The sequence below is a fragment of the Entelurus aequoreus genome, linkage group LG09 (genome assembly GCF_033978785.1).
Source record: "Entelurus aequoreus isolate RoL-2023_Sb linkage group LG09, RoL_Eaeq_v1.1, whole genome shotgun sequence".
NCBI lineage: Eukaryota > Metazoa > Chordata > Actinopteri > Syngnathiformes > Syngnathidae > Entelurus > Entelurus aequoreus.
In genome coordinates, this window is record NC_084739.1 from 57340371 (window position 1) to 57462266 (window position 121896).

A 121896-nucleotide genomic window follows, 5' to 3' on the forward strand; every position below is an offset into this window, starting at 1 on the left:
CTTCAATCTAACAAGATATAAACAAACGTGTTTGCTTCACTGTTGATTTTATCCTAAAGACTGGAAAGTTTGTGTTTTTATTCATGGAAGTCTTTCTCAAACCTTTATTTTCAAAATGATCAATGTTGTGTATTTAAAAAAAAAAAAAGATTAAAGTACCAATGACTGTCACACACACACTAGATGTGGTGAAATTTGTCCTCTGCATTTGTCCCATCCCCTTGGAGAGCAGTGGGCAGCAGCGGCGCCGCGCCCGGGAATCATTTTGGTGATTTAACCCCCAACTCCAACCCTTTGTTGCTGAGTGCCAAGCAGGGAGGTTATGGGTCCCATTTTTATAGTCTTTGGTATGACTCTCTCTGCTTATTGCAAATAACAGTACTTTACTGACTTCCTTCACCAATACATTAAAGTAATCCATTGTACTTCAGAGTCACAGTATCACATATTTTTTTTAAGCCTTTTCTACATTTTTGGGCCTAAATGAAGCATCTTCAAATAAAATATTATCAACACTACAGTAGTATTAGCCACTGGATGAAACCAAACCAATCAGATCACACTGTTCAGTATTGAGGCTGCTGATTGGCTCAACCTCAAGTAGCATTACTATATCGAACTAAGGATGACTATGTGGTAATACTTCATGTCTGGAGGATTCCCATAAAGTTAAAAAGAAGGTCTTAAACTATTTTTTTAGACTCAAGTGACTGAAGGACCAGTTTTTTGGACAGGTTTTTACCAAACTTAAAAGTACTGTCTACTACTACTGGAAAAAGTCCATGAACTCATCAGGCAAGGACTAACAAAGCGGAATGTCCCCAAGTATCTCAATAAAGGACCATCTCCCCCCTTAAGGTTGCAGGGGCCCCTTAACAATTATAAGGTCCCAAAGAAACCTCAATAAAGGACCATCTTCACCCTAAAGGTCCCACATGACTCCAAACAGTCACAAGGTCCCAAAGTACCTCAATAAAAGACCATCTTACCTCTTAAGGTCCCACAGGACCCTAAACAGTCACACGGTCTCAAAGTACCCAATAAAGGACCATTTCCCCCCTAAAGGTCCAAGAAGACCCTAAACAGTCACAAGGTCTCGAAGTACCCCAGTAACAGACCATCTTCCCCCTAAAAGGTCCCACAGGACCCCAAACAGTCACAAGGTCCCAACGTACCTCAATAAAAGACCATCTTCATCCTAAAGGTCATAGAAGACCCTAAACACTCACAAGGTCCCAAAGTACCACAAAAAGGACCATCTTCCCCCTAAAGGTCCCACATGACCCCAAACAGTCACAAGGTCCCACAGTACCTCAATAAAGGACCATCTTACCTATTATGGTCCCAGAGGACCCTAAACAGTCACAAGGTCTCAAAGTACCCCAATAACGGACCATTTTCCCCCTAAAGGTCCCAGAAGACCCTGAACAGTCACAAGGTCCCAAAGTACCTCAATAGAGGACCATCTTTCCCCAATAAAGGACCATCTCCCCCCTAAAGGTCCCAGAGGACCCTAAACATTCACAAGGTTCCAAAGTACCCCAATAAAGGACCATCTTCCCCCTAAAGGTCCCACAGGACCCCAAACATTCACAAGGGAGCCAATGAAAGGTTCTGGATCATAATTTTGCCCAAAGTAATTGTTGTTGACTCTCACAAAGTCAGCATGATTTGCATTGTTGTTGATGGGGAAGGGATCTGTGGTTCCTCCTCTACGTCACGCGATGACGTGACTGGCATCCTCATTATATCTCAAAATGGCTCAGGAATCTCCGTGAGATGGAAACTATTTTGATAATTTCTGTTTACTCGCAAACTTTATAAGTCTTTGTGTGTCATACATCAGATATACTGTATATGATAACAGCTTCAATATAAAGGCAACTTGTTCTTTACTCTACTGCTACTTCAAGTAAACGCCATTTGGCCTAAAAATACTGGGATACCAGTTTTGGTCCATATCGCCCAGTCCTACTTCACACCGTAAAAACAACTGCAGATATGAATTGTAGATGAGGCTAATATTAGTAACAGGAAATCAACTGCAAACAAACATTATTTTCCTCATTAGGGTCACGATCACAGCAGCACGACACTCGTTATGTCAATCAAATACGTTACTTAACGATGCACAAATGAGTCTAACTTTGTCTTTCATCGATTAATTCTAAATTTGTGGTCCCCTCAGATGTAAAGACATGATCTACCTACAATCTTGTCTTCTCTAAATACTGTGAGTGTCAAATGAAGTGAAGTTGTGGCGAGCAGTAACGTCTTGGTGATGATAAATGGTTTAAATTAATATTATGTCAGACCCACTCGACATCCATTGCTTTCGGTCTCCCCTAGAGGGGGGGGGGGGGGGGGGGGGGGGTCCTCTCCAAGGTTTCTCATAGTCATTCACCGACGTCCCACTGGGGTGAGTTTTTCCTTGCCCGTATGTGGGCTCTGTACCGAGGATGTCGTTGTGGCTTGTGCAGCCCTTTGAGACACTTGTGATTTAGGGCAATATAAATAAACATTGATTGATTGATTGATTAAATATTAAAAAAAAAAAAAAAATTCTGAAGAGTGTTAAAATTCACTTCATCCCATTTTAAATATGTTTTCAAGATCGCTTTTATATTTGCCTGTAAACCTTTCAAAATACGCCCAAATCTGCACGGATTCAGGTAAATAAACAGTAGCCTAATGAGACTCTGGAACGGGGAGCTCCCTAACCCGTCGATTGCGATCGACCAGTCGTTCTTTGGAACCCTACCGGTCGATTGCGAAAATATTAGAAAAACATTACAAAAAGCACAATGAGGAAAAAAACCTAAATGTTGACATCTTGTCTTTAAAAAACAAACAAAAATAAATATATATATTAATGTGTATACATATATACAGTATATATATATATATATATATATATATATATATATATATATATATATATATATATATATATATATATATATATATATATATATATATATAAATATATATATAAATATACAGTATATATATATATATATATATATATATATATATATATATATATATATATATATATATATATATATATATACACACTATAGTTCAAAAGTTTGGGGTCACCCAAACAATTTTGTGGAATAGCCTTCATTTCTAAGAACAAAAATAGACTGTAGATTTTCAGATGAAAGTTATCTTTTTCTGGCCATTTTGAGCGTTTAATTGACCCCACAAATGTGATGCTCCAAAAACTCAATCTGCTCATAGGAAGGTCAGTTTTGTAGCTTCTGTAACGAGCTAAACTGTTTTCAGATGTGTGAACATGATTGCACAAGGGTTTTCTAATCATCAATTAGCCTTCTGAGCCAATGAGCAAACACATTGTACCATTAGAACACTGGAGTGATAGTTGCTGGAAATGGGCCTCTATACACCTATGTAGATATTGCACCAAAAACCAGACATTTGCAGCTAGAATAGTCATTTACCACATTAGCAATGTATGGAGTGTATTTCTTTAAAGTTAAGACTAGTTTAAAGTTATCTTCATTGAAAAGTACAGTGCTTTTCCTTCAAAAATAAGGACATTTCAATGTGACCCCAAACTTTTGAACGGTAGTGTATTTTATATATATGTATATATATGTATATATATATATATATATATATATATATATATATATATATATGTATATATATATATATATATATATATATATATAAATATGTATATGTGTGTATATATATATATAAATATGTATATATATATATATATAAATATGTATATGTGTGTATATATATATATAAATATGTATATATATATATATATATATATATATATATATATATATATATATATATATATATATATATATATATATATATATATATATATATGTGTGTGTGTGTATATATATATATATAAATATGTATATGTGTGTATATATATATATATATAAATATGTATATATATATATATAAATATGTATATGTGTGTATATATATATATATAAATATATATATATATATATATATATATATATATATATATATATATATATATATATATATATATATATATATATATATATATATATATATATATGTGGTCAGATGTAACAAAAATTGAGCTGTTTGGCCACAATACCCAGCAATATGTTTGGAGGAGAAAAGGATAATGAATCCCAGGAACACCATGCCTCCCATCAAGCATGGTGGTGGTAGTATTATGCTCTGGGCCTGTTTTACTGCCAATGGAACTGGTGCTTTACAGAGAGTAAATGGGACAATGAAATGGAGGATTACCTCCAAATTCTTCAGGACAACCTAAAACCATCAGCCCAGAGGTTGGGTCTTGGGCGCAGTTGGGTCTTCCAACAGGACAATGACCCCAAACACACGTCAAAAGTGGTAAAGAAAGTGTTTAATGGATTAAATTGTTTTATAAATGAAGGTGATTATGAATGAAAATGTTTTATATAGGTATGTGTCTTATAGATCAAGGTTTTTTTTTTAGCTTTAGTTGTTTTGCAAATGAAGGTGATTATAGATGAAGGTGTTCTGTAAATGAAGGTGTTTTTTTTAAATAAGGTGTTTTATAGATTAAGGTGTTTTATAAATTAAGTTGTTTTGTAAATGAAGGTGATATAAATAAGGTTTTATAGATTAAGTTGTTTTAGAGAAATTTGTGTTATAAATGAAGGTGTTTTATACATTTAGGAGTTTCATAAGTGAAGGTGTTTTATAGATTATAGTGTTTTATAAATTACGGTGCTTTATAAATTAAGTTTTTTTTTAGTTTAAGGTGTTTTGTAAATGAAGGTGATGTACCAAGGTGTTTTATAGATGAAGTTGTTTATATAAATGAGGTAATATAAAAATGAAGGTGTTTTATAGCTGATGTTTTATATATGAAGGTGTTTTGTAGATTAAGTCTTAGAGTATATGTAGAATATATTTATATTATTTATATATAATATATCATATATATTATATTATTTATTAATATTACTGTCTATTGTGAGCGAACTGTGGTGCTGAATTTCCCCCAGGGATCAATAAAGTACTTTCTATTCTATTCTATTCTATCTATTTTTTCCAATTAATGTGTTTTAATAAATGAAGGTGATTTTTCAATGAAGGTGGTTTATAAATAAAGGTGTGGATGACATCATCATACATGTTTGAATAGTTCTCACACCAACACTAATTATTATTTATGTGTTTTGTCCTTTGGTCAATACAACACATCCCCTGTCTTCAATGTACAACTTCAGCTTCCAACTTGAATTCATAACTGAACCTGAATGTGTTGCTTTTTAACTTATAACTTGATACTATAGCTTCAATTTACAACTTGAACTTCTATCTTGAACTCATAACTTGAATTTACAATTTGAATTTGTAGTTTGACTTATAACTTAAATGTATAACTTAAGCATACAACTTAAATTTACAACTTGGATTTACAAGTTGAACCTATAACTTACACTGATACCATGAACCTACAACTTGAATTGAACTGATAACTTGAATATAAAACATGTATTTACAACTTGAATACAAACTGTAACTTGAATTGAATGTTCTTATGATAACTGGAAAATGCCCGCTCAAGTTGGACCAAATTATTTGTTTTGGCGGCATCTTCGTACCAAGCAACAATATTCTAGCGCAAAATTTGAGAGAATTGCTTGCAGGATGCATTGTTGCAGATTGTAGCAATACCACTAAAGAGGTGAGGAAAGTACGGACCTCATGGCAAAATGGGACAGACCAGGCGAGAGGAGTGTACACGTAGTTTGCAGCGATCATTCCAATGATTTTAACTTTCAAGAAGGTTTTTGGTCAGCCTTTGGATACATTTTTTTTTTAAAAACTCAAGCCGAATGCGATCCAAAAATAAAGGTCACCCTAAAAGGAGAAAAACTGCGGAAAAACGGAGAAAGAAGAGCAAACCGAGCAAAAACGAGATAAAAAGAAGGTAAGCCGCTGGTATTCTATTTTGCATCCTCTTCTACTGATGTTTTCCTCAAGATGCTTTGTGAAATGCTGAACGAGCATGAGGAAACACAGGCTATGGAGGGCAGAGAGTCCGTCGATGAAAAGAGGCCATTCCAAGTACAGTCAGTTATGTACTAATCACTCAAAAACTCATTGATATCATGGAAAATTACTGCCAGATTCATTTTCAGGAACATAAATTACACCAAGAGAACTTTTTAGTGACATTTCTGTCATGTGGACGATATGGGTCCGTTAACTTGTACAGACTTTGAGGCAGCTTCATAAATAAACCTTGACCATGACACAACGTATTTTAATTTTTTTTTAAGATTGTTAAGAACGATTAGTGCATGTGTGTACAGCTCCACTAATGGACATTGGAGTGTTAGTTTCAAAGGCAAAATTAAAGTAAACATAATTTTATATGTGACTTTATTGTATTATATGTTAAGTTAAGTTAAAGTACCAATGATTGTGTATAGTACATGTTCCAAAAAGAAAGAAGCATAAAACACCACCAGAGTTACAGATATTACGAGTCAAAGTGATGAAGCTTAGTGTTACGCTCATGACTTGGTGTAACTAAACATTACCCTATAAGATGAAGGCAATTGCATTTTATTGATATTTGAAATGTATTCAATGTTTATAAATGAATATTTAAATATACTAAATGTAAAAAAGGGAATAAATATTCAAAATAAGATCTTTAAATGAATTCTAGTTTAGTTACGCCATCATGAGCGCAACACAAGGTTGTAAAAGTTTCAACTACAATTCTAAATAAGATGTCAAAAGCAAACTAAAATCAAATACACACAGCTTAAAGATTGATCAATACCTATTTAAATTTAATAATACATAAATATGATGATTTTTCAAAATATAAAAGAAATATACCTGAACAGAACGCTCATGATGGTTACACCAAAAAGTAACGCTATGAATTGCGTTTTTCCAAAATTTGGGGGCATTTATATGCTATTTCCAAGCATCTCCTTTTTATTATCGTTGATTTTAAACTAATGCATATTATATATGCATGCCCTAGTAAACAAACAAAAAAGTCATATTTATTTTGATTGTTACATTTTGAAGTACATTTGTGCTGGTGGGTGTGAATGTACCCATTACCAGAGCTGTGCACATGTCAAACATTTTAACGTCTTTGTCGTCAAGAAAAAAACCCAGGAATCGTGTTGCAGTTTTGTTTCTGTAATTTTGGGGGAAAAAATGCAATATATTGTTACTGCTTTGAAAAAAATACGTACTGTACATCGTCATTTGTCACTTTTATCATAAATGTTGACTTTTTACAAAACGGTGTGGTCGCTCGGATGCTTCATAAACACATGAACAAGACAGCAACCAATTTTAATTGGTTCATTTCAGTCTACAATTGTACAACTACACAGCGTAAATACTGACAACCTGATTCTTTTTCTTTTTTTACACACACGCGTGTGAAAAGTGGTGGACTATTGAATCACCCAACACTCGCCAAATGGCATCTGAAATAATTAGGCACCTCATGGTGATACCAATCCCAGCAGGCACAAGACATTGATACAACGTTGATTATACGTACATGCCCTTTTAAAACTGACTTTGAAACATCGTTGCAAAATTGTTGTTTTTGTGAATTGAGACAACGTCGATGTGTAACCTTGGATCCAGGTTGTTGGTTGGGAGATGACTAAATTTCAACGGTCAAATCAACGTCATTGATGAAACATTGTTATGTTTGAGTTGCTCAACGTCAGGATCTAATTCAACAAGTTCTCAACCTTGTTTTAACATGTCATGCCTGCTGGGATCCTTTTCATTTCACATTTACTTCATGTTTATTTCTGTGCATACAACACAATTACTCATTTTTTTTTTATTTGTATGGTTCCACTCTATCCACAATCCTTAAGCCGGATGTATCATTTATACCAGACCTGGGCAAATTAAGGCCCGGGGGCAGCATGCGGCCCGTTAAGCTTTTCAATCTGGCCCGCCGGACATTTCGAAAAAATGTTTTTAGATCTTTAAGATGGAAAGTGTAGCTGCCATTATGATGTGCAGTGATGTTTTCTAATGACCGTAAGTCTTCAACTATACTAAGTATTTCAATGGTTGGAATCTGGGCTTTTGCATGATATACTAGTTACTATGGTAATCTAATTAGTTACTATGGTAATCTAACTAGTTACTATGGTAATCTAAGTCACAGCAGCTCAGACGAGGAACCAAGCAGTGTGGAGATTTTCACAACAAAGTTTTAAAGCTTAGTGATATCCCAGATTTATCAGATTGTAGGTGGGTTTTTTTGTAATGTTTATGTTTTTTTCGCTGTGTTTGTTGCATTTTTGTTGTGTTTCGCTTGATTGTAAAATATGTTGATCAAAAAAAGGGTGTGATGTTCATATGTTGTCAATATTCAGTGTTTTATTGTTCATAGTTAATATTGTAAATCCCACATTATTTATTTTCATGTACAATCTCAGTGCCTCATTCAGTAAAAAAAAAAGGAATATTCCATTCCGTTTTTTAAGGTGGTCTGTCATAACGTTTTTAGCATTCAATCAGACATTATTGTGAGGTTTTGTATTAGTGTTCCTAAAAATCAGATATACCGGCCCCCAGACACATTTTTTTTCTCTAAATGTGGCCCCAGAGTCAAAATAATTGCCCAGGCCTGATTTATACCATCGTCCAATATTTAAAAACAAATATGTGGGACAACACTTTCTGAACATCACATTTCATTGTTTTAATGTCTTTACAAAACAAAAAAATAGTGTTTTTCCTAGGGGGGAAAAGGCTTTACATGGCAAAGGATGTAGGATTTTAAATATACGGTGTCCCTAAAGTCTGGACAAACTGGATAATATACACATGTCATATTAATGCATGATACAACATGTGTCATTCGTTAAATCGTTGTTAGTTATTGAACAATTCGAATCATTTTAACAATTTATTTGTAATATGATATCAATAAAAATATATCAAAATTAAATGAATTAATTACATCAAAAAGGAGAACATATTTATTCATATTATATTGTTTATGTCTCATACAGTCGTCCCTCGTTTATTGCCGCTAATTGGTTCCAGGTTTAACCTTGGTAACAACTTTCTGCAAAGTATCAATGATACATTTAATATTTTCATAATTAAAGAATTTAAAAAAAGGTTTACGACCTTCTGACGTGTTTTAAACATGAAAGAACACCCGTATAGTCACCTTTACACTCGTTTCACTCAATATAATAGCCTTGAGTGTGTTCCAATGTAGATTACAGTACTCACTGCTAGCACAAAGAACCCTCCAGGTGTCATTGCTAAGGCGGTCACCCGGCCACTACAACACGACTAAAGTGGAAATACTTCATCTCATTCTGTGTAATTCCTTCCAGTTAGAACTGGGCTTCCATGTGCTGAAAAAACAAGCGTAAATCGTTCTGCAAAAACTTGGTCAACTTGACAGTCGAAGCTACAACCATAATTAGTATCGGAATCATCTTTGTCGGCCAACTACGTAACACGTCGCTTACGTCAAATACTCAACGATGTCATGTGGATCTGATGATGTTGAAGATAAAGTGCATCAACAGAGTTTTTTCCCACTTAACATGGTACGAACAGCTGATTGCCGTCTTGTAACACTAAATGGTGTGCTAGTACTGGTGCGTCTCGCGTCAAATCCTCACAAATGTGGAGAAGTGTTATTAGTAGAGATGTCCGATAATGGCTTTTTTGCCGATATCCGATATTGTCCAACTCTTAATTACCGATTCCGATATAAACCGATACCGATATATACAGTCGTGGAATTAACACATTATTATGCCTAATTTTGTTGTGATGCCCCGCTGGATGCATTAAACAATGTAACAAGGTTTTCCAAAATAAATCAACTCAAGTTATGGAAAAAAATGCCAACATGGCACTGCCATATTTATTATTGAAGTCACAAAGTGCATTATTTTTTTTAACATGCCTCAAAACAGCAGCTTGGAATTTGGGACATGCTCTCCCTGAGAGAGCATGAGGAGGTTGAGGTGGGCGGGGTCAGGGGGGCAGGGCTTTGTAGCGGGGGGTGTATATTGTAGCATCCCGGAAGAGTTAGTGCTGCAATGGGTTCTGGGTATTTGTTCTGTTGTGTTAATGTTGTGTGACGGTGCGGATGTTCTCCCGAAATGTGTTTGTCATTCTTGTCTGGTGTGGGTTCACAGTGTGGCGCATATTTGCAACAGTGTTATAGTTGTTTATACGGCTACCCTCAGTGTGACCTGTATGGCTGTTGACCAAGTATGCCTTGCATTCACTTGTGTGTGTGAAAAGCCGTAGATATTATGTGATTGGGCCGCCACACAAATACAGTGGCTTTAAGGCACGCCCCCAATATTGTTGTCTGGGTGGAAATCGGGAGAAATTTGGGAGAATGGTTGCCCCGGGCGATTGTCGGGAGGGGCACTGAAATTCGGGAGTCTCCCGGGAAAATCGGGATGTTTGGCAAGTATGACTGGGAGACGCAACTGCTCTGTACTTCTCCCTACGTCCGTGTACCACTCCGTACAGCGGCGTTTTAAAAAGTCATAAATTTTACTTTTTGAAACCGGTACCGATAATTTCCGATATTACATTTTAAAGCATTTATCGGCCGATGATATCGGCAGTCTGATATTATCGGACATCTCTTGTTATTAGTGAGGCAAGAGTTGAAAAAAAGTTGTCATGCCAAAAGTTGGTTAACTTGATTGTAGCGGTGAAGATAGCGCCAAAATTAGCCGCCGTGTTGTAAGCATTGTTTACCCTTAACCTGGAAAAGGAAGTCCCGCTTGGTGAATATCTTTATCGATCGCCACAATATTATGATAGAGAATAAGACAAATACAGCACTGTTATACATGTAAGACATAAGTAAGACTTAATTTACCACGAAATTCAGACCAAAAATATGTAGAATGTGCTTTTAAAATCAACTGTAAAGCTGCGATGTTTGAAGCGTGATGTGGCGAGGGACGACTATACAGTAAATGTTTAATATCGTGTTTTTACTTGCATAACACAGTACAGTGGTACCTTGTACAATATTTTTCAGATATGAGCTATCTCTCGGTTCATTGTTAGGATTTTGGTTAAAAGCAAACATTTGGGTAATTGGCCTCCCCGCCATCAGTTGACATAACGATTGTCATGGTGAATACCAGAAGATGCGACCAAAACAGCCGGTTTATCGATATTATCGGCCGATAAATGCTTTAAAATGTAATATCGGAAATTATCGGTATCAGGTTTTTTATTATCGGTATCGTTTTTTAAATTTTTTTTATTTTTATTAAATCAACATAAAAAACACAAGATACACTTACAATTAGTACACTAACCCCAAAAAAACTCCCTCCCCCATTTACACTCATTCACACAAAAGGGTTGTTTCTTTCTGTTATTAATATTCTGTTTCCTACATTATATATCAATATATATCAATACAGTCTGCAAGGGATACAGTCCGTAAGCACACATGATTGTGCATGCTGCTGGTCCACTAATAGTACTAACCTTTAACAGTTAATTTTACTAATTTTCATTAATTATTAGTTTCTATGTAACTGTTTTTTTATTGTTTTACTTTCTTTTTTATTCAAGAAAATGTTTTTAATTTATTTATCTTATTTTATTTTATAAATTTTAAAAAAAGGACCTTATCTTCACCATACCTGGTTGTCCAAATTAAGCATAATAATGTGTTAATTCCACGACTGTATATATCGGTATCGGTTGATATCGATATCGGTAATTAAGAGATGGACAATATCGGATATCGGCAAAAAGCCATTATTGACATCCCTAGTGACAACCAAGGCAAAAGGAATAGATAAAAATGCCAGGAAAGTCGAACAGGAATGAGTTTGATAGGCATACTTGCCAACCCTCCCGATTTTCCCGGGAGACTCCCGAATTTCAGTGCCCCTCCCGAAAATCTCCCGGGGCAACCGTTCTCCCGAATTTCTCCCGATTTCCACCCGGCCTGCCTTAAAGGCATTGCTTTTAGCGTCCGCTTTTCCTCCATACAAACAGTGTGCCGGCCTAGTCACATATTCTATGCGGCTGTTAAACACACATAAGTGAATGCAACGCATACTTGATTAACAGCCATACAGGTCACACTGACGGTGGACGTATAAACAACTTTAACACTGTTACAAATATGCGCCACACTGTGAACCCACACCAAACAAGAATGACAAACACATTTCGGGAGAACATCCGCACCGTAACACAACATAAACAGAACAGAAAAAATAACCAGAACACCTTGCAGCACTAACTCTTGCGGGACGCTACAATATACACCCCCCTCGCTATCACCAATCTCCCGAATTCGGAGGTCTCAAGGTTGGCAAGTATGTTGATAGGTGAGCGATCAACTGGCTTAGTCTTTGGCAGACCACAGTATTTTCCATTCACAGTGTATAACGGGACAAAGTGTGTATTTTCAGCTAAGTAAGGGACGCCTACTCCTGTTTCCAAATAATGGACAATTCCGTATTTCGAAGGACAGTGAGCAACCCAAGCATGTGTGGGATGAAAGTGAGTGTGAAAGAAAGTGTTAAGAAGTGGATGATATTCATGAAAGAAAAAATCATGAAGTCTAACAGGTAGCTCAAAGTGTAGTTAACGATAAACCGATATGAACGGATATCTGGTTGAAGAAATGGCCAGTTCAGTTACGTCAGTTACGATAAGATTCAGTTGTAAATCCTTAGGTTAATCGAATGTTAACGCATAAACTGGTTATCGTGCCGAACTAGAGATCAGTTGACAGTTTTTGTCTTTAAAACGACATGAGAGCCACAGTGGTCCGTGAAAGGAGTCACACTCTTGTTATGTAACTGGAGAAGACAATAGATGTAGATACATGCTCCAGGTGTCGTGTGAGACTGGCAATCATTAGACAGTTTATTTTGAAAACAAGGCGAGAGTCACGGCTGCCCGCCAAATAATTACCCACATGATACGTTATGTAAACACCCCGGACCGTGTCCGTGCTTTGCCATCCGCCGGTATTGTAAAATCCCAAGAAATCGCGGCTCAGACGGATTAAAATGCAATGTTCTCGTACAAAGGGCTCAATCTCAGTGTCTTGCTCTCTCCTCCGGCAACTTTCCTTTCCTCTTTCAACTCCACAACACACGTCACTTCCCATCCTTGTCCTGGAAGTCCCACCCCCCAGTAAAGCCATTGGATAGAACCCGTAGGCGTCTGTGACAACACTGACTTGACTCGACTCGTGGAAAAGAAATATGTTTGACTTGTGTTTGCCTTTTTACTGTATAAAACATTTTGTTTGAAAATTTAGGAAATACTGGAAGTGTGTCACTTTTATAGAATGGGTTTTTAATATTTGAAGATGATTGTACCAATGGGTGTTCTCATTCATCAGGTTATTGATATTCTCATTCAACTGATCAGTTGTCTTAGAAGACGTCCGTCCTCTCATCCGAGTTTTCATCAGTTCATGCTCATAGACTTACCTTGGACGGATCTAGTCTGAGCTATTGATAACAAGGTCCTAACTATTTATTCTCTAACCGGAGGAGGAGCGTATGCACAGGAAGGAATGCTTTTGTTAACCATAACCAAACGTTAACCATAGAATCGAATCGTTCATACACTAAATCGAATCGCCTTGAATCATTCTATTTATGTACATCCTTTTTGAATCCCATCGTTACCCATGTATCGATATTGCGAATTGAGTTCATCCACCCATCCATTTTCTACCTCTTGTTTCAAGGTCGCAGGGTGCGAATTGAATCGTCAATCACAAAGAGATTTAAGTCCCGAGCTCAAAGCAGTGCTAACGTTAGCGTTGAGTGGAATATAAACAGCAGTAACGCTCACTTCTCTGGGGAGATGGTAGGGTCTGCATGGCACCATGAGAACCTCCAAGTCCAGCAGTGTCAGAAGACTACAATGTCGGTTCACACATCCTCCCCTTCCTCGATGCTCACTGACTTTTCTGCTCCAGTCCTTTTGCTGGCTAACGAACCTGCTAGCTGGATATCCGCGACGAGTATGAGCTGATGCAGCCAGCTTTCGGTGAGTATTAAGACGAACTGATTCGGTGCGACGAACAGTTCCTTTCCGTCCATCTAGTGTAACATATGGATCTCACATTGGCCATGAAGATACTTTGTTTGTCCAAGCATGGGTGGGATGAAAGTGAGTGCGAAGGAAAGTGTTGAAAAGAAGTGGATGATATTCATGAAAGAAAAAATCATGGTGGCTCGTAGGGTTGTTTGCGATAAACCGTTGCGACCGGCTACATCGGTTTCAGACCCCTAAATCGATAAGATGCAGTTGTGAATCCTTAAGTTAACCGAGTGTAAACACATAAACCAATCAGTTGTGTTAGAAGGCATTTAGCCTCTCATCCGAGTAGTTTTCATCAGTTCATGCTCACAGACTTTGCTTGGGCAGATCTAGTATTTTGTTCTTTTGTGGTGTAAAAAAAAATGTGTCCAAAGAATCGAATCGTTCTGTTTTATAAATATATCATGACGATACTTGCTAGCGATGGTTTGTCTGGATTCTGATGTAACCCAGCATTTATCCACGCTAGTTACTTCATGAAACTACTGTTTGTTTGTAGAAACTTCTTTTGTGCAGTTTTTCATACAAAAATTGTAGTGTTTTTAGGGGCACGGAATGGATTAATATTTTAAGTTAATCTCAATGACGGACGTTGATTTAGTGTTTTTAAAACAAGCTCACAGAATCTATTCAACCTGTAAGCAGAGTTACCACTGAACATGCATAATTGCTGGACTTTAGTGACACCGTGTATTTGAACTAAAGCATGTTTTTCAGCACCCCTCTACTGTTGACAAAGAGATTTTAAACCAGCTGTCTAATCAATAAGGCTGTCGGCTGCAAATTGCGCTTGCAAACACAGATCAACATCAACTTTGGTTTGTCCTGAAACAAGCGCTAATTGAACACTGAACGGAGACAACGCGATGCAGGACATTCACACGGAAACATCTTAGCTGCTTTATTTTGTTGCTGTTTTTTCTGTGTTCCTAATTTTTATACAACAAAATAGATCATCTGAACCCTCGTTCAATGTTACCCTGCATGGCTGCCATCCTGCTAGTCGTAATCATCATCGTCTGGATCCATGTTGTCACCTTGGTAGGAAGCTCCCTGCGTGGAATAGGACCTGGTCTTCATTGAACAGTTGGTGTCCATCAAAATTGCCTGAAAGACAGTTGAAGGAAAGTTTGGAGCAAGCCATCAAAACAAATTTACGTTCTAAGTAGCGATGCTCCGATCGTGGGATCGGATCGGGGGACAATGTTCGACACAATTACATTTCCATATCACTGGAGAAAAAAATTTAGAATGACACTGGAAGCTAATCGTAAAGGAACATGCATTGTTAATATGTAATAACACAAACATATTCTTCATATGTGAGTGTCCGCCCAGAGATCGGTAGGTCGTGAGTTCAAACCCCGGCCGAGTCATACCAAAGACTATAAAAATGGGACCTATTACCTCCCTGCTTGGCACTCAGTATCAATGGTTGGAATTTGGGATTAAATCACCAAAATGATTTCAGAGCGCAGCCACCGCTGATGCTCACTGCTCCCCTCACCTCCCAAGGGGTGGAACAAGGGGATGGGTCAAATGCAGAGGTTAATTTCACCACACCTAGTGTGTGTGTGACTATCAGTGGTACTTTAACTTTAACTTTATATTGACTGCCTCTACACGAAAACATTGATTCGAAATGGTTAAATCATGCACTGACCTAATGGTAGTAGAAAAAAGATCAACCTTAAAACATTGCAACTGTTGCTGCAACTTTTTGAAAAATCTTCTGCAAAGTCTGGTATTTTAGACCCCAGTAATCGGAAAAACCACACATTCCAGGTGGGCCTAAAATGTAGAAAACAATCAAGCAGACCACCACCTCTGTTCAGGGATGGTTTTTCAACCTTGACATACTGTAGATGGCTTCCCTCACTCCTCTTTCATACCATCTGTACTTCCTGTCCAGAATCGGTACATTTTGTTCTGGCCTGCGACACCAATTGTCTCCCACATACAACACCGTCCTTTCAACCATTCCTAAACGACTCTGCAATGTAGCCTCCAACATTATGTGACCAGAATGCCATTTGTGACATTTGTTTACAACTGAATGGAATGCTAGAGTGGGTAAGTCAGACTATTTTGGACTGGTCGATCCACAGCAATCGTTTTGCCACACAATATCTCAATGCTAACGAGGGGAAATTTCACTTCAACAACTGTCGTTGGCTTTGACAGTTACGATTCCTCGTTTGCATCAAACGTCTTCTAAGACAAACCAAACAGTCCAGGTGCGATCGATTGAATGCCCTGAGATGACAATGACCTGGATGAATGAGATCATTCATAGACATTAAGAGTGTTACTAAAACAGCCTTTTTTCATCTCTGTAATGTCGCTAAAATTCATCCCATTTTGTCCACCACCGACACTGAAATCATTATTCATGTGTTCGTTACGTCTTGTCTCGATTACTGTAACGTATTATTTTCGGTTCTCCCTACGACAAGCATTAAAAGATTACAGTTGGTACAAAATGCGGCTGCTAGACTTTTGACAACAACAAGAAAGTTTGATCATATTACACCTTAAGTGCTGGCTTCCTGTGCACTTAAGATGCGACTTAACGGTTTTATTATTGACCTGTAAAATACTAATCATCCTATCTTGCTAATTGTATTGTACCATATGTCCTGGGCAGAAATCTGCGTTCTAAGAACTCCGGCTTACTAGTGATGCCCAAAAAAGTCTGCGGGCTATAGAGCGTTTTCTATTCGGGCTCCAGTACTCTGGAATGCCCTCCCGGTAACAGTTAGAGATGCTACCTCAGTAAAAGCATTTAAGTCCCATCTTAAAACTCATTTATACACTGTGGCCTTTAAGTAGACCACTTTTTTTTAGACCAGTTGATCTGCCTCTTCTCTTTTCTGCTCTGCCACCCTCTCCTGCGTGTAGAGGTTATCAGGAAACCACTGATCAGTTTACACGGAGGAACCGCAGCTGTTCTAAGTCGGGACCGAGGGTGGACCACTCCTTTATGCATCAGTTGGTGACGTCTCTGCGCTGCCGACTTGTCTACATGCAAAAGGATCGCCCTGTTAACCTCCCTATGGACTAGACTTTTACGTTAGCAGTGAGTTTGCAGCCTCGCTGATTTAACTACACAGCAAATAAAAGTCATGTTACTTAGCCAATAAACATTATCTTACATTCAAAACTTACCCTTCTTTGTGCAACTTCAAATGTCGAACGAAGTTGGAAGTTGTTGCGTCTCCGTCTGTAATATTCGAACTGCGTGATTTGCATACGGCAATTCGTTTTTTGTTGACCAAGTCGTAGTTTTTATACCCGAACGAAACCAACTTTGGTATAAATCTTTCTCACTGGCGCGTTGTTTGACAACTCTTGTTCATTGGTTGTCCTGCAATTTGATTGGCTGAATGCTGTGTGATGAAAACAATGTAGATCTAATTTGATTGGCTGTTGTACTGACAGCACACCAGCTGACAGGCAGCACACACGCTGATGGACAGACACGTACAAAATGAAAGCTACGGAGCGCTCTCAAATAACTTTTTAAGCTTTAGGTTTTGGGGAAAGTAGCAAGTCATGTCAAGTCAAAAGGCTCAAGTCCAAGTGAAGTCACAAGTCATTGATGTTAAAGTCTAAGTCGAGTTGCAAGTCTCTTTACATTTTGTCAAGTCGAGTCTAAAGTCATCAAATTCATGACTCGAGTCTGACTCGAGTCCACACCTCTGGCGTCCACATCACTGAAGCCTGTCGATTTCACGAGCCACTCTTCCGTCACTTGTGAACAAGACTCCTGGGTACTTGAACTCCTCCACTTGGGGCAAGATCTCCTCCCCAACTTGAAGATGCCACTCCACCCTTGAGAACCATGGACTCGGACTTGGAGGTGCTGATTCCCATCCCAGTCGCTTCACACTCGGCTGCGAACCGATCCAGTGAGAGCTGAAGATCCTGGCCAGATGAAGCCATCATGACCACATCATCTGCAAAAAGCAGAAACCTAATCCTGCAGCCATCAAACCAGATCCCTCCAACGCCCTGACTGCGTCTAGAAATTATGTCCATAAAAGTCATGAACAGAATCGGTGACAAAGGGAAGCCTTGGCGGCGTCCAACCCTCACTGGAAACGGGTACGACTTACTGCCGGCAATGCGGACCAAGCTCTGACACTGATCATATAGGGAACAGACCGCCATAATCAGACAGTCTGATACCCCATACTCTCTAAGCACACCCCACAGGACTTCCCAGGGGACAGGGTCGAATGCCTTCTCCGAGTCCACAAAGCACATATAGACTGGTTGGGCAAACTCCCATGCACCCTCAAGGACCCTGTCGAGAGTATAGAGCTGGTCTACCGTTCCACGACCAGGACGAAAACCACACTGTTCCTCCTGGATCCGAGGTTCGACTATCCGGCGTAGCCTCCTCTCCAGTACACCTGAATAGACCTTACCGGGTAGGCTGAGGAGTGTGATCCCAGGATAGTTGGAACACACTCTCCGGTTCCCCTTCTTAAAGAGAGGAACCACCACCCTGGTCGGCCAATCCAGAGGTACCGCCCCCGATTTCCACGCGATGTTGCAGAGTCTTGTCAACCAAGACAGCCCCACAGCATCCAGAGCCTTAAGGAACTCCGGGCGGATCTCATCCGAGGAGCTTTTTAACTACCTCGGCAACCTCAGCCCCAGAAATAGGAGAGCCCACCACAGATCCCCAGGCACTGCTTCCTCATAGGTAGACGTGTTGGTGGGATTGAGGAGGTCAGCAGCACATCATCTTCACCATACACGGTGTTGACAGTGCACTGAGGTGGCGGATGGTGGTCCAGAATCGCTTTGAAGCCGTCCGGAAGTCGTTATCCATGGCTTCCCCAAACTCCTCCCATGTCCAAGTGTTTGCCCCTGCGGCCGCTGAAGCCGCACTTCGCTTGGCCTGTCGGTACCTGTCCGCTGCCTCTGGAGTCCCATGAGCCAAAAGGACCCGATAGGACTCTTTTCAGCTTGACGGCATCCCTCACTGCTGGTGTCCACCAGCGGGTTCTAGGATGACCGCCACGACAGGCACCAACCAGCTTGCGGCCACAGTTCCAATCAGCCGCCTCGACAATAGAGGCACGGAACATGGTCCACTCGGACTCAATATCCAGTGCCTCCCTCCTCGTGACATGTTCAAATTTCTTCCGGAAGTGGGAATTGAAACTCTCTCTGACAGGAGACTCTGCTAGACGTTCCCGGCAGACCCTCACAATGCGTTTGGGCCTGCCAGGACTGTACGGCATCCTCCCCCACCATCGGAGCCAGCTCACCACCAGGTGGTGATTGGTAGAAAGCTCTGCCCCTCTCTTCATTCAAATGTCCAAAACATGAGGCCGCAAATCCGATGACACAACTACAAAGTCAATCATGGATCTGCGGCCGAGGGTGTAAGTAACCAAACAAAGGCTCCTAATTTAGCTGCTGACGTATGCAGTAACGTATTCATATAATTTTCCATACTATTATTTTGCAAAAATAATTAAGGACAAGTGGTAGAAAATGAATTATTAATGTAATAGCTTCTTACTTTCTCTTTTAACATGTTCTCTCTACACTTCTGTTAAAATGAAATAATAATCTATTCTTCTGTTGTTTGGATGCTTTACATTAGTTTTGGATGATACCACAAATTTGGGTATTAATCTGATACCAAGTCTTTTCAGGATCATACATTGGTCATATTCAAAGGGACATATTTCCTGAGTTTATAAACATAATATACATTAAACAAAAACGAAAAAAGATTTTGTGATGCTAAAAAATAAAGATGTAATCATAGTAGTATCGACTAGATATGCTCCTGTACTTGGTATCATTACAGTGGATGTCAGGTGTAGATCTACCCATGGCGTTTGTTTACATTGTGACGCGGGTGAGCTACGGTGTGTAGTGAAGCATGTTTAGCTATTCCTCATCCTGCAGGGATGAAACTTGTAAGACATTTACATTATGTGTCGCCATGGAGGCGAGGATTAGTGATTTAGAAGTAGCTAAAACACTGCAGACTGTGGCTGGACTTTAGCCGCTAGCTAGCTAGCCATGTCTTAGTAAAAATCGAAAACGGGTCCCACAGACCCGAACACCACACAAGGGTTAAAGCACCTCTTTCTGAGGGCGTTTCAGTGTTATAACTTCACCTTTATCGTTAGTTTTTAAGCCAAAATGCATTCTGTTCTCCCTTTTCTGTCGACACACATTGTCTGCATGTAAGTACTCCGAATATGATTCATTAGTATCGCGGTACTATACTGTACAACTCTAGGCGTGGCTCAGATCGTAGAGTAGTCGTCCGGCAACTTAAAGGTTTCCTGGTACGAATCTAGCATCCGCCATCCTACTCAGTGCTGTTGGGTCCTTCGGCAAAACATTTCACCCACTTTGCCCCCAGTGCCACACACACTGGCGTATGAATGTGAATGAATGTTTGGTGGTGATCGGAGAGTCGGAGCTAATTGGCAGCCATGTTTCCGTTGGTCTACTCTAAGGCAGCTGTGGCTACAAATGTAGCTTACCAACGTCAATGTGAATGTGGATTGAATAAATTATGGGTTCCAGTTCTTACTGTAAAGCACTCTTAGTGTCTAGAAAAGCGAAATATAAATGTAAATCTGATCCATTATTATTGTTATTATTGTTCAGAAGATGAACACATCAGAGGAGACTAAGTGAGTACCACAGGCTGAACAACAGACGGACTAAATGTTTATGTTGTTAGCCATCTACTTGTGCCAAGCAAATAAAAGTTAAAGTACCACCGATAGTCACACACCCACTAGGTGTGGTGAAATTACTCTCTGCATTTGACCCATCCCCTTGTTCCACCACCTGGGAGTTGAGGGGAGCAGTGAGCAGCAGCGGTGGCTGTGCTCGGGAATCATTTGGTGATTTAACCCCCAATTCCAACCCTTGATGCTGAGTAAGGGAGGTAATGGGTCCCATTTTTATAGTCTTTGGCATGACTCGGCCGGGGTTTGTACTCACAACCTACCGATCTCAGGGTGGACACGCAAACCACAAGGCCACTGAGAAGACATGTAAGCGCCTCTGCTTGTATTCTAACTAGGTATCAAAGTCCATCCATTCATGTCATTTTCATTTGCGAAGTATGTTTAAAATTCTTGCTAATAGGTGGGTATCTCGTTTTACTCAAATTGCAAATTAATTTAAAACCCTTTACTTTGTTGTTGAAACGTTGTCCCTAGAGCTAGCATAACCATTATGAGGATAATCTTCTGGAATCTGAAGTCTGTGTGAATGAAAATGCGGTCGATTGGTTTTCAGTGTGATTGAAATCTTACAATTTTCTCCTCCTGTCCGGGTGGGTTCCTGAGGAAGAGGCAAAGTGGAGCGAACAAGACATCCACTATTCCGATGATGGTCATCAACCAGGGGAAGCCGATGCTCTGAGCAATGGATCCCCCAATAGACGGACCTAAAACAAGAGAATAACTTAACAGCTGCTGTGTTTACTCGATGATGATGTCACACTACCACCATATTGGAAGAATATTAAGAACAATATTGTTTGTTTTATATACTTGATGGCTGCACACTACTGCTGTTCTTTTAAGAATGTAAAATAGTTGATTATTGTTGTTTATGGGGATATTTATAAGCACAGTGTTGTTTGTTTTGATATACTGGTAGGACGAGGGTCAGCAACCTGTGGCTCTAGAGCCACATGCGGCTCTTTAGCGGCGCCCTGGTGGCGCCATGGAGCTTTTTCAAAAATGTATGGAAATGGAAAAAAAATGGGGTGAAAAATATGTTTTTTGTTGTAATATGGTTTCTGTAGGAGGACAAACACGACACAAACCTTCCTAATTGTTAGAAAGCCCACTGTTTAATAGGTTTGTGTTTATGCTTCACTGATGAGAGTATTTGGTGAGCGCCGTTTTGTCCTTCTCATTTCAGCAACCTTTGAACTCACCGCTGTGTGGACTGTGACTTAACAGTTTGTTTACATGTACAACTTTCTCCGACGCTGCCACAGAAAGACGTGTTTTATTCCACTCCTTCTTTGTCTCATTTTGTCCACCAAACGTTTTATGCTGTGCGTGAATGCACAAAGGTGAGCTTTGTCGATGTTATTGACTTGTTAGATATAATATTTGGTCACTCCATGACTGCAAGCTAATCGATGCTAACATGCTATTTTGGCTAGCTGTATGTACATATTGCATCATTATGCCTCGTTTGTAGGTATATTTGAGCTCATTTAATTTCCTTTACTTATGTCCTCTGTGTATTTAACTTATATTTGCATGTCTCATGACACATAATCTGTATGTAATATTGGCTGCATTTCTGATAGTTGTTTGTGTACCATGTTGTTCCAGACCTCAGTAAACCTTACGCAGCTTGCAAGGATTGTAATAAATCCATTAGAAGAAGACAGCCTGCCGTTTCCTTTAACTTGGACACACACATCTATACCTTTGGCCATTCTAAGACAGTCATTTCCAGGAGTTATCTCACCCTCTGAGAAGTTTTACTAATGTTTTCCAATGTTGTAAAAATGTGTAGAATAAATATTACATTTCAACATTTCTGTCAACGAAGATTTGCGTCAGCCTGGGACACAGTCATTTTGATAGTAGGTTAATATAGCTAATTAGCCACTTACATCATGTGTTGCCATCATTATAACACTTATATAAGACTTTACATTTTTTTGCGTCTCCAGACCGATTACTTTTTTGTATTTGTTGACCAATATGGCTCTTTCAAAATTTTGGGTTGCCGACCCCTGTGGTAGGTTATAAAACACTACTGCTCTATTTTGAATATATAGTTGCTGCAATATAAATTCTGTACAAAAATATGTTGAAGCACAGCGACCTTAAATAGTTGACACTTTGAAACACTTTTCAATAAAGTAGTGAATTTAAAAGTACATGCGTTCAGTTTTTTAGGCACGGTATCGTCGAATAACTATCGAGAATCATCGAGAATTCACAGGTGTTGCCCCCACGGAAGCTCCGCCACTGAGCACAAGACGACAGGTCTTTGTGTGACTTATTTCTTACCTAAAGCAAATCCCATGCAGAACGCCACATCAGCAATGGCGTACACGCTTCCATAAACGGACACGTGCCGTAAGTCCACCAAGTATCCCATGATCGGCATCATCGAAGAGTCCACCATGCCTGAAACAGACAGTCAACACACAGTAGGGATAGGGATCTTATTTTGAAAAATGTACGTACTTACCGATTGCAAAACCAACTCCGAAGTTTGGAAGAATGAGACCATAAATACTTCTTGCAAATGGAACCTACCATGGAGAGAATATCAATCAATCAATCAATCAATGTTTATTTATATAGCCCTAAATCACAAGTGTCTCAAAGGGCTGTACAAGCCACAACGACATCCTCGGTACAGAGCCCACATACGGGCAAGGAATAAAATGTTTCAGTGAAAACTACCAAAATGATTAAAGCTAGAGGAGGGTTTATTTCTACGAATGAGTTTCTTCTTTCAATAGGGTTTTAGGTAAATTGAGTTTTAGTGTTAAAAAGGATGGAGGCACAGGAAGTGTCAATAATGAGACCACCACGCTGCTTAGGAGCAGATAAGAGTCTGCTTCCCGCTTGGGACACAAAGGAAGAAATTTTTTTTAAAACCAAACCAAAGTGACGGCATTTCTCAGTGTAGGAGGCCACGCACGACTATGTATTCTAACATCCATGCAATATTTCACTACAGGCATATATCTTTCTATTTGTACAGTATTAAAAATGACTTTGAGTGCATTGTAACTTTGAAACATCATAAAAGGAAATGTAACACAAGGTGTTGTAACGCAAAACATCGTAACACAAAATGTCTTAACATGATGAGCCATAACATGGACATAACGAGGGTTGTCAAAGTAAGTTATCGCCTTAACACATGCGATTAGTAAAAAAAAAGGATATCGCAATAATCATACAGTATATCAACACAGAATAATTAGCAATTCATTTTGACTGCACATGTTACTTCAGCTTAACCGAAAATTGTCACCTGATTATTGTACAGTCAGTCATCAGGTCAGAGCATACACCAGTGAAAAGATGAGTGAGGTGACTCGGACTGGTGTGGTCACGGACAAATTTTGCTTCAAAATAAACCCAGACAGGCCTTTAAATAAAATGTTACCCAGTTTGAAAAAAAAAAAAGTAAAATATTTACATTTGTTTCTGACATTGTGACACTAGAATTACATTTCTGTCAAAATGTTGGAGTTAACTTACATAGTAAAATGTTACCGTAATTTCCGGACTATAAGCCGCTACTTTTTCCCCTCGTTCTGGTCCCTGCGGCTTATACAAGGGTGCGGCTTATATACGGCCTGTTCTTCTCCGACACCGGCGAAGAGGATTTCGGTGGTTTTAGTACGCAGGAGGAAGACGATGACACAATGATTAAAGACTGACTTTTCATATACTGGTAGGCTGGTTATTTTGATAACGTACATGCGAGCACTTTGTATTACTTTGCACCGTTGTATTATTTGTACTCTGCACGAATGCTGTTCGCCATGTCAAAGATGTGAAAGTTTGATTGAATGATTGAAAGATTTATTGTTAATAAATGGGACGCTTTGCGTTCCCAAACAGTCATCTCTGTCCCGACAATCCCCTCCGTGGTAGCAGGAACCCCTATATACTACGGTAATTACACATCAAAACCCTGCGGCTTATAGTCGGGTGCGGCTTATATATGGAGCAATCTGTATTTTCCCCTAAATTTAGCTGGTGCGGCTTATAGTCAGGTGCGGCTTATAGTCCGGAAATTACGGTAATTGTTCACTTCCATTATAGGTAATTTACTGCAATTAATCATGATTAATACAAAATTGAAGTGTGATTATTTTGACTTAAAATAAGTAATCGTTTCACAGCTCTAAACAAAACATGAAACATCGTAACATAAAACATTCTTACATAAAACGTAACATCAAACATTTTAACATAGAATCCTGGGACTTGAAACAACATGTAACATGAAACATTGTAACACAAAGCATCGTAACACAAAGCGTAATAACAGGAACAACATTGTTCCATGAAACAACATAACATAAAACATTGTAACAGAAAACATAACAAAATGTCAACACAAAACAAAGTAAAACAAAGGGTCATAACACAAAGTGTCGAAACACGAAGCATTACAACACAAAGCAACGTTACGCGAAACGTTGTAACACGGAGCCTTGTGACAAGAAGTGCCGTAACCGAAATGTCATAACATGAAGCATCGTAACAAAACACGTCAACACAAAACATTGTAACATGCACAATCTCTTTTACCTTAACCGCTATATATTTAGTGATCAGATCAATACATGAATCAGTAAACAAATGATTGAGGTGACTCTGACTGGTGTGCCCACAGCCTGAAAGAACTTTAGATAAAACTGTTACCAAGTTTTGTGCAAATAAAATTGCATTTGTGTACAAATATTGGGGTCTTTTCTTAAGCAAATGTTATTGTGTAAGCGAATAATCACGTGATTAATCCCGATTAATGTGAATTTACAAAATGTGATTAATCTGATTAATTAATCATTTGACAGCCATAGATGCCAAAGCATCAAAAGACGAAGTGTCGTAACATGAAGCATCAAAACACAACTCATCATAACGTAAATAATTGCAACACAAAACATGAGACGAAGCGACGTTATACAAAGCATCACAACGCAACGCGCCGTAACACAAAACAACGTAATAGGAAACATTGCAACACAAAACGTACAGGACCCGCTGGGTAAATGCACTATACTTACCCCGATTACACAGATCCCAACCATCACCATTCCAATGACGGCACAAAGCCATCTGTTTGGGATGGAATAAACAAACGATAAGGGAACTAAAACATTGTCTGTTAGTGACAAATACATTTTGATACGTCGAACTTTAAAAAACCCATGCATCATTAAGTTTAGATATGACAGAAGGGTCCTTGAAAGTATCTTCCTCATTAAAGAACAAAAACAACTGAACCAATAATATTTAATGTTATAAAAACAAAAACATACGTTTGTACACAAGACTTATCCAAACCAGTGCCTGAGGGGAAGGCAGGACAACCCTACTCTAAAACTAAAATAAAACTAGTCATGGTGCAACAAATGCAGCATTTTCAATGAAAATATGAGCAATGATCAGCTAGAGTTTCATGGGGATAGCAGCATCGTTAAAGAAATGGAATATCAAATACACAATCTTTATTCCAAATGTCAGTATTTACTGTCACTGAGGAGGGATGCACAAATCAAATCATGTAAGACAAGGACCTTAATAACTACGCTGTGATTTGACAAACCAGTTGTAGCTGACATTGATAGATGTCGTAAAAACATACATTTTGCATTTTGTGGCTTTTAATGCCTCACAATCAAACACTTTTATGTTAAAATACTGAACATATGTTTATTGGGATAAGGTAAACATCTGTTCAGTATTTTAACATAAAAGTGTTTGATTGTGAGGCATTAAAAGCCACCAAATGCAACGGGTCCATCAGACCCACAAACGCTGGCTGAGTAACAACAATATGAACACCACACAAGGGTTAATTAATGTGTACTACCGACTTTGTTTTTAATCAAACAATTATATGTAACACAAGAAAATAAGGAACTAGTGACCCTACAAGTAGCGGCGTTGTTAGTTTAACTGCATTTCTCTTTAGCGTCGCCGTAGCATCGCTATTTTCAGCGTTGAAGCTCGTTTCATGACCAAGTAGCCTGGTGGCGTCCACAAATTGACCTTGTAAATCACCATGGCTGTATACAAACAAATTCACGTCCCTTATTAAGAAGCTCTTGTCAACGTCCAACACAGATTTATGGACACATCATATTCAGGTATTTCCCCGAGTTGACATAATAATCGCCAGCTAAGCTACAGTAGTCTTCACAAGTCACTCCGAAAGCAAACATAGCATTAGCACCAGCTAGCAAAATATTAACACTGAGTGTGTTTAAGGGGTGCAATGTTTTATTTGTCGACAATAGTCGTGATGTCATGAGTGTTTTTCCGGAAGGACGCAAACCACTCGCAACAACATCGCGGGTGAAAATATGTCAACTGTGGAAATACTTCCTCTTATTCATGTTAAAAACATGAATGCCTTGCTCATTTTGCAAAGCAGATCTTGTTTTTATGACAGTACATCTGTGACACAGGAGCATTTAAAGCGGGGGAATGTCGAACGTCTGGAGGATGCGGTTTGGTAAGCTCGTTAGCTGGTTATCTTGCTAACTAGCTAACAAGTGAGAAAACGAAATTGAGTGAAAAAAAAATGTAAGTCCACCAGCTAAACTTTGTCTAAATCAATTGCTGGGTTGCAATCACGTGACCCAGAGGCACTTCCGGGTTTCAAGCGATGGTCGAGAGTCCCATTAGGCTACTATTTATTTACCTGGATCAGTGCAAATTTGGGCGTATTTTGAAAGGTTTAGAGGCAAATATTAAAAGCGATCATGAAAAATTTTTTCAAAATGAGATTGAGTGGATTTGTACACTCTTAAGAAAAGTATTTTTTGAAAGATTCAAACCATCCATCATCACTAAGACGTTACTGCTCACCTCGACCTACACTTACAAGGATTTAAAGAAGAAAAGATTGGAAGCACATCATGTCTTTATATTTTAGGGGTCCACAAATTCAGCAATAATCGGTGAAAGACAAAGTTGGACTTATTCGTGCATCACTAAGTAACATATTTTATTGACATAAGTGCCGTGACGCTAATGAGAAAAAGGATACGTTTGTTTGCAGTTGATTTCCTGCTACAAATATTGGTCTCATCTACAATTCATGTCTGCAGTTTTTTCGGTGTGAAGTTCATATTTTGTCTCATTATTTGGCTATAAATGTCGCTGTTGTTCAGCAATGTTTGCTTGCGATGTCAAGATTCAGTATATTCTGTTGAGCCTACCAGAGATGTATTCATTTATTCATCTTTAATACCATTAACGTCATACCCAACGTCCTGGGTATGACGTTAAACTACATCCAGGCATGAGATGGGAGGTTGTGTGTGGGGTTAGTGAGTCCCAACTAACGTCTATAAAATGCACACAAAGAACCGTTTGCACCTTCTCTTGTGACTGGCGGGCGGTCAGCGCCATAAAGCTGAGCGGGTCCCTGGGTAATTGGGGTGCGGACAACCAACAGGACAGACTAAGTTCAACAGCCCAGTAAGGCAATTAGTCTAGGAGAAGGATCTCTGATATAAAATACCCCTTCCAACCCGCACCAAGCCAGCGTGGAAGGTGTAGGCTAATAACCAGCATGAAGAGTACGCCAAGAGAGATTGTTCACTATGGCAGAAACATGCTGAGGCTTTCGTCCAGCAGTGGACTGACAACGGCTGATGATGATGAATACCATTAAGGATGTTTTCTTGATGCTGACAAAAACTCTATAATGTGGTCATCCGTGTCGAATAAAGCACTTGGCTTTCCTGCACAACAACTAATTGCTTTAAGATTCGGTTATGAAAATAGACATTGAAAATACGGTGGGTTGGACCAACGATCACAATTATTATTACTAAGACTTAACATGATGTTAGTTTATTTGCACAACCAGGTCTTCGTAGTTATATTTAGGCATAGCAACCGCAAAAGAACACAAGCTAATGCGATCTCTTGTCCTTTTCTTACGGTTAGTTCTGCTCTCAAACATTACTAATATAGTAGAGAATAAAGTCGATTGCATCACAGAAAGTTTCTCAAACAAATCAAATGTTCAAACAAACATTTTACAAAGTGATCGCTGCAGACACAAGCAGTCCGATTGTATTCCACAAGATGATGAAAGTGATATTTTTAAGAGCCATTTCCTCCGATGCACTTTCGTTTTTCCCCCTGACTTTATTACCTTTATGAACCACTTCTTTCGGGACTCTATGAAAGGTCTTTCCTATCTCTCTATTTGAACGACTGTTACACCCAAGAACAGAACAACGCGGCATTTTCTGCTGAAACTCTACACTCACTTTCACTTCCATCCATCCATCCATTTTCTACCGCTTGTCCCTTTTGGGGTCGCGGGGGATGCTGGAGCCTATCTCAGCTGCACACGGGCGTAAGGCGGGGTTCACCCTGGACAAGTCGCCACCTCATCGCAGGGCCAACACAGATAGACAGACAACATTCACACTCACATTCACACACTAGGGCCAATTTAGTGTTGCCAATCAACCTATCCCCAGGTGCATGTCTTTGGAGGTGGGAGGAAGCCGGAGTACCCGGAGGGAACCCACGCAGTCACGGGGAGAACATGCAAACTCCACACAGAAAGATCCCGAGCCCGGGATTGAACTCAGGACTACGCATGACCTTCGTATTGTGAGGCACATGCACTAACCCCTGTGCCACCGTGTGTGAAAATGAACGTGATGTCATATTCAACCCAGCAATTCAAGTACCGTATTTTCCGGACTATAAGGCGCACTTAAAATCCTTTTTTCCCCCTCAAAACTCGACAGTGCGCCTTATAACCCGGTGCGCCTAATGTAAGAAAAAATTCTGGTTTTGCTTACCGACCTCGAAGCAATTTTATTTGGTACATGGTGTAATGATAAGTGTGACCAGTAGATGGCAGTCAAACAAAAGAGATACGTGTAGGCAGCAATATGATGGCAATATGACTGAAGTAAACAACACCAACATTTTATAAGTTCCATTGAAAATATAGAACATTACACACGGCGCTCAAAAATCTATCAAAATGTTTTAGTACGACTTTAGTAAGCTATGAAGCCACACCGCTTGATGGATTGTACTGTGCTTCAACATACGAGTATTATTATGGTTCGTGTATAAGGTAAGACATATTATTTGGTGTTTTGTTTCGCGATATTATGCAAAATAAACTTTTCTTACCTTCTGGTACCTGCTGATCTGTATTTGGATCTGCATAAATCCTGAAAAATTGTGCACTTCCGCCTTTGTAGTCCGTGACAACACCGTAGTCAATAAGCTTCTCTCTTGTTATGGGACATTCATCCTCAGCTGTTGCCATACTTAATATAAAGTAGTGTAAATTTGTTACTTATATCTATCAGGAAACTCGTCAGGAAAGTGCTAAAACATACCGGTGTAGTGAGTTTACATTATTCACCCGAGGAACTTTAGTTATTAGAGAGTTCCGGTCGGACAGTTTTTCACGGGACACATTTCCTGTGTTATTTTTTCCGGATGAGGAGATGCTGCTCTGTTATTGATTTAAGTAAAGTCTGAATGTCATTAATACAGTTAGCTCCATCTTTTGACACTTCTTCCACCCCCGTCCTTGCACGCTACACCACTACAACAAAAATGACGGGGAGAAGACGCTGTTGAAGGTGAGCCACGTAAATAAGACCACCCACAAAACGGCGCATCTGGAAGCGACTGTCAGAAAGCGGCTTGAAGATGATCTGTAAAACATCTTCTATGTAACATTTTGACCAAAGAACCACCATTACATGTTATCTAGACCACAAGGAAGTATTTTACATTTAGAAAAAATATATAATAATGACTCCTTTAATGCGCCCTATAATCCGGTGCGCCTTATATATGAAAAAAGATCGAAAATAGATCATTCCTCGGCAGTGTGTTTTATCCATCTGCCCCTAGTAATTCTCTATCTACTCTTGTGAAGCTTCTGTCTCAACTGAAATACAATGAAATAGTGATGGTTGGTGATCTGAACTGGGACTGGCTCACATCTGTGTCTGACTCTTTGTAAGCACAGTGTGAATCTCTAAATTTAACACAATTAATTAACTCAGCTACAAGACCTAATCCTAAATGCCCTCAAAAAGCTACACTCATTGACTTAATTCTAACAAATATGCCCTTTAAATTTGTTGCATCTGGTGTTTTCCCTAATGATGTGAGTGATCATTGTGTGATTGCAGTAGTGCGAGACACAAGGACTCCTAAAAGCAAGCCTCGTCTTGTTGAAAAACGTACTATGAAATAATTTGAGATGCAAGCTTTTTTACATGACTTGCATCTTTTTAATTGGGATAGAATTGCTCTTTTTGATAATGTTGAACTGGGTTGGAAATATTTTCACGAAAACTTCTTGAGTATAGTGAACAAACATGCCCCTTTTAGAAAACTTAGGGTTAAAGGTCGTGACAATCAGTGGTTTACATCGGACCTGTCAGATGTATTGCATGAGCGTAATGCTGCTTGGGCCAGGGCACGCAAGTCAGGGTTAGAAGCGGATTGGTTGAATTTTAGACAATTAAGAAATCAATTTACTTCTCTCCTTCGGAAAGTCAAATCAGAATGTTATTTCTCCACAACAACAGAAAACCTCAAACACCCAAAGAAGTTTTGGAAAATCATCAAATCTTTGTCCGGCTGCTGTAATTCAGTCAATCTCCCACCAAGTATACTTGTTGATGGTGTCAGAGTAAGTGACAGAAGAGAAATGGGTAGTCATTTTAATAATAATTTTATTTCCTCTGGTTTTCTCTACAATTCTGACAACTCTACTGAAGTTCTGCTAACTCCGGAAAGAACCGTTGAAAATACCCAGGTTTTTAACTTTACGCCCTTTACCACAACAGAGGTCATGAGGGCTCTAAAGCAACTTAAACCTAGAAAGCCAGCTGGCTCAGATAAGTTGGAGCCGCTCTTTTTAAAGTTGGCAGCTGAAATTATAGCTGAACCACTGACTCACATTTTTAACCTTACTCTAATTTCAAATGAAATCCCTTTGGATTGGAAATCTGCCCTTGTAATCCCCCTATTAAAAGGAGGTGACCCTAGTAATCTAAATAATTACAGACCGATCTCTAAACTCTCTGTTCTGGCAAAAGTGCTTGAATCCCTTATCAGTGAACAGATAAAACACTTTTTGGACACCAACTTTATTCTGTCACCATTTCAGTCAGGTTTTCGCAGAAATCACAGTACTGTTACTGCTGCTATGAAGTTTATAAATGATGTAACTGAAGTTCTTGACAAGAAGCAGTGCTGTCTGTCCCTCTTTATTGACTTTTCAAAGGCATTTGATACTGTTGATCATGTCATTTTAATCAAACGTCTTTCAGCTATTGCTTTTTCTCAGCAAGCAGTTGGATGGTTTACTGTTACTGCTGCTATGAAGTTTATAAATGATGTAACTGAAGTTCTTGACAAGAAGCAGTGCTGTCTGTCCCTCTTTATTGACTTTTCAAAGGCATTTGATACTGTTGATCATGTCATTTTAATCAAACGTCTTTCAGCTATTGCTTTTTCTCAGCAAGCAGTTGGATGGTTTGCAAATTACCTCACAAGTAGAACTCAGGCTGTTCAGATAGAAGGTTCCTCCTCGGACGTACTGCAAGTGAAAAACGGTGTCCCTCAAGGTTCTGTGTTGGGCCCATTATTATTCACTATTTACATAAATAATCTTGGACAGAATATTCCGAACTCAACTTTCCATTTCTATGCTGATGATACTGTCATATACTGTACAGCACCCACTCCTGCTGAGGTCTTTAAAAATCTATATCAACATGCATTTGACAGATTACAAGAACAACTTTGCTATCTCCAACTGGTTTTAAATGCAGAGAAAACAAAGTGTATGTTCTTTACCACATCAAAAACTGTAAGATCAGCACTGTGTGAGAACATTTTAACAAGAAATGGGCAACAAATTATGTTAGTATGTGCTTTTAAATATTTAGGATTTTTAATTGATGACCACTTGAGTTTTAAGGAGCACATTCAGTATGTTGTAAAAAAAAATGAAACTTTTACTGGGATTTTATTATAGAAACAAGTCTTGCTTTTCTTTTACTGTGAAACAGAAATTGGTGGAAACAACCTTCTTACCTGTTATTGACTATGGAGATGTGTTGTACATGAATGCTACTGCTGGTTGTCTCCACAAGCTGAATAGTGTGTACCACGGTGCACTGAGATTTATCACCAACTGCGCTCCCCTTACTCACCATTGTGTATTATACTCAATGGTTAACTGGACATCTTTATGTGCTCGACGCCTCAATCATTGGTATGTTTTCATCTACAAAACCATTCTGGGTATCACTCCATCTTATCCGTCTTGTCTTTTAACAAAGAAACAATGAAGTCACAATCTTCGTTCAATGAATGTTCTGCAATTTGTCGTCCCCAAAGTAAGAACTGAACTAGGCAAGAAAGCATTTAGGTTTTCAGCAGCGAAGGCTTGGAATAACCTACAATCGAATATTAAACTTCAAACCCTTGTTACGTTGAATGAGTTTAAAGCTTCTGTGAAAGGACTGCAGTCTACCTTGTATGTATGCACATGTGTTATGTGAGCAAGTTTTAATGTCGTAAATGTGATGTTTTATGTATTTGTTTACTGTTTTTAATGTAACCTTGCTGCTGCCCTCTTGGCCAGGTCTCCCTTGGAAAAGAGATCTTAGATCTCAATGGGATTTTACCTGGTTAAATAAAGGCTAATAATAATAATAATAATTATAATCCGGTGCGCCCTATGGTCCGGAAAATATGGTACTCTTTTATTTGACAAGAACTTCAGGTGCAAACAGCGTCAATTTGCAGTGCAATTTGGAAGGAGCTTATTGACCACAGCGTCAGACAACAATGGCGGACTTGCGCAAAGCACTTTGGGTAAACCACTACCATATATGGAAAAAACTTCACAAATTGTGAAAATTCCAAATGGCTCGTTTCAAGGAAGAATAAGGAAGGCAAGATTGTTTTATAAATATCTCTGCCAGCCCTTCATGGTTTGATTTCACATTTTCAGGACTTATGCAGATCCCAAATACACAAAAACAGGTACCGATAGGTAAGAAAAGTTGGTTTTGCATGGACGGGCCCCTTTAAATTGTTTGCTGATAGTTTGGTCCCCCAGTTCAAAAATTCAATTTGTGCTTCTGATGTAATACATAAATGGAATGGATACACACACATTATTGTGGTTTATTGTCACCTAAAGAGAAGAGTATTAGATTTGTTGTACACTGTGCTGGCAACAAAATGTAACTAATAAAGTAACTTGTAATGTAACTTAGCTACTTTTAAACTACAGTCATCAGTAAAGCGACTAAGTTATTCTTAAAGGAGTAATCAGTCACAGTAATTGGATATTTTTTTCAAAGTAGCTGTGGCCACACTGCTCACAAACATTAAAAACAGTCAAATCTAATTTTGAAATGCGGAAACAGATACGCACCCACCCGAGGGACCGAAAGAGCGACTGAGAACAGATAAAGCCTATTTCCCTCCTACCTCCCAATCTTGTGCGCCAGTGTTCCAAAGATGTAGGTTCCAATAAGGTAGGAGATGGATGCTGGTAAGAACGCCACTCCTGGAAACACACACACATGCACACAACACATACACACACACACACACACACACACACGCACACAGAATAACCAGGAGGTATAAAAGACTGAAGGTGTTGATGATAAGCAGATTCTATCAGGGTTTCATCATTGAGCTCCTGTACATCTTACATTGGCTCTAATGAAGACTTGTGACACCCTAATATCCTGTTCATCCTTTTATCTGACCGAGACTTCATATACTGCAGACTAAAGAAGCAAAGCAATAAAAAAGACAAACATACAACCAAATGGAAAGAATGCTGTTTGTGTGTTGCAGCTCATTCAGACCACTGACACACAGCGTAAATCTTTACTTCCCAACAGTACACCTTACATTACACAAGCAGCACGGGTGTCCAAGTACAACTTCTTTTTTTTTTTACTTCCGATATTGGAGCCTCGAGTATTGGATGATACCTTATTGATCCCATACGATATCAGCAGGAATCACACAATTTGTATTATTTTGTGGTGTGGAAGGTTAGAAAAGGGTTTATGAAGTGAAACAGGGAATAATGGTGGATATGAAAAACACCAACATATTTGTTGTCAACCGTCTGGAATAGACTTATGCTTGGACTGGGCGATTATATGATGCGATCGATGATTGTGGTGACTTTTTTTTTTAGTTAAGTTTGTGTTTTTGTCGAACATGCAGACATACAACATGATACATCACAATTTGCAGTTTATTTATTCCAGTGTTTTTCAACCTTTTTTGAGCCAAAGCACATTTTTTGCGTTGAAAAAATCCGGAGGCACACCACCAGCAGAAATCATTAAAAACGAAACTCAGTTGACAGTAAAAAGTCGTTGTCGCAATTGTTGGATATGACTTTAAACCATAACCATGCATCACTATAGCTCTTGTCTCAAAGTAGGTGTACTGTCACCACCTGTCACATCAGGCCGTGATTTATTTAGACTTTTTTGCTGTTTTCCTGTGTGTACTGTTTTAGTTCTTGTCTTAGGCTCCTATTTTGGTGGATTTTTCTCCTTTTTTGGTATTTTTCTGTAGCAGTTTCATGTCTTCCTTTGAGCAATATTTCTCACATCTACTTTGTTTTTATCTTTCTTCGTGGGGACATTGTCTATAGTCATGTCATGTTCGGATGTACATTGTGGATGCTGTCTTTGCTCCACAGTAAGTCTTTGCTGTGGTCCAGCATTCTGTTTTTGTTGACTTTGTAGCCAGTTCAGTTTTAGTTTCGTTCTGCGTAGCCTTCCCTAAGCTTCAATGCCTTTTCTTAGGGGCACTTACCTTTTGTTTATTTTTTTGTTTAAGCATTAAATACCTTTTTACCTGCACACTGCCTCCCGCTGTTTCCGAGATCCACAACGCAATTAGCTACCGGCCGCCACCTACTGATATGGAAGAGTATTACACGGTTACTCTGCCGAGCTCTAGACAGCACCGAAACTCAACAACAACACATAATTTGCAGACTATAATTACTGGTTTGCAAAAAATATTTTTTTACCCCAAATAGGTGAAATTAGTGGCATAGTGGTTGAAAAACACTGCTCTATTCAACATGTTCGAAAAGGAGTAGGAAGAAGCAGAGCTTATTTAATCCTACCCCTTTTCCTTTACATAGCAGTTGCTAAAACATTTGTTCACTTCCTGTTCTCAATTTATTCACAATATACTCCATAAGTAATAGCAATAAAAATAAATAATAATTAGTTATAAGTAAGTTATATGTCATATGGTGAGGTAAGTAAGATTATCTAGAAAATGAATGGATGGATGAAATAAATTGAGAATGTTTATCATGGTTCTTCTTCTTTGTACTTTGTAAACACTTTAAATTTGAAAAGTTTCTTGAAGTGGATCATATTAGTACATTGTTTGGTTTCTTTGCTTAATCCATTCCACAATTGAATTCTACATACTGATATACTGAAGGTCTTAAGTGTTGTACGTGCGAACAAATGTTTTAAATTAAATGTTTCTCTAAGATTATATTTCTCCTCTTTTGTTGAGAAGAAATGTTTTATATTATTGGGTAGCAGATTGTAGTTTGCTTTGTTTAATTTTAGCTGTTTGCAAATTGTCGTGGAATTTCATATTTTCGATTCAATGCATAAAGGGTTTGAATGTTCTCTATATCCAACATTATGTATTATTCTAACTGATCTTTGTTGTAACACCGTTAATGAATGAAGTGTACTTTTGTAGTTATTTCCCCATATTTCTGCACAATAACTCAGATATGGTAACACTAGCGATCAGTAGAGAATAGGGAGTGATTTTTGTTTTTTTCAGGACGATCGCGGTGTTTAACTGTGAGAATATATTAACTCGATCAAACACGGCGGAACAGCGAATCGGAGTCCACCTTTTGTCGCCCCGCATCTGGTTCCAAGGTACGCAGAAGTAAAAAGAATTACAGACAAGAACAGAATGACCGAACTTGGAGCTAAACGCGCAGCTAAGAGCCGCAAAATAAATGTCAGCCATAACTTGGAGTTATCTAAGGCCCTATAATTTACACGTCATCGGAATCGCGGAGCGAATCAAGGAATTGTTCACTAAATACAGAATCTACTATTACATGCGAAAAGTCGCTGGAATTGACAGAATGTGACGGAGTGGCTGTCATTGAGAGGAAAAGGGGAAATCACTTGACAAACACTCACCCTCTCGGGCCATTTCTCTGTGCCTGCCGCCTTGACACGTGACCACCTCAAACTACCAAACTCACTCCAAAATACAGAGCCGGACAGTTCCCAAACAACTTCTATGTGTCAGGTGAATTTGATGACTACTTGTCGTCCAAAAGCTGTGTGAAAAACACTGTGCTACTACTGCTAATGCTAGTTAGTTGTGGACGCGACCACCAATCTTCATTGGTATGGTGCAGGGGTGTCAGAGTCAAGGCCCGCGGGCCAGATCGGAATTATCTATGGCCCCCGGGATGATATTTGACTAGTAGAGATGTATGATAATGGCTTTTTTGCTGATATCCGATATTACGATATTGTCCAACTCTTAATTACCGAATCCGATATCAACCGATACCGATATATACAGTCGTGGAATTAACACATTAGTATGCCTAATTTAGTTGTGATGCCCCGCTGGATGCATTAAACAATGTAACAAGGTTTTCCAAAATAAATCAACTCAAGTTATGGAAAAAAAATGCCAACATGGCACTGCCATATTTATTATTGAAGTCACAAAGTGCATTATTTTTTTTAACATGCCTCAAAACAGCAGCTTGGAATTTGGGACATGCTCTCCCTGAGAGAGCATGAGGAGGTTGGGGGGGCGGGGTTGAGTTGGGGGGTAGGGGATAGCGGGGGGTGTATATTGTAGCGTCCTGGAAGAGTTAGTGCTGCAAGGGGTTCTGGGTATTTGTTCTGTTGTGTTTATGTTGTGTTACGGTGCGGATGTTCTCCCGAAATGTGTTTGTCATTCTTGTTTAGTGTGGGTTCACAGTGTGGCGCATATTTGTAACAGTGTTAAAGTTTTTTATACGGCCACCCTCAGTGTGACCTGTATGGCTGTTGACCAAGTATGATTTGCATTCACTTGTGTGTGTGAAAAGCCGTAGATATTATGTGATTGGGCCGGCACGCAAAGGCAGTGGCTTTAAGGCACGCTTCCAATATTGTTGTCTGGGTGGAAATCGGGAGAAATTCGGGAGAATGGTTGCCCCGGGAGATTTTCAGGAGGGGCACTGAAATTCGGGAGTCTCCCGGGAAAATCGGGAGGGTTGGCAAGTATGACTGGGAGACGCAACTGCTCTGTACTTCTCCCTACGTCCGTGTACCACTCCGTACAGCGGCGTTTTAAAAAGTCATAAATTTTACTTTTTGAAACCGATACCGATAATTTCCGATATTACATTTTAAAGCATTTATCGGCGGAAAATATCGGCAGTCCGATATTATCGGACATCTCTATTGATTAGTATTAAAACCGGCCCGCAGGCTACAGCCGCCTGCTGCTGTTTTGCACGCACCAATACTCCATCAGTGTTGGCTCTAGAAATTTAAAAAATGGGGTTCCAGGGACCCCATCGAGTCATAAAAATGGGGTCGCAAAGTAAATTTTTGGGGTCCCACTTTTTTGTAACCTTTTTGAAAACAAATGATAAATGTATGCATTATCCTGTTATATCTCACATTCTATATAGTGTTTTGGAAAAAGATTGTCATAAACGTTACTTAATTTATTTAAAAAAGAAAAAAGAAAAAACAAAAAGAAAACACATTTTAATGCATATGTACATTTATTCGGTTATGAACATTCATTCACTTTCTTCTTTCCTTCATGGATCTAAACTTGACCGCTGCCGGTAGTTTTTATTTTTATTGTAATATTTTCAGAATGTGTTTGTTCTATTTTTGGCCAAAGTAAAACAAAGAAAACAATCTGAAGTTGTCTTTATATTTTTGTTTTAATGCCATGATTTTAATAGCCCGCGTGTGCACAGATTTTCCTCCATGGCTGAGCTAAAATGAGTTTGACACCCATGGTATGGTGGTTTATTACAGTTTATTTCAAACATGCATGCAACTGTAATGTAATACATAACACATTTTTTGTTTTTCTTTACAGCATGTCCAAAAATGAGTACGAGGAACAAGAGCTTAATCCTACCCCTTTTTGTACCATAGCAGTTGTTTTTGGTTTATTTGTAATTAAGTTGTAACAAAACAGTGAAAAAATAAATAAATGGATAAATAAATGAATAGACAATGAGTAAGTAAATAATTATTAAATACATCAATAAACATGAACTAAAGTTCTCATGAATAAATAGGTAAATAATTTATGGTTTACAATATAAGATGAATAAGATGATCTCATTCTTGCAAGGTTCAAGATGTTCATCAGGATTCTTCTTCTTTGTACTTTGTAAACAATTTGAGTTTGAACAGTTTCCTGTACCGGATCAAATTAGTACTTTGTTTGACTTATTTGCTTGATCCATTCCATAATTTAATTTCACATACTGATATACTAAAGGTTTTAAGTGCTGTATGTGCATACACATGTTTTAAATTAGATTTTTATCTGAGGTTATATTTCCCCTCTTTTGTTGAGAAGTTGTACATTTCTGGGTAGCGAATTATAGTTTGCTTTGTACATAATTTTAGCTGTTTGCAAATGTACCAAGTCGCTTAATTTCAATATGTTTGATTCAATAAATACAGGGGTTGAATGTTCTCGATTGCAAATATTATGTATTATTCTGACTGACTTTGTAACACAGTTAGTGAATGAAGTGTGCTTTTGTAATCATTTCTCCATATTTCTACACAATAACTCAGATATGGTAACACTAGTGAGCTGTAGAGAATATAAAGTGATTTTTTGGTCAAGAACATATTTAGCTTTTTTCATTATTGACGTACTTCTTGCCACTTTATGTTGTAATATTTTTACATGAGATTTTTAGTTCATAAATTCATATTTTATTCCACAGAAACAAATTATTTATTTTACCCTTTCAATGTCCACTCTTTCTATTTGTATTTGTGTTAGACTTTCTCTTCTACTTTTACCGAATAACTTTATCTTAGTTTTACTGAGATTCAAATATAGTCTGTTTTTGTCAAACCATCTTTTTAGTTTGTTCATTTCATATGTTTTTTTGGGATTAGCTTCTATGTGTTCTCCACTGAACAAAACACAGTTGCGTTGTCTGCTAATGCTAACTTTAAGTCCTTTGTAACTTTACAAATGTTGTTTATTTAGAGATTTAACAATTTTGGTCCCAATATTGATCTCTGGTGTTAAAGTGCCAATGATTGTCACACACACACTAGGTGTGGTGAAATTATTCTCTGCATTTGACCCATCACCCTTGGTCACCCCCTGGGAGGTAAGGGGAGCAGTGAGCAGCAGCGGTGGCCACGCCCGGGAATCATTTTTGGTGATATAACCCCCAATTCCAACCCTTGATGCTGAGTGCCAAGCAGGGAGGTAATGGGTCCCATTTTTATAGTCTTTGGTATGACGTGGCCGGGGTTTGAACTCACAACCTACCGATCTCAGGGTGTACACCACAATACATATTTAGCTCTGTACATGTACAGTGTATGTTCGCCTAGCTTCACACATACTGTTTCCTGTTGGTTAGGTAGCTTCTTATCCAGTTCAAGACCGAATCTCTGATGCCACATTGTTCTAATTTTTTAATTAAAATATTATGGTTAATTGTGTCAAATGTTTTAGTTAGATCCATAAACACCGCAGCTGCACACTGTTTACCATCTATGGCAATGGTAATCTCTTCCGTTATTTTAATTAATACTATTGATGTTGAAATGTTGGCTCTCCGTGTTGGTTGTTTACGAGTGTGCCACTTTTATTTATGAATTTGTCCAAGCTGTTTTATTTTAGACAATTGAGGAAATACGGAAACAGGTCTATAGTTTGTAAACTGGTGTTTGTCTCCAGTCTTATCAGTCGGTACGACTTTTGCTGTAGGGACCCTAAGCAGCTGGCTACTTTTGAAGTTGCAGTGTCAGGAGCAATAATTAACACATCCGTTTTCTGCTGAAGAGTATTACTAGCCATCCAGTCTTTAACAGACTATCATTTAGCATATTCCTTTTATGTGTCCTCCATCCAGCCACGTTTGACGGTTTGTCCCTTTCGGGATTGCGACATGCCTGGAGCCTATCCCAGCTGCACTCGGGCTAAAGGCATTGTACACCTTGGACAAGTCGCCATTTCATCGCAGGGCCATCACAGATAGACAAGCATTCACACTCACATTCACACACCTGAGCCAATTTAGTGTTGCCAATCAGCCTGTCCACAGGTGCATGTCTTTGGAAGTGGGAGGACACGCAGTCACTGTAATGGTTAAATGAGAAATATAACTGAGGGTCATCCACGTACTTATGGTATAAGATATCTTCAAAATTCCTAATGACATCCCTGAGTGGAAACATGTATAGGGTAAAACAGATAGGCCTAAAAACTGAACTCTGGGGCACCCCGCACTGGAGGGGGACGGACTCTTGAGGGCCAACAGATCTAGCTGCCATATATAATTTAAACAAGTGGAGGGCTGTCCCTGAAAAGCCCACCCCGTCCCTCAGTCGGTTTACAAGGGTTTGATGGTCAACAGTGTCAAAGGCTGCACTGAGATCAATCAGAACCAGTATTGTACAGCATCATGATGTCATTGGAGACCCCGAGATAAGCGGTTTATGTGACTGATGATAACCGGACTAAAATTTCTCGGAAGATAATGTCTTGGTTAAAAGGGGACCTGCTTTTTTGGAATTTTGCTTACCGTTCACAATCATCACGAGAGACAAGAAGATAGAAGTATTTTTTTTATGAATGGTAACGCGTAAATAAATGTAAATCAAAGTCCGCTTTCAATTCAGTTAATGGGAGGTCCTCTATTCCAGTGGTCTCAACGCACAAGAAATTTAAAAAAAAAAAAAATAATAAAAATAAAAAAAAGTTTTTATTTTTTATATTAAATCAACATAAAAAACACAATATATAGATTATATATCAATATAGATCAATACAGGCATACAGGGATACAGTCCGTAAGCACACATGATTGTATTTCTTTATGAAAAAAAACAAAACAGAAAGGGCAGAAAGGGCAGCTTGGAGATGGACCGATAGTTGCTAAGAACGCAGGGGTCAAGGTTTCAAGAATAGTTGCCACTTCTACTCTGATTGTGTTGGCCAATGCTTAACAATTTCTTCCACATCATTGGACCACGTGTGCAGTAAAACAAGGTCTATGACCCATTTAGAACGTCAAACATTGTACTACCCGAACACAGTCAAAGTTGATGAGATTGTAACAGATTTGTGTCAAGCCTGTCTCTTGCAGTCATTTGTCATCCCAACAGAGCTCTGATTTTGTATGCACAAAGCGAAAAAAGGGGGGCCGAGGACTATACAGGCGAAAACAACAGGCCTTTGGGAATATATCAAGAAGATGGCTCCCAGAGACGGCTTGTTCAGTGAATACTTCAGGCAACAGAGGCCCGGTAAGGAGGAGGAGGTGGACAGGCTGTCATGGAAAGACAGGCCCCTGCATGGCATGTACCACCGACAAATTGAGGAAGGTCTTCAAAAGTGGGTGACATTGGGAAAAAATACCAGTGGCTTGAAAGGCTAGACTAAAAGACAGCTAGAGGTACTAGTCGAGGCAGCACAAGAAAAGACCCTAAATAAAATATCAATTGAGGCCAGGGTCTATCGCATCGGACATGACCCCAGATGCAGGCTATGCAAGCAGCCCCAGGGACACTACAGAACATCACAGCAGGGTGTAAGATGCTGGCAGGCAAGGCATACATGAAGCGCCATAACCAGGTGGCAGGCATATGGGACCGGAATATACGTACCAAAAATGGACTGAAGGTCCTTGAGTCAAGATGACGGCTAGTAGAAACCATAGAAAGTAGTAAAGAACAACCAGACCAAGATCCTGTGGGACTTCCAGATCCAGGCCGACAAAATGGACCCTTTCCTTTGTAGGGTGACCGGACTCGAGACAAAGTGAAAAACTTGGTCATCTTGGAGGAGCTCTGAGTAGAGTCACTGGTCCTTCACATGGGGAGGAGTCAGTTGATGTAGCATGTAGTCTGGATACCTATTGGACGCCTCCACTGTAAGGTGGTCAGGAGGCTAGGACAAGCTATGCCTTGCAGCTTGACTGGGATGGAACCTGCTGCCCCCGCGACTTTAACCCGGATAAGTGGAAGATGGAAGCGATAGATGGAAAACTCTCCATAATTGATGAGAATGAAGAAAACTGAGCAAGATAGCTGCCATGGAGGCCTACAGCACCAAGCACAACACAAGTTTGCTCGTGTTTACTTTCCATTTTGGCATAAAACTTTCTGTGGCTTCATCGTTTGGAGACAGTTAGTACTTTTGGGAGTTTTGGGGTAACCCAGCCAGAGTCGTGACCGAAATCCACCTGAAGAGCTGTAGTGTGACCTGAAGAGGGAGTAGTGTGCACAAGAGTCTTCATAGCAATCTGAATGTTTTTACAATCTACTTTGCGAGGAGGAATGTGCAAAGGCAAGCTGCATCATGCTGATAGACTTAAGGAGACTGAAACGGAAAGTTTTCTTCAACAAAGTATCAGTGTGTGTTAAACACACACTGATACTTTGTTGAAGAAAACAGATTCTGTCATTAGGAACACATTGGAGACAATGTAATGCGTAAATGTAATGTGCTGTGTTGACTGTGGACATGTTGTATTATGACATGAGTCAAAGTGACAATATACTGTACCTAACTGCCATTTCCTGGCACACATGGTCTCCATCATCCAGATTGGTAGTGTTGGCTCTAGCATGGCGATGGCCATATTCCCAAAACAAATGGCGCCTGCAAAGCAAGATTAAGGATACATAAACACATGTTCTTCTTTGTCTGGAAAGACATGTTCTTCATGCTGGACCCGCAAAAAAGGATGGTTATTCTACAGTCGTCACTCGTTTATCGCAGTTTATTGGTTCTAGGCCTGATCGTGGTAATCAAGTTTCCGCAAAATAGGATTATGATTATTAGATCAAATATAGTTAGAGCATCAAAAAACAATTTATGACCTTCCAAATATATTTAAACATGAAATACCAGCGATATGGTCACCTTTACACTCGTTTTCCCCAATATAGTAGCCTTGAGTGTGTTAAGTTAAAGTTAAAGTACCCATGATTGTCCCACATACACTAGGTTTGGCGAAATTATTCTCTGCATTTGACCCATCACCCTTGATCATCCCCTGGGAGGTAAGGGGAGCAGTGAGCAGCAGCGGTGGCCGCGCCCAGGAATCATTTTTGGTGATTTAACTCCCAATTCCAACCCTTGATGCTGAGTGCCAAGCAGGGAGGTATTGGGTCCCATTTTTATAGTCTTTGGTATGACTCGGCCGGGGTTTGAACTCATTCTACTGTAGATTACAGTACTCACCTGCAGCCAAGAGGATCCTCCAAGCGTCATTGCTATAGCCGTCACCCGGCCACTACAACACGACTATAGCGCCAAGATTAGCCACCATGTTGTTAGCATTGTTTGGTCTTAAAAGGGCTGTTTACACAGATGCCCAGAGGGCGCCAACTTTCTAATGTATTTTTACACAATATATCCCGCCCTCTTACGGCTTCTTGTACGTGATGACGTGATGACGTAATTACCTACGTACATAACACACGCTCGTGCATTACCTCTAGGTGTTGTTAGCTAATAATAGCAATTTGGATAGTTAGCACTAATTGTCACTGAATGTATATTCTATCATTAAAACAACATGACTGCAAATTGTTTGTTGCTTCTCTCGGACTGCTTTTGTATGTGTGCACGCACTCCTGTGCGTACGCGTCGATGAGAGCGCGTGAGCGACCGCCGTAAACACCGATAATTTTATTCGGGACGGTAAAATCTTTTATTACATTAACTTTGTAATAATGAAAAGTATAGACAATTGTCAAACAAATGTGTTCCGTTACACCTCTAATGGTAACATAACCCAGCAAGCAAAAAACATTAAAATAACACTGAGAACTCATTGTATTAGATCCTGACATTGAGCAACTCAAACCTAACGTGCCAACTAACGTGCTTTCTGACGACGTTTAATCAATGTTGGGTTCTGATGTAAATTTGACTATTGAATTTTAGCAATTTTCCAACCAATAGTCTACAACACAAACATGACGTTGAAACAACATTTTTGTTGACGACGTTTATTCAACGTCAGATTGTGACGTTGATTTGACCATTGAATTTTGGTCATTTCTCAAACAACAGCGTGGATCCAACATTGAAAATTACAAATACAACTATTTTGCAACGTTGTTTCAAAGTCAGTTTTAAAGGACATGTATGTATAATCAACGTTATATCAATGTCTTGTGCCTGCTGGGAAGCTAGCCGGTGGTGTTCTTGTTATATATTTTGCTTTGAAAATTGTTACTGTGAGGAAGTTGCAAACAGCACTTTTAACCCGGAAATAGAAGTGGTGCATGGTGAATATCTTTATTGATTACCACAACATAATATAAAATGATACAAATGCCGCACTATAATACATAATAATTTAAGACTTAATTTCAGCCAAAAGTATGTACAAGATTGTAATTGTAAAAGCAATGTAATGAAGGCGCACTATTTTAATATTTGAATGTGGCGAGGGATGACTGTATTCCATTTCCCTACTGCGCTGGTTTATGTTCTTACCAGCTGCAATTATGATGTACGGATCCTTCATGAGGGTCAACAGTGGGGTCCCCTTCTGACTCTATGAAGACAAAAGGTAGAATAACATCACAAGTTAAAACCATGAATTTGAAATGTTATTTTGTAAAATGTACTTCTATTATTTTTTTCTAAATATGGTGCAGATCTAATCTAGCTTCTTTCATTAGTGTTAGCGTGAGGTACTGGGATGTACTTTGCTTTAATAAATCAGAATCAGAATCAGAAATACTTTGAGTTCAGTGAGGTAAAAATACTTACTTCTGGTTCTAATTTAGCGGGTTGAAGTATAAAGAGCTGTAAAGCTGGAAAAAATGATTATCATTTTTTAATCCAGTTCAAATATAATCCAGTTTAAATTGTTCAAATGCTTCTAGAAAAATCAATTTTATTTTTATCATGAGAAATATTGCAATGCGTGTGTACCTCCATCGAACAGAGCCAGAAATGCCAGAATGAGGAAAGGAGCGGTCTTCCCAACAAACTCATACATCACACTACCGAATGGGGGTCCAACTGTAAACAACAAACTGGATTATTCAGTGAAAAAGCTGACACTTTTACAATGACAGTGATAACTCGGTTTTGGTGCGTCCCACAATTTGTAGGATGGGGTTTTTCGTCAGGAATTTACGCCAAAGATTAGCCCTGGTTTTTGTATATAGCAGTCACTACGTTTCCATGCACTAAATTAGTCTGATTTCTCAAACAGTTCGTTTTTCTTTACTTTCACACCTGTGCGTGAAGTTCAAGTGTCCTTGCACACTCTCAAATGTAACTATTGGTCATACACCATGTGCTTCCCGAACACTGGGGGGTGCTTATTTCATTTTAGCGCGGATAACTGAATTACTTTTCCGGTTGACCTATGATGTCACACGAGGATTTGCGGATCTTTATAACTTGTTTTAAATTATGTCTGCTGTAATATTGGCACAGTTTACGAATAGTACGTTTCTAATGGCTATGCTGATGTTAAATAGCAGACAACTTCAATAAATTATCTTAGATTGCACTACGAACATGACGCTACTACCAAGAATGTACCGGGTCCAATGCAAAGAACGGCGGAATAGTTTTTTTGACATTTTCGGACAAAAATCATGGAAACAAAACTTTTTATTGTCTCAAAGTTTTTCAAAAGGCTGAATTGGTAGAAGGAGTTTTAAATCAGAAGGAAAAGACTGTTCGTGTCCCGACTGATATCCAGAGGAAGGTTGCTATTGTTCTGGACTATCTTGCCAGTTGTGCAGAATACAGAGTTATTGTTAATCAGTTTGGAGTGCACAAATGCTGCGTGAAGAGGTTTGTGTTCGCTTTATTATTCGCCTTTAATGTACCTGCTTCATTATCTTTCATCTCATTCGTATTTTGTTTGGGAATCCGAATTAAGCCGTCATTTTACATTTCCTTAGCTACCTTCTTTAATAAATCTGTTTCTTTTTTTCTACCATTGATGCACTTCAAAATGTTCTGTTCTTTTAATTTGTGAAGCAAATATACAGTCTTCTCTTTGTTACAATTGTTGCTTATGTTTTTATTGAATGGTATCTGCTTCCTGGTTGTATCCTGCCCGTTGAGACTGGCACATGCGCGATACCAAGGATCCTCTCCAGCCGCACACACCCCCTCGAGAGATCTGGTTTCCAATCGCATAATCCAGGTGTGTTAGTCCGAGATTTCAAAAACCGAACATGATCGGATTAAAGTGTTCCCATTGGTTGTAAGAGGCTTTTTTAGAGCCGAACTATTTGAGGAATCGGATTAAGTTAGTGCATGGACACGTACTGAGTTATTCTGAAACTGGTGGGTCACGACCCATTAATGGGTCGTAGGTCTTTTAACTGGTACAGATGGGAGGTTTGCAAATAAGTCAATTTTCTCTTTTAAGTGACCGATGAACTGAGGTGGGTAGTAACATGGTATATTTATTTCGTTACATTTACTTAAGTAACTTTTTGGATACTTTGTACATGTCAGGACTTGTCCAGGGTGTACCCTGCCTTCCACCCTCTGCACAAGAGGTGGGTGATGGATGGATAGATGAAGTACTTGTCAGAGTACAGTAGTTTTATTGCAGCATACTTTTTTAATTTCACTTGAATATTTTTTTGGAGAAGAAACAGTACTTTTACTCCGTTACATTTAATTTCATTCTGACCACTGCATTTATTTATATTATTTTATAGTGTATTGATTACTGCTTAGAAAGACAAATTATTTTGCCTTGTTCAAGAGACGTCTTCCAGCGGGCCATTTCTCCAATTAACGGACCCTGGTTGTCACATGACCCAAACTACAAAATTCAAACAAAATAATTGATTGAATGAGAAGACAAAATGAACCTATTTGTGCTACATTACACACCAACAACAACATTTGGTGTTTGTAATCCAGTAGATGTCCCTGCAATCCCCCACTCTATATTTGCAAGTGGGTGACTGCTCTTTTAATTAGGTTACAATTCAGCTACAGAATTAAATGATTGCCACCCTCACTACTTTGTTTTCTGACAGAATCTTAAAGGGTAACTGCACTTTTTTTTAAATTTTCCCAATCGTTCACAATCATTATGAAAGACATGACGACAGATGTATTTTTTTTAATGCATTCTAAATGTTGAATACACATAAATAAAAGTCCGCTTACATTGGAGCAAATGGGAGCTCCAATATTCTGCCCATAAAATCCTATAAATAACCATTCAAAAAGCGGGAACATAACTCCATTTATATTTCATGACTTGAATATCAACCAAGTATTAGTGATATTGTTATTATAAGTTCTAACGCAGACAAACTATCACTTCTTTTTGTCCCTACGTTTACATTATCGAGTGGTCAGCTGCTTCCTCACTTCCTTGCTTCCTGTAAATTTATTCTAGATCATAAATCATGCCTCTCACCTGAAAAGTAGATGGCAGAGGATGTACAAGTATAACCCATTATATAATCTGACAAATTGGGACACTTTGACAGCCATTTAGGACCTGGAACTGGTGAGAACGACACAACAAGCGCTTGTTTCCCTACCCCGTTTCTTCGCGAGGATTATGAGACATTTTTCACCTAAATGGGAATATTTGAACATCCTAGCAGTCCACATCCTAATGACAGCAGACATTGTACAGTAATGGTGTTTTATTATGTTTGTTGGCTCTCGTAAAATCTGCAGTGAGCATAAATGAGTGATGAAGTAAAAAATTTGTTTTTTTATTTAATGCGCTGCGTATGCTTAAAATGACCAAAATACGTAAATATTAAATGTTATTATAAATTTGCTCATTACTACATTAAATATATACTTACATCAAGTATATAAAACCCTAGTGGAGGTATTTAATTGTTTTTTAGGGGCTCTATAGGCAGAATTTAACGGCTCCCAAAGGCTCCATTGATCGAATTTGTGTAATATTTAGAATGCGTTAAAAAAAATCCAACTGTCGTCAAGTCTTTCATAATTATTGTGAACGATTGGCAAAATTCCTAAAACAGTGCAGTTCCCCTTTAACACTTTTAATAACATTAATTACACGCACTTTTAATCCACCATTATTAATTCGATATTCATCTGATTTCATGTAGGAATTTAGAATTAAGTTTATACACGCTGCATAAATATAAAAGTATGTTATAATAAAAACTAACTAGACGAATTAGTGTACATTTTCAAAAACATGATAAAATAGAGGAAGCACATCAGGAAATACATTCAACTAAATTGTTATTAGATCATATTTTTAGAAACTTAACTTGCACCTTGGGTTTTGTATTTTTATTTTGTTTATGTACTGTAAGACTTTCATGTTTTTATCTTTTTATTTGTATAAAGACATAATATTTCAAAGAGGTCAAATATTGTGTATGTGAATGGAGCGCTTTGCTATATTTAAGAACGGACTTAAAAAAAAAAACACTCGTCATACAGCAGTCTGTACAGCAGTTGTGACCCACTGTAAAAAATAAAAATACAATTGTGCTCAATGAGTGTTCTGCTGCGTTTAGAAATCTGCTGTCAAAAGTCAGCAAGTACGTTTCCAACTACTATTTAACTGTTCTTGCAGGCCAAAGCTGGCTATCTAGGTAAATATTTCTGCGTGACGTACCTGAAGCAGCTCTGGATCTTACAGATGGGATTCAGCCCAGCAGGCACAAGACATTGATACAATGTTGATTTTGCATACATGTACTTTAAAACTAACTTTGAAACAACGTTGCAAAGTCAGTTTTAAAGGACATGTATGTTAATTGAGACAACGTTGATGTCCAACTTTGGATCCATGTTGTTGGTTGGGAAATGACCAAATTTCAATGGTCAAATCAACGCAACAACCTGACATTGAATAAACCTTGTCAAAAAGCATGTTGTTTCGACGTTGTATTTATGTTGTAAAATGTTGGTTGGGAAATGACCAAATTCCAATGGTCAAATCAATGTCAGAACCCAACATTGATTAAACGTCTTCAAAAGCATGTTGTATCAACGTTATGTTTGAGTTGCTCAACGTCAGGACTTAATTCAACAGGTTCTCAACGTTGTTTTAATGTATTGTGTCTGCTGTAGAGATGCGCGGATAGGCAATTATTTCATCCGCAACCGCATCACAAAAGTCGTCATCCACCCGCCATCCACCCGAACTAAAATTTTATCAAAACCACAACCGCCCGCCACCCACCCGTTGTTAAACATCTAATATAGACGATACAAGGCATTCCTGTTAAAGAAATGAGACTGATCCAATGCAGCAGAGACATTAAATGAGTGCCACGTAATAATATCTCTTGGCCATGCATTAGAGCATACTTGCCAACCCTCCCGGTTTCACCGGGAGACTCCCGGTATTCAGCCGGAGCTGGAGGCCACGCCCCCTCCAGCTCAATGCGGACCTGAGTGGGGACAGCGGCGACAGTCTGTTTTCACGTCCGCTTTCCCACAATATTAACAGCGTGCCTGCCCAATCACGTTATAACTGTAGAATGATCGAGGGCGAGTTCTTGGTTTCTTATGTGGGTTTATTGTTAGGCAGTTTCATTAACGTCCTCCCAGCGCGGTAACAACACACAACAGCAGTCACGTTTTCGTCTACCGTAAGCAGTTCGTCTACCGTAAACTGCAATGTTGTGACACTCTTAAACAGGACAATACTGCCATCTACTGGAAAGCCTACAGTACACTGAAATTCAAGTATTTATTTTATTTATATGTATAATAAAATAAATATATATATACAGTATATATATATATATATATATATATATATATATATATATATATATATAAAATACTTGAGTTGGTGAATTCTAGCTCAATATATTCCCCTCTTAACCACGCCCTTAACCACGCCCCCAACCACGACCCCGGCAGGCAGTGTTGCCCTGTTTGAGACTGTCACAGCATTGCTGTTTACGCCAGACGACCTGCTTTACGGTAGGACAAAAACGTGACTGTTGTTGTTGTGTGATGTTGCCGCACTGGGTGGACGTTCATGAAAACTGCCTACAATAAACCCACCTAAAGAAACAAAGAACTCGCCCTCGATCATTCACATGGGTAACAACATTTAACTATGTATTTTTTTTTCTGAATTGGTTCAACCGCCACCTGCCCGAATCTATTTAAAATCTATTTTTTTCGTCATGCAACCGCCCGACCCGCGGATTACCCGCGGACTCCGCGGGTGTGCCCGCCAACCGCGCATCTCTAGTCTGCTAGAATGGCTCTTTGAATAGAGCCATACCTTGAGGAGCCATTCCTTTTAAAGAGCCGTTCGAAAGACAGGCTCGTTAGTGTAGTTCGTGTTTTTCTATCAAAAAACAATCACTAGTAGGTAGCAGTAATAAGATACGATGTGAATTAGAATAATTTCAATCTGTCATTAAATCTGGATCTCACTGGACCAGTTCGCAGCTGAGTGTGAAGCGACTGGGATGAGAATCAGCACCTCCAAGTCCGAGTCCATGGTTCTCGCCCGGAAAAGGGTGGAGTGCCATCTCCGGGTTGGGGAGGAAATCTTGCCCCAAGTGGAGGAGTTCAAGTACCTCGGAGTCTTGTTCACGAGTGAGGGAAGAGTGGATTGTGAGATCGACAAGCAGATCAAGGCGGCGTCTTCAGTAATGCGGACACTGTATCGATCTGTCATGGTAAAGAAGGAGCTGAGCCGGAAGGAAAAGCTCTCAATTTACCAGTCGATCTACGTTCCCATCCTCACCTATGGTCATGAGCTTTGGGTTATGACCGAAAGGACAAGATCACGGGTACAAGTGGCCGAAATGAGCTTTCTCCGTCTGGTGTCGGGGCTCTCCCTCAGAGATAGGGTGAGTAGCTCTCTCATCCGGGAGGAGCTCAAAGTAAAGCTGTTGCTCCTCCACATTGAGAGCCAGATAAGGTGGTTCGGACATCTGGTCAGGATGCCACCCGAACGCCTCCCTGTGGAGGTGTTTAGGGCACGTCCGACCGGTAGGAGGCCGCGGGGAAAACCGAGGACACGTTGGGAAGACTATGTCTCCCGGCTGGCCTAGGAATGCCTCGGGATCCCTCGGGTGGAGTCTTGTCTTCAGCTTTAGTGGCGTCTTTGTGTTTGTCAGAGCTCATGTACTTGCTAGTGATTGATGCTGTAAGTTAGCTCGTTGTATTCTGTGCACCGTGGACACAGTCAGTAGTATTATGTTCATATAATATTTATTATTTTAACAATTTGATGGACAAACTTGACTATTTTATATCCTCACAAAAACGTCACAAGGAGATGTTTAATTCAGTATTCAGGATGTCATTAGACGAGTGCCTATCCCGGCACAAGACATTGATACAACGTTGATACATGTCCTTTAAAACTGACTGAAACAACGTTGCAAAATAGTTGTATTTGTAAATTGAGACAACGTTGGTGTCTAATGTTGGATCCACGTTGTTGGTTGGGAAATGACCAAATTTTAAAGGTCAAATCAAGGTCAGAACCCAACATTGATTAAACCTTGTCAAAAAGCATGTTGTTGCAACGTTAGGTTTGAGTTGCTCAACGTCCAGACCTAATTCAACAAGTTCTCCATGTTGTTCTTAATGTCTTGTGCCTGCTGGGAAGTTGGTAGCTCTGTATAGAAATTACCATGGACACAAGTATTAAAAAGCCTTCATGAATCCAAATATTTGATTTAAAAATGTTACCACAGTTTGTCTGTAAACAAACAAGGAGACGTGGATGAGGAGGAACCAGATTGACCTTCACAGAACCGAGACCTCAACCCTAACAATTTTGGCAGCCAAGTCCAAAGCCTGAAGGAAATCTTTCTCTTTTCTTCAGTGTTTGACTCATGCATGTATCTGCCATGTTTCCATATACGTTTGTCACTCTCATTGATTCTAGTTCAAATCATTTAGTTGTGCATACCTAAAACTCCCATTGCCAGACCTCCAAGGGCAATCCCTATGGCACGTCCTCTCTCCTCGTCGTCTGTGTACACACTTGCCAGCAGTCCCATCCCTGAAAGTACACACATAATACAAATATATAGTCTTGTATTTGACATTTACACTGGGGAAAATAAGTATTTGGTGCCTTGCAGATTTTGTAAGTTGCCAAAGATATGGACACTACGTCACTAGTGGTTAGCGTGTCCGCCCTGAGATCGGTAGGTTGTGAGTTCAAACCCCGGCCAAGTCATACCAAAGACGTTCAAAATGGGACCCGTTGGCACTCAGCATCAAGGGTTGGAATTGGGGGTTAAATCACCAAAATTATTCCTGGGCTCGACCACCGCTGCTGCTCACTGCTCCCCTCACCTCCCAGGGGGTGAACACGGGGATGGGTCGAATGCAGAGGACAAATTTCACCACACCTAGTGTGTGTGTGACAATCATTGGTACTTTAACTTTAACTGTGGGTAGGACCTCTCGACTTTCATGAAAAAGCACATGTAAAATATCCATCCATCCATCCATTTTCTACCGCTTATTCCCTTCGGGGTCGCGGGGGGCGCTGGAGCCTATCTCAGCTACAATCGGGCGGAAGGCGGGGTACACCCTGGACAAGTCGCCACCTCATCGCAGGGCCAACACAATCAATTAATGAATAACCGAGAGCTTCATATGAAATTTTAATGCAGACATATTCCTAATTTTCTAGCCGCTTCCTTCTCAGTCACTGATAAAAATACAATGGAAAACACCCCCAGACATTCTGACTTATTTATGTTCTGAGGTGCATAGCAACGCGCTACATTTACTCTGTTACATTTATTTAGGTAACTTTTTGAAGAAAGTGTACTTGTCAGAGGAGTTTTAATGCAATACACTTTTTACATTTACTTGAGTATTTTTGCGAATAATAAATTCTACTTTTACTCCGTTACACCGAGTTTCATTCGGATCAATACATTCATTTATATCACAATTATTAATGATCTATTTATTAAGACTTACGAAGAATATTCATTTGTCAGCGAGCCTTCTTCCGACAGGCACTGTCACATGATTCTGTTTCCCCAATCCAACATAAGCTTTAGTGATATATGACTCCATTTCACCAAACAAATAGAGAGGAATAATAAGCCGTTGGTATGATAAAATAAAAAGCTACTTGGTTAATAAGTGTCAGAATGTTCCCAAAGAAAATACTTTAATTACGTGACATGACACCAGCACATGCCTGCTATTTGAGTAACTGGTAAGCAGAAACCTCCTAAAATAGCGATCTTTTTGTATTTCACTGATGATTCTAAAACCCACAAGTGTCATTTAAACACATTAAAACAGTACCAACACCAAATTGCAGTGGAAATGTGTAGTTATCTCTTAGATCCGCAGCTTGACAGTTACCAGCGCTAGCTTATTAGCATGTAGCATTCTCTTCTTCTACTGTATTTACGTTCCCACGTAGCTAAACAAGCTGAAATTACCACAATCGCCCCCTAGTGTACGAGAGGCACACTGTGTATGGCCAACAGTCGTGTTAGAGATAGAGCATGGAAACTAAAACTTCACATGTAGCTGTGAAAATAGAAGAAACTAAATTATTTGACAAATCAGACTCATTTAGTGCATAGAAACGTACTGACTGTCAAAAGTGACATGACGTCAGAGAAGGCAGCACAAATCTTCAATGACTACTTTCAAACTAGTAAAAAAAAACATTTATCTCACAATGTGCTTCAGTAGAAATGTTCACATTTCAGCCGACAAGAATTCAATTTCCAACAAGAGAAAACATGTTGCAGTAAGTTGCATATGATTTTTAAGTTTTTTTTTCACATCAACTACAATTATTGTCCAAGAACCATTAAAAAATAGCTACTAAATATGGAGGTTATTTTGTCTTTATTACAAAAGCTTTTTTTTTTACACCGAATTTATGTAACCGAATTTTTCACGTTTGAGTTTTGTGAACTGAATTTTTTTTACAACAAATATGCTGACAATTTCATTGAAAAAAATGTTAGCAAAATGCATGTGTATAAAAATTCAACATTTTTATATTTTGTGTATAAAATTTCAGTGTATACAAATTCAATGTTTTAAAAATCAGTGTTTAAAAATGGAGTGTATAAAAATTCAGTGTAAAAAAATTCAGTGTAGAAAAATTTGCTGCTTCAAAAAGCAAGACCCACTTCCGGTAAATTAAAACTGAAGCAATCAAGCCTGTCAACCAGCCAATGAGGTGTCAATATTGAAGTCACGTGACACGGGTCTTGCAAAACAGCATAAAGAAGGCAGTTTATTGGGCTACCTTCGCATAGTACAACATTAATATTTCAATGCGGCTCGCTGGATATTTTCAAACTGTATAAATTATTCCAATGGTTAGAATCTGCACTTTTGAGTGACATTTGGGTTACTACGGTAACCATAGGAAGATCTGCTTCATGCAGACCAGACAGAGTAGGTCGGGCTGGTTTACACAGCAACAAGCCAGATTTCTACAACAAAGTTCTGCAGAAAAGTGATATTATATCAAATATGTTGATGTTATTTTACCCTTTGCGTTTATCTTTCGCCGTGTTTGTTGCATCTTTGTTGCTCTTGCTCGATTATAAAAGATGTCGATGGAGGTGGTAGAGGAGCAATGTTCACATATTGTCAATACTCAGTGTTTTTGTTCATAGTTAATTTAGTAAATCTCACATTCTGTAGTTTCATATACAAAAGTACATTCTGTGTGTCTTAGTCAGTTAAAATCTAAAATGTATTTCATTTTTTGAGATGGTCTGTTACAACGTTTCAGTAGCAGTCATTATTGTGTGAGTGTTTTTACCATCGTGTGATCAGCTTTTATCCTTTTTTGCGAATGTTGGGATTTTTTCACTAAAGCACAGCAACCTCCACTAATTAAAGTGTTCATTAAAAGATATCCAAGCACATGCAGCAGATTACATGGCCTGTATAGCTGTAGTGCTGATAACCTGCCTCTTTGTAAGACCCGTGTCACATGACTTCAAACTTGACACCTCATTGGCTGGTTCTGAAACAGGATCGATTGCTTCAGACTTAATTTACCAGAAGTGGGTCGTACGTTTTGAACGAGCACATTTTTACGACACTGAATTTTTCTACACTGAATTTTTAAACACAACATTTTTAACACAGAAGTTTTGTAAAATGTATTTTATACACACATTTTTTTTAATAGAATTTTTTTTACGCCAAATTTTTATACACTAAATTTTAAAACCCTGAATTTTGAAACACACGCATTTTGCTAAAACAATTTTTTTTCAATGAAATTGTCAGTATATTTTGCTGAAAAAAAATTCAGTTTACAAAATTCAAACTAAAAAATTCAGTGTAAAAAAAAAAACTTTCACAATAATGACATAAATTAACCTTCATACTAAATAAATCAGAAGTTACTCACAAATGACTCAATATTTGAGTACTTTCTTCACTGAATACTTTCTCAAGTAAATATTTTGATGGCTGCTTTTTACTTTTCCTTGAGTCATATTATTCTAAAGTAACGGTACTTTTACTTGAGTACAATTTTTAGGTACTCTACCCACCTCAGCTGAGGGTTAGTGCTGGTCTTGCAACCTCAAGCTGGATTTACCTCACACAGATTTGCAAATTTACGTTTTAATTGTGTTCATTTTGTTACTCTGGACAAAAAAACATACATTATCAAACAATTTACTTTCCAAAAGTTTAGTTCAAAACATGCATCAAAATACATTAAACCTTGATTGAAAAAGTAATCATATGATTTCACATAAATAAAAAAGTGTAAAAAGGGCTGGCCTGATTGTAACAGACACATACCAATAAAAACGCAGAGCAAAACATGAAGGATCACAAAAATAATTTGCATTTGATTTAATTTTGTCATTAAACCAAACAAGATTGAGTACCTTGTGCAGAAAATCTGTTTTGTGGCATTTGCAGGCAGAGAAGTGGGATGTAGGAAACGTAGTTGATCACCAGGTTTAGGATTTCTGATTACTCCTCTTTTCAGATTTAAAATCTCAAATGTTTCGAGACTGTCACTTGGCAATTTCAACTTTCAGGACCCTCCACATATCTTCTAGACAGGATTTAAGTCCTGAGACTGGCTAGTAGGGGTGGGCAAATTGATCGTAATATCTATACCAGGGGTAGTATCGGTATCGGATTGATACCAGAGTGACGATACCAATATTCAGTTCAGTTTCAGTTTATTTCGAACATGCATACGATACAATGTAATGCATCACATATTTCCAGTCGTTTCATTACCACACGTCCATTTTTGGGGTCTTTCATTATTTTTACGAATAATTATTCGGGATCAGACAAAGAGCAGCCCGAAGACCTCGATGAAAAAGAAAAAGAAAGGACCCAGATTTCCCTCGCCCGGACGCAGGTCACCGGGGCACCCCTCTGGAGCCAGGCCCGGAGGTGGGGCATGATGGCGAGCGCCTGGTGGCCAGGCCTGTCCCCATCCCCAAGCCCGAAGAGGCAACATGGGTCCCCCCTCCTATGGGCTCACCACTCATAGGTGCATTGTGAGCTGGGCTGCAGCCAAAGGCAGGGCACTTGGCGGTCCGATCCTCGGCTACATAAGCTAGATCTTGGGACGTGGAACGTCACCTCGCTGGGGGGTAAGGAGCCTGAGCTAGTGCGCGAGGTGGAGAAGTTCCGGCTAGATACAGTCGGACTCAATTCGACGCACAGCAAGGGCTCTGGAACCAGTTCTCTCGAGAGGGGCTGGAATCTCTTCCACTCTGGCGTTGCGCGCAGTGAGAGGTGAGGGGCTGGGGTGGCAATTCTTGTTGCTCCTCGGCTCAAAGCCTGCACGTTGGAGTTCAACCCAGTGGACGAGAGGATAGCTTCCCTCCGCCTTCGGGTGGGGGGGGTCTGTTTGTGCTTACGCACCAAACAGCAGCTCAGAGTACCCACCCTTTTTGAATACACTCGAGGGAGTACTGGAGAGTTCTCCCCCGTGTGATTACCTTGTTCTACTGGGGGACTTCAACGCTCATATTGGCAACAACAGTGAAACCTGGAAAGGCGTGATTGGGAAGAAGGGCTGCCCGGATCTGAAACGAGTGGCGTTTTGTTATTGGACTTTTGTGCTCGCCAGAGATTGTCCATACCACAACACAATGTTCAAACATAAGGGTGTCCATATGTGCACTTGGCACCAAGACACCCTAGGCCGCTGTTCAATGATCAACTTTGAAGTTGTGTCATCGGATTTGCAGTTTCATGTTTTGGACACTCGGGTGAAGAGAGGGGCGGAGCTTTCTACCGATCACTACCTGGTGGTGAGTTAGCTGCGATAGTGGGGGAGGATGCCGGACAGACCTGGCAGGCCCAAACGCATTGTGATGGTCTGCTGGGAATGTCTAGCAGGGTCTCCTGTCAGAGAGAGTTTAAATTCCCAGCTCCGGAAGAACTTTGAACATGTCACAAGGGAAGCGCTGGACATTGAGTCTGAGTGGACCATGTTCCGTACCTCTATTGTCAAGGCGGCCGATTCAAGCTGTGGCCGCATGGTGGTGCCTGTCGTGACGGTAATCCTAGAACCCGCTGGTGAACCAGCGGTGAGGGATGCCGTCAAGCTGAAGAAAGAGTCCTATCGGGTTCTTTTGGCTCATGGGACTCCGGAGGCAGCGGACAGGTACTGATAGGCCAAGCGGTGTGCGGCATCAGCGGTTGCAGAGGCAAAAACTCAGACATGGGAGGAGTTCGGGGAATCCATGGAAAACGACTTCCGGACGGCTTCGAAGCGATTCTGGACCATCATCAGCCGCCTCAGGAGGGGGAAGCAGTGCACTGTCAACACCATGTATGGTGAGGATGGTGTTCTGCTGACCTCGACTGTGGATGTTGTGGATTGGTGGAGGGAATACTTCGAAGACCTCCTCAATCCCACCAACACGTCTTCCTATGAGGAAGCAGTGCCTAGGAAATCTGTGGTGGGCTCTCCTATTTCTGGGGCTGAGGATGCCGAGGTAGTTAAAAAGCTCTTCGGTGGCAAGGCCATGGGGGTGGATGAGATCCGCCCGGAGTTCCTTAAGGCTCTGGATGCTGTGGGGCTTTCTTGGTTGATAAGACTCTGCAACATCGCGTGGACATCGGGGGCGGTACCTCTGGATAGTAAAATGTTTCCTCTTTAAGAAGGGGAACTGGAGGGTGTGTTACAACTATCGTAGGATCACACTCCTCAGCCTTACCAGTAAGGTCTATTCAGGTGTACTGGAGAGGAGGCTACGCTAGATAGTCGAACCTCGGATTCAGGCGGAACAGCGTGGTTTTCGTCCTGGTCGTGGAACTGTTGACCAGCTCTATACTCTTGGCAGGGTCCTTGAGGGTGCATGGGAGTTTGCCCAACCAGTCTACATGTGCTTTGTGGACTCGGAGAAGGCATTTGACCGTGTGCCCCGGGAAGTCCTGTGGGGAGTACTCAGAGAGTATGGGGTATCGGACTGTCTGATTGTGGCGGTCCGCTACCTGTATGATCAGTGTCAGAGCTTGGTCCGCATTGCCGGCAGTAAGTCGGACCCGTTTCTAGTGAGGTTTGGACTCGGCCAAGGCTGCCCTTTGTCACCGATTCTGTTCATAACTTTTATGGACATAATTTTTAGGCGCAGTCAGGGCCTTGAGGGGATCCGGTTTGGTGGCTGCAGGATTAGGTATCTGCTTTTTGCAGATGGTGTGGTCCTGATGGCTTTATTTGGCCAGGATCTTTAGCTCTCACTGGATCGGTTCGCAGCCGAATGTGAAGCGACTGGGATGGGAATCAGCACCTCAAAGTCTGAGTCCATGGTTGTCGCCCGTAAAAGGGCGGAGTCCCATCTCCGGGTTGGGGAGGAGATCTTGCCCCAAGTGGAGGAGTTCAAGTACCTCTGAGTCTTGTTCACGAGTGAGGAAAAGTGGATCATGAGATCGACAGGCGGCTCGGTGCGGCATCTTCAGTAATGCGGACGCTGTATCGATCTGTTGTGGTGAAAAAGGAGCTGAGCCGGAAGGCAACGCTCTAAATTTACCGGCCGATCTACGTCCTCATCCTCACCCATTGGTAATGAGCTTTGGGTTATGACTGAAAGGACAAGATCACGGGTACAAGCGGCCGAAATGAGTTTCCTCCGCCGGTTGGCGGAGCTCTCCCTCAGAGATAGGGTGAGAAGCTCTGTGATCCGGAAGGAGCTCAAAATAAAGCCGCTGCTCCTCCACATCGAGAGGAGCCAGATGAGGTGGTTCGGGCATCTGGTCAGGATGCCACCCGAACGCCTCCCTAGGGAGGTGTTTATGGCACGTCCGACCGGTAAGAGGCCACGGGGAAGACCCAGGACACGTTGGGAAGACTATGTCTCCCGGCTGGCCTGGGAACGCCTCAGGATCTCCCGGGATGAACTGGACGAAGTGGCTGGGGAGAGGGAAGTCTGGGCTTCTCTGCTTAGGCTGCTGCACCCGCAACCCGACCTCGGATAAGTGGAAGAAGATGGATGGATGGATTGATGGATATTGATATATTGTTGGAATGTTTAAAATCTCAGGGAATACATTTTTGGACACAGGGCTTTGGGGCAAAAAAGTCAAAATATTTGAATGAGAGACTATATGTTTTTTTGCCTTTGTTTGGTTATTTTGCATTATTTATTTCATTTTACTCAAACAATAATAAATAAATAAGGAAATCATTTGACTATTTTGGTAATATTGTTAGAATATCTTGTGTTGTTGTGTTTCTACTAGGGGTGTCCTCATACAATTTCTTCACTTTTGATACAATATCGATATTGGAGCCTTGACTATTGGCCAATGCCCATATTGATCTCATACGATATCAGCAAGAATCATTCTTACTCGTATTATTTTGTAGTGTGGAATGTTAAAAAAGTGAGTTGAAATAAGAAGTGTAAAAAAGAGAAAAAAATAATAGAAGTATAAAAACATATTAAGGTCTTACCAGCTACAGATGAGCAGGACGAGCCCACACCTTGAAGTGATCTGGCCAGAAACAGCAGCGCATAGCTTGATGAGAAGGCAAACACTTAACAATGAGGAAAAAAAGGACATAGTAACACATCAAATGTGAAGGACGCACTTTTTTCCCACGTAATTTTGATGATACCATATTTTGTAACTTACTAATTGTAGACATGAACATGATGCAGAAGCCGATGAATATAGGAAGCTGGTATCCGATCCTAGCGACACAAAAGGAAATGGTTAAAAGAAGGAAAAACTTAAAAAACACCTTCATATTTATCAAAAAAAGACAAAATGTTCATTTTTAGCCTGGAAGTAAAATCTCTTTACTTGCTGAGTGTATTCATCTTTCCATTTAGACAGAAAAAATACATGGACTGCAAGCAATTTTAAATCTTTTAAACTTCATCTAATATTACATTCCTAAAATGTATCAAAATATATACTTAAATAACGTTTGACACATGATTTTAAAGCAAGTTATCCATCAAATTGTGCATGATTAAAAAACAAATCAATTAAGTAAACTGGTAGCTCTGTTTCCAAAAATTTTCTGTAAATAAAAACAAAACTGCAGTATAATTTTTCCATTTAGTAATAAAGAGTAATACACGGTAACAATGACAACCATAAAAACAATGGTATTGTTTTTCCAAATGTTCCATTTATATGCTTAAAACATCATACATTTTATGGTAACATTTTGGCAACTGAGCTGTCAGGTTTTTTCATACTGTAAAATCTACAGATTTTTTTTATAGTATACATAAAAAATATATATAGTTTACTAAACAATTATGTAATAATATCATTAGGGAATTCATGTTTATATATTATTCACTGTTACAAACAACCCCCTGAGGGCAGCCATAAGTGCCACGTGGCCCTCAATGAAATTGAGTTTAGCACTCCTGTGTCAAAGAGACTGCGTCCAGTGGGCACTGTCACATGACTTTGTTTCACCAATCAGATGTACGCACTAGTGACTTTTGACTCCATTTCACCAATCAGATGGAGCCTGGCAGTCACATGACAACACTCAAATTATACTCTGTAAATAGCGACATGACATCAGAAGTGTCAGCGCAACTCTTCAATGTTTACTTATAAACTAAAAACAGCGACAGAGCTGTGAATCTTGCAATAACTCATGATTCACTTTGATTCCGATTCTTGGGGTGACGATCTTGTGCTTCAGAATCGATTCAAACTGATTCTCCCAGTATACTATTTGGTAAAATAAAATATAATAAACACTTATCAAACAACTGACGGACAACATATATATATATATATATATATATATATATATATATATATATATATATATATATATATATATATATATATATATATATATATATATATATATATATATATATATATACGTTTGTATATATATATATATATACACTACCGTTCAAAAGTTTGGGGTCACATTGAAATGTCCTTATTTTTGAAGGAAAAGCACTGTACTTTTCAATGAAGATAACTTTAAACGAGTCTTAACTTTAAAGAAATACACTCTATACATTGCTAATGTGGTAAATGACTATTCTAGCTGCAAATGTCTGGTTTTTGGTGCAATATCTACATAGGTGTACAGAGGCCCATTTCCAGCAACTATCACTCCAGTGTTCTAATGGTACAATGTGTTTGCTCATTGGCTCAGAAGGCTAATTGATGATTAGAAAACCCTTGTGCAATCATGTTCACACATCTGAAAACAGTTTAGCTCGTTACAGAAGCTACAAAACTGACCTTCTTTTGAGCAGATTGAGTTTCTGGAGCATCACATTTGTGGGGTCAATTAAACGCTCAAAATGGCCAGAAAAAAAGAACTTTCATCTGAAACTCGACAGTCTATTCTTGTTCTTAGAAATGAAGGCTATTCCACAAAATTGTTTGGGTGACCCCAAACTTTTGAACGGTGGTGTATATGTGTGTGTGTGAGGGAACTCTCCTAAAGGAATCAATAAAGTACTATCTATCTATCTATATATACATATATATATATATATATATATATATATATATATATATATATATATATATATATATATATATATATATATATATATATATATATATATATATATATATATATATATATATATACATACAAAGCTTGCAATTATGATGTAAATAAAAACAATTCTGACCATACCAAGGGTAAATTGCGATTCTGTTTTTAAATGGTCAAAACTAGACCAATTGATCAGTAAAAATCCAGCATTGCAACGCCAAACATTTTAACTTTATGCATTTTCCGCCTCATAATTTTTCAGTACATTACACGTGAAAACTTGACCTGAGATTTACACTATATAGAACATAGGGGACGGCGTGGCGAAGTTGGTAGAGTGGCTGTGCCAGCAATCGGAGGGTTGCTGGTTACTGGGGTTCAATCCCCACCTTTTACCATCCTAGTCATGCCCGTTGTGTCCTTGGGCAAGACACTTCACCCTTGCTCCTGATGGGTGCTGGTAGCGCCTTGCATGGCAGCTCCCTCCATCAGTGTGTGAATGTGTGTGTGAATGGGTGAATGTGGAAATACTGTCAAAGTACTTTGAAGGTAGAAAAGCGCTATACAAGTATAACCCATTTATCATATTAAAAATGTTGCAACATGACCAAACAAACATCTCCACATCTCCACTTGCCGCTTTTGTCTACTCCACTTTTTCGTTTATAAAAATATATATATATTAGGTGTTTTTGGCCTTACTTAAGTCTTTATTTAAGTATTTTATATTATATTTTGCACACGCTGTCTAGTGCGTGGTATTTGGATCTGCGTAAATCGGACCCATACAGTTTACCACATTTTCTGTTTATTTTCAAAGCAGTCCAACTACAATGAAACCCACTTTTTTAGCACGCTGAAGGTGCGCTCATGGGATGCGCTGGCACTCCTAACTAGTCCAAACTAGAACCATGAAATACGACTTTATTAGACCAGTGCTTAGACCACAGCACTGGCTTCCTGTTGCTCAGAGAATAGACTTTAAAATGGCTCTCCTTGTGTACAAGTATTTTTATCGGTCTTGTGCCAAAGTACATCTCTGACATGTTAGAGCCATATGAACCATCTCAAGCTCTGAGAACCTCAGGGAGTGGTCTCCTGCTGGTGCCTAGAGTCAGGACCAAACATGGTAAAAAATGTATAAATTATTATTAAAACATGCCAGCTGACATCAAAACACATTATTCAATTTGCTAAATTATTATTAAAACATGCCAGCTGACATCAAAACACATTATTCAATTTGCTAAACCCCTCAAGTCATCCAGCAAATGTAAAGTTAGAAAATTACTGTCTAATATTTACTTAAATTTTTTATGACAGTCCAAATATTTGCCAAGCATACGTAGGACAGATCTGCAGCGGCAATGCCTCCTTTGTCACAGCTACTTCAGCCCAACTGCCAATTAAAATAAAGACTGTATGTGCTAAATAATTACATTTGTATTTCCTTATCCGTGTATTGAGAGTGTTCTGATTTTCAGCATATATTCTGCATATTATGCACCGTCGACCACGCCACCTTAATCACTCGTCTTGAGAACTGTGTGGGCATTAAGGGCGCCGCCCTCAACTGGTTCCGGTCGTACCTAACCGACAGGAGTTTTTGTGTAAAAATAGACAGTTTTATTTCTTCCACAGCTCCTTTACCACATGGGGTCCCCCAGGGCTCAATCCTTGCCCCAATCTTATTTGCGCTTTACCTTCTACCCCTTGGTTCTATTTTTAGGAAGTACGATATTGCATTTCGTTTTTATGCAGATGATTGCCAGATTTATTTTCCCATGGCACAAAATAACACGGTTCAACATCTTATTGACTGCCTGCACGACATCAAAGCCTGGCTTTCAACTGACTTCCTGAGCCTAAATGAAGACAAAACAGAAGTTATGTTGTTCGGTCCAAGTCGCTCCCCCTCCCCCAACGTTGACCTCGGCACTCTGACCCCGTATCTCAGCGACTGTGTCACAAACCTGGGGGTAAAGTTCGACTCAGATTTTAAATTCGAAAAACAAATCAGCAGCGTCGTTCAAAAAAGCTTTTATCAATTACGCCAAATAGCGAAAGTGAAACCGCTTCTATCAGGACATGATCTCGAGAAATTAATCCACGCCTTTATCTCGAATCGTTTAGACTACTGCAATGCCCTGTATGTAGGCATTAGCCAGGCCTCTCTCGCCCGCCTGCAGCTCGTGCAGAACTCTGCTGCTCGTCTGCTAACACAGACCCGCAGACGTGAGCACATCACCCCTATATTAGCGTCCCTTCACTGGCTCCCTGTGCGTTACCGAATCAATTTTAAACTCCTTTTATTTGTTTTTAAATGTCTCAACAACCTCGCGCCAACATATCTCTCCGACCTCCTTCAGCCTTACTGCCCCACCGATCCCTAAGATCAGCCGATCAGCTGCTACTAACGGTCCCTGACACAAGACTGAAGCTTAGAGGTGACAGAGCTTTCGCAGCTGCTGCTCCCAAGCTCTGGAACCACCTACCTCTGAGTGTTAGACAAGCCTCCTCTCTTCCTGTTTTTAAATCTCTCTTAAAAACATACTTTTATTCCATGGCTTTTAACACTGAGGGATATCCATCCTGCAATGGCGCCCCATAATACACCTGCTGTGAACCTGTTTTTATGTTTTATTTATTTATTTTTTATCGTGTTCTGTTTGTGTTGTGTTGTGTTTGCTCGGTTCTCGTATTATCTTTTAACCTGCCCATTGTACAGCACGTTGGCTACCCCTGTGGGAAATTTTAAATGTGCTTTATAAATAAAGTTGATTTGATTTGATTTGATTTGATATTCATGAAGACAAACACGCTCACTTAACAGACGCAGTCCCCTGTTTAGTTTAGTATATGGGCTTTCTGTGTGCTATTAAGTTTGCACGTGAAGTGTCTGTAAAATGTAGCGTGTACATTTTTTTTATCGTAAGATTGTAAGCTAGCATGCATTAAAAGCTTGGTCACAGAATAGTTAGGGGATTATTCAATTAAGGTAGACCTCGGCAAAATACGGCCCGCGGGCCACATGCGGCCCATTAAGATTTTCTATCCGGCCCGCCGGACGATCGACTTCATTTTTTTTTTTTAGACCTTTAACATCAAAACTGTCGCCGCGATTATGACGTGCAGTGCTGTTTTTAAATGACCGTAAGTCTTGAACTATACAAAGTATTTCAATGGTTGGAATCTGCACTTTGGAGTGTTATATGCGTAATTACTGTAATCTAGGTCACAGCAGCTCAGACCAGGAACACAGCAGATTGGGCGGGGTTTGTTTTTAGAGCAGCCAGCCCCAAACACATGTGTCAGGAACAGATCCGGAAGCAAATTTGTTCATATTTTGTTAAAATTCAGTCTTTTATTGCTCATAGTTAATATTGTAAATCCACCGTAAAAGAGGACCGATGTTTATATGTTGTTAATATTCAGTCTTTTATTGTTCATAGTTAATATTGTAAATCCCACGTAAAAAGAGGATTGATGTTCATATGTTGTTAATACTCAGTGTGTTATTGTTCATAGTTAATATTGTAAATCACACGTAAAAAGAGGAGTGATGTTCATATGTTGTTAATACTCAGTGTGTTATTGTTCATAGTTAATATTTTAAATCCCACGTAAAAAAGGAGCGATGTTCATATGTTGTTCATATTCAGTCTTTTATTGTTCATAGTTAATATTGTAAATCCCACGTAAAGGAGGAGTGATGTTCATATGTTGTTAATATTCAGTCTTTTATTGTTCATAGTAAATATTGTAAATCCCACTTTCTTTATTTCAATGTACATTTTGAGTTGAGTTGAGTTGAGTTTGAGTTTATTTTGAACATGCAAGCATACAACATGATACATCACAACTTCCAGTTTCTCTTTTCAACATGTTCGAAAAGGAGTAGGAAGAAGCAGAGCTTATTTAATCCTACCCCTTTTCTTTACATAACAGTTGCTAAAACTTTTTGTTCACTTCCTGTTCACAATTTATTCACAATAAACTCCATAAGTAATCACAATAAAAATAAATAAATAAATAATAGTAAGAATTTAATAATAATAATTGGTGAAGTAGGTCATATTTCATATGATGAGATAAGTAAGATTACTTTAAGAATGAATGAATGGATGGATGAAATAAATTGAGAATGTTTGTCATGGTTCTTCTTCTTTGTACTTTGTAAACACTTTAAGTTTGAAGAGTTTCTTGAAGTGGATCATATTAGTACATTGTTTGATTGCTTTGCTTAATCCATTCCATAATTTAATTCCACATACTGATATACTGAAGGTCTTAAGTGTTGTACGTGCATACAAATGTTTTAAATTAAGTTTTTATCTAAGATTATATTTTTCCTCTTTTTTTGAGAAGAATTGTTGTATATTCTTGGGTAGCAGGTTATAGTTTGCTTTGTGCATAATTTTAGCTGTTTGCAAATTCACTATGTCGTGGAATTTCAGTATTTTTGATTCAATAAATAAAGGGTTTGTATGTTCTCTATATCCAACTTGATGTATTATTCTAACTGATCTTTTTTGTAGCACCGTTAATGAATGAAGTGTACTTTTGTAATCATTTACCCATATTTCTACACAGTAGCTCAGATATGGTAACACTAGCGAGCAGTAGAGAATATGAAGTGATTTTTGGTCCAGAACATGTTTTGCTTTATTCATTATTGACGTGTTTCTTGCAACTTTATGTTGTATATTTTTTACGTGAGATTTCCAGTTCAATTTATCATCAATCATTATACCTAGAAATTTGGTTTCATTTACTCTTTCAATTTCTATTCCGTCTATTTGTATTTGTGTTTGACTTTCTCTTCTACTGTTACCAAATAGCATTATTTTAGTTTTACTAAGATTCAACGATAGTCTGTTTTTGTCAAACCATCTTTTTATTTGTTAATTTATTCTGTTATTATTTGTATTATCTCCTGTGTGTTCTCTCCTGAACAAAACGCTGTTGTATCATCCGCAAATAATACTAACTTTAAATCTTTTGTAACTTTACAAATGTCATTTATATAGAGATTGAATAATTTAGGTCCTAGTATAGGGTGTACCATTCAGTAAAAAACTGTAAAATTCCATTCTGTTTTCTTGAGGCGGTCCGTCATAACTTTTTTAGAAGTCTATCGGACATTGCGACTTTTGGTATTAGTGTTCCTGAAAAAAAGAGACCCAAACACACATACTCTACAAGAGATGTTTACAGCTAAATGTATATATATCATTTATACACACATACACCTTGGCCCCCCCAGACACATTTTTTCTCTCAATGTGGCCCCCGACTCAAAATATTTGCCCAGCTCTGAATTAAGGAATTATGCCCTTAAATAACTTCAGGTCCAGATGTCAGTCACAGCTCATCCAGAGATTGCCCTAGGGCAGTGGGGACGGTAAACGAATGGAGGGTTTTGATATTAGGAGGAAGTATAAACACATTAGCGACACCTGGTAGGAGCCCCCACTAGTAAAAGTAGAGATCAGGGGTCCGAGGTCACTCGACTCAAGGGAGCAGAGGGAGCACGCACCGATGGTTTATTTACAGGGCTTTGTCCAGACTGGCTGGCTCCAAGACAACAAAGAGTATGAGACTGTCTATAAGGTATAAAAGGAGACTTTCCCCGAACAAAGGGAGGGAGATTTTTGATTGGCTAACATCTCCTCCAGGTTTGCTGCAGCACCTGTAATTATCAGGACTCGCTTGATTAAATAAAAGCTTTTGTTTCAACGATTCCTCACCGGCGTCATCTTTGATCCATTCACAACACCGATACCTAAAGTCTGGGCGAGGATCACAAGACCAGCAATATACAACACACATGTTTTAATACCCGCAAAGCTTTAGTAGATCAGGCCCCAATAGTTTATTACATTTTAACAGAAGTACAGATAAAACCATGTTACAGAAAGTAATCAGATAATAACAGTAAATTAGCAAGTAAAGTGATAATAGTTTTTACATATTTAAACAAGTGGCAATATGACAATACGTTACCACATACAATAGAACCTCGATTTACGAACCCCTGTATTTACAAATATTTCGGTTTACTTTTATGCCTTTGTTTGCCCATGTCTCTCTGTACGGACATGGGCATACAATTCACTCATTTTGTGTACCACTGACAGCCATTTTGTGTTTGCTCGTTTTGGAGAGATTCAGGAAGCCGGCTTTGTAAAACTGCAAGTTATTAATTGTGATGAGGATAGACTTTTTTGGAAAAATATGCCAAAGCTGACTTATTTCACAGCGGAGGAAAATGCTACCTCTTGTTCAGCTGCACATTTTCCAAGAGCACGCACACACACACACACATAGGGCCTGTCTTACCCTCCCCTCCATTTCCCCTTCTGTCAGCCCATTTCTCTTCTGCCGTGAACTGCTTATGAAATGACCTTTGCCGATGTCAATGCACTGGCCACTCATTTTAGTTTTTCAAATGTTTATTATTGTAGCAATATGATTGTTAAAATGTAAGGATGTTTGCGATTTCTCATCGTTTGTGAAGACACCAAAGGGACGTGTGTATGTGAGTGTGTGTGTGTGGGTGTGTGTGTGTGTTTTGATTGATTGATCAATCCGCCAGCGCAACACGACCTAGTACGCATGTGCAGAAAATGGGCACGTGATGGTCACCTCCAGTGTTGCTTTGTGTGCAAGTTCTTAAATTAAATGTAACTTAAGGGGCCCTTTTGTAGTCAATCACAGCTGAGCCATCATAAATTAATCAAATCTTTAATGGACATGTAAAAGAACATTTGACAACAATCAATATAGGGATCTAGATATCTGTTCAGGACACTCCTCACTCTTTTGCCTTCACATTTTCATTGTCCTTTGTTTTTGGTGACTTTATATACTCTGGACATAGACGTTGAGTCTGTGACATAGATGGCGGACAATAACTGATACAGTCTGCTTTGCCAGTCCACATGCATTTGATGTTTTCCGTAGTCTTCACTCGACGCCCAGGTAATAGAAAGCCCACGCTACCTTTTTTATCACATCCACGGGAGCCCGCATTCCCCTTGTCTCCCCTTCGACAAATGGACAAAGTTTTTCGGTAAGTAGAATCACAGCTGACCTGGACATTCGAAAGTTCTCTTGCGGTCTGAGATGTGTAATATCCGAAATAGCTGCAATCGAGCGTTTCCTTCTCTTAACGTATTCATGTGTGATTTCCACAAGTGTCTGTACATGTAGAAGAATGAGAAACACGGGCATGTCTGGATGACTCGCCTCCATCTTTCCAGTGGTTAGCTCCGGTTGTTATGAAGCTGTCTGTGGCGCGTTCTTTCTGATGTCACTTCCTGTGTGGGGCGCGTTCTTTCTGGCGTCACTTCCTCTCCGAACTCAGTTTGTAAACGATCAATTAGTCCATACAAAGCTAAGAGCCGGAGATTCAACAAATACACGGCGCACTTAGCCACACTGTAAAAATAAATCCTATTTTTATGGTTAATTTACTCTAAATTTCTACTGTAATTTTTCTATTTTTTTTAAATAGTTTATAAAACTGTAGAATTGAAGACATTATCTGTAAATAAACAATCCACCTGTTATTTTAAGTAATATGCCAGTAATGACAAACTATGTATATTTCTATTTCTTTTACAGAAAAATACCAAATTAATTATACATAGCATTTTCTGTTTTCTTAAATTACTTTCAAATTCATGTAAAATTACAGTAATTATCTTTCATTAAATATGTAGCTTGTTATATACAAGTCTATGTCCATACTAACAATCTATAGAATAAAGGTAGTTTTCTGCAGAACTGTTTGCATCGCCCCTTATTAAAGGTGGTTGATCTTAACAATTCAGAAAAAAATCTGTAAAATAATGGTATTTTTCTGTGGAACTGCCAGCATTGTCACTTCATTAAAGGTGTTTGATCGTAATAATTTGGAAAAACTTTGTAGAATAAAGGTATTTTTCTGCAGAACTGTTTGCATCGTCACTTTATTAAAAGTGGTTGATCTAAATAATTTAGTAAAAATCTGTAAAATTAAGATATTTTTCCGCAAAACGTTCCATGAAAATTTCTGTAAATATAATTTTTTTGATCATTATTTGGTTTACAATGTTTTACTTTAATTTTATGGTTTTCGTTTGGCAGCCATAGCTGCCAGTAGATGACCGTATTTTTACAGAATTTTTTTTTACAGTGCATTTAAAAAAATATTCAAGGAGGGGAACTTTAAACGATGGTTTAGTGTGGCTGACACGATGCTTAGGTTGAATAATTTTTCGTTTAAGGGGTTATCCGGCTTAGTGTAGACATAGCCTAAGAGCAAGAAGGTCTGCATCAAATGTTTGTCAAGAAAAGTCAGTTGCTGTTTATTTGTGAAAAATTTATTTTGACCGACTCCGAAGAAAACTTTGGCAAAAGAATGAAGATGGGAATCTTGACAGTTATTGACGTTGCCACCTTTCAGTCAAACCCAACTATAAAGTTCTCCGCTGTTGTACTTGAAGAACTTGTTCCAGACCAGCAGTCTCAAACTGGCGGCCTGCAGGCCAATTGAAGCCCATTAGACAATATTTTGTTGTCCCCTCCTTAATATGAAAGTTTAATGTTAGAGTGGCTCACAAGTTTGATATGAATGCCACTTTACAGTGTTGTGTGCGGAGCTCAACGAACCTACCAATCACGGTGGGGTATATGGCTCTCGGGGGCGGGACATTGACTTGGCTTGATTCAAGCAGAAAAACATTTCTCAATGAGTGAAAGTGACAGCAGCGTTGCCATGGAGAGTTCTCTTCCGTGCCTGCTTGACTGCCTCGTTTCTATTGGGCTCCTGCGAATTTCCGTCCCACTTCACACTTCCAAAAATAGGTTTTTCAAGTTGCTGCCCAGCGGGACATTATACATACTGCATATATGTCTCTCTCTGACAAAATGAATCAAAGTGATGCGTACACGGCAGTATAAAAGAAAAGTAAGGAAGTCAATGTAGCCTAATATAGTCTGCAGTCACATAGCAACCACAAAACCCTTTAAATAATCATCCAAAACCCGCCAACAATACTCTTCATACATATTGTGACCTGAATATTAACGAACTATTAACGATGTTGTTATTATAAGTGCTAACGCGGACAAAGTATTTCTTAGCGGCGCAATGATACACACAGCTGCTTTTACTGTGAGCCGCAATGTCCTGCTGCTCCCTCATTGTTGCGCTTCGGCTCATCAAAGTTATTCTAGATTATAAATTATGCCTCTCATCTGGATGTTAGGAGGTTTTGCCATCAATATAGAAGTTGTTCATCTATGACATTCAAAGTATTCCCGGAGATGGAGACAAACACACGCAACCGAAGACAGTGTCTGAAGGGAGACTTTTCCTTGTTTACCCTATGTGTTAATGATCCTATCAGTCTTAATTGAAGTAAGAGCAGACATTCTACAGTTATATATCGTTTTATTATATTTGTAGTTTGTATTTCTTGTTTAGCACTTAGCAATACTGCTACATGACGCTTAGTGTTTCATGAAAGATGTATCTGTTTAGCACAGCTTTTAAAACTTGCACATCATCCTCCTTATATTCAGGAACAACAATAAAAGGTTCTGGATCATAATTTGTACCAAATAATCGTTGTTGGCTCTCACAGAGTCTGCATGATTTGCATTGTTGTTGGTAGGGAAGGGATCTGTGGTTCGTCCTCTACGTCACGCGATCACGTGACTGGCTAGCTCTGAAAATGGCTTGGGAATCTCAGTGAGATTGATACTATTTTGATCATATCTATTTACTAGATAAGTTTGAAAGTCTTTAGGTGTTATATATCAGATATATATGATAATAACTTCAATATAGAGACAACTTGTTTTTCCACTCTATTGGTACTTTAAAACAAATTGTTAAAGTATTAACATTGCAATTTATGTTTAATATGGAGGGCCAAATGGTACAAAAATAAATAAATATTTAAATAATAGTCATTAAATAATCTAATGTAAAATTGTATGTGTTTAGATGTTTAATTATCTTACAATTTAATGAACTATTTCACAATTAGAATGATTATTCATTAACTTGTTTGTTTCATGAATTAATTGTAACTGTCAAACTCAGCCATCAAAGTCAGTGAGCGGGGCTAACCGGGATCTAGTCTGAGTGTTTTATCAGGACTCTGGAGCTGTAAGTCTTTCAAAACATGGCTGCTAAGGAGGATATACTCTTACTTTTTCGGGAGTTGGCCATTCAGGTGTTAGTTTCCGCCCACTGACTTTGACGGATGAATCTGACCCTAACACAAATTCGTGAAGCGCACACAGGTTCATGAAATAAATTCAGGATCAGGATTCAGGATTCAGAATGCTTTATTATTGTCCATTCTTTAACATGTACAAGACACATAAGAACTGAAATTACATTTTCGGCACAGTCCCACTAAGAGCAGACATATGTTACAGGGAGACAAGACGGGACCGCCAACGGATCAGCCACTTACGGCGCTCCTTAAAAAAGGTGGGAAAAAGGTGATATTGGGAAGGAGGAAAAGTAAAAAATATCAGTCAAAGGCTGGACCCTCGGGAGGGGGTCCAGACTGAGTCCAAGGGAAAAAACCTAATTTGGCATAGCACACATAAACATGTTATATATAATCACAACAACTCGCAACGGGGGATAAAGCATTACTCAGCCGTCCATCACCCCGAAGGGGAATCAAGCGGTGGTGAAGGCGCGGGGTGGGGGTGGGAAGTGTGTTTGTGTATATGCTAGGGGTGTAACGGTACACAAAAATTTCGGTTCGGTACGTACCTCGGTTTAGAGGTCACGGTTCGGTTCATTTTCGGTACAGTAAGAAAACAACAAAATATAAATTTTTGGGTTATTTATTTACCAAATTTGCAAAATCTTCCACCAAAAATATTTTTCTTAGTGGAATATTTGATGTGAAGTAATCGGAACCTTGGATAGGTCAATAATTCATAACAACATTGATTTTGATTCAATATTATGTTTTGAGCAATGACAGTTTGAAAGAAAAAAAAACAGCTTTGTTTTATTAGTCAACATTGCAACTTTTTCTAAATTACATTTAACCTTTAAGCTTTTTTATTTCACTTTTGTTATGTTTTTGTTTATTTTAATAGTATTTTTAGAATGTGCCGTGGGCCTTTAAAACATTAGCTGTGGGCCGCAAATAGCCTCCGGGCCACACTTTTGACACCCCGTCTATAGATAATAAAAAATTAAATCTGATAAATCTATCGATAAAAAGCATAGCCTGGCGACGCATGGGCGTTTATCATAACTCTCTCTGTCTCTGCCCCTCCCTCACAAATGCTGCTGCGCGCACAATTTGTTTTGTTTTTAACCCCTTCTTAACCCTGAACGTACATTGAAAATACACGCAACCCTAACTCAAAATGCCGGACATTTGAGGCATTTAAGAAACTCCGCCCTGACAGCTCCGCAAATGAGGACATGTCCGGTGAAAAGAGGACGTATGGTCGGTCTATCGTAGCCCGTTAGCTGCTAGCATGCCGTGTGTTGTGCCTCGGTGTGCATTGTTTACATAACGTGCGGTACGCTACTTAATATGTCCGTGCGGAAACTTGTTCGGTACACCTCCGAACCGAACCGGAACCCCCGTACAGAAACGGTTCAATACAAATACACGTACCGTTACACCCCTAGTATATGCCCATTGTCTTTGGGTGTAGTGGAGTTATGTTCATATGCCCGGGGTCGTTCTGCATGCTATGCAAGCAAAGTTCGACTTCCAGGTGTCGTTGAGGAGGGAGGGAGGTCAAAAGCATTCATCTTTTAAATTCCTCAGGGGATGATTACAGAACAGCCTGTTCTTGTCCTCAAGGCCATTCGGGGGAGTCAAATCGCAGATAAGGATTTTTGTTTTTTCTCGAGCAGGCATTACAATGGCTTGCCTGTTCTATTCGTCCATGCTGGCTGCTCTCATATCCAATTTTTCCTTTACAGCAAGCTTCTCCATGATGTGATCCATCTTGCGATTCAGTTTAGAAATCGCCCCAGACTGTGATCCCACAGCCCGACCCAATCCGTCCATTGCGACGAACAGCCTTTGGGGTCCTTGAGTGGCTGCCATCGTCTTACGATTTTTACGATACACCAGAGCAATGCCAAGCCCAATCAGCAGGTGCCCCGCGATCATGGTTCCAAATATGTAGATGTCTTCCACGTCCTCGATGGAAAGGACTGAGAGGCCCATGATTCTCCATTTGTCCCAGGAATCTCTCACGTACCCCGCAGCAATGGTTCCATCAGGGCAGCCACGCTCCCCAGAACCTCTTTTCCTTGTCGAAAAGATTTTGTCAATTGATTCGAGAGTCCAGCTAATCAATTCCATGTCTGATGTTTAGATTTGGAGGACAGCGCAAAAAAAGAGGCTTCAAAAAAAGTTTAGACAAGACAAAACAAAAGAGAGCAAGCAAGGAAAAGACGGGAGGAGTATATCAGTAATCTGATAAAATATTGAAATTAATCATTAAATCTTGAAATAACTAAATCTTGAAATAGTTAATTAAAACATGAGATAATTAAATCGTGAAATAGATATTAATTGTTAAATAATCAAATTACATTTTGAAATAATTAAGTTAAATAGATAAATACAATATTACATTTAAATTATTTAATTACCTTTATTTAATTATTTTAATTAATGACATTTATTTAATTATTTATGTATTAATGCAATGTTTTGCCATTTGGTCCTCCATATATAGTTTCAGGCATTTTTGAGATAATGTGTTTTATTGTTAGTGTATGTTCATGTGCAATTTGTTATGACCTAGTAATGGTACATGTTCTGGCTTTCTGGCTGATAACTTTTACGTTCGTTTTATTATTGTATAACATGCAGCTCTTTTAACACTTGAATATACAGTAAGTTTGTGGTAGTTTGTGTTTCTCACAATACAAAGAAAGAGCAGATATAGCGCCTTGAAGAATGATGTAAACATTTTTTTTTTGCAACTGCATGCAAGTTAAGGCACTTTGATTTCTGCGACAGAGCAGTTTTTTTTCTTGCTTTAACTGTTTGTACTTTTACATACTCTGCAGAAACTGATTTGTACCATACAACTTTATACTTTGTACCTTAACCCTTGGGTCACCTTTGACCCAAAAAAAAAATATTTTTTTGCACCATCTTTGACAAATCAGTTAAAATTAAAAGTTAGAGGGCTGAATTTTGGCCACATAGTTTTGAACAAGTTGTTCTTTAAAATGGCATCATGGCACTTTTTGCAAAGTTATTCCAAATAGGAGATATTAATTTACTATACACTTAACCCCTAAGCCCATTTCGGTCGGCCATTGACTCCCATTGTAACACATAGTTTTCAATGTACTGAAAACCTGATAACTTACAATGGTTTTACCATGATTACTGAGTGGATCTAAGTATGTCCCTTGGAATATAAGGAAACATGTTTTTGGGTGTAACTACACCTCTCAACCACTAGTTGATGCGAGAATTAATTTCATTTATAGTGTTTTTGCACTTGTTGTTCCTTCAAATTGAAACATCTTTCAACAAACGACTTAAATGCAATCAACAATGATCTTGTTTTGTTGTTATTGCTACAGAGAAGTGTGTAAATGTGGTCTTGAAAACATTTTGTGTCGATTGTCAGTGTGAGAGTGTGTAATGGCACCACTAGACCGTCAAAAAATGACAGTGCTTTTGTGGCTTATGTGACTTGAACATTATTTACGTTAAAACAAACATTTAGTTTAACCAAAAATGCTGAGACTATTATTTATTTCCACCTAGAGTGCACGTTAGTGCGCAAAAGTGTATGTTTTGTGTGTGTCAGGGTAAAATTCACTAAAACTTTGAAAGCCTGCAAGCCCCTTTTTACATTAAAGGGGACAACCCTTTAGGACTGTTCAGGACCAGGTTGTTGGTTCTGCACCAGTCAACCAGATGTTTCACCTCCTCCCTGTAGTCCATGTCGTCGTTGTCACGGATGAGGCCCACTACTGTTGTGTCGTCCGCATACTTCACAATGTGGTTAGTAGTGGACCTGGCGCAGCAGTCATGGGTCATCAATGTGAACAGGAGCGGACTCAGGACGCAGCCCTGGGGGAGCCGGTGCTCAGGGAAATGGCACTGGAGGTGTTGTCACCCATTCTCACAGACTGGAGTCTGTCTGTGAGGAAGTCAAGCAGCCAGTTGCATGTGGGGGTACTGAATCCAAGGGGGGCCAGTTTGCTCACCAAGTGCTGCGGAATGATGGTGTTGAATGCTGAGCTGAAGTCCAGAAACAACATCCGCACGTGTGTGTCCTTTCCTTCCAGATGTTCTAAGCTCAGGTGGAGTGCAGAGGAGATGGCGTCCTCTGTGGAGCGGTTAGGGCGATAAGCAAATTGGTATGGGTCGAATGTGGGGGAAAGTCTGGAGACAATGTATTCCTTTACCAGCCTCTCGAAACACTCCATTATGATGGGGGTGACTGCCACAGGGCAATAATCATTGAGGGAGGAGATTGTGGGTTTTTTAGGCACTGGAATGATTGTGGCCGTCTTAAAACATGATGGTAACCTGGGTCAGCAAGATGTTGAAGATGTCTGTGAGAACCCCAGCCAGCTGGTCTGCACATCCCTTAAGCACCTTGCCCAGAATGTCATCAGGTCCCGCTGCTTTCCGGGGGTTCACTCTCCTCAGGGTTTTCGGACATCCGCCGTGTCCAGGTTGAGCAGCTGCTCATCAGGGCGAGGGATGGATTTCCTCGCCGGAGTGGTGTTAAGTGCCTCAAACCTCGCAAAGTAGTTGTTTAGGTCATTTAGGAAGCTGATGCTGTTGTCACAGGGACGGGGGCAGCTTTATAGTCCGTGATGACCTGTATGCCCTGCCACATTCGTCTAGTGTTCCTGGGGTTCTCGAAAAAGTCCTGCACTTTCTGACTGTGAGCACGCTTTGCAACCTTAATGGCACGGTTCAGATCAGCTCTGGCTGTTTTTAGTGCTACTATGTCGCCAGACTTAAAAGCCTTGTTCCGAGCCTTCAGCATTGCACGTACATCACTGTTTCTCGTTGGCCCATGTGGGGATGTTCTTGATCACACTAACATCCTCCATGCACTTCTGAATGTATGCAGACACAGACTCTGTATACTCCTCCACACATGTGTGATGATTGTCGGTGGTGGCTGCCTTGAACATGTCCCAGTCTGTGCTTTCGAAGCAGTCTTGTAATGCTTCCATTGCTCCCTCTGGCCAGGTCCTCACCTGCTTCACTGTAGCTTGCTTCCTGATCAGCAGGGGCTGTATGCAGGAATTAGCATCACAAATAGATGGTCTGAGGAGCCAAGGTGGGGGCGGGGTGCAGCTTTAAACGCGTGTTTAATATTGCTGTAGACCATGTCCAACGTGCTTCCACCCCTGCTTGCAAAATTCACATATTGGTGGAAATGTTACGGCTCAGACTCCTGCCAACGCCGCTCATCCGTCTGTGCGCACCTTGGGACACGCCCACGGGCGCGCACATCCAGGGACGCGCCGCGCGCGTCTCCGCCCTGCAGCACCCGCCAGCTGCAATCACTCACCGGCAATCTGCACACCTGGGACTGATGAGGGCGAGCTGGATAAAAGGACCAGTGGACCCAAGGATCGGCGCGGGAACTTAGTTTTCTCATGGTGTACCGTAAGCATCAAGCTTTATGCTCTATTCTTGTTTTCTTCTCCGTGACTTGACTTGTCCCTTGTTTTCTTCCGTGTCCTCGCAGTACCCTCCGTCGCCTGGAAAGTGAGCTGTGCGTCTCACTTTTCCCCGACCTCCTTCTGGACTCTGACTGTCTCCTTTGTTCCTCGACTCCTCGCTCGCCCCTGGATTCTGACGCCTCTCTCTATCGCCCCAGATCACCTGCCTGCCCTATGGACTGCCTGGTTTCCTCGCTCTCATCAACACTTGGTAACACACACTTCAGCTAACTACACACATAGTCTTACACCACACACTCTTGGATTTTGTCACACTCAATTTCCTTAGTTTATTAAGTTAGTATTGTTTATTATTATCATTATATATATTGTCTATATATATATATATAATAAAAGTGTGTCTCACTTTTCCCCGACCTCCCTCTGGACTCTGACTGCCTCCTTCATTCCTCGAATCCAAGGGCGAGGGAGGAGTCGAGGAACGAAGGAGGCAGTCAGAGTCCAGAGGGAGGTCGGGGAAAAGTGAGACGCACAGCTCACTTTCCAGGCGACGGAGGGTACTGCGGGGACACGGGAGAAAACAAGGGACAAGTCAAGCCACGGAGAGGAAAACAAGAATAGAGCATAAAGCTTGACGCTTACGGTACACCATTAAAAAACTAAGTTCCCGCGCCGATCCTTGGGTCCACTGGTCCTTTTATCCAGCTCGCCCTCATCATTCCCAGGTGTGCAGATTTCCGGTGAGTGATTGCAGCTGGCGGGTGCTGCAGGGCGGAGACGCGCTCAGCGCGTCCCTGGATGTGCGCGCCCGTGTCCGAGGTGCGCACAGACGGATGAGCGGCGTTGGCAGGAGTCTGAGCCAAAACAGGAAATGAGGGAACACAGTTTTCATGTTAGCTTGATTAAAGTCCCCTGCCATGATGAAAACTCCCTCCGGATGTGTAGATTGCAGTTTATTGATGGAGCAGTACAAGGCATTCAAAGCTTCTTTGGTGTTAGCACTGGGAGGCATGTACACTGCTGTGAAGATCATAGCACTGAATTCCCGGGGTAAATAAAATGGCCTGCATTTTATAGTAAATAGTCCTACATTGTGAGAGCAGTGACATGAGACTATCTTCCCATTATTGCACCAGTTGTTGTTTATGTATACGCACACACCACCGCCTCAGGATTTACTAGTGAGAGTTCTGCTCCTGTCCGACCGAAACATTGTTAGCCCCTTGATGCTAACTGACTCGTCCGGAACGGTTGGTTTCAGCCACGTTTCTGTGAGAAATATGGCGCAGCAGTCCGTCATCTCCCGTCTTGCATATACATCCAGCTTCAGGTAGTCCAGTTTGTCCTCCAGGGAGCGGACATTTGAAAGCAGGCATCCCCGTTTCTGCTTCCGATCACACCGATTACGTCTCCTCTGTCGACGGTCCCCGCTGGTACTTGACTCCGCTGCTTCACAGGCCACTGGATGTAGCCGGCGTAGTATTCCCATGCTAGCGAGGAGGTCCAACGTATACGCATCTTTCGGTCCAAAACGGCCCGATCTATCCACATCCAAAATTGTCTGGTGGTCGTATTTTACCACCGAGTGACCACGCTGGAAGCCAGCCTTGAAATTTACAGAATTTACCGGTATATTTGCCAAAAATTTACTATTACTACAATGAGCTTCTGCAGCCGCAGCCGTGCAGGGCACCGCCATCTTGAAGGCTGTAATTACCTAATCTAAAGTATTTCACTTTGCAACTAATTTTTGGAAAATATTGCCTATTTAATGTTTTTCCCATGATAGCAAATGTGTGACGATTTGTCACTTAATTTCTGTTTGTTTCCTTGTTTTGTATATACTTCACATCAGTGCTCTTATTTTGTTTCCATTTCCTTTTTGTCCCGCTCAGCACTGTGGTTCTTCCCTCACCTGCTGTTGATTGGCAGCCGGTCCACACCGGCTGCTAATCAGCATGTCTCTATTTATGCCTGTCTCGAGCACTCCTCAGTGCTCGAAGATTGCTTTATGTTTGTGAACTGTTTCATGCAAGACTGCATTCTCCTCTGTTTGTTAATTAAAATCATCTTACCTGTTCATCGTCAGCTGATTCCTGCATCTTCGGGTCACAACAATACGGTAGCCAAGCGAGTTCCTCAAATAATCTTCGAGCCAGAATTGTGACCTCGCAGGGACCCCTGTTGGCGACGCTCAGCCGACGTTCTGGACCGCACAGTTCTTGGAGGACTTAAAAGTCAGGTTTGTGCGGTCCCAGCCCACAGCAGGCTCGGACCTTCTCCCTCCGCTTTGACCGTTGGTTCCGGTTCTCCAACCGGCTAGGCCACCGCCGCCTACGTTCCTCCCGGCTTGGCTGCCGGTTCCGGATCTCCGACCAGTTCGGCCACCGCCGTCTACGCTCCTCCCGGCTCGGCCGCCGGTTCCGGTTTTTCCGACTGGCTCGGCCACCGCCGCCATCTTTCCCGTTGCCTGCTGTGCAACCTCCTGTACCGGCTCCACGGCGATCGCCTGTGCCGGCGCGTCGACCACCGGTTCCCACACCGCGTCGTACGCCGGTCGCAGCCCCGATTCTGATGCGACGACCAACACCGGCTGAGCCGCCAGCACCTGCTCCTGTTCAAAGGCTGATTCCAGCGCCTGCACCACGGCTACTCTCCCTGCCGGCACCCACTCTTACTGCCTGTCCGGTGAAGGCTCCACCGTGAGGTCCTTCCTGGCCTTCTGTTGGGACTCGGCGAGGGACGTGACGTTGTAACTCCTCCTGGCCCCCTACCGCCCGTCCCTGGTGTTGGCACCGGGGGACACCGACAACCAGGAGCTTCTTCTCCCAATAATGGACAGTGTCTGGCAGCCGCCTAGTGGAGGGGGAGCTACTACCGGCAGCGGTGCTGTGAAGCATCATCTCTGGCGGGCTTTCGCACACCGCCGCCATCTTTCTCATCACCGGCGGAACTCTGCACGGCGCCGCCATCTTCCTCATCACCGGCGGGACTCTGCACGGCGCCGCCATCTTCGTCATCACCAGAGGGACTTTGCATGGTGCCGCCATCTTCCTCGTCAGCAGCGGATCCGCCCACAACGATGTCATCGTCGACGGCGCCTCCCATGGTGCTGTCATCATCATCGTCGCCGCCGGCTGCGCGATTTCCTCCTCCTCAGCCAAGAAAGTGGCCGTGTTATGAACTTCCTCCGCGTTGTTGGCAGCGATCCGCAGGACCTGCGTGTGGACCTTCGCAGCTGCTGGTGCTCCTGTACCACACGCGACCTTCTCCTCCTTCCTTGTCGGCCACTAATGTGACCGTTCCGTGGTCGCCCGCCTTGCCAGATGCAGCGGCGTTCAGTGCGTCGCCGCCACCTGACTCTCCCTCGCTGGCGACCCTGCGCCCTCCCTTGACTTTTGAACTCTTTCCGTTTCTTTTTCCCTGTCACTTCATTTCTGTTTTTTTCCTTGTTTTGTATTTACTTCCCATCAGTGCTCTTATTTTGTTTCCATTTCCTGTTTGTCCCGCTGAGCACTGTGGTTCTTTCCTCACCTGCTGTTGATTGGCAGCCGGTGTGGACCGGCTGCCAATCAGCATGTCTCTATTTATGCCTGTCTCGAGCACTCCTCAGTGCTCGAAGATTGCTTTATGTTTGTGAACTGTTTCATGCAAGACTGCATTCTCCTCTGTTTGTTAATTAAAATCATTTTACCTGTTCATCGTCTGCTGATTCCTGCATCTTCGGGTCACAACAATACGGCTGCCATGCGAGTTCCTCACAAAATGGTGTTTTTTTGTTTTTTGTTTTTTTTTACAAAAAGAGCATAAAACATAAAAAAAGATGACAAATATATAAAAAACTTTATATCTCTGGACAGATCTAAAGTTGTCGAAGAATTTACATCGTTGATATATATATACATATATATATACATATATATATATATATATAAATATATATATATATATATATATATATATATATATATATATATATATATATATATATATATATATATATATATATATATATATATATATACACATATATATATATATATATATATATATACATATATATATATATATACATATATATACATATATATATATATATATATATATATATATATATATATATATATATATATATATATGTGTATATATATATATATATATATATATATATATATATATATATATATATATATATATATATATATATATATATATATATATATATATATACAGTGGGGCAAAAAAGTATTTAGTCAGCCACCCATTGATTGTCAATGGGTGGCTGACTAAATACTTTTTTGCCCCACTGTATATATACATATATATATATATATACTGTATATAAATTATAACACTTTTTTTGAGTGTGGCCGTTTTTGGCTAAGGAGGGATAGTGTGAGTTTTTGGGGAAAAAAATGTCATGGTTCCAAAAATAATAATGCATCAAAATCGGTATTATGAATTATTGACCTATTAAAGGCTGTAATTATCTAAAGTATTCCACTTTGTAACTCTGTCACGGTGTAGTTGCGGCTTACTGCGCGGTTCGTTTTCCCGGGATGCAAACGGACGACACCGGACAGGAATGGCAGGTAGGAACATCATTTATTTCTCAAAAAAATCAAAGCACCACCAAGAACAGAAAACAAGTCGAAAGAAACACGTGCCAATCGCACTCGAAACTAAACTTAGCATAGGCTAAGGGACAAGCAAAACTTACGTGACGCGAGCATGAAGCAAACAAAGAAGCCAGGACGAGTGACCGGCAAAAGCAGGGTTAAATAGTGTGTCTGATGAGCAACAGGTGCGCATCCGGAACAACAGAGGCAGGTGAAAATCATAAGTAGCCATGGTAACAAACTCGGGAGGTGCACAAACAGGAACTAAAGGAGTCCAAAACAAACAGAAAACACAAAACATGATCCGGACCACGGATCATGACAAACTCGTTTTTGGTAATTATGCATATATTGTGTGTTTTTCTATTCATAAAAAAAAAATGCTTTTTTACATAAAGAGCATTAAATATATATTTTTTTTAAATACAAATACATACAAACTTTATATCCATGGATAGGTCTGAAGCTTTTAAAGAATTTAAAGTGTTGAAAGTAAAAAAAATATATATGTATATGAGTTACTTATGACTTTTTTGAGCCCGACCATTTTTCATCGCTTAGGAGGAATGGTGTGAGATTTTGGAAAAACCTGTCATAGTTCCAAAAAGGATAGTGCATCAAAATCAGTTTTGTATGAATTATTGACTCACTAAAGGCTGTAATTACCTCATCTAAAGTATTCCACTTTGCATTTTGCACTTTGCTATTTTTTTGGGAAATGATGCATCCTTTTATGCATCCTTCTCCTATCATAAAAAAGATCATAAAACATTTTAAAAAATACAAATATATAAAAAAAAGTTTTATCTTTGGATAGGTCTGAAGCTGTTGAAGAATTTAAAGCGCTGAAAGTTTAAAAAAAATAATAACACATGACTTAGATATGAGACCTTTTTTCAGCGCTTTAGGGGGCTGAATGTTGTTTTGAATTAAGTCAACAAAAGGGTTGAAATTTGCCATTTACAGCTAGAATTCACCAACTCGAGTATTTCATATATATTTCATATATATATATATATATATATATATATATATATATATATATATATATATATATATATATATATATATATATATATATATATATATATATATATATATATATATATATATATGTATGAAATACTTGACTTTCAGTGAATTCTAGCTATATATATATATATATATATATATATATATATATATATATATATATATATATATATATTTATTTATTTATTTATTTTATTTACATAGAAAAAAAAAAATACTTGAATTTCAGTGTTCCGGTGGCTATCCATTAGATGGCAATATTATCGTGTTTAACTTCTCCGTTCATTGGGCAGGCAAGCTGTTTATATTGTGGGAAAGCGGACGTGAGAACAGGCTGTCCCCACTCAGTCTCAGGTCCGCATTGAGCTGGAGGGGGCGTGGCCTCCAGCTCCGGCTGAATACCGGGAGTTTGTCGGGAGAAAATCTCTGCCGGGAGCTTGTCGGGAGAGGCGCTGAATACCGGGATTCTCCCGCTAAAATCGGGAGGGTTGGCAAGTATGTTATATACAGTATGTTGGTTTGGGTCTAAATCCGGTGTGCACAAACAAATCAAAGCGTGCGGCGGCCATTTTAGTAGTTTTCACCTTCAAAACCAGTACAAATGTATTTTCAAATATTTAGAAAATGCAATTTTGATTGCCGAAGGGCCAAAGCCAAACTGAAATGCTAGCAGTTAGCACGCTGGCCAGATAGCATCAAGTAACAAAATTATAAGCAAAACGAGCAAAAAAAAGGTACTATGCTAACATGTAATGTAATATGCTTACAGTTCACATTAGTGAAATACTGAAATATGCTAAATACCTGTTGAATTTGCTAAAAAAAAAAGCCAGCAGGCTAATGTTAGCAAGCTAAAATGCTAACTGTAACGTTTTCAGTACTAAAATATATTACTCCGATGTGTGTACCCGAAAAATGTGTTTAAAATGCTACAGTAGCATGCTAAAGTTAGCATGCATCAAGTACCAAAATATGACTGAGGTGTGTGTAAACCACTAAAATAGCTAACAAAGAAGCTAGCATACTAACAAAGGTATCATATGTCAAGTAACTGCAAAATTAGCAAAAAAAAAGCTAGCATGCTAATATTAAAATGCTAAGTATTGTGACAGGAGTTGTTTAAAGATGAGCTACGGTTTGGACACCTCTGGTTTATTTTCTTCACTCATGGTGCTGCTGTACGGTTAAAATGGCACATCATCACTTTGGCCCTTAGACAAAGTTTGGGCATCCCTGCATTAGAGCAAAAGCAAGGCATTAGCAAGACAGGGATGGAAAACGCACAAAGCAAATCTTTGATATTTTTGGAGCATGATGGATATGCTTGACTTGCCTTGTGTTGTCCTTCCCCAGCAGGGAAGGTGACTATGCTGCAGTAATAATGCAGTTATTACAACATTTCTGAGTGCACATCTGAGACACTAAATACTACCTTCCATACTACCAGATAATATCAGCTAAAAGCCACCATCGAGCTCCAGATAGCCAAGTATACACTCCCAGTGTGCACATTGGTGTTACTTTAGAAAAGAACATAATGTGTTACACTTAAAATTAATCACGTTCTTCTTCAACATTTATGCCGTTTGAGCTTTCACTGTGCAGCTCGGCATGTAAAATGTAAATGAACATAATCAGGAACTGAGCTGTGTTTAACCAAGTGGGCTAAAATATAAAACCTTCATGTAGCCCAGCAGGCACAAGACTTTGATACAATGTTGATTATACATGCATGTCCTTTAAAACTGACTTTGAAACAACGTTGCAAAATAGTTGCATTTGTAAATTGAGACAACGTTGGTGTCTAACTTTGGATCCATGTTGTTGTTTGGGAAAAGACCAAATTTCAAAGGTCAAATCATTGTCAGAACCCAACATTGATTAAACGTCGTCAAAAAGCATGTTGTTCCAATGTTATGTTTGAGTTGCTCAATGTCAGAACCTAATTCAACAAGTTTTCAACCTTGTTTTAATGTCTTGTGCCTGCTGGGAAATTACTGTCCTGTATGACAATACTTTCTGTGTTGACTTGAGAGACACCCATAATCACACACTGTTCCCAAAATGTAAATTTCACTCAATTATATTTATTATGTATTCACACTTAATTTAATTCAAACAAATTAAAAATGTTGTCATGAGCCTTTAGGCCACAAACATTGATCTTACCTGTTTGAACTACATTTTAATATTTTGCTGTGTGTGTTTTTTTCGCAAGGTTTGCACATAAATGTCACTTTATGAATATGGATGGGCACCTTTCACATTTAAACCAATGCTCTACCAATTCCCCGTGCCTCGGAATTGATACCAATACTAATCAACACCAATTATTGGTACATTTGTGTGAGTTATTGTGGTAATAATAAAATATTGTTTACTATTTAACATTGAACAGTGAGCTGATAATGATAACTGCTGTTCAGTTGTTATATTTTGTTTTCTTACAGTTCTGTGTATCATTTGCAATTATGCATTCATTTCAGTTTGTCCGACCTAGGAGGTAGCCAGCAGGCACAAGACATTAAAACAACGTTGAGAACTTTTTGAATTAGGTCCTGACATTGAGCAACTCAAACATAACGTTGAAACAACATGATTTTTGACTACGTATAATCAATGTTAGGTTCTACGTTGATTTGACCATTGAATTTTGGTTATTTTCCAACCAATATTCTAAAACACAAATACAACGTTGAAACAACATGCTTTTTGACAACGTTTATGCAATGTCATGTTGTGATGTTGATTTGACCATTGAAATGTGGATCCAACGTTTGCTTTACGTTTGTAAAGTTTGCTTTACGTTTGTAAAGTTACAAAAGATTTAAAGTTAGTATTATTTGCGGATGATACAACAGCGTTTTGTTCAGGAGAGAACACACAAGAGATAATACAAATAATAACAGAAGAAATTAACCAATTAAAAAGATGGTTTGACAAAAACAGACTATCGTTGAATCTTAGTAAAACTAAAATAATGCTATTTGGTAACAGTAGAAGAGAAAGTCAAACACAAAAACAAATAGACGGAATAGAAATTGAAAGAGTAAATGAAACCAAATTTCTAGGTATAATGATTGATGATAAATTGAACTGGAAATCTCACGTAAAAAATATACAACATAAAGTTGCAAGAAACACGTCAATAATGAATAAAGCAAAACATGTTCTAGACCAAAAATCCCTTCATATTCTCTACTGCTCACTAGTGTTACCATATCTGAGCTACTGTGTAAAAATATGGGGAAATAATTACAAAAGTACACTTCATTCATTAACGGTGTTACAAAAAAGATCAGTTAGAATAATACATAATGTTGGATATAGAGAACATACAAACCCTTTATTTATTGAATCAAAAATACTGAAATTCCACGACATAGTGAATTTGCAAACAGCTAAAATTATGCACAAAGCAAACTATAACCTGCTACCCAAGAATATACAACAATTCTTCTCAAAAAAAGAGGAGAAATATAATCTTAGAGAAAAACGTAATTTAAAACATTTGTTTGCACGTACAACACTTAAGACCTTCAGTATATCAGTATGTAGAATTAAATTATGGAATGGATTAAGCAAAGCAATCAAACAATGTACTAATATGATACACTTCAAGAAACTCTTCAAACTTAAAGTGTTTACAAAGTACAAAGAAGAAGAACCATGACAAACATTCTCAATTTATTTCATCCATCCATTCATTCATTCTTAAAGTAATCTTACTTATCTCATCATATGAAATATGACTTACTTCACCAATTATTATTATTAAATTGTTACTATTATTTATTTATTTATTTTTATTGTGATTACTTATGGAGTTTATTGTGAAAAAATTGTGAACAGGAAGTGAACAAAAAGTTTTGCAACTGTTATGTAAAGAAAAGGGGTAGGATTAAATAAGCTCTGATTCTTCCTACTCCTTTTCGAACATGTTGAAAAGAGAAACTGGAAGTTGTGATGTATCATGTTGTATGCTTGCATGTTCGAAATAAACTCAAACTCAACTCAACTCAACTCAACGTTAGACATCAACGTTGTCTCAATATAGAAATATAACGTTTTTGCAATGTTGTTTCAAAGTCAGGTTTAAAGAACATGTATGTATAAACAACGTTGTCTTGTGTCTTCAGCGTAGTCTTTGCCATTAAGTTCAATGTGCCAGTCTTGTCTTTTGTTGAGTCATACACAGTGTTAATACTGTAAGTATTGTACTTATTACTTGACCTGGGCCAATATTTAATAAGTCAATAAATGAACTTGATGACTTTGCCAGCCTCACTAAATCGCCATTTTTACAGGCTGCGATAGCAGTCACACTTTGCATCGGTTTCAAGCAGCCTCAACAAACCAGTAGCGAGAGTAAGAATTTGGAGAAAAAAGATGATCGCAAAATAAAAGCCACTGCACCATTGTGAAAACATTTCAGTTTTAAACGTTTGCAACAACAACCTCTGAGCCAATCAACACTGAGGGGAAAGTTTGCAGAATCTGCTGGAGAATGGTGCCGACAAAAGAAAACTTGCATGACCACTTGAGAAACACAACCACCCGACTTAGCATTTCCAACTGGTAAAAGATGTGCACATGAAGGTGCAGAGTCTTTGCCCGACAGTCCACACTCAGTGAGGTGAACTCGGTCAGTGCAAATGAAACAGCGCAAAATGGTGTGCGCTCACCTCGCCAAACACTGCTGAAAAACTAGCATTTCAAAAAATGCTGCAAAAGTTTGACAGACATTGGTCATGATGTCATGTCATGTTGGCGTTCCTTGCTCGGAGTCTGCAAGGCCAGGGGTTTTGAACTGTGATACCAGCTCCATCTAGTAGTACGCCAAATATCCACTTGATTAAAGTACAGTGTTTTATTTTCCTATCCACAAACACATTGTCACTGTTCAAACTGTGTGTAATGTTACAGTGGCCCAAAATATTAAATATACTTGTTGAATAAAACCTCTGCCTTGTTTTATTGAATACTTGGGCCTATTATGCTTATTATGCTACTGTGTTTTAATGTTAGTCATAATTGTGGTACTTCAAGTGTTTTCTGAGGTGGTACTTGGTAAAAAAAAAAAAGTTTGAAAACCCCTATGCTAGACTAAAGGTTTTTTTTTTTTGCATATGACTTATTAATACATCTGCGTATACTACAGTGTTTATATTGTTACTCATCACATGTGTTTAAAAAGGTCCCAATTGGATTGCCAGTTAACTCATGTACAACTCTATATATATATATATATATATATATATATATATATATATATATATATATATATATATATATATATATATATATATATATATATATATATATGTATATATATATATATATATATATATATATATATATATATATATATATATATATATATATATATACACATACATATATATATATATATACATACATACATATATACATATATATATATATATATATATATATATATATATATATATATATATATATATATATATATATATATATATATATATATATATATATGTATGTCTATATAGTTTAAGCATGTGTACTAAAAACTAAACACACGAGAGATCATTGCAAAATTATATTAACAATATGGAAACATATTTCTAAAAATTTTGTCTGCTGCGTCTGGGATAATGAAGACATTTTAAATGTGATGTGATGAATATGATGCTATATGCACTGTTAGTGTCATTGTTACTTGCAAATGATTCAACTTCGATGGCTTTAATTGAAATTACAGAAGAAATTATCAATGCAATAGATAGTAAAAAATGTGCGGCAGCAGTGTTTATGGATCTAACTAAAGTATTTGACACAATTAATCACAATATTTTAATCAAAAAACTAGAATGATATGGCATCAGAAGGTTAGTCTTAAACTGGATAAGAAGTTATCTAACGAACAGGAAACAATACGTGAAGCTAGGCGAACACACATCTACAACGCTAAATATATCCTGTGGTGTACCTCAGAGATCAATACTAGGACCAACATTATTCAATCTCAATATAAATGACATTTGTAAAGTTACAAAATATTTAAAGTTAGTAATATTTGCGGATGATACAACAGCGTTTTGTTCAGGAGAGAACACACAGAAGATAATACAAATAACAGAAGAAATGAACAAATTGAAAAGATGGTTTGCAAAAACAGACTATCTTTGAATCTCAGTAAAACTAAAATAATGCTATTTGGTAACAGTAGAAGAGAAAGTCAAACACAAATACAAAAAGACGGAATAGAAATTGAAAGAGTAAATGAAACCACATTGCTAGGTATAATGATTGATGATAAATTGAACTGGAAATCTCATGTAAAAAATATACAACATAAAGTAGCAAGAAACACGTCAATAATGAATAAAGCAAAACATGTTCTAGACTAGACTAGATCTAACAAAGGTCTAACAACGATCTAACAAAGGTCTTAACTCATTCTCTTTCTATGCCACATCAATGTGGAATGCGCTCCCAACTGTATAAAAGAAAGGGCATCTCTATCCTCCTTCAAAACCGCAATAAAAGTACACCTCCAGGCAGCTACAACCCTAAACTAACACCCTCCCCGGATTGTTAATAATCAAATGTAAACAATCAAATGCAGATACTTTTTCTTATGCCTTCTGATCTCTCTCTCTCTCTCTCTCTCTCTCTCTCTCTCTCTCTCTCTCTCTCTCTCTCTCTCTCTCTCTCTCTCTCTCTCTCTCTCTCTCTCTCTCTCTCTCTGTCCACTACTTGCTGTACATATTCTACCAAGTCAGACCTACACTGTTCCAATATCCATTTCTCTGTTCCAATGTCCATTTCTCTGTTCTCAATTGTTGATGACTGATGATAACAACCAAACCTTGCTTAGGCGGTCCATCGTAGTCGAAGATGACGTAGCTTCCATTTTGTTGCTCTGGTCGGTGGCTATCGTTGCTGACGACGATGCCACTCCATATGACTATGAAGTCCGATCCTGGAACCAAACGTCCTGCCACAGTGGGGACATGTCAGGCCTGGATCAGGGGGCTGGGATGATTCTGGAACTGCATGGTGGTGTCTTCGCCTCCGCTGATCCTTGTTGGTTCCGACACTCCTCCAGATACATGACCCCGTCATGGCATAGCGAGAGCCACAGCGATCGATTGGCTGCAGCTGTCTCAAGTTCGTAGGGTTTGATGTTGCACCTCTTCAATATCCCTTTCAGTTGGTCTTTGTACCGCAGCTTTTGTCCTCCGGGCTTTCTGCTGGCTGAAAGGAGCTGACCATAAAGCATCTGACGAGGCAATCGGTGTCCTGGCATCCGGATGGTGTGACCAACCCACCGGAGTTGTCGCTGTGCCAGGGTGGCCTCTATGCTTATGGACTCAGTGCGCTGTAAGATGTCCGTATGAGGAACTCGATCCTGCCATGTGATGCCAAGAATGCGTTGGAGACATCTGATGTTAAATGCATCAAGGCAGCGGATGTGTCTGCGGTATATTGTGCAGGCTTCTGACCCATACAGCAGAGTTGAAACACACACCGCCCTGTAGACAGACACTTTCGTTGAGGTTCGAATGTGGTTGTTTTCAAACACCCGGGAGCGCAGTCTTCCAAGGGCAGAGGAGGCTGAGTTGATACGAGCCTGGATGTCATCATCGATCTGGCATGTTGGGGTCAGAGTACTGCCGAGGTAGCAAAACTGCTCAACGAGTTTGAGGGGTGTGCCGCTGATGGTAAAGACAGGGGGTGTAGGGGATGGGGACCTCTCCTGGATGAGAACCTCTGTTTTCAGGATGTTGATCACCAGACCTAGTGAGCGGTAGACTGATGACATGGTGTCTAGTGCATGCCGCATGGCATCAGGAGTGTGGGCGAGGAGTGCGCAGTCGTCTGCATATTGCAGCTCCTGGATGTTGGTGCCGGACATCTTCGTCTTTGCCTGTAGGCGCCGGATGTTGAATAGGCTCCCATCCAGGCGAAACTCGATGGAGACACCACTATCCTTTGTGATGGACTGGCGGAATAGGAGTGTGGCTGCTGCCAGAAAAAGATTGAAGATCGCTGGGGCCAGTACACACCCCTGCTTCGCCCCTACTTTCACTGGGAAAGAGGGGGACTGTTCACTGCCTACAAGTACACAGGCCTGCATACCATCGTGAAACTGTTTTAGGATGCTGAGAAACTTGGGGGGGACACCAAACTTCCTGAGGATGCTCCAGAGCAAATCACGGTCAACTGTGTCAAAGGCCTTGGTGAGGTCAATAAAGGTAATGTAGAGGTCCTTGTTTTGTTCCCTGCATTTCTCCTGGATTTGACGGGCAGCGAAGATCATGTCTAGTGTACTTCGGTTCTTTCTGAAGCCACACTGTGTCTCTGGGAGGATGCCCTCTGTTAGAAATGAAAGGCGAGAAAGCATAATTTTCGCAAGTACCTTGCCGGCCACTGAGAGAAGGGAGATGCCACGACTGTTTCCACAAGATGATTTATCTCCTTTCTTCTTGTAGATGGTGACAATGTTGCTGTCTTTCCATTCTTGAGGCAGGGCCTCCCTGTGCCAGATGGTTAGTATGAAGTGAAACAGCTTCCGCTTCAGTTGATAGCCTCCCTTCTTCAGTATCTCAGCCAGAATTCCGTCAGGGCCAGGGCTCTTGTTGTTTTTGAGGCTCCTGATTGCAGTAAGGACCTCACTGAACATGGGGGGATCATCAAGGAAGGGAGAAGGCGGGAGATCTGGGAGTGCATTGAGCACTGATGGATCAGAGGGGTTTATTTTATTGAGCAGTGAGTCGACGTGCTCAGCCCAACGCTCAAGAATTTGTTGTTTATCCTTGAATAACACATGTCCATCTGCGGATCTTACTGGAGCGATGCTTCGCTTTTGTGGGCCATAGATGGATTTTGCAGCAGCGTAGAATGCGTAGGTATTATTAGCATCTGCATATCCCTGGATCTCCTGGGCTTTTTTGAGCCACCACTCATTTTCCATGAACCGCAGTTGTTTCTGTGTCTCAGCTCTGGTTGTTTTATAATGGTGGAGGAGTGATGGAGAGTGAGGGTTGGAGAGCAGGGCAGCATGGGCTTTGCGCTTGGCGTCCAGCAGATCCTGTATTTCTACCGAGCTGTTGTCGAACCAGTCTTGATGGTGCTTCTGAGTAAAGCCGATGGTTTCAGAGGCAGCTTGATGTAATGTTGACCTCAGTTTTGCCCACTCACTGTCCATGTCACAGGTAGTACCGTAATCCTCCAAGGTGGAAAGCCCCGTAGCTAGCTTGCTGCGGTAGTGAGATGTACACTCTGGAGAATCCAGGGCCCTGCAGTTCAGTCGCTTTCTTGGCTGCTGTTTCTTGTGCGGGGGTCGGATTTTCATCCTCAGCTTGGATCTGATCAGCCGGTGGTCAGTCCAGCATTCAGCCCCACGTAAGGCCCTGGTTATGCAGACGTCTTGACTGATGATAACAACCAAACCTAACCCCCACCCCCACACCCCGGATTGTAAATAATGTAAATAATTCAATGTGATTATCTTGTGTGATGACTGTATTATGATGATAGTATATATCTGATAGTATATATCTGTATCATGAATCAATTTAAGTGGACCCCGACTTAAACAAGTTGAAAAACTTATTCGGGTGTTACCATTTAGTGGTCAATTGTACGGAATATGTACTTCACTGTGCAACCTACTAATAAAAGTCTCAATCAAGCAATCAATCAAACCAAAAATCCCTTCATATTCTCTACTGCTCGCTAGTGTTACCATATCTGAGTTATTGTGTAGAAATATGGGGAAATAACTACAAAAGTACACTTCATTCATTAACGGTGTTACAAAAAAGATCAGTTAGAATAATACGTTATGTTGGATATAGAGAACATACAAACCCTTTATTTATTGAATCAAAAATACTGAAATTCCACGACATAGTGAATTTGCAAACAGCTAAAATTATACACAAAGCAAACTATAATCTGCTACCCAAGAATATACAACAATTCTTCTCAAAAAAAGAGGAGAAATATAATTTGAGAAAAATGTAATTTAAAACATTTGTATGTACGTACAACACTTAAGACCTTCAGTATATCTGTATGTGGAATTAAATTATGGAATGGATTAAGCAAAGCAATCAAACAATGTACTAATATGTTCCACTTCAAGAAACTCTTCAAATTTAAAGTGTTTACAAATTACAAAGAAGAAGAACCATGATAAACATTCTGAATTTATTTCATCCATCCATTCATTTTCAAAATAATCTTCCTCATCTCACCATATGAAATGTAACATACTTCACCGATTTGATTTATTTTTATTGTGATTACTTATGGAGTATATTGTGAATAAATTGAGAACAAAAAGTGAACAAACGTTTTAGCAACTGTTATGTAAAAGAAAAGGGGTAGGATTAAATAATCTCTGCTCCTTCTTACTCCTTTTCGAACATGTTGAAAAGAGAAACTGGAAGTTGTGATGTATCATGTTCTATGCATGCATGTTTGAAATAAACTCAAACTCAACTGAACTCAATGTGCATCATCTTTAATAAAAATACAGAAAGTTTCAAGTGCAAATATCGGTGCGCTAGTAGTAACTACACTGCTGGATTGGATGATATCGAGATTGGATGATATAAAAAAAATTATCAGGATCCTTTTTGTTTTTTGCCATATCGTCCAAGTTTACTAGTAACTAAAACTACAGTAGTTTATGTTTTTTAATTAATTTCCTCAACACTAGTTGTAACTGTCTTAAAACAAATTAGATTTAGACTTGGACTTAGACAAACTTTATTGATCTACAAGGGAAATTGTTCCACACAGTAGCTCAGTTTCAAAGGATGGAAAGGGTAAGGATGGAAAGGATAATGAAGGTATTAAGTAGAGTAAAAATGTACCATAGTAGCAATATAAAATATAACATATATGTAATATTGACATATTATATATACAGTATATAATATATACTGATATATTATATTATTGTATTATATTATATTTTTATATAATATATACAATATATAACAAATCCCAATTACCATGTACAATATTACAGTATATGGAACAGCAGCAGCAAAAAAAAAAAGGAATTAAACTAACATACCTGTCCTTTTTTCTAACTCAGAATCTGATAATAGACCGATCGAATGACTCAAAATGTGTCTTGGTTCATCTCAGACAACTATTGTATTTTTCTACAAGCTTCCTAAAATGAGTTACAGGACTAAACGTAACAGGAGTACGTTTTTGTCATTGAATTATCAAATGCTGTACATGAAATATAGCCTCATATTTCATCATGTTGACACTAATATCAGTGATTCAACAAAAAATATATTTGAAAAATAAATGAATAGCAAAAAAGAATTTGGTGACAGGTCTGTGCTGGGATTTTACATTCATTCATTCATTCATTTAGTAGAGCATTAAAAGATCGATCTTGCATCTGACAAAAAAACAACAACTCACAAAATCTGGCCCCGCTGCTCCCAGTGTGGCAAGTCAGAGTAGTAGGAGAGGCTCTAGACCACAGAGCCTACAACTTCTCTTTTCTCTATTTATAATTCGATTCCAAGAATAATAATGTCACACTCACATTAAAAACATCAGTAGATTCAACACTGTACAGTGCAAACAAGAAAATTCATGGTGTACAAATGTATCTGCAAGCATTATTTTGGCGACATTGTGACAAGCAGGCAGCACGGTGGTGCAGGGGTTAGTGCGTCTGCCTCACAATACGAAGGTCCTGAGTAGTCCTGGGTTCAATCCCGGGCTCGGGATCTTTCTGTGTGGAGTTTGCATGTCCTCCCCGTGACTGCGTGGGTTACCTCCGGGTACTCCGGCTTCCTCCCACCTCCAAAGACATGCACCTGGGGATAGGTTGATTGGCAACACTAAATTGGCCCTAGTGTGTGAATGTGAGTGTGAATGTTGTCTGTCTATCTGTGTTGGCCCTGCGATGAGGTGGCGACTTGTCCAGGGTGTACCCCGCCTTCCGCCCGGATGCAGCTGAGATAGGCTCCAGCGCCCCCCGCAACCCCGAAGGGAATAAGCGGTAGAAAATGGATGGATGGATGGATGTGACAAGCAGATCAGCCAGTAAGCCACGCCTTCATCCTCTTCATCTTACACGCACACATGCAGTAACGTAATGATGAATGCACTGATTCATATTTTGGTAAACAAAACAACCACTAAGTAAATGGGTTATACTTGTATAGCGCTTTTCTACCTTCAAGGTACTCAAAGAGCTTTGACACTATTTCCACATTCACCCATACATTCACACACTGATGGCGGGAGCTGCCATGCAAGGCCCTAACCACGACCCATCAGGAGCAAGGGTGAAGTGTCTTGCTGAAGGACACAACGGACGTGACTAGATTGGTAGAAGCTGGGGATCGAACCAGGAAAACTCAGGTTCAAACATAAATTAACGTTGTTAATGGACAATCATGCATTACATACATTACCTTTTGCACTATATTAATTTATATTACTATGTGTTGTCAACTTTGTACTTTTTTATGTCATTGCCTGAAATAAATAAATAAAAAAATAAAAAATTTAAATTAAAAAACATTGTTACCCTAGGGTAAACTGGATAACACATGGCACACTGACAACGCTTAACCTATTGTTACTATAACCATCTACAAGGTTAATATAGGTTGCTTCTCTTTCTTCCCCTCCATTTTTCTGCTTTCTTTTGTATCTCTAGTTATCATTACGTATATGTATTGTTGCATTTGAACAACTGTATTGTTGATAATAGAGGTAAATTATTGGTATTGTTCATTATCAATAGCACTATTTCTATTGGTATTTGTATTGCTCCATTTGTAGTGTAATGCTCATTGTCATTTCTGTATTATTATTTATTTTGCTAACTGCTTCTTTGCTATCACTTTTACCATCATATTTGTACATATCGTATTTGCGGATGTTGCTCTATTGTTGTTATTATTGTTGTGTTTGCTGTTGTCTTTTTTGTCTCTCTGTCTTATCCTGAAGGAATCAATAAAGTACTATCTATCTATCTATCCCCCTCTTGTGCCCACAATTTCCCCCTCTGTCTTTCTTGTTTTCTCTCTCTATCCCCTCCTGCTCTGAAACCAGCTGCACCAAATGATAATATAAATACATTTAATAATGTCAAATACAAATAATGTAACAAGAGAAGTATCCTACACTTCTCTTTTGTAAAGTAACTCTGAACAGCCGATATGGGCATCTACATCAACTATATGATTTGCCTTACATAAACGACATGTCATCGGCATGCGACTGTGAATTGTTTTTGTTTTTGTTTGCGGATGACTCTGCCTTGCTGGTATCCGGCAAGGACAAGTCACAGGTGGAGAAAATCATCAGTGCTGAGCTGTGTAGAACTTGCACCTGGCTCGCTGACAACAAGCTATCCATACACTTGGGTAAAACAGAATCCATCCTGTTTGGGTCCCACATCAACCTTAAAGGCCTACTGAAATGATTTTTTTTTTATTTAAACGGGGATAGCAGATCTATTCTATGTGTCATACTTGATCATTTCGCGATATTGCCATATTTTTGCTGAAAGGATTTAGTATAGAACAACGACGATAAAGATTGCAACTTTTGGTATCTGATAAAAAAAAGGCTTGCCCCTACCGGAAGTAGCGTGACGTAGTCAATTGAACATATACGCAAAGTTCCCTATTGTTTACAATGATGGCCGCATGAAGTGAGAGAGATTCGGACCGAGAAAGCGACAATTTCCCCATTAATTTGAGCGAGGATGAAAGATTTGTGGATGAGTAAAGTGCAAGTGAAGGACTAGTGGGGAGTTGAAGCTATTCAGATAGGGAAGATGCTGTGAGAGCCGGGGGTGACCTGATATTCAGCTGGGAATGACTACAACAGTAAATAAACACAAGACATATATATACTCTATTAGCCACAACACAACCAGGCTTATATTTAATATGCCACAAATTAATCCTGCATAAAAACACCTACGTGTTTGTTATGCTAGCTCCTAGCTCCTCTGCTAGCTCCTAGCTTCATAGAACACGCCAATACAATTCAAACACCTGATCAACACACACACAATCACTCAGCCCAAAAGACCGTTCACCTAACCCAAGGTTCATAAAGCTTGTATATTTTTAAAAAGTTACGTACGTGACGCGCACATACGGTCAAGCTATCAAATGTTTAGCAGCCAAGGCTGCATACTCACGGTACCTGATATTCAGCTGGGAATGACTACAACAGTAAATAAACACAAGACATATATATATACTCTATTTGTGGTAATCTGTAAATGTCCTTGCCTATTTCTATTGTCTGCACCATGTTCACTCTCTCTCTCATCCACAGTATGGAGTGCAGCTGACGCAAGGCAGCAGCACACACCTGAGCTTGATTAGCAGCAGCCTATTTTAACTGGCTGCTGACGGCCGGTGAGCGCCGGAACTTTGCCATTGCTATCAAACGGTTGGTCGTGCAAGAGGACTCACTAAGTCGCGAACCTTTCACCTCAGGTTGGCCCGTTTAATCCTAGCCTTGTCTAGCGTTTTATTTTGGTACCTTGTTTTATCACTTCTCTCATGAAGTATATTTTTCCTAGCCTTGTCTAGCGCCTTTAGTTTTGTGTTTTTTTATTTTACTCTCAGTAGTTTGTTACATGGTGTGTTGTGTTTTCCACCATCGCCATTGTTTTGTTTTGCTACCTTGTGCTTCCGCCAAATAAAGAGGAAGAACAATTGAAAACCCAAACTCGTCTCTGCATCCTTGGGATCCACATCACCACATCCTAACAGAAAGTTCCGGCCAAAACGATGGAACCCGCAGAGACAGACTCCTGGAAGAGAGCATTGCAAGGCCAGGCTCAAAGGATCAACCAGCAGGGGGACCAGCTTGACCACCTGAGCCGAGGTCTACAGGGGATGTCGGAGCGCCAAGACGCCATGTTGGAGCGAATCAACATGCTGTTAGCCACCGTCGTACCCACCTCGACCACCGTGCCTGACCAGGCATCCACCCAGCCTCCACAACCCGCTAGTACTAGCAATATACGGCTTTCCCGACCCGAACGTTTTTCCGGGGAAAAGGAAGACGTAAGACAATTCCTGACGCAGTGTGAACTCCATTTTGAGCTAAACGCGTCCGCTTTCACCTCTGAGCGGGCTAAAGTAGCGTTTGTGATCTCTCACCTGTCTGGCCGCGCTGGCACCTGGGCGACTGCCGAATGGAACCGTCAGACCACCTCCAGCTCCACATACGCGAACTTTTCCAAGTCCTTGAAGCAAATATTCCAACGACGACTCCCAGGTAGAGAGGCAGCGAGATCCCTTTTCCGGCTGCAACAGGGTTCACGACGGGTCGCGGATTACGCGATCGAGTTCCGCACCATGGCGGCCGACTGTGACTGGGGTCCCTCGGCGTTGTTGGACGCCTTCTTCCTGGGTCTCGCGGACGAAATTCGCCATATGATGATCCCGCTGTCACTCCCGACGAACCTGGATGATCTTATTGAGCTGGCGGTGCAAATCGACTTCCGCCTACTAGAGGAGAGGAGGGATCGACTAGGAAGACAAGCCCCACCTTGCAGCCAATCAGCGCCTGCTAGACCCGCCATCTGCAAGACGGAGCAACTCGTCCTCGAAGACACCTCTCCTTCATGGCAGATAGACGAGCCAATGCAACTGGGAGGCCGTCGACTCACCACCGCTGAGAGGGAACGCCGTTTTCGCCTCCAACTCTGCCTATACTGTGGGGCCGCTGATCACCTCATCTCCCGCTGCAAGGAACTGCCGCGCCCCGCGGCACGGCCACGAGCGCGCCCTCACTCGCCAGAGGACACGTCCACCAGAGGTCGCCGTTCTCCTTCGTTGGCCGCAGGCAGAATGCAGCTAAAAGGTACTCTTTCTTGGCCTAACCAACAAATAGACATTTGCGCTCTCATTGACTCGGGCGCAGATGATAACTTTTTGGATTTTGAGTTCATGAGACTCCATAAGATTCCTGTTGTAAAACTGTGTGTACCCAAGAGGGTGTATTCTCTAGATGGGCGCCTATTAGCCAGCATAACCCACCAGACACTCCCACTCAACCTGCGCTTGTCTGGAAATCATTGTGAGAAAATAATTTTTTTGATTGTGCCATCACGGTCCGCGCCCATCATTCTTGGGTTAACCTGGTTACAGAAGCATAACCCGAGCATAGACTGGCCTCGTTCGGCCATTATTAATTGGAGTGTTACCTGCCACCTACATTGTCTCCGTTCCGCAGCGGGATCTCACACACCGCCACCTACCACCGTTGTAGAGAACATAGACTTGACAAACGTGCCCACAAACTACCATGACTTAAGAGCGGTGTTTAGCAAAGATAGAGCACTCTCACTTCCCCCCCACCGACCCTACGATTGCGGTATCGATTTGCTAGCCGGAGCGGCTTTACCATCGACCCGTTTGTACAAGGTGTCGAACACCGAACTCAAAGCACTAGAGGAATACATAAACACTTCAATAGCTGCGGGCCTCATTCGCCCCTCGACCGCACCAGTAGCCGCCGGATTTTTTTTTGTCGAAAAGAAGGACAAGTCCCTACGGCCTTGTATAGACTACCGCGCTCTTAATCTGATTACTGTCAAGAATAAGTATCCTCTTCCTCTCCTTGATTCTGCATTTACTCCCTTACAGTCCGCAAGGTTTTTTACTAAACTCGATCTACGTAACGCGTACCATCTAGTTCGCATCCGAGAGGGGGATGAATGGAAGACCGCATTCAACACTCCTCTCGGACATTTTGAGTATCTTGTCATGCCGTTTGGACTTACAAATGCACCTGGCGTTTTTCAGGGCTTCATTAATGATATTTTTCGGGACATGACAGGGCGGTTTCTCTTCGTTTACCTGGACGACATATTAATTTATTCTTCGACATTTGACGAACATGTGCAGCAGGTTCGGTTAGTCCTTCAACGTTTGCTCGAAAATAAACTGTTCGTCAAGGCAGAAAAATGCGAGTTTCACTCATCTTCCATACCCTTCTTAGGATTTATCATTGAGGAGGGTAGACTCAGACCGGACCCTGCTAAAGTCAAAGCAGTAGTAGACTGGCCCACTCCGGTGTCCAAGAAGCACCTCCAGAGATTCTTGGGCTTCTCTAATTTTTATCGGCGATTTATTCGCAATTTTAGTCGCGTCGCGGAGCCACTTACGAGGCTAACTTCTACTAAGGTTCTGTTCGAATGGACACCCGATGCTAATTCCGCGTTCCTAAGGCTAAAAAGATTGTTTACGTCGGCTCCTGTGCTTTGTTACCCTGACCGTTCTCTCCAATTTTTTGTTGAAGTGGACGCTTCTGATTCAGGTGTAGGGGCCGTACTCTCCCAGCAATCTACCAGCGACCAGAAGTTGCACCCCTGTGCTTTCTTCTCTCGTCGCCTATCCCCTGCCGAGAAGAATTATGACATTGGCAACAGGGAGCTTCTGGCGGTCATCTTGGCCCTTCAGGAGTGGAGACACTGGCTGGAAGGGGCGGAGCTACCATTCATCGTCTACACGGACCACAAGAACCTGTCCTACTTAAGGACCGCACAGAGACTGAACCCTCGCCAGGCCAGGTGGGCACTATTTCTGACCCGTTTTAACTTTATCATCACTTTCCGACCTGGTTCTCAGAATGGGAAGCCCGATGCCCTGTCCCGTGTCTACTCTTCGTCCTTGGAAGATTCCTCACCTGAACCTATTGTTCCCCATACCCACTTCATTGGGGGACTCCAGTGGGACATCGAGCGGCAGGTCTTGGAGGCCCTGAAGTCGGACACATCTCCGCGGGGCTGCCCACCAGGTCGGCTGTTTGTGGTTCCTCGGCTCCGTTCCAGCGTTCTGGATTGGGCACATGGGTCGAAGATCGCTTGCCATCCAGGCATTCGTCGCACCAGTTTTATCCTCTCCCAGCGTTTTTGGTGGCCATCCATTCTGGCAGATACGAAGGCGTTTGTGGCAGCATGTCGGGTCTGCTCCCGGAACAAGGCATCCCACCAGGCTCCAGCAGGACTGCTACACCCATTACCCATCCCCTCCCGCCCGTGGTCACACATAGCTGTGGATTTTGTCACAGGACTGCCCCCCTCTGAGGGAAGCGACACCATTTTGACCATTGTGGACCGGTTCTCGAAGATGGCCCATTTCGTAGCCCTCCCCAAGCTGCCGTCTGCTCTTGAAACAGCCCAATTATTAGTGCTCCACGCTTTCCGGCTGCACGGCATCCCCACTGATGTTGTATCCGACAGAGGGCCACAGTTCTCCTCGGCCGTCTGGAGAGCATTCTGCAAGTCTCTGGGGGCCTCCCCTAGCCTATCCTCCGGCTACCACCCTCAGAGCAATGGACAGACCGAGCGGACCAACCAAGACCTGGAGGCGGCCATCCGGTGCACTTGTCATCAGCAACCCGCAACCTGGTCTGAAAGTCTCCCTTGGATAGAATACGCTCACAACTCTCTCATTAGCTCCGCCACCGGTCTGTCTCCATTTCACGTCGCCTATGGTTTCCAACCCCCAGTTTTTCCTTCTACCCAACCCAATGCCGACGTACCATCCGTAACGGCACACCTGCGTCGGGCTCACCAGGCTTGGCGCAACACCAGGGCTGCGTTAAAAAGAACATCGGCCAGGAACCAGGCCTTAGCCAACCGACATCGCACACCAGCCCCACACTACCAGTTGGGACAGAAGGTCTGGTTATCGTCTCGGGACCTACCATTGGCCACCGAATCTAGGAAACTGGCTCCCAGGTTCATTGGACCATTCCCCATTGCCAAGATCATCAATCGTGTGGCAGTCAAGCTCCATCTCCCTAGATCTCTCAAGTGCCATCCTGTTTTTCACGTGTCCCGCATCAAGCCTGTCTCATCCAGCCCACTCAGCCCTCCGGAGGTACCGCCTCCTCCACCCAGGCTGGTTGATGGTCACCCAGCATTTACTGTAAACACCATCTTGGATGTGAGAAGAAGGGGAAGGGGTTTCCAATACCTGGTGGATTGGGAGGGGTACGGCCCAGAGGAACGGTCATGGATTTCGAGATCGCTTATAATTGACAAGGACTTGATCAAGGACTTTTACGTTCGATTCCCAGACAAGCCAGGTAGGCCGCCAGGAGGCGTCCGTTGAGGGGGGGGTACTGTGGTAATCTGTAAATGTCCTTGCCTATTTCTATTGTCTGCACCATGTTCACTCTCTCTCTCATCCACAGTATGGAGTGCAGCTGACGCAAGGCAGCAGCACACACCTGAGCTTGATTAGCAGCAGCCTATTTTAACTGGCTGCTGACGGCCGGTGAGCGCCGGAACTTTGCCATTGCTATCAAACGGTTGGTCGTGCAAGAGGACTCACTAAGTCGCGAACCTTTCACCTCAGGTTGGCCCGTTTAATCCTAGCCTTGTCTAGCGTTTTATTTTGGTACCTTGTTTTATCACTTCTCTCATGAAGTATATTTTTCCTAGCCTTGTCTAGCGCCTTTAGTTTTGTGTTTTTTTATTTTACTCTCAGTAGTTTGTTACATGGTGTGTTGTGTTTTCCACCATCGCCATTGTTTTGTTTTGCTACCTTGTGCTTCCGCCAAATAAAGAGGAAGAACAATTGAAAACCCAAACTCGTCTCTGCATCCTTGGGATCCACATCACCACATCCTAACACTATTAGCCACAACACAACCAGGCTTATATTTAATATGCCACAAATTAATCCTGCATAAAAACACATACGTGTTTGTTATGCTAGCTCCTAGCTCCTATGCTAGCTCCTAGCTCCATAGAACACGCCAATACAATTCAAACACCTGATCAACACACACAATCACTCAGCCCAAAAGACCGTTCACCTAACCCAAGGTTCATAAAGCTCATATATTTTTAAAAAGTTACGTACGTGACGCGCACGTACGGTCAAGCTATCAAATGTTTAGCAGCCAAGGCTGCATACTCACGGTACCTGGTATTCAGCTGAGAATGACTAAAACAGTAAATAAACACAAGACATATATTTACTCTATTAGCCACAACACAACCAGGCTTATATTTAATATGACACAAATTAATCCTGCATAAAAACACCTACGTCTTTGTTATGCTAACTCCTAGCTCCTATGCTAGCTCCTAGCTCCATAGAACACGCCAATACAATTCAAACACCCGATCAACACACACAATCACTCAGCCCAAAAGACCGTTCACCTAACCCAAGGTTCATAAAGCTTATATATTTTTAAAAAGTTACGTACATACGCAAAAAAAAGTTGCGCACATACGGTCAAGCGATCAAATGTTTAGAAGCCAAAGCTGCATACTCACAGTAGCACGTCTGCGTCTTTGTCATCCAAATCAAAGTAATCCTTGTAAGAGTCTGTGTTGTCCCAGTTCTCTACAGGCGTCTGTGTATCGAAGTCAAAAGTCCTCCTGGTTAGAGTCTCTGTTATCCGAGTTCTTCCATCTTGACTGCATCTTTCGGGAATGTAAACAAAGAAGCGCCGGCTGTGTACTGTTGTTGCTGACTTCGTTCGAAAAATACGTCCATTTCGCACCGACAACTTTCTTCTTTGCTTGCTCAGCTTCTTTCTCCATAATGCAATGAACATGATTGCAACAGATTCACGAACACAGATGTCCAGAATACTGTGGAATTATGAAATGAAAACAGAGCTTTTTCGTATTGGCTTCAATGTGGAAGGCATACCCGTGTTCCCCGGGCTACGTCACGCGCATACGTCATCCTCAGAGGCGTTTGGAACCGGAAGTTTAGCGGAAAATTTAAAATGTCACTTTATAAGTTAACCCGGCCGTATTGGCATGTTAAGATTTCATCATTGATATATAAACTATCAGACTGCGTGGTCGGTAGTAGTGGGTTTCAGTAGGCCTTTAAGAAAGTCAATGACTTCACCATAAAAGTAGGTGACATTGTTATCACCAGGAAAGATGAGGTCACCTACCTAGGTTCCATTCTAGAGGCTAACCTTTCCTGTGATAAAATGGCAACCAAGTTAATCAAAAAGGTTAACCAGCGAGCGAGATTTCTCTACAGAATTTCCTCTCTGGTCAACAAAAGCACCTTGAGGATTCTGGCGGGAACTCTCGTTCAACCCTTTTTCGATTATGCATGCACCTCCTGGTACCCCAGCACCTCCAAAACCCTCAAATCTAAACTCCAAACATCTCAGAACAAGCTAGTCAGGTTACTTCTAGACCTCCACCCCAGATCCCACCTCACTCCTACCCACTTCTCTAAAGTGGGCTGGCTCAAGGTGGAGGACAGAGTTAAACAACTTGCACTGAGCCTAGTCTATAAAATCCGCTACACCTCCCTGATACCGAAGTACATGTCAAACTACTTCCTTAACGTAAATGACCGCTATAACCAAGACACCAGGGGGAGCTCCACTAACCACGTTAAACCCAGATCCCGAACTAACAAAGGTCTTAACTCATTCTCTTTCTATGCCACATCAATGTGGAATGCGCTCCCAACAGGTATAAAAGAAAGGGCATCTCTATCCTCCTTCAAAACCGCAATAAAAGTTCACCTCCAGGCAGCTACAACCCTAAACTAACACCCTCCCCGGATTGCTAATAATCAAATGTAAACAATCAAATGCAGATACTTTTCCTTATGCCTTCTGATCTCTCTCTCTCTCTCTCTTTCTCTCTCTCTCTCTCTCTCTCTCTCTCTCTCTCTCTCTCTATGTCCACTACTTGATGTCCATATCCCCCCCCCCCTCCACACCCCTGATTGTAAATAATGTAAATAATTCAATGTGATTATCTTGTGTGATGACTGTATTATGATGATAGTATATATGATAGTATATATCTGTATCATGAATCAATTTAAGTGGACCCCGACTTAAACAAGTTGAAAAACTTATTCGGGTGTTACCATTTAGTGGTCAATTGTATGTACTTCACTGTGCAACCTACTAATAAAAGTCTCAATCAATCAATCAATCAGCTGCACAGGACAAAAAAAAAAAAAGGAAAACTCAGGTTGCTGGCATGGCCACTCTCCCAATCGCGCTACGCCGTCCCCAAGCCGACGTATGGCCAAGACTCAGCTGTCTACCTGCACCTCAGGGAGAAACAGCACTCCTTTGGGTACAAAAATGTACAGATTCTGGACAGGGAGGACAGATGGTACGAAAGAGGAGTGAGGGAAGCCATCTATGTCAAGGTTGAAAAACCATCCCTGAACAGAGGAGGTGGTCTGCGACACCACCTGTCCCCCACATACAATACTGTCCTTTCAACTGTTCCTAAAAGACTATGCAACTTAGCCTCCAACAGGAGTTAGAAACAGAAGGTGACCAGAATGCCATTTGTGCCATTTGTTTACAACTGAATGGAATGCTTACGCGGGGGATTCCGACTATTTTGGACTGGTAGTTGTCGATCCACGACGATCGTTCTGCCACACAATACCTCAATGCTAATGCTGGAAATTACACTTCAACGACTGTCGTTGGCTTTGACAGTAGGATTGCTGGTTTGCATCAAAACAGTTGTTTTTCTCACTACGGACCTTCTTTGCACAGGCACACCCTCCTGGGTTTGGAGTCTAAACATTTGGGGTTTTGGCACCAGCCGCTAGACTAGATCTGACCAATGAAGTCTATGAACTGATGAAGCCTACTCGGATGAGAGGCGAAACATCTTCGAAGACAAACCAAACAGTCCAGTTAGGATCGATTGAATGCCCTGAGATGACAATGACCTGGACCAATGAGAACATTCTCAGAAATGCAGTAACGAGACCCAGAAGCCTCCTATTAGGTTTGTGTGCAAATGTACTGATTTTGATTCAAGTAAATGCTAAAAAACGATTGAGAAAACAAAGTTGACTGCAGAAATCTTAATATTTATTTCACAGTTTTATTTGTTTTTCATCATGACTGTATGTCCCTGCAGTGGACCATGTGACCAGCGTTGTTAATTCAATCAATCAATCAATCAATGTTTATTTATATAGCCCTAAATCACAAGTGTCTCAAAGGGCTGCACAAGCCACAACGACATCCTCGGTACAGAGCCCACATACGGGCAAGGAAAAACTCACCCCAGTGGGACGTTGCCAGCTTGTGCCGCTAATCCCTAGCTAGCAACTAGAAAGCGGAGTATTTTTACAGAGCCAATCGTGAATTATGTGTTTCGTTACTACATTGCTGTCACAAAATACATTTTCATGTTTCCAGTTTCGGACTGCAAGAGTGCTTGAAGACAATTATTGCATCGACAAGGAAGCCAAAGAGGAGAGCGCTTACCTGTTGGTGAGTGGTCCAATGAAGGGGTTGGTGATCAGCTGCACCGTGGCCTTGGAGGCAAACAACAATCCCACTTTGACATTCTCGTTGATCAGCTTGTTGGTGGAGTGAGGGCAGTCGGAGGAGTTGTCCGGCAGCTCGACAACAGCGGTAGTGGTGAAAGTCGGAACGACGCCGTCCGTTGCCCTGACCGTGGCGTTGGAGCCCGACGAGCGCACCGTATTGTCGTACAACGACACGATCTGTTCAAACGCTGCCGGGGGAGTCTGCTTCTGGGCTGATGTGTTGTTTGATACGACGGCCGATGACTCATCCAGGTTGTACAGGTAGCTTGGGATGATGGGCACTGGAGGGCATAAGAAAGACAAGATTGAACCTGACGTGACCACTGGCTCTTTGAGGGGGCAACGGCGTACACACTAGGGATGTGCGGCTTGATACTGAAATATCGATACTGCTGATACCAGATCTTTATGCTCTAATATCGATTCTCAAATGAAAATATGTAAACTTTTGATACTTAAGTCATTTGAGATAATGTTTTTCATTAACAGGAAGACAGGGTTAAAAAGTAGCGAAAGTTGTGAATGAGGCAATGTGTTGAGTGCTTTTGTTTAAAACATTATTTTTACGTTAACATATTCATGTAACTGAATTACTTTTTTCCCAATAGTAGTTATTATTAATTTATTTATTTTAATGCTTTTATTATTTTACTTATTTCCTTTAATGTGGTTTGAAACACCATTTTCGTGTACTTTGTATGATTTCGTCCTCTGCATTTTCCTGTTGTAGCAGCTTGCCTATATTGTTATTTACGCCGCTACCTCAATATACTTCAGAGTTGAAAATGTATTGTATTCTTTATGCTATGTGATATGTTATTATTTGAAATACAGTTTTTTTTTTTTTTTGCAGACACATAGTAGGTATATTTGCACAGGTATCGAATCGGTATCGCAAATACCAGCCAGAATTTTGCTCGGTATCGGATCAGAAAGAAAATCAGTGGTATCACACATCACTAGAATGCAAATTTAAAATATTTGTGAGTACATCTGCGGTCCCCTCCAAGGTTTCTCATTGTCCCATTGGGTTGAGTTTTTCCTTGCCCTGATGTGGGATCTGAGCCGAGGATGTCGTTGTGGCTTGTGCAGCCCTTTGCGACACTCGTGATTTAGGGCTATATAAATAAACATTGATTGATTGATTGATTGATATATTATATACCGATGGGCTTATTTTGTGTGTTGTTTGCTGTGTTATGTTCCTATTTGATATCAAGTTCATTTTAGAGTGGTGCTGGTTTTTGCTTTCATTAGTAAAAATACATTTCCTGCATTGAAGTTGCTGTGCCTTTGACGACGTCATGTTGACATAAAACCACTTCAAATGCATCGGTAATGAAGTTGTAACGTACATAAAAGCAATACATATATATATATATATATATATATATATATATATATATATATATATATATATATATATATATATATATATATATATATATATATATATATATATATATATATATATATATATATATATATATATATATGCTTGCATGTGACATGTGTAATTTACAGTAAACTCTGGTTTTATTTCTGCAAAGCTGGACAGCCAGTTAACATCTAACTGTCCTCCAATAAGCACACAAGGTTGGTCTTTTCTTGTATTTGCTGGCTATTGTTTGTTGTTATTTTGCAAGAAAAAATGCATTTAAATAAGATACAATTATTTCCCATACATGTGTTTCCTATGTGTTTCTTATAGTTATATATATATATATATATATATATATATATATATATATATATATATATATATATATATATATATATATATATATATATATATATATATATATATATATATATATATATATATATATATATATATATATATATATATATTCACCCATGTACTGGTCTGTAAACATAGTTGTTGTTTTTGAATGTGTTAAGTACATGTGAATTATAAAAGTGACATTTCCAGAACAGTGAAGACGTCGTCTTAGATGTGCTGCGTTCTGCCTCGAATGACAGGACATGTGGGTGGAAAGTGATGAGAATTGACATCGTGCAACAAACAATGGCGGCCAGACACAAAGCAGGGATGTTCAGTTCAACACTCTCAGCCCCGGGGCCACGGCAGTGCCAGGAAAAGGAACTTTATATTTATAGTAAGAGAGCAGGATCACAGCAGACTAGAAGCAGAAGGATTGCATGCACTCACCAATCCAAGCTGCCAAAGCAGGAAACACACCAAGATACGGGACGTAACGATTACTAGTATTGATGATCAGTGTTGGGTTAATTACTGAAAACCAGTAACTAGTTACAGTTACTAGTTACTTTATTTCAAAAGTAACTCAGTTACTTACACCAAAATGTAATGTGTTACTGTGAAAAGTAACTATTTAGTTACTTTTTTTTTTCTTCTTTTTTTTTTAAAGCTCCCATTAATGCCCTTATAGCCTTCATTTCAGTACTGTTATTGCACTGGAGAATAATACAATCTGTTGATCAACTTGACATGCATTTGCATCACTGAACTCTGCTAAGCAATGTGCTCTACATACAACACACAAACAATGTGGTCTACATACAACACACAAACAATGTGCTCTACATACAACACACAAACAATGTGCTCTACATACAACACACAAAGACAAAGATATGTTTCAAAGGGCCAATTTATTTCAGGTCAGAACAAATTGACAAAACTATTTTAAATAGCTGCAACATAACATACATAAGTAACAAACAGCATAATAACAACATAGCTGTAAACCAAGGAAGTACTTAAACTTTACATACCAAAGCCTAACCAGGCGTTTTTTCTCTCAAGGAATTCTGAAATAAAATCTTGTCTGAAGCCCAGAACACTACACATTTCCCCAGTTTTAGTTTAGAGATAAGGAAAGATTGGCCTGCCCCACTAGCATCCCTCTTTTTGTTTGTGAACTTTATAGTCTATACATTTAGAGTGATGTGATAATGAAACACCCTAGAAGTCTAGAAATAAAGAGTATATAAGATAATTGACAGAGTGTGTGTACTATAATTCATAATAACATTGATTATGATTCAATATTATGTTTTGAGCAATGACAGTTTGAAAGAAAAAAAAACAGCTTTGTTTTATTAGTCAACATTGCAACTTTTTCTAAATTACATTTAACCTTTAAGCTTTTTTATTTCAATTTTGTTATGTTTTTGTTTATTTTAATAGTATTTTTAGAATGTGCTGTGGGCCTTTAAAACATTAGCTGTGGGCTGCAAATGGCCTCCGGTGCACACTTTTGACACCCCTGCTATAGATAATAAAAAATTAAATCTGATAAATCTATCGATAAAAAGCTGAGCCTGGCGACGCATGCGTGTTAACAACTCTCTCTCTCTGTCTCTCTCTGTCTCTGCCCCTCCCTCACCAATGTTGCTGCGCACACCCCTCCCCTCCCTCTCTTTCCCCACACTCAGACACACACACAGCGCGCCTCCGTGTGACACAAGAGATTCAGAACGAACGACACCGTAGCGCTGCAATAAAACACACTCAGATCTTCTGTTTCTAGCCGATACTACATAAAAAATAACATAAAATAACGCAGTAACGCATCATGTAGTAACGGTAACTGAGTTACTGAATATAAAAAATAACGCGTTAGATTACTAGTTACCGCCGAAACTAACGGCGTTACAGTAACGCGTTACTTTGTAACGCGTTAGTCCCAACACTGTTGATGATAAACCGTGGTAAAATTCACCTCAGTTTGTTTATCGTTTCAAAGTTTGATCAACGTAAAACAATGATTGATTGCCGTGCTTTAAAAACGTCACGTTTAAACTGCTCATGTCCGAGAGGGGCAGCTAGTGCGCTAATCGCTGGCTAACTTACATGCTAACATGAATAAGAGACAAGTTAACGTTTTAAAAAAAATAGCTTGGTCAGAAAAAAATTCAGTGTGTGTATAATCACTTTTTGAGCAATATCGTAATCGTTATGATAACAGTGATAATTTTAGTCACAATAACCCTGATATGAAATGTTCATATTCTTACTATGAAATTCCAGACCTATTTGTGTTTAAAATCAAATGATGACGGATATAACACATTTTGTGTGATGTTATAATGTTTATGATTAATATAATATTTTTAACACATTATAGTTTAGTCAAATGTACTTTGAATGGCAGAAGACGAGAACACACATTGATGTAAAATCATGAAAACGGTGGCATTTCTTGTGTCTTTTTGCTACAAATACGACATGTCAGACTTTTCAGAACAATGTAGAAGGGGACCTATTATGCAAAACCAAATGTTCTTACCTGATGGTAACAGTTTTGGTGTACATGGGCAATGCGTAAGTCCTGACATTTTTCATTAAATCCTGCAGGCATGGCGCGGATATTTATAAAACAGTCTTGCCTTCCTTTAAACTTCATCCAAACGATCCGTTTAGAATTTGCCCAATATTAAGGTAATGTTAAAGTACCACTGATAGTCACACACACACTAGGTGTGGTGAAATTACTCTCTGCATTTGACCCATCCCCTTGTTCCACCCCCTGGGATGTGAGGGGAGCAGTGAGCAGCAGCGGTGGCTGCGCTCGGGAATCATTTTTGGTGATTCAACCACCAAATCCAACCCTTGATGCTGAGTGCCAAGCAGGGAGGTAATGGGTCCCATTTTTATAGTCTTTGGTATGAACTCACACCCTACCGATCTCAGGGCGGACACTCTAACCACAATATGTGCCATTTTTTCCAAGTGTGACATCAGCGAAGAGCTTTGCACGAGTCTGCCATTGTAGTCCGACAATGTAGTCAATAATCATTATTTTTCTCTATCCTCTTGTTTTGGGGCAGACTGGTTCTTACATGCACATGCATGCCATTTCTAATACAAAGTAGTGTATAGTTCTAACTTACATCCGTCAGTTGACTCCATATGGAAGCGCTAAAAACTACAACATTGCCAACGGGGAGAAGACGCTGTCAAAGTGGAGCCACGTAAATAAGACCGCCCACAAAACAGCGCATCCTGAAGAGACGATCAGAAAGCGGCTTGAAGGCTTCCGGTAAAACATAATCTATGCAACATTTCGACCAAATAACGACTATTACATGTTATGTAGACCCACAAGGAAGTGTTTTAAATGTACAAACCCCGTTTCCAAATGAGTTGGGAAATTGTGTTGGATGTAAATATAAACGGAATACAATGATTTGCAAATCCTTTTCAACCCATATTCAATTGAATGCACTACAAAGACAACAAATTTGATGTTGAAACTCATAAACCTTTTTTTTTTTGCAAATAGTAATTAATTTAGAATTTCATGGCTGCAACACGTGCCAAAGTAGTTGGGAAAGGGCATGTTCACCACTGTGTTACATGGCCTTTCCTTTTAACAACACTCAGTAAACGTTTGGGAACTGAGTAGACACATTTTTTAAGCTTCTCAGGTGGAATTCTTTCCTATTCTTGCTTGATGTACAGCTTAAGTCGGTCAACAGTCCGGGGGTCTCCGTTGTGGTATTTTAGGCTTCATAATGCGCCACACATTTTCAGAGGGAGACAGGTCTAGACTACAGGCAGGCCAGTCTAGTACCCGCACTCTTTTACTATGAAGCCACGTTGATGTAACACGTGGCTTGGCATTGTCTTGCTAAAATAAGCAGGGGCGTCCATGGTAACGTTGCTTGGATGGCAACATATGTTGCTCCAAAACCTGTATGTACCTTTCAGCATTAATGGTGCCTTCACAGATGTGTAAGTTACCCATATCTTGGGCACTAATACACCCCCATATATAACAGATGCTGGCTTTTCAACTTTGCGCCCATAACAATTATTTTCCTCTTTGGTCCAGAGGACACGACGTCCACAGTTTCCAAAAACAATTTGAAATGTGGACTCGTCAGACCACAGAACACTTTTCTACTTTGTATCAGTCCATCTTAGATGAGCTCAGGCCCAGCAAAGCCAACTGCGTTTCTGGGTGTTGTTAATAAACGCTTTTCGCCTTGCATAGGAGAGTTTTAACTTGCACTTACAGATGTAGCGACCCACTGTAGTTACTGACAGTGGGTTTCTGAAGTGTTCCTGAGCCCATGTGGTGATATCCTTTACACACTGATGTCGCTTGTTGATGCAGTACAGCCTGAGGGATCGAAGGTCACGGGCTTAGCTGCTTACGTGCAGTGATTTCTCCAGATTCTCTGAACCCTTTGATGATATTACGGACCGTAGATGGTGAAATCCCTAAATTCCTTGCAATAGCTGGTTGAGAAAGGTTTTTCTTAAACTGTTCAATAATTTGCTCAAGCATTTGTTGACAAAGTGGTGACCCTCACCCCATCCTTGTTTGTGAATGACTGAGCATTTCATGGATTCTACTTATACCCAATCATGGCACCCACCTGTTCCCAATTTGCCTGTTCACCTGTGGGATGTTTCAAATAAGTGTTTGATGAGCATTCCTCAACTTTATCAGTATTTATTGCCACCTTTCCCAACTTCTTTGTCACGTGTTGTTGGCATCAAATTCTAAAGTTAATGATTATTTGCAAAAAAAAAAAAGTTTATCAGTTTGAACATCAAATATGTTGTCTTTGTAGAGCATTCAATTGAATATGGGTTGAAAATGATTTGCAAATCATTGTATTCCGTTTATATTTACATCTAACACAATTTCCCAACTCATATGGAATCGGGGTTTGTAGAAAAAAATCATAATAAGACCCTGTTCAAAATGAAAAGCAGGGCAGTGATATTTCCCAAGCTTGGTTTTTCGGCATTTATTTAAGAAATGTCATTGATAAAACAATTGTGTATTGAAATGGGGACCAAATTTGGTACTTTTAAAGGTAGTGTCCGTACTAGCGGGTACCGATTCATGTAAAATCACAGGTACCATATTTTCATACCTTTGTTGCACATAATGTCATGCCGTATGCTCAAGCACTTGGCGTGCAAACGGGCGTATTCGTGGTGGATTGCCTCTATGTAATGTTGTAATTTTCCATGCCAACAAAGCAAGCCTGGCTTATAGAAAGTGCTCAAACGTAAGGCTCCACTTATATAAATGTGCACATTTTCATTGGAGATGTCAAATATATGCTACTGATTAACATTAGGGATTTTACATGGCGATTTCAACGCCTCCAAATTTGGTAATGAAAACTACAACTAAGATGAACATTACAGATAAACAGTTGGTGTGTAACAAATGCAATACTTACAGTATAAGCACTTTGTAGGACTCAAATAACGGCAATCGTGGTACGGTCACCTTAATGGCAAAGACTACTTCTTGACTACAACAACACACCTACTTGCAAATGATACTCAGAAGTGAGAGTAACTGGACAGCACAGTTTTATCAGTTTACTGTTAAATGTTACAGAAAAATATGAGATTTCATTATATAACATATTAACATTTGTTACAGCATGAACATACACAAAATGGTACCATATCGATACTCATGAATACAGATATCGACTCATCGGTACCAGAAATTGAAACCATATCGATTCCAGTTTTTATTTTTTTTGTTTCATTTAAATGTATTTTTTAGAATGTGCTACAAATGTCTGCATTATGCAAAATACCTTTTTGATAACTTTTGCTTGGACTGTGTTAAGTATAAAAAAGTACTTTTCATTGGGTAAAAAAAACACTGATAACCCAAACATTAGTAACAAATACGTAGCAAATATCCCACAGCATTGAAATAGTCAGACTGCTTATTAAGCCAAGTGATAAAAACATAGTAATAATAATAATACAATTTATATAAATGTAATTGTATGTAAATATCTTACAGCATTTAAATAGTTATACTATTCATTGAGCCAATTAATATACACACAAGACTACAATTAATAAAAATAAAATGTTATGTAAATATCCTATCCTACAGTGTTGAAATAGTTTTACCGTTCAACAAGCCAATTAATATAAATAATAATATCTATTATTATTAAAACTATAATAATAACTATTTATTGTATAAAAATATCCTACGGTATTTCAATACTGTAGTTATACCATCCAGCAAGCCAATAAAATTAAATATGTAACAATAATAATAATCATATATTTGATGTATTAGCACCTTCCCAACAGACACAAGACATTAAAACAACGTTGAGAACTTGTTGAATTAGGTCCTGACGTTGAGCAACTCAAACATAACGTTGAAACAACATGCCTTTTGACGACATTTAATCAATGTTGGGTTGTGACGTTGATCTGACATACTTGCCAACCCTCCCGTTTTTAGCGGGAGAATCCCGGTATTCAGCGCCTCTCCCGACAACCTCCCAGCAGAGATTTTCTCCCGACAAACTCCCGGTATTCAGCCGGGAGTTAAATAAAATAAATCTATATATATATATACTGTATATATATATATATATATATATATATATATATATATATATATATATATATATATATATATATATATATATATATATATATATATATATATATATATATATATATAGCTAGAATTCACTGAAAGTCAAGTATTTCATATATATATATGTATATATATATATATATATATATATATATATATATATATATATATATATATATATATATATATATATATATATATATATATATATATATACTCGATACTCGAGTTGGTGAATTCTAGCTGTAAATAACCACGCCCCCAATTTCCAACCAATGTACTACAACACAAATACAACGTTGAAACAACATGCTTTTTGACAACGTTTAATCAATGTTGGATTCTGATGTTGATTTGACCATTGAATTTTGGTCAATTTCCAACCAATGTACTACAACACAAATACAACTTGGAAACAACATGCTTTTTGACGACGTTTATTTCGTGTCAGGTTGTGACATTGATCTGACCATTGAAATGTGGTCATTTTCCAACCAATATACTACAACACAAATACAACGTTGAAACAACATGCTTTTTGACAACGTTTAATCAATGTTGGATTCTGATGTTGATTTGACCATTGAATTTTGGTCATTTTCCAACCAATGTATACACAAATACAACGTTGAAACAACATGCTTTTTGACGACGTTGATTTGACCATTGAATTTTGGTCATTTTCCATCCAATGTACTACAACACAAATACAACTTGGAAACAACATGCTTTGTGACAATGTTTATTTAGTGTCAGGTTGTGACGTTGATCTGACCGTTGAAATGTGGTCATTTTCCAACCAAAATACTACAACACAAATACAACGTTGAAACAACATGCTTTTTGACGACGTTTAATCAATGTTGTGTTCTGAACGTTGATTTGACCATTGAATTTTGGTCATTTTCCAACCAATATTCTACAACACAAATACAACGTTGAAACAACATGCTTTTTGACGACGTTTAATCAATGTTGTGTTCTGAACGTTGATTTGACCATTGAATTTTGGTCATTTTCCAACCAATATTCTACAACGCAAATACAACATTGAAACAACATGCTTTTTGACGACGTTTAATCAATGTCGGGTTCTGACGTTGATTTGACCATTGAATTTTGGTCATTTTCCAACCAATGTACTACAACACAAATACAACTTGGAAACAACATTCTTTGTGACCACGTTTATTTCATGTCAGGTTGTGACATTGATCTGACCATTGAAATGTGGTCATTTTCCAACCAATATACTACAACACAAATACAACGTTGAAACAACATGCTTTTTGACAACGTTTAATCAATGTTGGATTCTGATGTTGATTTGACCATTGAATTTTGGTCATTTTCCAACCAATGTATACACAAATACAACGTTGAAACAACATGCTTTTTGACGACGTTTAATCAATGTCGGGTTCTGACGTTGATTTGACCATTGAATTTTGGTCATTTTCCATCCAATGTACTACAACACAAATACAACTTGGAAACAACATGCTTTGTGACAATGTTTATTTAGTGTCAGGTTGTGACGTTGATCTGACCGTTGAAATGTGGTCATTTTCCAACCAAAATACTACAACACAAATACAACGTTGAAACAACATGCTTTTTGACGACGTTTAATCAATGTTGTGTTCTGAACGTTGATTTGACCATTGAATTTTGGTCATTTTCCAACCAATATTCTACAACACAAATACAACGTTGAAACAACATGCTTTTTGACGACGTTTAATCAATGTTGTGTTCTGAACGTTTATTTGACCATTGAATTTTGGTCATTTTCCAACCAATATTCTACAACGCAAATACAACATTGAAACAACATGCTTTTTGACGACGTTTAATCAATGTCGGGTTCTGACGTTGATTTGACCATTGAATTTTGGTCATTTTCCAACCAATGTACTACAACACAAATACAACTTGGAAACAACATGCTTTGTGACGACGTTTATTTAGTGTCAGGTTGTGACGTTGATCTGACCATTGAAATGTGGTCATTTTCCAACCAATATACTACAACACAAATACAATGTTGAAACAAAATGCTTTTTGACAACGTTTAATCAATGTTGGATTCTGATGTTGATTTGACCATTGAATTTTGGTCATTTTCCAACCAATGTACTACAACACAAATACAACGTTGAAACCACATGCTTTTTGACGATGTTTAATCAATGTCGGGTTCTGAACGTTGATTTGACCATTGAATTTTGGTCATTTTCCAACCAATATTCTACAACGCAAATACAACGTTGAAACAACATGCTTTTTGATGACGTTTAATCAATGTCGGGTTCTGACGTTGATTTGACCATTGAATTTTGGTCATTTTCCAACCAATGTACTACAACACAAATACAACTTGGAAACAACATGCTTTGTGACGACGTTAATTTAGTGTCAGGTTGTGACGTTGATCTGACCATTAAAATGTGGTCATTTTCCAACCAATATACTACAACACAAATACAATGTTGAAACAAAATGCTTTTTGACAACGTTTAATCAATGTTGGATTCTGATGTTGATTTGACCATTGAATTTTGGTAATTTTCCAACCAATGTACTACAACACAAATACAACGTTGAAACCACATGCTTTTTGACGATGTTTAATCAATGTCGGGTTCTGACGTTGATTTGACCATTGAATTTTGGTCATTTTCCATCCAATGTACTACAACACAAATACAACGTTGAAACAACATGCTTTTTGATGACGTTTAATCAATGTTGTGTTCTGAACGTTGATTTGACCATTGAATTTTGGTCATTTTCCAACCAATATTCTACAACACAAATACAACGTTGAAACAACATGCTTTTTGACGACGTTTAATCAATGTCGGGTTCTGACGTTGATTTGACCATTGAATTTTGGTCATTTTCCAACCAATGTACTACAGCACAAACACATCGTGGAAAGAACATGCTTTGTGAGGACGTTTATCCAATGTCAGGTTGTGACGTTGATCTGACCATTGAAATTTGGTCACTTCATCAACGTTGTCTCAATTTACAAACACAACCATTTTGCAACGTTGTTCCAAAGTCCGTTTTAAAGGACATGTACGTATAATCAACGTTGTATCAACGTTGTGTGCCTGCTGGGTTTCTTCGGTACCGATAAAAAAGCACAATGGATCTAATCATCATTCAACAACGAAAAAGGACACACTGTATTGTTAGAACATGTCATGTAAATGTTCGAGATACTTATTTTTGATGTAAAAATAACGCATAGGCTATTATGCATTTGTTCACACTATTAGATTATGTTTTAAAATTGTATATTTATATAAAATATTGTTCTTTAAGTTGCTGACGATGCGGATTGCATTGACTTCTTGCTTATGAATTAATTACAAAGTGCCAACAGGTGGTGCACTATGAGGAGCGCCACCTGTTGCGCCTAAAACTACTGCCACAACTCGTACGAGTCCTACTACTGCCGATAAACAACGATACTAGTTATGATGAAGTGATATTTGAACCTACCGACCACGGTGAGCAGCATGTTATCCAACAAGAGCGCCACAAACACGATGAAGAGGATGAGTTTCCGAGACTGTCTCTCCTCCCTGAGCCAGCTGAGGAGACGAAAGTGCCGCAAGGCGTCCAGTCTCCCCATGGTGCCGGTCCAACAACTACAACTGGTCCTGTGTGGACACGGAATCATTCATAATTCACGCATCAGCTCTCACCAGCAGACATGAACGTCTCACCTGCGCTCAGGTCAGCTCAGCGGCAGCAGCAGCAGAAGGAGAAGAAGAAGATGATGATGACGATGATGATGGTGAAGATCGACGTGCTGTCTTTCTACTGCCTGATGACGTCACTGAGCGCGCTCCGCGCACAACCCCCTAATTAACTGCATCTTAACAACAACAACGCCCCAAAAGTGTTTTCAGTAACTAACCGACATGTGCTATATTACTAACTAGATGAGGCAATTCCTGAAGGAATTGCGTGTGAATGCTCCAATGCTGAAGTTGAACTGGAAATCCTGGATTTTTTCTTTTAGAATTGTTGAAGTAGAACACACAATTCCTGAACAGGCTGAATTTTTTAAAAGTTGGAACAGTTTGAATCAGATGAAAAATGTGGGAGTTATGGAACTTTGAAGAATGTCCCATTGATTTAAATGGGAATTTCCCAAAAATGTGGGAATTTCGGGAAAAGCGGGAATTAAAAAAAAAAGGTAAAACTTGAATGGTGTGAATGAGTTGAAATGGTTGGTGTTGAAATGTTTCAAATCGGTCGAGAAATGTTGAAGTAGTAACATGTTGAATTGAAAAATGGTATTACGGAATTCCTGGAATTTCGGGAAAACCAGGAATTTTTCCAGTTCAAAAAAACACTTTGTTCTTTTGACCTGATTAAGAGGAATGTTTTGGCAGTGGAACGGTTGAAGTGGGTTTGAAAAATGTGGGAGGAGTAGTCGCCAGGAAAAAAGGGTGGAAATAGGGTTTTGGAAAACCAGGAATTCTTGAAAATCCTGGAATTTTTTTGAACTTGGAAAATGGGAAGTTTGAATTTCCAGAATGGTGAATTCCTGAAGGAATTGTGTGTGAATGCTCCAATGCTGAAGTTGAACTGGAAATCCTGGAATTTTTTTTAGAATTGTAGAAGTAGAGCACACAATTCCTGAACAGGCTGAATATTTTGAAGTTGGAACAGTTTGAATCCGATGAAAAATGTGGGAGTTGTGGAACTTTGAAGGATGTCCCTTTGATTTGAATTGAAATTTCCCCAAAATTTGGGAATTTCGGGAAAAGCGGGAATTTTAACAAAAAAAAACGGTAAAAACTTGAATGGTGTGAATGCGTTGAAATGGTTGGTGTGGAAATGTTTCTAATCGGTCGAGAAATGTTGAAGTAGTAACATGTTGAATTGAGAAATGGTATTACGGAATTCCTGGAATTTGGGGAAAACCAGGAATGTTTCCAGTTAAAAAAAAACACTTTGTTTTTTGTCCTGATTAAGAGGAATGTTTTCACGGTGGAACGGTTGAAGTGGGTTTGAAAAATGTGGGAGAAGTAGTCGCCAGGAAAAAAGGGTGGAAGTAGGGCTTTGGAAAACCAGGAATTCTGGAAAATCCTGGAATTTTTTTGAACTTGGAAAAAGGGAAGTTTGAATTTCCAGAATGGTGAATTCCTGAAGGAATTATGTGTGAATGCTCCAATGCTGAAGTTGAACTGAAAATCCTGGATTTTTTTTTTTAGAATTGTTGAAGTAGAGTACACAATTCCTGAACAGGCTGAATATTTTGAAGTTGGAACAGTTTGAATCAGATGAAAAATGTGGGAGTTGTGGAACTTTGAAGGATGTCCCTTTGATTTAAATTGGAATTTCCCCAAAATTTGGGAATTTCGGGAAAAGCGGGAATTAAAAAAAAAAAAAAAAAAAGGTAAAAACTTGAATGGTGTGAATGAGTTGAAATGGTTGGTGTTGAAATTTTTAAAATCGGCCGAGAAATGTTGAAGTAGTAACATGTTGAATTGAGAAATGGTATTACGGAATTCCTGTAATTTTGGGAAAACCAGGAATTTTTCCATGTTGAATTGAGAAATGGTATTACGGAATTCCTGTAATTTTGGGAAAACCAGGAATTTTTCCATGTTGAATTGAAAAATAGTATTACGGAATTCCTGGAATTTTGGGAAAAC

At 39.7% G+C, this 121896-nt stretch overlaps 1 protein-coding gene across 2 annotated transcripts; it reads right to left on the reverse strand.

The window, feature by feature from the left end:
• Window positions 1–15025: 15025 nt before the first annotated feature.
• On the reverse strand, window positions 15026–120074 carry slc18a2 (solute carrier family 18 member 2). 2 transcript variants are annotated; one of them, XM_062058995.1, is made up of 16 exons: window positions 119953–120074; window positions 119726–119886; window positions 107761–108106; window positions 61284–61342; window positions 61102–61185; window positions 53110–53202; window positions 46149–46238; window positions 45984–46027; window positions 45705–45765; window positions 43758–43853; window positions 34404–34482; window positions 25937–25988; window positions 23368–23431; window positions 23184–23303; window positions 21453–21586; window positions 15026–15246 (listed from the first exon to the last, which is right to left on the reverse strand). In XM_062058995.1, exons 2-16 carry the CDS (start codon window positions 119856–119858, stop codon window positions 15139–15141), a joined length of 1563 nt encoding a protein of 520 aa, XP_061914979.1. In that variant the 5' UTR covers window positions 119859–119886; window positions 119953–120074; the 3' UTR covers window positions 15026–15138. The 2 variants fall into 2 exon arrangements, with proteins under 2 accessions (XP_061914979.1, XP_061914978.1); XM_062058994.1 differs by lacking the exon at window positions 119953–120074 and having other exon boundaries at window positions 119726–119946.
• Window positions 120075–121896: the final 1822 nt, after the last annotated feature.

Excerpts from the sequence above, each read along its gene's own strand:
- slc18a2 (XM_062058994.1), bottom strand. The coding sequence starts at position 119,906 with ATGATTCCGTGTCCACACAGGACCAGTTGTAGTTGTTGGACCGGCACC. Across the intron at positions 53,203-61,101 it reads GTCCTGCTCATCTGTAGCTG|GGATGGGACTGCTGGCAAGT; the intron begins GTAAGACCTTAA and ends GTGTACTTTCAG. Across the intron at positions 23,432-25,936 it reads TTGGGATCTGTGTAATCGGG|GTTCCATTTGCAAGAAGTAT; the intron begins GTAAGTATAGTG and ends TCTCCATGGTAG.